The sequence below is a fragment of the Lolium perenne genome, chromosome 7 (genome assembly GCF_019359855.2).
Source record: "Lolium perenne isolate Kyuss_39 chromosome 7, Kyuss_2.0, whole genome shotgun sequence".
NCBI lineage: Eukaryota > Viridiplantae > Streptophyta > Magnoliopsida > Poales > Poaceae > Lolium > Lolium perenne.
The window spans coordinates 277658389-277802567 of record NC_067250.2 but is presented as its reverse complement, the minus strand read 5'-3'; the positions used below and the strand labels follow the sequence as shown (position 1 = coordinate 277802567).

Below are 144179 nucleotides of genomic sequence, written 5' to 3'. Positions count from 1 at the left end.
TGTTCCTTCTCTCGGTTTCTTCCAGACCGGTTTATCCTTAGGTGCTATCGGTGGTTTGGTCTTGCCCAGTTGGGCTAGATCATATGTAATATCCAGTGCCCATTTCACTGACGCTGCCACCGAACGGGAACTTTCTCCATGCCATAATGAATTTCGTTCCGTCCAAATTGCCCAGCACCCACATAAAATGACGGAGGCACTCTCCGAGCAAATTCTCGAGCCTTTGATTAAATCAATAGCCCATGAATCAGGGTGTAAGTCTGGGATCTTGATCCGAGCTGCCTCCTTAAGCTCTTTCCAGAACAGTTTCGCCCAGGTGCATTGGAAAAACGCATGAAATATCGATTCTTCCTCCGCTCCAAATGTGATACAATGTGCAATTTCCTCCATATGCCTCCTCTTAAGAAGTTGTCGGCATGGGATATATCCATTAATGACCCGCCACCAGAAGTTGCGTACCTTTGGTGGAACTTCGAGTTTCCACAACTTTTTCCAATATCTATTCTCATCCTGATCTGATGAAGATGTGTTGGCAAACACTCTCGACTTCATAGCAATAGACCGGTAACACGATCGTACACTGAAATTGCCCGAGCTCTCCAACGTCCAGGACCAGAAATCTTCACTGAAACGTCCGATGGGTATAGCTTGAATGGCAGACACGTCTGAGGGGATAAAGAGCTCCTCAAGCTTTTCAGTATTCCAGCTAGCCTCTTGATCGACCATTAACTCACTAACCATCGTAACCGTAGCGGCTGGATCCCGGGCTAACGGCTTTTTGTTATAGTTGCTAGGGATCCAAGGGTCGTCCCACACCCGAATTGTTGAACCATCGCCTGGCCGTTTGATCAGGCCATCTGTCAGTGCCTCTCTACCAAATAAGATCGCATTCCAAATGTGAGATGCATTCCTCTTCTTCCTCGCCTCCATAAAGTCAGAATTTGGGAAGTATTTACCCTTCAACACTCGTGCACATAATGATTCCGGTTTAGTTAGGAGTCTCCAACCTTGTTTGGCCAGCATAGCTTGGTTAAATAGTTGTCTCTCACGTGTTGAAATAATCAGCAAACTATTTAATGGTACGATGGCATCAGTTTTCACTTAGAGTTGCCACGCACGATTTTTTACTTAGTTGGAGGTAGGGTGTAAATGAATAGGCTAATTTCCACACCGTATTCGTTTCCGAATCTGTTTTAGAGAATCCATATCCGATTTGAAGTAATCAGACGGATAAGGATATCTGATTCCGAACTTGATACTGGATACGATATAGGATATGGTAGTACGTGAAATAACATCTAGATATCTTTATCCGACAATTATTTATAATTATCCGATGTTTTTATCCGAATAATCTGATTTTCATCAGAAATAACAAAACTAATATAGCATGTTTATAGTAGACAATGAGTTGCCAAGTTCATTCGTTAAGCAATACCTTAATCACATAGTCTCTCTATCTAATATGGAGTCCAAATCTGTTAGGACGCTTGGCTATTTAACCATGTGTCGGTGTTATCGCCCCAACCTTACACATATTCAATTATTTCCGCTCCATTTCCGTTCTGTGGTTTCTCGTATATCCATATTTGAATCCGCTATCGGTTATTACACGATCCGCTCCAAATTCGTTGAGAAAATATGGTATAGGATACGGTAAAGGCAAAATCCAATCAGATTACACCACTAGTTGGAAGAGATAGATATTAAAAAAGAAGATTGTCTTTACTTGAGAGCTAAGAGATGATCTCTTGAAAAATAAAAAGAGACTATTTTATACATTGTCATATGTCTTTTTTAGTGAATTAATTTTGTACTATAAATTAATTAATTATTAATTGCTAGATAAACTCCAGAATAGCTGAGTTCACATCAATATTTGCTGCTACTGACCCAACAATTAAACAACGGTGGCAACTTACGCTCTTCAGTAAGGGTAACTTGAGTAGTAATTTTTACTGAACTACAAAAACAGCCATGAACTCACAAAAGAAGTACTGCATCACGGTAGGAGTCCGTAAATCCCATTCAGTAGCTCAACATACACAAAACCAAACGCCAATACTCTAACAATTAGCTACAGGTGCCTCAGGAATGAATAGTTCCCGGTGGTGTTCGTATAAATTAATTAATTAGCATTAATTGCTAGAGATGATAACAAAAAACAATGTATTGTACGACTTATATTTATTATTTTCTCTGGATGATGTGGAGCCTTCTCTAGCATTCTACGTACATGCCCTAACAAAAATCATGATGCGCCCACACATCATGTGGCCATGTAGAAATGTGCATCTACAACGCAACGTGTCGTGAATTATCGGATCTATATTTTACATTACCATTTTTTGGTACAATCTGTAAAACAATACTAGGAATTAATTCTTAACCACAGGATATTTGCAGGACCTCGTGTATAAGCTGAGCAAGGTTGGGCAGGCCATTGACAAGGACGACCTAAGCGCCGCCGGCGACATCCTCGGCTCAGATTCGGACGCCCCCTGGGTACAAAACGTCAATGGAGCTTTCTCCAAGGTAAGCTCTGGATTACAAAAGGCATATATACTTACTGTTGATTTGATGCGTTCTGTTTCTTTGCAAAGTGTATTGTCATCTGATTTCAATCAATGTATGTGCGCAACAGTTCAGCTCAAGCAGTGAGGAGAAGAGTGCAGTTGATAGCTTCAACTCCTCGTTGGCCTCCTTATTCGCATCAGGTACACATGCACTTCAGAGATGGGTTGCTAGTGAACATCATCTCGGTTGCATTGTAATCTCCATTCTTGTTTGTCAGTGAGCAAGAGTGACATCGGGTCCTCCAAGTCAGCGTTTGTGTCATCGGCAACGGCGCTGGAGAAATGGGTGTCCCTGGCGGGGCTGACAGGCAAGCTCAAAGGATTCTGAATGTTCTGAGATGAGAAAGTTGTCTGACGAGTGCCTACCCGGACGATGATGTTTTTCTTCAAGCCCTGGATCCAAATTCCTCTCAAAAGTCGCAACAAAAATGCAAAAAACGTTTTGCTCGTGAAGGATTTGTGGGTTCTGCAATTGTGAATCTTCTGAGAGGGTATTGTTTTTTTAGAGAAACAGGGCACCACACCCCGGTTCCAAATATATTGAAACCATCCAACCAACTTACATCATTCAGTTTTTTTATTTTCCCCTTCGTACAAAACACAGATCAAAGCACGAAGGTTTTTTAGGCTACAGACCACCCAAAACAGAGGTTAAAACAGGCGACAACACAAGTTTTTAAGGAGACCAGTTTTGAGACCCAAAAGCAACAGCACCCTCCAGGCTAGCTCAAGGACAGTCCATGACTTTGAAGCATGCACCATCACCCACCAGAATTAGGTTATTAGCTTCCAAGGTCCTCGCCAAGTTTTCAGCTGTGATCAGCATCAGGCTAAACCTCCTCGTGCTGTTCATGTCACAGACCTCCAGAGTGGATCTTGCCTTCTTCTGAGGAGGCAGCCAGGCTCCGGCCACGATAGCAGTGGTGGCAGCCGAGCCAACATCTCCACCCTGCTCAGCAACATTGTCAGCTCTTCTCTTCCTTCTTCCTTCAGCAGGATTCTCCACTGAGCACAACTGCAAGCCAAGCGTCTCTACAACCCCTGCATGCCAATCCATTGAGACCGATTGAAAACTTGATCGTTTCTGGTAATCCAGATAGTTCTCAATATAGCAACAAACATCATATTATATTTATTATTCTTTTTCTTTTCATTCCAAAGAGATGTAATGTCATGCATGCTTGAAATCTTAAGATTAAGACCCAAGGCTACAACAATTTCTTTCTAGATATTGGATGCAACCAAACAGTCAAAGAAAAGGTATTGACAAGATTCCACTTCATTGCAAAAAACACAAGTTAAATCATCAACACTTTGTCTCTTGACCAAGTTATCTCTAGAGAGTAGCTTATTGTGGAAAAGCAACCAAAGGAAGAAATGAATTTTTGGGGGTACTTTGATTTTCCAAACACAGTGAATATCAATAGGTTTAATCCCTCCAAAATTAACTACAACATACATGGATTTCACACTATATAATCCACTGGCTTCCCACATCCAAATCAAACCATCCTTCATATTATTCAAAGTGATAGTTTGAGCTATTTATTGAATTTCCAGCCATTGCATCATCAATCTATGGTCAAAGCATCTCCTAAAGGTCACTTTCAGAGAAGACCCATCCCAAAGATCAGCAATGGTCTTATTTTGTTCATTCACTAGGAAATAAACTTCCCAATATTGAATAGCCAGGGAGCAGGAGCCAAACCAATGATCTTCCCAGAATTTAATATTCCTACCATCCCCTACTTTCCATTGATAACCCATCTTAGCAGCTTTAGCAGCCCACATAACCCCTTTCCAAAAGGGAGATGCACCACTAGATGAGCAAGAGAAGAAGTTAGGATTGTCCACATTATACTTGTTGTCCACTATCTGTTTCCACAACTTGTTCTCATTTAAGTGATACCTTTTAATCCAAGAAGCTAAAAGGCACATATTCATTTCTGATAGATCAGGAATGCCTAAGCCTCCATATTCTTTTTTTTCCTAGTGACCAAACCCCAATTAGCTAGGTGGTACTTATGGTGTCCCTCATAGTTGTCCCAAAGGCAGTGAGCCATCTAAGAGTTCATAAGGGCAATAGCCCACTTGGGAAATTTGATCACACTAAGTAAGTAAATAGGAATACTGGGCAGGACACTTCTAACCAGCTCTAACTTAGCAGCATGGTTAAGAAGCTTCCCTCTCCAACCAGTAGCTCTCTTGAGGATCTTGTCAACAACATGTTGTATACCCTATCTCTTAAGCTTGCTGTGATGTAGGGTAACTTCTAGATATTGCATAAGAAAATCCCCCATTTTACAACTCAAGGATTGAACAATAAGTTGTGCATCACACTCATCCACATTAATAGGGACTATATCACATTTATGGAAATTGATTCTCATACCAGACATATGCTCAAAACAAGCCATGATCCATTTTAAATTTATGGCAGAGTGCAAACTATTTTCTAGGAAGAGTAGAGTATCATCAGCATACTGCATACTAATGACCCCCCTCCTAGCTCTTGCATGAGTCCAGCTATCTGTCTACCACCAGCAGCTTTGGACAAGACCATAGTGAAAACATTAGCCATAAAATTAAAAAGAATGAGGGATATAGGATCCCCTGTCTGACACCTGTACTGGTGAGGAAGAACTGACTATTACAGTCATTAATCCTAACACCAACAGATCCATTATGCAAGAGCCCCTCAATGATAGACATCCATCTAGGGTTAAAACCCCTCATCCTCATAACTCTCAAAAGGAAATCTCTGTCCATCCCACCATAGGCCTTTTCATAATCAAGTTTAAAAATAAACCCAGATTGCCCCTGATGGACTGCATCATGAATCACTTCATGAGAAGAGACAACACTCTCAACTATGTATCTCCCTTTAATAAAGGTTGTTTGATTAGGAGAGATAAGTTCTTCACTAACCACACCCAGCCTATTAGTGGCACACTTAGAGAAAATCTTAAAACTGCAATTGATTAAGGCAATGGGTCTGAATTTCTGTATAGTTACAACATCAGGTTCCTTTGGAATCAAAGTCAAGAGAGAAAAATTCAATCTAAAAAGATCTAGTTTTCCCTCATTCCAATCCTTCACCATAGCCATGAAATCAGCTCTAATGAGCTCCCAAAAGTGTTGATAAAAAATAAAAGAAAAACCATCAGGTCCAGGAGCTCCCTCAGCATAAGAGCCAAAGATTGCATCTTTTACGACCTCTTTTTCAGAAAAGGCAGCATCAAGCATATCATTATGTTTTTGGGACACCATATCCTCAGGGTCCCAAAAATCATCCATCAAATCAATATCAAGGCAAGGTTCTTTGCAAAAAAGGTCCTTATAATATTTGACAGCAATATCTAACATACCTTTGTTGTCTTCAACCATCCCTGCATCACCTTGCAACTGATTGATTTACTTCTTCCTCCTCCTCTGATTTGCTACATAATAGAAGTAAGCAGTGTTACAGTCCCCTTCTAAAATGTATCTTTCTCTAGACCTTTGTCTAGCTTTTATTTCCTCATTACTCCATATTTTAGTAAGTTCAACAGAAATATTCTTCATTCTATCTTTAGAAGCAGGTGATAAACTTTGAGAATCAGAGATAATATCAAGCAGGTCATATTCGGCAACCAACCCTTGTTTGAGTTTCCTTTGGGTAGATTCAATGTTGGCTGACCAACCTTTTAAACATTTCCTAGTATTCCTCATTTTAAATTGCCACCTATCAAGAGAATTTTGAAGATGGCAGGGGGCTTGCCAGAACTTGGCAACCACTTGTTCAAAACCCTCAACCTTAAGCCACCATTTTTAAAATCTAAATTGCTTAACATGAGAAATTTTCAAGGCACCAGTGTCCACAATAAGAGGGGTATGATCGCTACCAACTCTGGGCTTTGAAGCTAAACTACTAGCAGGGAATAAAGCATCCCAACAAGTAGACACAAAGACTCTATCTAACAAGGCCATGACCAAATTATCTTGGTTATTAGCCCAAGAGAATGTTGGTTGATGTTACCAGTGTTTTTTTCACTTTTTTCTCTAATGAGATTGAAGTCACCACCAATTAAGGTAGGACCATTCCAGCAAGCAAAGACATTATGCAGCTCATTGATAAAATCTAATTTATGCTCTTCATAAGCAGAGGCATACATAGCAATGACTCTCCAAATAACATTGTCCCTCTTTGCTTTTATTTGCACAGAGACACAATAAGTAAAAATATCCCACTTAACTATATCAAACAACTCAATGCTAATACCAACAAGGATACCTCCAGCAGTCTTCACAGCTGGTAACCAGTTCCAAGAGAATCTCCGCCTGGATCTAGTTGTTGCAGCTGTAGACTAGAGAAATCCTCTTTTTTGGATTCAGATAAACAAATAATATCAGGGCATGTCTCTCTAATGAGATCACGCACTCTGGTGAGCTTATCAGGCCTATTTAAGCCTCTAGAGTTCCAAATTAGAGCTACCACCATTTTTAAAAATCAGCTTCCATCTCCCCCTTTTCCTACTATGGACTAGTGTCCAAGGTTCATCTTCATCAGGTACATTACTAATGTGATCCTCCTGATCAGACAAAACCTCATCCCTATCCTCTAACCCTACTCTCATTTCTTTCACAAATAGACTAATGTCAATAGGAAGAAAACTAGCAGGGTTAGATTTATGAACATCATCAAGTCTTTTTGCTTCAACCTCTTTAATCTTATCAATAACAGAATCAACATTTAGATTTTTATGACCCAGGCTAATGCCAGCATTTTTTGCTTTATCAAGTAAAATTGGATTATCAAGGGCCGCAAAAGAATTGGAGAAGCCATAGATCTTATTACCTTTATGAATCTCCAGATTTTTTGCCTTCTTAAGATCTTGAGCTTTTTCAATAACAGTCTTGCCATCGCTTGGAATCCTAGAGCTCATTCTCCTTCCATACCATGGAAGGCATGGGAGGGTTAGGGTTGTTGGACACCATTTCATCATTCATATCCTTGACACCCTCATCATCTTCATCACTCTCAACATCAAAGTGTTGAAGAAGATTCTTCCCAATGTTCTCCTCAGCATTCCTTAACACCAAAGCACTATCAGCAAGAATGTGTGGCTCCTTGCCAAACACCTTGTCTTGCACACATGTCTCCAGGCTCTGTTGAGCAACAGATCTAGAGACACTTCTTCCACCAGGAGGGATGGAAGGATCTGTCTCCATCTTGCTATTGCTCCCACCAGATTTTCTCTTATCCAAGGCCTTGAAATCATCCCCAATTTCAGTGTCATCTTCAAGCTTGTCCCCTTCATTGCTTTTACCAGGGTCTTCATCATCATCCTCATCTACATCAATAGCTTCTCCTTCATTCTCCACAAGGAAATCAATCAGGAAGAAACATTGCTCCATCTCAAAAAGCTTGTTGGATGGGATTTTGGATTTGTCCCTTACAGCCACCTTGACTCTGACTTTCTTATAGAAACTCCTGAAGATGCCTTGCCAGTTAATGGAGACTTGGCAAATTGTCTTCCATGTCAGCCACTTAGCAGGGATGCCAAGTATCTTGACCCAAACCTCCTGGAACTCCTCAAAAGGTTCTGCTTCACCCTCCCAGTTTACAAAGTATATCACCACTCCATCCTTCTTTAGATTAATGGAGGGGTATTCCACTAATTCCTTGACTCTCTTGCTAGGAGGAAACCTCACCAAAAACCTTTTAGGACGAAGCTGTCTGATCTGCCAGAACCAATCCACCTTCCACATATCATTGAAACATTTCTCAAGCTCTTCAGCAGATATTTCACCCTCCTTGACCACCACCACTCCTACATTATACATATTCAACCATTGAACTGCTTCTGGCCCTTCCACCTCCACATGAAAGAATCCAAGTCCAGGGTTTGCACTCCCCCAATATTGGGTAGTGGGTAAAAGAGAGTACCACATGAGGCAATTGTCCATGTGGTGCCCAGTCTTACTGCAAATGAAACACCTTTTGATTCTGGTGCAGAGGCCTACATAATGGCCAAGCTCTCCACAGTTGTAACAAGTCACATTCTTGAATTTGGGGTCCAGGATAGGTCCAGGCCCACTAGCCATTGTCAACTGCATAATATTCCCAGCCCTATCACCACTAGTCTTTGATCCATCAGAGGCAGTCCCTTTCTAATTCTTTTTCTTGTTCTTATTACCACCAGAGACTTGCTGTTGCTGAGAAGGGTTCAGACTAGCACTGCTACCCTGGCTATTAGGTTGGGGAAGGCTGGGAGTGATCCCCTGAGGCAGCATCATCATGGGGTTGAAACCAGTTGGGGGAATTTGTTGGTTGCGAAAGAACTGCGACCACTGACTCATCGGCATATTCCACATATTGGGTTGCATCATCGGGAACATACCTTGACCAGCCGTCCCCGTCTGCTACATCATGGGTTGGGGGAACTCGTTCTTGACAGTAACTGGATCAGGAGCGGCGCCAAGGGATGTTGCATCCGATTGTGCTGGCGCGGCTGCCGCTAGAGGAGCACGGCCACTACCAGGGCCGCGGCCACCCCCAGCTCCACCAAACCTTCCCGCACCTCGACCTCCTCCCGCCATCTTGACGACCTCCACGAACGATCTCCTCCCTTCTTCAGCTCCCCACAGTTCTGAGAACTTGATCACCGTTGGCTTTGGTAGGAAACCAGCTCTAGCTGGGTAGCAATCGCGGCACGAGTGAAGGATCTCGCCTGGACCAACTCTCTCCTGACCCATACGAGAGTCTGAGAACCAGGGGGAGCCCTAGATCCGACCAGGCGATTTTTGTCTGAGACAGGCGGAGCATCCAACATTATATCCAAAACGGAAGGCGTATTTCTGAAATCCGCCGAACCAGAGAAGCCACCAACGGACCGATTTCGATCAGGAGGGTCCAATCGACGGCCACCCATGGCTGCCAACGAAGAGCGGCTGCGCGGTGGGGCCCGCCTCTGGGGACTTCTCCTAGCTTTCCCCATCCTCTCCGGCGAAAAGCTCCTCGTCTGGGATGGATTCCCCCGGCGAAGCCTCTCCCTCCGCCGCCGAAACTCCGCAGCACTTCGAGGACTAGATGGGCCCTCAGAGACCCCATCACCGCCAGGCAGAAACAACGGAGAAGGCTCAGCGGTGTGCCCCGAGACGAGGCCTTCACGTCGTTCAATTTTCCAGACCCTCCAGGCCCTGCTCCGCCATTAGCCGCTTCGGGATCCTTGAGCTTGATCATCGCCAACGCCGCGGCCACCTGCTCCTCGAGCCCCTGCCCTAAGATCTGCGGCCGCCATCCCTTTGCCATCTGCACGATCACCCACTCGGACGCGAGGCTGATTGGGAGAATCAGTAACTTCCGCCGCAGCAGCGCTTGCCTTCTCTCCTCCGCCATCACCGCTTCCTTCTCCTTCCGCGCCCTCTACTCCCCCATCCTCACCTCCTCGGCGAACGATGGGAAGCCCGCCATCCACTTCGGGATGGACATGCTCCTCCGCCGGACGCACCGGCGAGTACCAGCGTCGGCGGGAGGTCGGGGGCGGGGAGGAAACGGCGGCGGCGTGAGATCGCCTGAAAATCGCTAGTTCGCCTGCTACAATTTTCAATGTTATGCTGTTGAATGGAAATAATCGGAAGGTACGATGTTGCACCGGGTCTTTGCAACAACTGAACTAGGAAATTCAGTGGAACTCTAAGGTGTTGTCGGCTTGTGAGAGGGTATTGTCCGAGGCTTCGATCACAATAATCTGTTAAGAGTTAATAACCATCCTCGCAGTTTTTATTCCCCTTAAAAGTAAAAGACATTATTCGTGTCAAGAAACTGTTTGCACTGTATTAGGCAAATAATAAGCAAATGAAAATATAGTTCTCTCTCCTGGTCTACAACTCGTTCATGGGATGGCCCTGAAAATGAGGAAAGCAGGACGAAAATAAGAGAAAGAGAAAGCGTTCATGTATGTTCTCCACCTGTAGAAACTGACACGTTATTTGGCTCAAATAAGAGAAAGCGTGAGTGGTGACATACCATAACTCGCAAGCATTTCTGCAGTAGCCAACAAAAGTAAGACAAAAAACCAATGGACAGTTAGGGGACACGGTGCTGAAATAGGAAACCAAGCCGATAAAAATTTAACCCCATTAAGGTACCAGCACTTTCGTTGAAACTTCGGTCCAGTGTGAAAAACTGAAAGTCCGGGAATCTGACTCAAGAAGCAACTGATGACTAACTCCATACCCAAAATTGAATCGCTCAGTGGTTGCATTGGTCAGAAAGAAAATTCAGCAACCGGCCTTGTACATGGTCTTGGTTCTCCAACCTGCAAAGTTGCTATCAATACGATCAAAAATGGGCTGTGGATCTTATTCCCACAGCTACCATATGGACAAGGGGATGCCCAAATATGTAGTGGGAAGTTATTGATTGGAGTAAGTAATAAAACCTATCGCCAGTCCAGAAAGTTACCGGCAGCCTGTTATATCTTACTAAGTTCATGCCACGCTTGATGCTTTGTGGCTTTGTGTTCCACAAACAAGAAATGGATTACCGATTACTTTGTCGTATATTTTCACTCAAACTGAAATGTTGAAACTTCCTGGTGGATACAAATCCTCACAAACTTCACTAGACTTTTTAACTATTTGGCTGATATTAAAGAAACGGTGCTCGATTCACTCACTGAGGAAATAAAGCAGGAAAATTCTTACTTGGGCTAGTGCTCAACAGAAGGCATAATAACGCTCTGAAATGGAGAAGCGTGACCAAGGCAACAGAAACTTGGAAAAGGAATCTGGCCCTATCTCTTCCACCACGTGAGTTAGCCATACCAACAAAAGAAGCAATTGGGTGGTTGAACTGGAATTAAGTGGACTGTCCTGTTTGCGTTCTTGCCAACAATGGCAACATTATGGGCATATGGACTGAATGTTCTGCACATACACACACATTCCTCTTGTGCTCGTGGTTTGTTATCAAGCTGCGCAATTTTAAGGCACAACTGGGAACAAAGAAATATTTCCATTGGCATAAATATACAAGAATGCACAAATTAATTAAGAACATATTTTGTTTGCAAGTGATGTTTCCATTATGATGGAGAATTGCACTAATGGAGTCTGAGGTAAGAACAGGGAGCAGAACATGTTCTTGATGCAACACCGGAAATATGACAATTCTTGATGCAACATCGGAAATATGACTTGTGCAAAACAGAATTTCCCATGGTTTCAGCCATCCGGCCAACTACTGTTTAGAGCATCCCCACTCGTTGGCGCTCCCCACGCCCAAATCCGGCGAAATTTTCGTCCGGATTGGATGAAGTTTTGGCGTGGGGAGCGCCGAAGTTCCAGCCGTCCCCCCGGCAGGAAACCCCCAACCTCGACCATTTGACATATTTCAAACAAATTCAACATAAAATTTAACAAGTTCGGCAAACAAGAGGACGAAAATTGCTGAAACAAATTCGGCGATAACAGTACAATGTTTAACAAGTGCTGAAACAAATGAAGCACACAAATTTCACAATTTTTCAAACAAATTAAGACAGACTAGTTGGCGTCGGCGTTGGCGTTGCCTCGGAGCCTCCATATGTGCTCCACCAGATCATCTTGCAGCAGCTGGTGCATTGTAGAGTCTCGAATCTCCTGGCGCATAGCAATGAAGGCGGCCCATGATGGAGGCACTTGGTGATTAGGCTGTGCAAGAGGACCCTCTCTCTCATATGGTGCTTCTTGCTCAGCCAGAGGAACCGGATGCTTTCGCTCATCTTCAATAATCATGTTGTGTAGGCACACACAGCAGTTCATCACCTCCCACATCTGATCTTTGGACCAAGTCATAGCGGGGAACCGGACGACAGCAAATCTCTGCTGTAGGACACCAAATGCTCGCTCGACGTCTTTTCGGCAAGCTTCTTGTTTCTTGACAAACTCGCAAAGTTTGGGGGTGCTAGGGTTGGAGATCGTCTTCACAAATGTTGCTCCATACGCCAGCATCCTCATAGCCACTGTGCACTTCTGCAGTGACGAAAATCCAACCAAACCAGTGCAATCCGCCTTGCATCTGAAGTAGGGATCAAAGTGGCGGATGGCATACACAATTTGCAGAAATAGCTTTGCTCATCCCGAAACGACGCCGGAAAACAGTCTCACCGTGCAATGGATTGTCGGCGAAGTAGTCGGCGTACAACATGCGATAGCCCTCCATTCGCTGTCTCGGCTTGCACTTCCGGCGACCTCGTGCCGACCCACCACGCCGACGAGTTGCCGATCCGCGTACATGCTTGCCAAGCAACCAAGGATCATCATGTGCTCCTCGTCTTGGGCGGCTGCTGCCATCTCTTCTTGCATAAGCTCGACGAACATCTGCTCCTCCTCTTCGTCCGAGTCCATGGCCGGCGAGGCAAATGGACGAACACCTGACGGGCGTGGTCGAGGCAACCCGAGCCGCGAGCGACGACGAGCAAGCAGGCCGGAAAACAGGCCGGCGGAAGAGCAGCCAGATAGGCCGTCGTCCAAACACGGCGGAATATAGGCAGGTGGGGAAGGAGTGGCGGCGCAATCTGGGCAACAAGCCGGCGGGGTGGTGCCGGCGGCGAGAGAGATACGAGGGGTGGGGGAGAATTTGAGCGACGTGGCGGTGGGGTTCGTGCGTCGAGTCACCGACAGATCGGGCCCTTCCCCGCTTTTCACTCGTCCGGAGTCCCCGAGAGCTCCCCGGGGGGCCGGGGGGGGCGTGGGATCGCCGGATGAATTTAGGTCCAAATCCGGACGAAAACGAGGAACCGGGGGCGCGACTGGGCCGAATTTCGCCGTCCGGATGGAAAAAACGCTCGCCGGGGGCCTCCTCGGGGGGACGAGTGGAGATGCTCTTACTAATCCAGAACATCGCTCGCTCGTCATCTGATTCTTCCCCCTTCTGAGCAAGGGCCAGGCCGCGGTTGGAAGCAATGAGTTTCCGTGCCAGCTTCATTGTCTTGTTCCCACCTCCTTGCGGTTCATCACCCTGCGGCTCCGGCGAGTGGCGGTGATGTGGCTCTGCATGGGCGGCTGGGTCTGGGTGGGGTTGCGAGGGGAGCTGCAGGGCGACGATGCGGCCAGGCGGGCCCCACCAGCGGCTCAACCGGAGCAGCACTGGATCAGTCAAAGAGGCCCAACTAACCCATGGATCAGTCAAAGAGGCCCAAGTGGCCATCAGCTTGAATCTGCAGTGTGCTCGAGTAGCTCGGCAGCAGGGCCAATCCTATACACCGACCCGACTAGATCGATTCTTTCCAAGAACCGCACACTCTAGTCGGGTATTAGACCTAGCCTATTTTCGTTTTATTCATTTTCTATTTCTGTTTTTTCTTTCTTTTTTGTTTGGAAAAAATTAAAAAATTATTATTTTTTATTTATGTTTCTATTTTCCTTTTTGTTCAAATTTGAAAAGGTTTCAAATTAAAAAAATTAATTTGAAAATATATCAAATTTGAAAACATTTACCTTTGAAAATTGTTCACATTTAAAAAACGTTCAATTTTTAGAATTATTTAAATTTGAAAATAAAAAGGTGGCATTTTTTCCAAAATACATTTCTTATATATGTTTAGTATCTTTTTGAATATAAATTACAGTAATGTAATGCTAACATTAATAGTAATAACATTTCACATTTAGTTAATTTTTCTCACTGTTTAATGGGAAAGATACACTCATTCAGATTGTAGTATGATAAAATAAGTTAAAGTATAAAATTTAGAGTAAATTATATTTACTTTACTCATCTTGGGTCCAAAATTTGTTAAAGTAATCGGATATTATACGGCCAGGTACGAATGAAGTTTGGTTGGGAGATATAATATGAGGAAAGATAGATTTTAATCAATTTTTAATTGCTTTGGGATCACCTTATAGACTAAGAGAGAACAAAGAGAAGTAGCAAGGGAACCATCTCCCTCTGTAGTGCTTTCCCAACCGGGCCTTATGTTGTGTTAAAAATGGTACAGTCGTAGCACTGCCCAGGATGAATAGTGAGCGGCGTTGTCATGCAGAGTTGTCACATGTACGGGTGGCGCAGGATCCTTGCCCAAGGCCCAAGGGCGTGCAATAAGTTGGCGCATGAACTAGCTGTAGGTGAGCGTACGAGGTAGGTCCGATCAGTGTGAGCTGAGTCTGTTAAGTAATGGAATCATGTGTTTCCATCTTAGAAAAAAAACGGCGATTGGCAAACTGCAGGCAAACACATGAGAAAAAAGGCCAACACTCACATACACAAAGACAATGACTCTCCAATTTCAACGTCGGTTCTTATTTCTTACTTGGTTAGATGAATCCATATATTAGGTGGAAATTGACCAAAGTTTGTAAAGGGAGTGAAGCAAAATCCAGTAGGCTAATTTACTAACTTTTAGTCTAATAATTGACTTGTTTGTACTGAGTGAAATATGAATTTATCATCGATCGTAGTTCTTTCTCGTATTTGCCAATGGATTTGTAGATGAAAGAAACAATCATCGTCCATAAGACCATATTGCTTTGTTTAAATCAGTTTAGTTGAGTGATGTGTTATTTTGAGCAATGTGCTAGATTTACAGGAACTTTATTACAGTACGTGAAAGTCTTACGGGATGAGGTGGATCAATCCGGTTGGTGCAACTGCATTCCCGCCCCGGCGACTAGGCGGCACCGGGTTCCTCTTCCTCCGGATCAGGATGGAAGAGTCAAGGTGGACGAGCACCTCCGTGTGCAGCATTCTGGCCTGCTTCTCCCTGTCGACGCGGGCGAGCGGGGCATGGCCTTGTCTCATGGATAGACAGCGTAGCCTCTGCCGGCACGTCGCTAAACTTCATCAACCCATGCTTCAAGTTCAAGGGCATGTCCAGCTACGTCTCCCCGGCGTCGGTGATGGTGTGGACGAGGCAGCGTGGGACGAGACGTTGAACCGTGTCGATGTTCCACGCCTGCGGGTTGACGCCTTCGGAGAGGGCCTCGTGACAGACTTCCCGGTCCTGCCAGCGGGGTTCTTGGCTGCTTTATCCTGGCGCTTTCCTTAATTGCGCGCTTCACCGAGAGCCGCTGGTGCGATCTCGTCGCCGGCCAGTCCCTGTTCAGCTACCATGTCCGTCCCTAGTTATCCTGGCCGCTGGACCCGCCTCGCCAACGCCTCCCTGCCCACCACAGCTATTACTAACACTATAGTTATCGATACTCCAGAGTAATAGTGTTAGTATATAATAAAATGCCCATTTTCGAAAAAATAGTGTTAGTATAGTTATCGACACAATTCCTGGCAGGCGACATGAACGCCACGAGTGCCAAGCTGACTAGCTGAGTCGCCTTACAGTCCAAGCGACCACGGCATCGACACCCACGTCAGTTGCGGCATTACCTGCAACCATAACAAGTGGCACACAAGAAGCTGATATCCCTTGAGTGCAAGAGAAGACGCCGCTCAATCCTTAAGGGGAGGTGTTCGACGAAATGCTTGGACAAACCGACACTGATGTAATTGTTCCCAGCAACATGGGCGACTCAACAGTACCTACTACCAAGCTTGAACCACTCCAGCTGCACCAATGCGTCAGCAACATCCAAGCTTTTGGCATGTCGGGATTCGGGAATATGGGTGAGGACAGCCAGTGTGGGCATGGTCTCCCTTGATTGTTCATGCGCTATCGTACCCTCCATGGACCGCCCGCCGCCTTGGCCTCCGTGGAAGGTGACGTCTATGTTATGCACACGATACATGGAACGCCATGTCTACCGCCAGTCCCAACTCGACCCCTGGATCATAACTGGGAAACAACTAGAGCGTTCAGAGTGAGCACGAACAATGCCAAGCGCTCTGGTTGCTGCCACTGCCGACTTGTGGGCAACCCGAAATACTGGGAGAGGTCAAGAGGGAATGCACATCCCCATCTATTGCACCGCAACACACCTCGACGTGTCCCCATGCATGCACAGTTGCCAGGATGACATCAACAATTGGCAATGCCACAACACTCACGTCCCTTGTCTCCACCGGCTGCAATGATCAAATCGACTGGATGTTTGCAGACCACTTGTGTAGCCCAACGGTGTTGCCAGGCTTGGTGGAATAGATGGCGCACACTCATGTCTCCAGCGCAAGCACTCCAGAATGTGTATTTTGCTTTCTTGGTACACAACAATTGGCAGTAAGGAAAATTCTTGTTTTCACTCGGTCAATACCACTGGAGTGTCCCTTGCCGGTGAGGAAATTTCTCCATGGAGAATATGTGAAACAACATGGTTCATTTGTTGGTTTTCTCCTCAGCAGAACACTTTCAGTTGGCAACAGAGACAGTGGCATGTGCATATTCACACCAAATTTATCCACATTTACTCAATATCTGATACTGATGGATATGTGACAGCAGCCACATTATAATGCAGAGAATAAGCTTCTGGACTTGAGTGCAGCTGGTGCCACTTGTGAGAGCTTACTGCCACAGCCATTCTCTGGTGACATCCAGTGGTGATAGTAGTAGAGGTCTGGTAATGTTGTCTATCATTGTACCATGGGATCCAGGTGCTTGCAATGAGCCGAGTACAGAGGAGTTGAAGTCTGGTCTGCTAAACAACAAAGGGGTGAGTTGCTGACTTGTGCTTCGCCTTGTGATTCTTTTGCTTGTTGCATGCTCGCCCAGGCAATATACTGTAACCATCTTGGCAGGCATCATGGAGATGAAAATCAATGCCATGTTTATATTTCCCATGCAAGTATTGTGTTCGGAATTGCCCACCATTTAAGCTATTGGGTTCTGAACTTGTGGGCATTGGCAAACAAACTCAACGAGATACAAGGCATGTGTCGGACGGTACTGCAGATATTCGTGGCTGGGTCTGCAAGTACAACCAAAGCTCTACTAATGTGTCTGCAATAAGGTCTCCTTGCCAGATACTTTCTCATTATTGGGCACATTCCTCCTGTCCTCACGAAGAACTGGATACATCGCACCTTGCAGCAGAAACATGGTGATCTGGTCTTTCTCAGAAGAAATTTGCCAACGACCCATGGGATCTGCAGATATGTGACATGGTGTGGTATACTGTCAGTTCACCACTCACTACACCATGGGATCCAGACCTCCAGCTCCGACAAACAGTTCCAAATTGCAAGCCGTCTCGAGCACCGGCTTGGGGACAAGCCGGAACTGAAGATGGGGATAATGTCACGACCGTGCCTATACCATCAGGCTGGACCTAGTGCATCAAGTCCTTTATATACCCAAGATATCGAGGGCAACCGGGACGACGAACAAATCCCTGAAACTTTCCCTTCTCTCTCTAAACCTTAACCCTGAAACACTCCTCTCTCTGAATCTTTCCTCTGCATATCACCATTTCCAGTGGATTCGAGATCAAATTGGTAGAGGAATCGGCCGGGCATAACATTTAAGATACCCGGGATCAACGATGTGGACACTTAATTCCTCCAAGGAGTTCCATGAACGTCACGCTGAAACCTGCCGGATGCTGATTCTGAAGTTTTCTGGAGCATAGGATGTTTTCTCTTGCCGTTCGCTGTTTCTCTTCTTGGATTTGATGACTTCTGTGGTGATAGATGTAGTGTCACTTTGTTCCTATGAACCTAGTCTCACATCCTGTGTATCGCCTGGGTGCCAAAAATATGTGCTTACGAACCTAGTATCATTTTTTACTATTTACGCCAAAACAAGAACATCGAATCTCGAACGAAGTCAGCACTAAACATATGAATTAACCTAGACCCCTGGTAGCTTGAATGGTCAGCCTGATGTATTAGCAGAACTAGCCGTACTTAATTGAACTGAACTCTGACGATTGCAAGGCACTTCTATAGTGCTCGTAATAATTAGTATAATCCTTAACCACAAGGTATTTGCAGGATCTCTCTCCTGTGCAAGCTGAGCAAGGTGTGGCAGGCCATTGAAAAGGACGACCTCCCCGCCCAACGTTCTCGACCCCGACTCTGGCGCGCCCTGGGTGCAGAACGCCAATGCAGCTTTCCAAGGCAAGCTCTTAACAAATATTGCATGCAGTGTATGATTAGTTATTTTCCTTTTTCTGATTGTACCTTCATCTGATTTCTATCACTCTGCATCTGCAACAGTTGAGCTCAAGCACCAAGGAGAAGAGCATAGGCGATAAGAAAAAATTGCATTAATGTCATGTCCATGATACGTGTGGAATGTGGATCCTTCATTTCTGAATCTTATAAGAGGGTATTGTATCCCAGGCTTCCAAAGAAAATCTGCACTAACCACACATCTCTTTTTCTTCCAATTAGGAGGGTATTGTATCCTAGGCTTCCAAAGAAAATCTGCACTAACCACACATCTGTTTTTATTCCGATTGAAAAGTAAAAAAAAAAAAAAACACTGCCGGGGTCAAGAAATATTTGCATGTAATAGGAAACAAAGCCCCCCAAAGAAAACATCTCTCATTATGGCCATCACAAATTAAACTCTGATTTCTGTTCACTTGACATTAATGAATTTCTCTTGAGCATGCTAGACAAGAGCATGTACTCATGAACTCGTGAATTCAACATCAAGCTACTATTGATATATTACATAAGCACATCAATGTACAAGGCACAACTACAGTACCATCAAGCAAGCATACCGAGACAGATCTATTGTACCATCTGATGGGAGTTACGATTCATCCCATAATACCACATTACATGACATCAGAACTAACAAGGGAAAAGCTAACACATAAGTTGCTCCATTCTCCATGAATATGTACAAAATGATGGACAGCTGCTCAGCCTGCAGACATACCATGAGACGTGAGTAAACCAAAAGTATAAGAACCCCATGTTTTGTGCACAGGAGAATACTAGCCAGACAAGAAAAAGAAGAGAGAAGAACTATGGATGATAAAGTGAGTTCTCTCTCAAGAAGTGTTCGGTAACTGAATAGCACACTTCTAACATGCACCCACGGTGTGGATTTCCATATAGCACCTCACTAACGTGCAATGACAAATGAGCATGCAAAGCGGCAGGCGCAAAACTAGTGCAAGAGAACCTTCAGGGAGAAGAGATTGCAGTGGTGCTGGTGGTATGTGCTAATAAATTCATGGGTTAGCTCTGCAAAGTACGAAAAATAGGACAAAAATGAATTACCTGTATGCTCTCCACCTGTAGAATCTGAGAAATTATTTTGCTCAGATGGGAGAAAGGGTGACCTACCATAATTCTCTAATATTTCTGCAGGTGACAAAAGTAACACACATAATGTACATAACCAATGGACAGCCAGGGGAAAAGGTAACCAAAAATGAAAGAGAAGCAATAGTAAACTTTATCCCATGATTGTACCTGTATTTTGGTTGAAGCCCTCTGTTAAGTCTGAAAAACTGAAATTCCGGGGAATCTGGCCCAAGAAGCCAAATGATGATGACTCCATATCGATAATTGAATCATTCAGTGGTTGCCCGTTCAACTCTGAACTGCTAAATGAACCACCAGATGCATCACCAATTGATTGGCATGATTCGAGGAAAACATTCCCACAGAAACCAAAATCAGCATTGGTTGAATAGCCTGACTCTGTCTTTATCGTTGTACCATTATCGGTACCAAACAGCAAAGAGGATGCATTCTGTGCTGGCAGAACATTGGTTGAAGCATTCAAACCATTATGAGGACCGTGAAAGTTTTTACCACCATACATTAACTGATCACTAGATGGTGCTCCATTTGATAAACCACCTGAACCTCCATTGTGCATTACACCGGGACCAGACTCTGGTAAAAAGCACGGATCTTGCTTCACTGAAAGATGGAAAACAGTGGACCATGATAAAATGTCATTGACTAGCAAGTAAATAAAACGTGGAAAGTGTGTAGGCACCAAGAACACAGCTGTATACATAAACTTGAGAGTTTTTTAGACTATTGTGTACTTGTTTCTAAATTCACAAAAAATGATGACAGAAATTGCATTATCACACCATATAAAGACAAACAGTTGCTCTAATGCTTGAAAAATAATGCCTTACATGCTGTGGAGTTGGAGCCATTAGTAAGAGGCATAGAAGGGACCGCTGAAGAATAGTCTTTATTCATAAGTTGGAACTGATCCTCAAGAAGCTTGTTGAAGGCCGTTATTTGATTCTTAAGCATCAGCCTCAAATAGTATGCCTTGAAAAATTCAGGGTTCTCTTCCTCAAGTTTTTGCCAAACTGAAACGAAGAGAGTAGGGAAGAAATATTAACAATCAAAATGACAAAAAAAGAAACACACGTTGGAGGGGTGGTTCATCTAGGTCGATGTACTCCCAAAGTGCATATTTAGGTCCCTGATGTGCCACAAGTCATCATATGTCCTTTAACCCACCAGCAGGTGATTTCACACCAAAGACATGTAACCAAATGTTGCACAAACACATTCAAAAACTACAGAAGTTCTTTGTGGTTTTTGTACAGCAGAACTGTGATATACACCTACATACACGCCAAATTGACTTGGCAAATACTTTTTAAGTATTATAGGGAGCATAGTATCCCATTGATTACTAGTTACACATGCACTTGTAAGTAATAAAACCTATTGCCAGTTCAGGAAGTCACTGGCAGGCTGTTAGATCATAGTAAGTTGGTGCCATCCTACAACTAAATCAGCGGCAATTAATATGGAACGGAGGGAGTACTAGTTATACATCCACAAACAGGCAATTACAATTACTTTGCGGTTTATCTTCAATCAAACTGAAATAGCAAAATTTCCTAGATGATGCAATTCCTTTTGAACTTCACTAGTGATTGTAACTATTGGGTGATTAAATAAACAGTGTTCGATTCACTCACTGAGACAAACTAAAACAGCATGGCTCTTCAGCAACAGAAGGGAAAATCTATATGCAAGCGCCGCATCTCTGGTGCTTCCTTGCGGCGGTCTGTATTAGGAAAAAACGCATCGATTACCCCTAATGACTGATCACTTCTTAGCCCCGCAGGCTGCCTCAGCCCCACTTGCTTCTTATCCCATCAGGTGAGCCCTCCACCACACGTTACCTTTCTGAAAACCAGGACGAGAAGCAGCGCTGAGAGCGAGAGGGAACAGAGGAGGAGGACGCCACCACGGAACAGCAGGGGAGGCCGCCACCGAGCACGCACGGTGCAGCGGAGGAGGCCGCTGTCGCCGCTGCCTAGCTCGGAGCAGCGGGGGAGACTGCCGAGCACGGAGCAGTGGCGAGTCTGCCGCCGCCGTCGAGCAGCACGGAGCAGCGGGCAGTCTGCCACCGCTGTCGAGCAGCACGTAGCAGCGGGGAGTCTGCCGCCGTCGAGCAGCGGGTGAGGCAGATGTCGCCGCGAGCTCGGAGCCAGAGGTCGCCAAGCTGCCAAGCACGGACTGGGGAGACTCGCTCCAACAAACACATCGAGCCACGGACAGGAGTCCCAGACCTTCGCGGTGGTTTCAGCGGAGCGATAAACAAGCGCTCAGCGGCGGCGGCTGCCAGGAGTTCTCCACCTTGCTTATCAATCCGGCAATTAGGTGCATTAAAAACCTTGCAATTAGGTTAATTAATCAGGCAATTAGGTGGTTTGAGCCTGGCAATTAGTCTTAACTAATCGGGCAACTAGTAATCGGGCAATTATAAAATGTAATTAACCTGGCAACTAGGACTAATTAATCGGGCAACCAAAAACTACCCCTACTTAAATTTGCAAGTAGTAATCTAGCAGGTAATAATACTTAATCTGGCAACTATATTGGGGAGAGAACGTGTTATTCAGATCGTTGGATTTTTTCGTAGCCAGGCAATGGACATGTAAAAAGTAAAGGATGTCATCGATACTATTTCTAGTGTACCCAACAGACGAACTTTGGGTGACTGCTACTGCACGTATTTGTGGTAGTAGAAAGTTTTGACCCGGTCGTCACGTCGTGATTAGGAGGGCAGCACGTTTCACTGCTTTCACACGCTCGTTTGCCCAACCATTACTAGCCGCCGCACGGACAGGACCGATATGCAGCGCCACCTGCTAGCACTGTCCGCAACAGAATGGGGGTGAAAGAGAAGTCTTTGATGTGTTTGTGCTTTATGTAGATCAGAAGGGGTTTCAGCAAATTTGCAAAAACCTTTTGGCTCTATCTCTTCCACAAGCTGGGTTAACCACATTAACAAGAGAAGCCACAGCAGTGGGATTGGGAGGGCTAATGAGCAACTTCTTCCACATTAGGGGCATTGAAGTGCACTTTGGGAGACCCAAGTAAACTGATTCAATAAATTTGACGACCCATCACGCAATTTACTCATTTTAAAAGAACTAAAAAATGGAGCAAGTTTTAATATTTTGTAGTGTCAAAGAGAATGCTTGTGACGTCAGCAAAGTTTGTCCATGCCAGTGCTAGTTTGCAGGTTCAAATATTTTCATCTGCATGCAATTAATAGGTACTTTATCATGCTAATGGACCCACAGTCCATTAGTAACCCTTCATGGCCTCATCACGAAGCACTCTTCAAACAATCGGAATATGGAACTGGAATTAGGTGGAAATGATGTCCTGTTTGTGTTCTATGATAACAATGTCAACATTATGGGCCTGTGGACTGAATTTATACACCCACACACACGTTCTGCTCATGCTTGTATTGTGTTGTCAAGTTATACAATTTTAAGGTATGAATCGGAACAAATATTTTTTTTCTCCGTTGGCATAAATATATAAGAATGCACATATAAAGACACATAATTGGTTTGCAAGTGATGTTTCCATTATAATAGAAAATCTCATTGATGAATTCTAAGGTAAAAGGGGGAAAGGAACATTTTCGAAGGGGGTTATTTAAAAACAGTTGATTTGATCATCATATGACAATTCTTGATGCAACATCGGAATTACAGTTACAACCTTACACATTTATTTACGTTATGCTTGTGCAAAACGAGAATGTGCCATGGTTTTCAGCCATCCAGCCAACTATGTATGAACTATGATATTGTTTATCGATTCTGGGACCTCATATATAGCTAGTAAGCTGGAAAATACTTTTGAGAGTATAATATTACCAAGTTGAGTAAAGCTTGGTTCTATCTTGGCCTCATGGGAGAGGGTATGAACCACTTCTTTCTGGCTCATATAGAGCTGGAGACATCGCTCTATAAGATTCTGGACCTGCACAGCAGTTGTTACCAACACGAGTTATCGATACAATACAAGTAAACATGCCGTGATTTTAAGTATATAATATGCAAAAAACAAGTAGAACCGGTCTCATCTCACAAACAAAATCGCAAATATCGGTTGCTACTTTGGCTTTCGACAAGCACTAAAGAAGCCATATACGAGATTAACCTAAGAACCTAGCTAGCTTAGATGGGAACCATTAAACGATCAAACGTACGGAGCAGGGACATGAAGTAGCAGCAGAAGTTATTGACAGTGCAAGTAAACATGCACTAATTTTAACAATATATCTAAAGCTAGTTCCCCAGCTCCATGTAGAATATAACGATTATCGCTCGCTGCTATGCGTTTCAACGAGCATGTCAGAAGCCACATGTGAACCTAATAACCTAGACCCCAGCTAGCTTGGATGGATGGATGGGGAATAAGCAAAAAAACAAAGCACATGAAGCAAGAAGTGCAGCAGAGCAGAGGTACTGTCAGTGTGAAATGCTACTGACGAGCTGTATGTCCTGGCGAGAGACCTTGCGGACGTGCTCCCCCGACATAGCGTCGAGGTTCCTCCTCCAGCCCTAAGTTCCCTCCTCGGCTCCCTTTCGCTCTCCCTGAAAGAAACGAGAACTACGCTGAGGCGAGACCGGGGGCGGATCTAGACGGCGCTTAACCCATCGCTGGTTGGAAACAACCTGATACCTCAGAAGTCAGAACCCAGTGGCCAGAGGCTGGGACGGCGTGGAGATGGCAGGGACGCGATGTCCCGGCGAGGAGGAAGGGGAACGGCGATGGCGGCGTGCGAGGCTGGGGTTTGTGTGGGCGGGATTGAGGCGGCGGCGGCGGCGGCGGCGGCAGCTGTTAGGGCTGGAGCTGTGATGAAATCGATTGATCCGGTCTTGTTGGCTACGCGAGCAGCTGGGAAAAGGGACCAAAAAGGAAGTGGGCGAAAGGGAGAGGAGCAACTAGTGGTGTGGGGAAGGGAGAAAGGAGCCAAAGAAATTGGCCCGGATTCCCCTAATCCACTGCTAGTGATGAGCCTTTTTTGCACAGAATCTGCTATCAAATACAGTGCCCTATATCATGCTGCAAACTTATATAAAAAGAAGCTTTTGCCTGACACTAGAGCCTCTTATAAATGGATGTAATTACTGGCTACTAATTGGCCAGATATGCACAAAAAATAGAATTATATATATAAGATGCCGGGCAATTTAACTTTATTTTCAAGCACAAATGTATCTGGTGTAGTATCTAGTCAAGCGAATGCGCGGAATATTCGGCTCGCGACTATCAGTTCAGTTCAGTCACAATCAGACCATAAAATAGAAACCAGATTGCTGGTGAAGGATAAATTATAGTATAATACAAAGGGCGCATTATAAGCTTTGGAGACAAGAATTTATGCCAAAAGAAATTGCAAAAGGGGGTCTAGTGGAGAGGCTCATGCCAGCATCTTCCTGCACCGGCTCTCCTGTACCGTACCAGACCACCCCATCCCACCACACCGAAATGCTCCATCCATTCCCTGCACTGCAGTAACATTATACCAAGCTCATGTAGCTTGTGCCTGTACTCAGATCTGCAATGACTTTTCTCATTTGCTTCAGTACCCCTATATGTTCAGCACACAACAGTTCGCTGCAACGTTCAGGCAAGCAGCTGAATCAACAACACAGAACCCAGATTAAGAGCTGAAACTCCACACGCCAGTGAAGCCAAGATCGACACAGATGGCTGAAGATAAGCATACAGAAGCAAGTCAAGTTCCCATCCATACTCAAGCATGGAAGCACTGCTCAAGGTTCAGACCCGTGGGAACAATCAAGGATACGGCTGGCAGGTGACAGTGTTCAGATCAGACCACTGATTCGAGACCCAAACCAATACGGAAGGCAACTTGCATTGGGCATGTTCCATCATACAAATAAAGATCAGCAGGAAGAATAATGAGGTGCAAGGATCAGATTCTTGCCAAATCACTAGGATGAAGAGAGTAACCAACTATCGCATTGATATGCTTTCCATCTCAAGCACGACTAAACTTAGACGGCTCAAACAGATAAACCTATAGACACCAACCTTCGCTTCTTGGCTTCTTGCCCACATGTCATTTCTTTAATCCTCGCAGCATTTTTTTTCTTGCCTGCATAATTGTAAAAGCAGTCTGATACCTGCAAAATGGTGGCTCGATGTATTCTCCCAACATCTAGAGAAGTCACCCAGGGGCTTCTGATTAGCAGCACCACAGATGATGGCTTACCAAGCCTCGGTTTGACCTCAGCTCTACATTGAATTAAATCGATGCCTAGTTCCTCCTAGATATCACTCTTTCTTTTCCAATATATATCAGCATGTCTGCAGCTCTTTTCCCTTCACATTTTCACCATGTGCTTTGCAGCTCCATAAAAGTGAATTCTTGACCTCGGTAGAGGCAGCAAAAGGAATTTGACTTTGCCTCGCTAAGTGAGGACGATGAAATCGCGGCTGCAGGGCCACGGATGCGCCACCTACTTGTCTACATTTTATAACTCTGAAGTGCCACAGAAAAGAAGCCACCGGAGTCCATGGGAAGGCCTGTTCCCCCGCACACACACTTAGGTTCGAAGTCACTGGGCTGGCCTGCAAGAAGTCACTATAAAACCATGAATAACATTCACTTCCCTCACTTGGATCTCCACCTGGAGTATGGGTGTGTAATGAGCATTACCGTGTGAAGAGGAGCACATATCCAGTGGGTCAATTGGTATTCATACTGTGAAACAACCAACCCTTTTTCCTGATAAAGTAGCTACTGCTATCAGAAGATGAATATGAGGAATGACTCTACTTTAAATGGCACATCTAAGAAAAGAAAGGCTACCTTTGACCACTGGAAATCAAGACCAGACAGCTATTCCAAAGCTTTATGAAATAGTTTATTTTTAGTGTTTCCTCATCCTTCAAGCTTAACCCCAGGATCAGCGCCATACAAAAATCACCAAAAATCATTGCAAGAACATGCTCCGTTCCTGAAGTGATGGAACCGACTTCGGTCTCTAACAATGATTTCACGGTTCCAAAGCTTTGAAATCAGCTTGATTGCAGAATGGCAGTCCTCGCAGACCCGGAGGTTCTTTATGATATGAACCGGCAGGTTTGGTGCCAGACTAATGAGGCCAAAAGCAATGGCCAATTTTTCACTGTGTGCCAGCAGTGCCTGTTCTTTCTCTTCCTCATCAACATCAACTGTTATCTGCGACGTGATAGGTGAATATCCCACTGACTTTAACCTATGTGTGATCTCCTCCATCATTGCAATGATCTCCATTATCTGTGGATGTGATCGGTCACCAACTATAAACTTATGTACCTGCCCAGCCACAGCAATTGAGCTGTAACCTGCAGTCTTCTTGACACCCCTGTCTTCCATCAATCTCCTTATTTTTGATGCATTTTCCCACTCTCTAGAATCGATGTAAATGTTGTACATCTGAACATAGACAGCATCCTCATCTGGCTCTAGCTTCAGAAGATGATCTGCAACATTCTGTGCTAGGTCAACGTCCTTGTGAACCCTGCAAGCACTCAGGATGGAGGCCCATATGACAGCATTTGGCTGCATTGGCATGGTCCGCACAAGATCCATAGCTTCATCAAGATGTCCACTGCGGCCCAGCAAATCTATCATGCAGCCATAGTGCTCAATTCGGGGATGCATATTGTACAACAATCTCATCTCATCAAAGTAGAGACGACCTTCTTCCAGTAGACATGAATGGCTACATGCAGTCAGAACAGCAATGTATGTGACTGAATTGGGATGGAAGCCATCACACTTCATCCAGAAGAAGTGCTCCAGAGCAGCCTTACCCATCCCATTGAATGCAAGACCTCCAATCATGGCGCCCCAAGTGTGCCCATCTCTCATACTCATCCGTTGGAAAACAGCAGACGCCTCTTGTACCCTCCCACACTTCATGTACATGTCCAAGAGTGCCGTACCGAGGTAAACATCTGCTTCCACCAGCCTCTGCTCGATGCAAGCGTGCAGGGCCCTGCCCTGTGGCAATGCACCTAAGCTTGCTGAAGCAGTTAGAAGGCTCACCATGGTAAAATTATCACCACGCAAACCATGTCTCCTCATCTGCCCGAACAGAATCATCGCTTCCCTAAGCTGACCACAATGGATGTACCCAGTGATCAACGAGTTAAATGTGATGGGATCACGGTCCCCCATCTGATCAAACAAAGATCGCGCAACGTCAACCTGGCCTAGTTTGCAGTACCCATCAATCATAGCATTCCAAGGCTGGGGTCCTCGGCCCCTACCTGAAGTATCAAAAATCTCTCGTGCACGGCCAATGTCACCACACTTAGCGTACATGTCGATGAGCGCAACCACAAGCTTGTCCCCCATCAACATCCTCTTCTCCCCAACCAGCATGTGCAACGAGCGTCCAAAAGCCAAATCCTTGAGCTGCGCACATGCAGAGAGTACGCCAATCACGGTAACCTCATCCGGTGCAATGCCATCAGAAAGCATCCTGTTGAAGCAGTCCACGGCCTCAGCTGCCCGGCCAGCACGTGAGTACCCGGAAATCAAACCGGTCCACGACACCACGTTCCTCGCCGGAGCCTGCGCCAGAAGGCGCCGCGCATCATCGAGCAGCCCCATCTTTGCCAGCCCACAGGTGACCATCGTCCAGGCAACCGAGTCCTTGATAGGAATCTCGTGGAAAGCCCGGCAGGCATCACGAGGGAGCCCAAGCTCAGCGTACATGTGGATGACGGAGCTAGCAATGAGCGGCAGAGCCGAGGGAAGCATTGTTCGGAAGCACGCGGCATGCAGCATCTGGCACAGGAGGACGTGCGCGTGGCCGCGGGCGCAGCACTTGAAAAGGAAGTGGAACGTGAAGGCGTCGGGAGGGACGCCCGTGCGGCGCATCCGGCGGTAGAGGAGGATCGGGTGTTCGGGGTCAGAGGAGGCGCGGAAGCAAGCGCGGAGGGCGGTGTCGAAGAGGAAGGTGGAGCTGGGCATTCGGTCGAACAGGCTGAGCGCGTAGCGGAGGTGGAGCGGGTCGGCAGGATGAATGCAGTTGGCGAGCGAGTTGAGGAGGTGCGCGGCGGAGGGCTGGTGGAGGAGACGGCCGGAAGCTGTGAGGAGGGCGTGGAGTTGGGTGGCTTGCCGGACGGAGCGAGGGGTCGGCCATGGCGCCGGTGGCATGTCACGACGGAAGAAGGCTCGTGTTTCTGTTATGGCAGTGGTCGTATTGGACGTACCCAGTGCATCGGGGTTTGTGGTGCACCCGATGCGCCCAGCATTCAGAAATTTCAAAAAAAAAATGAAGAAGAGAATTACTCCTTATGCACCCTTTTTTTTTAACAGGGGTAGGTCCCAAAGGCCAAAGGGACCAGAGTTCAAATCCCAGATTTGACACTTTGGTGTCTCATAAAGGTGGAATATTCTTCAGTGGGAGGTGACGTTCCCGTCGACAGCGAGGCGCCTGTGGTGACTTCGTCAATCTCAAGACCCGCCGGATCAGTTCTTCAACGCAGTCTCTTGGAGGTGCTCATAGGGGTAGGGTGTGCGTGTGTGCGTTCATAGGGGTGAGTGTGTGCGCGTATGTATGAGCGTCTTTGATTGTACTGTGTTTCGCAAAAAAAAAAAAAAAAAAAAAAGGCCAAAGGGACCTAGAAGCTTTCATTAAACAGTGGTGGTACAATTACAAGGAGGACCGCATAGAATACTGAAAATACTAACAAGTCCATACTATTTGCGCGGAGGACCCTAGATAGAAATGAACAAAAGCAATCGAGTCTAGCTCTAGCACCACCGCTGGTACGCCTCGCTGCACAGACAAGCACCGCACCGCCGGGGACGGAACCACTTGGGGTGGGGCGCCGGGAGCTTTCTGGGCAGGAGTAGAAGGGCCTCCGTCTTGGCATCTTGGCCTGGAGGTTGATGAAAACCTGCTGTCAGCAGCCGAAGTGAACGACTCCGACGAACAGGTTGGGAGTGGTCGCCTTACGACCGTCGTGGACGACCGCTGACACAGAGCCACCGTGGATGTACTCCCGGGAGCAGCTTCTTTGCTCCCCTGTCGCCAATCTCTCCGCTAGGCACTCAAGCACACGAGGGACTCCTTGATCTCGTCCCCATGACGAGAAGGAAGAAGATGCCTCATACCTTGAGCTCCCGCAACAGATCGGCAGATTGAAACTAGCCAGAACCTCCAGATCGAGATCTAGAGGTCTGACCCCGAGCTTATGGAAGAGCTGCACCATGGCTAGGTCGAGAAACAGCCGCAAACTCCACGTTGCCGCCGTCACCGAGATCTCCATCACCGGACACCGGATGCCGCTCGCCGACACCGGAGACACACAACCAAACGGCATACCGCCAAACTCCACAAAGGGAAACATAGCTACAACTAGAATACTATCTACAACGAAGACCCGGCCTCCCCTCTCCCAGTCACTCCTGCCGGCGAGGCCGCCGGAGGAGGGGGAGAGGGGAGCCGTAGAGTAGAAGGCGACTCTCAAGGCAGAGGTTTCGCGAGAGTGGGGGTGGGGGAAAATTGTTTTAGATCATTCGGAAACCACACAAAAATGTGTAAAATGGCAACAAAGATGTTACATGTATATAGTGAAGGAGATATGCCCAAGAGGCAATAATAAAAGTGGTTATTATATATCTTTATGTTTATGATAAATGTTTATATATCATGCTATAATTGTATTAACCGAAACATTGATACATGTGTGATATGTAAACAACAAAGAGTCCCTAGTATGCCTCTTAACTAGCTTGTTGATTAATGGATGATTAGTTTCATAATCATGAACATTGGATGTTATTAATAACAAGGTTATATCTGTTATCACCAGAATTTGACCGAGTCAGAGGTGGGCCGCGATCAAGATGGACTTGAAGATTATACGTGGAAAAATATACGTGAATCGGCCTGTTATGCAAGGTTTGGGCTAGTTTGCCCGTGTATCTGTAACATAGTAGATCGCATCTTAGATTAAAAGGATAGAGTTTAACCCGTGCACGGTTAGGTGCACGCCTAAATTAGAAAGTCCCCTGGACTATAAATATGTATCTAGGGTTTATGAAATAAACAACAACCAACGTTCACCACAAATCAATCTCGGCGCATCGCCAACTCCTTCGTCTCGAGGGTTTCTTCCGGTAAGCATCATGCTGCCTAGATCGCATCTTGCGATCTAGGCAGCACGAGCTTATTTCGTTGTTCATGCGTTGCTCGTACTGAAGCCTTTTTGATGGCGAGCAACGTAGTTATCTTAGATGTGTTAGGGTTAGCATTGTTCTTCGTATCATATGCTGTCGTAGTGCAACCCTTATACATCTAGCCGCCCTTACACCTATCTTAGGTGTAGGGGCGGCACTCCGCTTGATCATTATTTAGTAGATCCGATCCGTTACGGTTGCTCCTTGTTCTTCAAGGATTAGTTTAATATCTGCAATAGTTAGGCCTTACAAAGGGTTGGAGGATCCAGCGACGCGTAGGGTGTAGTTTGCTAGCCCTAGACAGGATGTTCCGGGGATCAACCTCGTGTTGGTTTTTAGGCCTTGTTTAGGATCGGCTTACGATCACCGTACGTGACCGCGAGGCCCAATCGTGAGTAGGATGATCCGATTATGCGGTGAAAACCCTAAATCGTCGTAGATCGTTTTAGCTTTATCTTGATCAAGCAGGACCACCATATATTCGTACACCTCGTACGAATCATGGGTGGATCGGCTCTTTGAGCCAATTCACAGGATAACCTGAGAGCCGATCGAGGCTCGTATTTAATGTTTACGTGTATGCCATGCAGGAAACTAAGCGAGGCATCTCCATCACCTTCCTGACCAGGTATAGGTCAGGTGGCACGCCCTTGCACCAGCATCGGACGTGCGTGCCGGAGGCTTTGCGGGCCGTCGCTCGGAGGGACCAGGGCCAGCCGCAGCCCTAAGTTGTTCCCGGCTCTACTGTGTTGCCCATCGCTACTCGCCGGTGGGTTTCTGACCGCAACACATTCTGGCACGCCCGATGGGACCATCTTCGACATCAACCACATCGCCATCTACATCCGAGATGGCGGACGGCACTCCAGTCACGTACGAGGATCTGACCGACGAGCTCAAGAAGAAGTATGACGAGGTCAAAGCGATCCTCGAAGCCGACCTCATCGGCTCTTTTCGCAGAACCCGCTCACATGGTATTCACTGAACGGCTTGGGCCTCTCCCATCCAAGAACAAGCAAGCTGACTCCTCTCGGGAAGGAGACCTCGAGGGGATAAAAGATAACTGTGAAAAAGAAGAGGACAGATGCCACCGGCCAAGGTGGTGCCCGGATGGGCTCAGCCGTCCCCAAAGACGTAGGGTTCAGCGACGACGTGGTTTAGAGGAAGCTGAAAGTTAATACCTGCACGCGCTAAGGAAGGCGCGGCCTGATCTGGCCGCAAAAGTTCGACGAACCCTGGATGGAGAGGGTCGACCACAAAAGGGGAGTATGGCGCCCCAAACGAAGGAAAGCCGGTGATGAGACATCGGCTGGCACAACGAGATGTAAGCCTCTTTTGAGCAATACAATCAAAATAGGGGCCAATTCCAACAATCGCCCCGTATTATCGTTGCCATACGCTTCGCCTGCGTTCAGCGTCGATCTAACAGGTGACGGAAGGCTGGGGTATGGGTTTACATCGGCTTGCGAGTTCAGGGAAATCGGCATTAGTCCTGACTGCAGAGCCGATGTTCAGGTATAATCCTACCGATAACCGCAGAGCCGATATCTGCAGTAACCTGACAGATTCGGCTCGGGGGGGCACATGATCAGGTGGACAGACGCATGAGCAATAAAATATTAGGAGCCGATGGAAAATCGGACGCATGAGCAATAAAATATTAGGAGCCGATGGAAAATCGGCCAGTAAAAAAAAATGTAGCAAGTACAGCCGAAGCAGATTCATCGACTTCAGAAGATCAAGTTCAGCGAAACATTTGTCTCTGAAGGCCCTACCGAAGAAACGCGCCGAGGGCGTGAAGGGCGTCAACACGGATGCGATCTACCTCGGCGATCTCAGCCTCGTCGTCCTCGTCTTTACCCGTCACCACCGATCGTCAGTGGTACGAATTTCAGCCAGATCGGTCTTCAGATCGGCTGTGAGGCCTTTTGCCTCATCTTGAGAACGGGCAATAAGGGCTTCCTTGTCGTGGATAAGCTGCTTGGTCACCCTGACCCTCTCTTCAAGGCTCTCCAGCTCCTTGCGCAGGGTCTCGAGTTCGGCGCGATTGGCAGAAGTGTCCGTCTTGGCGTCCAAAGCAGCCTTCTTCTCGTTGAGCCGTTGACATTTTTCCGCAATATCGGCTCTCAATGGAAGCTGGGTGTGGCGAAGAGTAATCCTTTGTCGAGCCGATTGCACCCTTGACTTGAAGACCGACAGAGTAACAGCTGGCCAGAGCTTCACTTGCAGTGTCATAGGGAGATGGGGCTGGATATCTTCGAGGATGCCTTTGACTTCCTCGGAATTTTCAATCAGGGTCTCAATTGAGGAAGAGAGCAAATCCTTGAGACGCTGGAGTGGACCATGGACCGTGCTAGGACTCGGCTCTCCACTTGCTTTGGAAGTAGTTGGTGCGATGGATTCTGGATCGAACGTCAGCAAGCTCGAGAGATCACAACCCTGACAGGGCAAACAAAGTGAGTTTAGCATACAACGAAGAAAGTGATAGAGCCAAGGAAAGGGGGTATACCTCTCCCAAGGTAGGAGGAGCAGCCGATGTAGTGATGATCGGCTTTTCTGTGGACTTGGCTAGGTCAGCCACTTGGTCAGCCGCGATCGTCGAGGTGGCTAGGTCTAGGGTGGCGGACGGCATCAGTACCTCCTCGACGTCTCCGCTAGAGGTTTCTTCGGTCTGCAGGAGGAAGTGGTTAGCCGATCCAAATGACAATGGGTTAGCATGAAGTGTGGCCGGGGAGATAATTACATTTGAGACCTCCTGGCTTGATGGAGAAGCTCGTGGGTTTTTACGAGCCCTTTTGACGCATCGACGCTTCGTGCGTGACCCCGATTTGGTCAGGGCTTGGGGAGCAGGAGGCTCGGGGATCGACCTTTTCTTAGAAGCCGGCGCTGGTGAAGCCGTCTGGCTCTGGGTGGTGGACCTCTCGGAATTGCCCGAGCTCGAGTCCCCCTGGCTGGTTTCTGCGGGCCCGCTGGAGGTTTCTTCGGTGGAAGTCTGTGGAAAAGAATACGAGCGTGTTGTAAAAGACTGGGAGAGCGGATAAATGTGGACAGGGCACGAACCAACTTACGTGCAGGCTTTCTTGGGCAGGAGCTTTGCGCTTCAGGGTCTTCCTGGCAGCCACCTTCCTCACTTCCGTCCTCGCCTGAGTCGAGGCTCGGGGGGCAACTGGCCCCGAAGATGCTCTACTCTTGGGAGCCGATCTCGGTGAAATCGGCTGACTCTGCATTATGACTTTCTTCAGGGGTGGTGAGCTCTGGCAGAAGAGAACCACTGGTGCCGGAGGGAGGAATACGAAGGGGGAGCCATCGGCTTGCGTGGGAGCCGGGCCATCTTGTTGCTGCCAGGAGATGGAGTCAGGTCACAGACAATCACCATAAGCTGTTAAAAGAAATGTTTAAGTAGTGGTACCTGGTCTGCAGGGATGTCATACTCGGCATCAAGTTGTCTCAGCAGCGGTCCTAGAGCCCTTCTGAAGACATGGGTCTTCCACATGGACCACCAAGTCTCGAAACCATCGGTAGTGAAGGAGAAACGGAGGTCGTGGGGAATTGGAATGGCCAAAGCATCAAAGAAGGTATAACACCTTTGGCTAGTAAGGATGTCAGGCAGTTCGGCTCTGCTTGCTGTCAGGTGGTGTAAGAAGAAGTGTGGAGGCACCTGCCCGAGACCAAGCTGTCGGGCTACCACTACCGGTTGGTAACACTCATAACCGGGCTTGATGATCCGGTTCGAGGTACTCATGCCAACAGGGAGGAAGCAAGGACGAATCATGATAGAATACAGATGCTGGGTGCTAGCGTCATCGGCAAAGTCATCCAATCGAAAGGAGACTGGGTTTTCAAAGTTCGCCGATTCAGTATAAGGAAAGAACAGGGGGTTGTCCAAACCTTGGAAGAAAATCTTGAACCACCCTGCTGCTTCCTTAGGGATCAGCCTGCTGCCTGGGAGACCATACAAAGCTTGGCCATAGCTGGTGCATTGGATATCCTTTCCATTAACATCTGGAAAGGTGCAGGTGGTCAAAGGTGGGAAGTCTGGGATCTGGTTCTGAAAGTATAGCTGGGCCCACAACTGAATAAACCACCAGGGGCCGCCAGTTTTAACTGTCTTTTGAGAGAACAGTTTGACAGACATCAGTTGAAGAGATCGATAGACCTCTCCAAGAAACAGTTTGCCTAGGCCAAGTTGGGTGCCTTTAGCAAGTTCATAGGCCAGGGAAAGGTAATTCTTGGTAGGGGCGAGTGATGGGCCACAGAATATGAAGTGCTCTAACCAGAAGTTCAGGAAGGCTGTGTGTTCTCTCTCTGACACGGGGCCTTTGTTCTTCATATAACGATTGAGATAGGCACCCCAGCTGGTACACTCTTTTTTAGAGGAGAGAGTGAAAGGGACTTTCGGCAGTTTGAATGCAGAAGGGCTTGGGGATGCAATGTCTAGGCCTGTGATCATGGCCACATCCAGCAGGGTCGGTGTCATAGGGCCATGGCCAAACATGAAGCAGTTCAGTGCATCAGACCAGAAGTAGCCGATGGTTTTCAGAATATTTTCATTCTTCTCAAGGGGAGACAATGATAATGACAAAGCATCGGCTATCCCTATGGTTTCCCAGGTGGCATAATGGGTTTTGGATACTCTGTTGTACCATGCCACCCAACCCTCAGGAGGATTAGGCCAGGCTCGCAGGCAGTCGGCCCAGGAAGTCAGATCTAAGTTCTGATTCACGAAGGGGATTCTGTTAGCTTCGCATGAAATTAAGAGGGCGGGACTCTCGAAAGAACGAGGACCGAGGCACATAGAATTTGCGAGAGAAGGATGTGGCAGCAGGATGTCTGAAACCTAAATTAATAACGGAACAAAACATTAATTCAGGTGTTCGCTATTAATCCTATGTCGATTCGAATGGCGAGAGGAGGTTAAGGATTACCTTCAGACCAGAGACCATGGCGTCGGTATTGGATGATTCCGCCATTGGATGCGTTGTAGAAGTTGGGGGCGGCGCGGTCGAGATCTGGGATGCAGGTGGTCGTGAGTTGGAATTGCTCAGGCGGCGATTTGGGGATCTGAGTTTGCTTTCTCAGACGGAGGTCGCAGGTTACCATTTGGAGGGGCGGCTAGGTCGACCTTACTCGTGTTTTTATGGTAGAGACCGGTGCGATGCCATCGGCTCTTTTGGGAGATCGTTTGACTTTGACTATCGGCAAAAAAGTTGATTGGGAGTACTTCTTCATTAATAAAAGGAGGGTTTTTTACAATGAAGAGCCGATTGCTCAAGGGAAGAGGAACAAAAGAAGAGCCGATTGCTCGCATACTACTGATCCTATGTTACTAATCCTCGCTGCCCTCGTCGTCGGCGTCGTAGCTGCCGCCGGCGCTGCTTCCGGAGAACTCTTCGTCACTGCTGCCCCAGCCTTCGACCGGAGCTTCTTCCTCTTCGTCATCATCGTCATCTTCACTGTCCGCCCAAGCACGGAGGCGCTTCGCCGGCGGGTACCCAGCGGAGGAGGAGGAATCGTCTTCCTCCTCTTCTTCCTCTACCTCCTCGTCTTCCTCTTCCTCCTCCTTATCGGAGGAAGTGGAGTTCCTCCATGAGTGGAGGTCATCCTCGCTTTCGCTCTCCAGTTCCCCTTCAATGGGGAACTGGAGGTTGCCCTCCCCATCAGTCAGGGGCATGTCGCCATCTGACATGAAGTCAAAGTCCCACTCGGGCTCCGACATCGGCTCGCTCGAGGAAGAAGATTGGAAAGAGAGGCCGGAGGAGACAGAGGAAGAAGAAGACATTGCTACAGGGAAAGAGGGTTTTTTGGTGCCGATAGCTAGAACAGAGGAAGGGGATGAAGAGGGCTAATCAATCGGCACGGTTAAATAATGAGGAGCCTAGTGGAGATTTAATGCCATTGCAGTTTCCGAGGAAGTGATGCTAAAGCTATCAAATTTTGCAGAGGAGTTGAGAAGACAAGGCATCATGATGAAGGATACTGCGACGGTTCTGCTCTGCCACGACATGACCCGACGAAGAAAAAGCAGAGTGATTTTGGAATTATCAATTCCAAAACCAGGGGGGCATGTGTTATCACCAGAATTTGACCGAGTCAGAGGTGGGCTGCGATCAAGATGGACTTGAAGATTATACGTGGAAGAATATACGTGAATCGGCCTGTTATGCAAGGTTTGGGCTAGTTTGCCCGTGTATCTGTAACATAGTAGATCGCATCTTAGATTAAAAGGATAGAGTTTAACCCGTGCACGGTTAGGTGCATGCCTAAATTAGAAAGTCCCCTGGACTATAAATATGTATCTAGGGTTTATGAAATAAACAACAACCAACGTTCACCACAAATCAATCTCGGCGCATCGCCAACTCCTTCGTCTCGAGGGTTTCTTCCGGTAAGCATCATGCTGCCTAGATCGCATCTTGCGATCTAGGCAGCACGAGCTTATTTCGTTGTTCATGCGTTGCTCGTACTGAAGCCTTTTTGATGGCGAGCAATGTAGTTATCTTAGATGTGTTAGGGTTAGCATTGTTCTTCGTATCATATGTTGTCGTAGTGCAACCCTTATACATCTAGCCGCCCTTACACCTATCTTAGGTGTAGGGGCGGCACCCCGCTTGATCATTATTTAGTAGATCCGATCCGTTACGGTTGCTCCTTGTTCTTCAAGGATTAGTTTAATATCTGCAATAGTTAGGCCTTACAAAGGGTTGGAGGATCCAGCGACGCGTAGGGTGTAGTTTGCTAGCCCTAGACAGGATGTTCCGGGGATCAACCTCGTGTTGGTTTTTAGGCCTTGTCTAGGATCGGCTTACGATCACCGTACGTGACCGCGAGGCCCAACCGTGAGTAGGATGATCCGATTATGCGGTGAAAACCCTAAATCGTCGTAGATCGTTTTAGCTTTATCTTGATCAAGCAGGACCACCATATATTCGTACACCTCGTACGAATCATGGGTGGATCGGCTCTTTGAGCCGATTCACAGGATAACCTGAGAGCCGATCGAGGCTCGTATTTAATGTTTACGTGTATGTCATGCAGGAAACTAAGCGAGGCATCTCCATCACCTTCCTGACCAGGTATAGGTCAGGTGGCACGCCCTTGCACCAGCATCGGACGTGCGTGCCGGAGGCTTTGCGGGCCGTCGCTCGGAGGGACCAGGGCCAGCCGCAGCCCTAAGTTGTTCCCGGCTCTACTGTGTTGCCCGTCGCTACTCGCCGGTGGGTTTCTGACCGCAACAATATCATTGTATGAATGATGTAATGGACACACCCAATTAAGCATAGCATAAGATCACGTCATTAAGTTATTTGCTATAAGCTTTCGATACATAGTTACCTAGTCCTTATGACCATGAGATCATGTAAATCACTTATACCGGAAAGGTACTTTGATTACATCAAACGCCACTGCGTAAATGGGTGGTTATAAAGGTGGGATTAAGTATCCGGAAAGTATGAGTTGAGGCATATGGATCAACAGTGGGATTTGTCCATCCCGATGACGGATAGATATACTCTGGGCCCTCTCGGTGGAATGTCATCTAATGTCTTGCAAGCATATGAATAAGTTCATAAACAGACCACATACCACGGTACGAGTAAAGAGTACTTGTCAGGAGACGAGGTTGAACAAGGTATAGAGTGATACCGATGATCAAACCTCGGACAAGTAAAATATCGCGTGACAAAGGGAATTGGTATCATATGTGAATGGTTCATTCGATCACTGAAGTCATCGTTGAAAATGTGGGAGCCATTATGGATCTCCAGATCCCGCTATTGGTTATTGGTCGGAGAGAGTACTCAACCATGTCCGCATAGTTCGCGAACCGTAGGGTGATACACTTAAGGTTTGATGTTGAAATGGTAGAACTTGAATATGGAATGGAGTTCTAAGTTTTGTTCGAAGTCTCGGATGGGATCCAGGACATCACGAGGAGTTCCGGAATGGTCCGGAGAATAAGATTCATATATAGGAAGTCATATTCCAAGTTTGGAAATGATCCGGTGCATTTATGGCAGGTTCTAGAAGGTTCTAGAAAAGTCCGGAAGAATAGCACTATGGAAGGTGGAGTCCCGGAGGGACTCCACTAGCATGGCCGGCCAGCCCTAAGGGGAAGGAATCCCAGGTGGATTCCACCCATGGTGGCCGGCCACCCCACCTAAGGAAAAGGTGGGAGTCCCACCTTGGGTAGGACTCCCTCCTTGAGTAGGTTTCTGTAGGATAACGTTGCATAGAAAACAAAAAATTTCCTACCGCGAACACGCAATCCAAGCCAAGATGCAATCTAGAAGACGGTAGCAACGAGGGGTTTATCGAGTCTCACCCTTGAAGAGATTCCAAAGCCTACAAGAGGAGGCTCTTGTTGCTGCGGTAGACGTTCACTTGCCGCTTGCAAAAGCGCGTAGAAGATCTTGATCACGATCGCTTCCGGCGCCATGAACGGGAAGCACCTCCGTACTCGGTCACACGTTTGGTTGTTGATGAAGACGACGTCCACCTCCCCGTTCCAGCGGGCAGCGGAAGTAGTAACTCCTCTTGAATCCGACAGCACGACGGCATGGTGTCGGTGGTGGTGGAGAAATCCGGCGGAGCTTCGCTAAGCGTGCGGGATTTGGTGGAGGAGAGAGGCTGCTAGGGTTTGGGGAGAGGGGGCGCCGGCCACTATAGGGGTGCGGCCACCTTGTGGTTCTTGGGTGGCCGGCCCCCTCCCCTTGGCCCCTCATTATATAGGTGGAACCCCAAGTGTTGGTCTCCAAGTCTTCGAATAAGACCCGAACCAAAAACCTTCCATATGGTGGGGAAACCTACCCAAGCTAGGACTCCCACTAGAGGTGGGAGTTCCACCTCCCATATGGGGGGTGGCCGGCCCCCTAAGGGGGAGTCCACTTGGGACTCCTCCCCCACTAGGGTTGGCCGGCCATGGAGGTGGAGTCCCACCGGGACTCCACCTTCCTTGGTGGTTTCTTCCGGACTTTTCTAGAACCTTCTAGAACCTTCCATAGAACCTTCCGCATCATTTTAATTCACATAAAATGACATCCTATATATGAATCTTATCCTCTGGACCATTCCGGAACTCCTCGTGATGTCCGGGATCTCATCCGGGACTCCGAACAAATATTCGAACTCCATTCCATATTCAAGTTCTACCATTTCAACATCCAACTTTAAGTGTGTCACCCTACGGTTCGTGAACTATGCGGACATGGTTGAGTACTCACTCCGACCAATAACAAATAGCGGGATCTGGAGATCCATAATGGCTCCCACATATTCAACGATGACTTTAGTGATCGAATGAACCATTCACATACAATACCAATTCCCTTTGTCACGCGATATTTTACTTGTCCGAGGTTTGATCTTCGATATCACTCTATACCTTGTTCAACCTCGTCTCCTGACAAGTACTCTTTACTCGTACCGTGGTATGTGGTCTCTTATGAACTCATTCATATGTTTGCAAGACATTAGACGACATTCCACCGAGAGGGCCCAGAGTATATCTATCCGTCATCGGGATGGACAAATCCCACTATTGATCCATATGCCTCAACTCATACTTTCCGGATACTTAATCCCACCTTTATAACCACCCATTTACGCAGTGGCGTTTGGTGTAATCAAAGTACCTTTCCGGTATAAGTAATTTACATGATCTCATGGTCATAAGGACTAGGTAACTATGTATCGAAAGCTTATAGCAAATAACTTAATGGTGAGATCTTATGCTACGCTTAATTGGGTGTGTCCATTACATCATTTATACAATGATATAACCTTGTTATTAATAACATCCAATGTTCATGATTATGAAACTAATCATCCATTAATCAACAAGCTAGTTAAGAGGCATACTAGGGACTTCTTTGTTGTCTACATATCACACATGTACTAATGTTTCGGTTAATACAATTATAGCATGATATATAAACATTTATCATAAACATAAAGATATAAATAATAACCACTTTATTATTGCCTCTAGGGCATATCTCCTTCAGTCTCCCACTTGCACTAGAGTCAATAATCTAGATTACATTGTAATATACCTAACACCCATGGCATTCTGGTGTTGATCATGTTTTGCCCTAGGGAGAGCTTTAGTCAACGGATCTGCTACATTCAGATCAGTGTGTACTTTGCAAATCTTTACTTCTCCATCTTCGATGTACTCGCGAATCGAGTGGTAACGCAGCTTGATATGCTTCAGTCTCTTGTGTGACCTTGGCTCTTGTGCATTGGCGATGGCACCCATGTTATCACAGTATATGATTAATGGGTCCAATGCACTAGGAACCACACCGAGCTCTACAATGAACCTCTTCATCCATACCGCTTCTGATGAAGCCTCTGAAGCCGCTATGTACTCTGATTCTGTTGAAGACTTCACCACCGTGCACTGCTTCGAGCTTGCCCAGCTTACTGCAGCACCATTCAATATAAACACGTACCTGCACCGTGACTTAGAGTCATCAGGATCAGTGTTCCAACTTGCATCGGTGTAACCGTTTACAACGAGCTCTTGGTCACCTCCATAACAAAGAAACATATCCTTAGTTCTTTTCAAGTACTTCAGGATATTCTTGACCGCTGTCCAGTGTTCCATTCCTGGATCACTTTGATATCTGCTAGTCAAACTAACAGCATGTGCTATATCCGGTCTAGTACATAGCATGGCATACATGATAGATCCTACTGCCGAGGCATAGGGGATATTACTCATCCTTTCTCTTTCTTCTGCCGTAGCCGGTCCTTGAGTCTTACTCAAGACCTTGCCTGGTAACATAGGTAAGAACCCTTTCTTACTTTCGTCCATTCTAAACTTCTTTAGAATCTTGTCCAGATATGTACTCTGTGATAGCCCTATTAGGCGTCTTGATCTATCTCTATAAATCTTGATGCCTAATATATACGATGCTTCACCAAGGTCTTTCATTGAAAAACTATTATTCAAATAACCTTTTACACTGCTTGTCGTTGCCTAATCGACGGTACCTCGGAGGAGGGATCCTCGCGAGGGGGAGAAGAAGTAGGGGCCATAGGGCGGAGTGCACATGGGACGGTGGTACGCGAGTTACCCAGCTTCGGAACACCTGCACGATGACAGAGCCTACTGCTGCTTGTCTGGAATTATCTGGGCGCTTTCGCGTTGTTACAATGAGTTGTGGTTGTGCCTCTAGGGCTCCCGGGATCCGGCTTATAAAGGCGCACGGATCTAGGGTTTACATGGAGAGTCCTAGCCGGATTTCAGATAGCCTAGCTACGGTACAATATCTTGCCGTGCACGTCACGGATCCGCCTTCCATACACGTCGTACTGGATCCGGGTTCCTCATGGGCCTCCCTGGATCCGGGTCACTCCTAGGTCGGTACGGATCCGGCCTGCTGATCCTGGCTGGACTTCTTCCTGCATGATCAACAGCAACTGGGCCGCCCGATGGGCCACATGCCTCATCACCGTCTGTGGGCCACCCGGGCTTGCCGGATCTAGGCACTGTCGATGGTACACCCATGAAGTATACCCACAACAGTAGCCCCCAGAGTTCTCCGAGTTTCGCCTGCAGTTTCCGCCATGCTTGTTCCTTAGATTTCCGGCATCATCGGCAACGCGGAGAAACTTGAAGAGCTCAAACTGCATTTTCTTCCTTTTCCAACTTATAGCCGGAAAATGCTCTCATCCTGCGGGACTTCATCCATCGACGTTCCAAAGAACATTTCCGGGTTACTCCCTGCTCACGAACGAGAGCCAACTTATCTTCACGCAATTACCCGGAATCTTAAAAGACTCAAACGGTTCCGCCAATTCTGGCGCCATTTTCGCGCGATTTGCGCGGTAACTTATCTCTAGCCATTCTTACCGCTAGGGTTTGGGACACGCGTCACGCATCCAACGGCACGACGCTTGCGTTCCGACCACAGGATGCGGAACACGAATCTTATCCCCTCAGCCTATAAATATCAGCCGTCGACCCCTTCTCACCTCATTCACCCCCTTCTTACCTCTCTTCCGAGCGCCGCCCGAGAGCCATTCCTCCGCCGCGCCGGAAACCACCAGAAAGTCGCCGGAGCATCGCCGGAGCGAGCCCTCCGCCGTAGTGTTCTTCGTGTTCTTAACTCCGGCGAACCACCGCGCGGAAAAACTCGCCGCCGGCAACTCCGACCACCGCACGCGCCATTACGGTAAAACCTCGAGCTCAAACTTCGCGCCGTAGTTGGTAGGGATGGACTTGGGGAAGACGAAGTGAGATCCGACTAAGGAAAGTTTCCGCCAACCTTTTTCTTCAGATGTCTTCAACGACTCCGCCTCCGAGCTCGGAACCGATCATGGTGACGCCAATTTCCTCCGCCCCTCCTCCCTTTGTCCCCATCAGGCTGGACCCTTCAAAGGATTCCGGCAAGGAGACTGAGGGGACCTCCGCGCACCCGGAGAAAACCTCTGGGGCGGGCCAGTCGGAGCAGCAAATAGAAGAAGCTGCCAAGAAGTCAAAAGCTCGGAAGCGCGATTCCGAAGCTAAGGGGAAGTGGTGGCCTTGCACCACCACTGAGATGGAGCTGAAGAATCTCGAGTCGGAGGGCTTCCTGCAACCCGGAAGCTGGAGGTCAGTTCCGGATGAACCAGCTCCGGCTCCAAGGGACGACGAAATGGTGCTGACGAAGGCACTGGTGGAGCGCGGATTTTCATTTCCGCCTTCGGATTTCTTCCGGGAGATTCTGAAGACGTATGGGCTCCAACCCCATAACATATCTCCGAATAGCGTGCTCGCCATCAGCAACCACATCGCTCTCTGCGAAGGCCACCTCCGGGTAACTCCAGAGCTTCCCCTCTTCCAGTACTATTTCTCTGTCAAAAAGGAGAAGATCCGCCAAACTTCCGAGTTGGCCACTTGCGGATCTGTCACCTTCATCATCCGCCCGGGTCGCGTCTATCCCCCCACCGACCGCCATGAATCCGCGAGATACTGGTCTGGGGGTTTCTTCTATCTAAAGGACGTCTCCGACCCCGCGAGCGACAAGAAGCTACCACCTTTCAAGAACTGCCCCGCCACCGAGCTTCCGTCTTGGACGCACTGCCCCCACTTCTCCGACTCGCCACAGCTGACCCGCGGCCCCATCGGCGGATCTGCAAGCTCACGGAGGAGGGGCTTACAGGGAAGGATTTAACCCTTTCCTGGTTCACGAAGCGGATCCAGCCGCTGCAGCACAGGGACCGCCTGATGTTTGAATACACAGGGCGCGACGATCCGATGCGCGCCACCAAGGATAATCTCTCCGCCGACGCCATCGACAAGAGGATCCGGGTCCTCATCAAAATCCCACGTGAACTCCACGTTCACGTATGCAACAAAGACATCCACACGGAGGGAACCGGAACTGCGGTACGTCGTCTTGACTTTGGTTTATCGTTTTTCTTCAAACTTTTGCTAAGTGTAACTTTGAACTAGCTCGAGGCGCTTGAGGAAAATGAGCTCGGAACTCTCCTCCGAGTCCCATCCACCGGCCACGCGGATCCGGAGGCCACGTCAGAGGCGGAAGCTCCTGAAGCTCCACGTCCCGCGAAGAGGAAGAAACCAGCCCCTTCCAGCCCTTACGCGAAACGCCCCCGCGAAACGCTCAGCATCGCGGCTACCCGGAAAGCTGAGGCGGAAAAGAAGCGCCTCGCGCTGATTAATACCAGCAACAAAGGGCAGCCTGCCATCCAGCACTTTTTCAAGCCTTCCGGGTAAGCGTCTTCTTCCGAGACCCAAGTTCTGGTTTAACACTTGCTTATATTTGTATACTTTTCCTGAAGTTCCGGAAGCCAACCTCCCAAGGCCCCAAGGGTCATCAAGAAGAAAGTCAAACCATCTCCGGCTTCCTTCCCTATCACTCCTGAGGTGGAAGTTCCGCCTAAGGCTTCATCTGCCAGCAAGCCAAATCCGAAGGACATCATTGACCTTGATGACCTTCCGGAAGACCCTGCCCACCATGGCGACTCCACCCAGGGGACCTCCTCACCCATGCCTCCACCAGATCAACCAAGTTCCGCTTTCGCGGGACCTACTGATGAGGAGCAAGAGCAAAAGGCCAAGCTCCTCCAAGTTACCAATGCGACCCGCGTCAGCCTCGAGCCAACTCCATCCCTCCAAAAACTTACCCTCGCAGAGCGTCACGCGGAAGTTTCCGCCATGCTGAACAAGGTATGGGGGAAGCCGGAGGAAGAGGTGGGTTATCTCGCGGAACTGGAGGACAGCCTGAAGGAATTTTTCGCCAAGCACAAGGAAGTGCGGCAGGTAATACTAGCCCCCAAGCATTGGGTGATATAGTTCCGTGTAACATGTATTAGCCGATGCTTTCTCAAAATGTACTGTTAGGCGGAAATTTGAAATCTTCGCCAAGTCTTCGAAATCTTTGCCAGCCCCCCAGATTTTAATATCCGACTCTCTCTGCTGCTTCTCAGTCCACGTGGAAACTGCACGAAGATTTGCGCATTCACGTGCTGGAGCAAATCAAGGAGATCGAGGGACTGCGCGAACACGCGGAAAATAGTCGAAAGGCTATCCAGCTGCTTGAGACCCGACTTCAAGGTACGAGATCCGGATCTTCACTTTTTGTTTTGCGCTGACAGTTCAGGGTGCATAACATGTTCAATTCTGCTTTCAGAAGAAACTGCCAAGCATTCCTCGCTTGATGAACTATCCGCCAAGGTCAAGGTGCTTGAGGCGGAGAACGAGTCCCTCCAAAACTTCATGAAAGAATCTTCAAGCAAAGAGACTGAGGCGAGGAAGGAGCTCTCCGAGAAGCATGCCCGTGAGAAGGCGGAACTGATCGACAAGCTGGAGAAAAGCCAAGGCCGCGCGCTCTCCCTGATTGCCAAGAACAAAGCCCTGGAAGCGGAGGCGGAAACCATTGACAAGCTTATCTTCCGTAAGCATTTTTCCGCGTCGTTGCTCCGACCACCTTGCATGTTTTCTCTGACGGAACTGAACCTCTTTCTTTCACAGCAAGCCTTGGCTTTGAGTGGACAAAGGACTCAAACCTGACGAGGACGGAGGCGTACGATGTCGTGGTATCGTCACGGCATATGCCATAGGGTGGCTAATCGAAGTGGTTCCTGAGGGATCTCACGGCGGTATCCGGAAGCGGGTATGGGCACGAGCGACACGGCGACGTACCCAGGTTCGAGGCCCTCCGGTGGAGGTAAAACCTCTACTCCTGCTATGAGTGTATATGATGATCACACAGTACAGTGGTGCTCCTAGAGCTGTGTCCGGCTGGCCCTGAGAGGCTAAGGAAGACGATGGTCTCTCTCACAGGGCAGCTCTGTAGGTAGGTGAAAGCAATAAATGATCGATCCCCTGCACGAGAGGGGGTAGTGCGGCTTATATAGGCACCGGCACTTTACATATAAGACCCTATAGTTCTTGGCCGGCTGGGCCGGCTTCGGCTTCCGCTCCTTCCCGAGGCGGTGACGTCGGGAGTGGTTGAGGCATCGTGGCCTGTCCCATCCGGCTGCCACGGTCAGCGGTATGGAGGAGGTGTCCTGTCGCCGTCAGCCACCGTAGCGATACGGATCGTCGTAAGCCACGACGGCCTGTCCATCGCGCGGCACTATTGCTCCACAAAGGTGCCCCGCGCTACGGAAGATGGAGTCAGCGTGGACTTTAGGAACCCGGATCACCAACCCGGTTCCTTCCAAAGTGCAAGACTCGCCAGCCTCGAGTCGGTCCGAGGTACAAACCCCGATCGGATATGGCTTGTAGAAGCCGGCCCAGCTACGGCATTGGTGGCCGTAGCCAGGCCGACTAGGACCTAGAGCCAGCCGGCTTCCGGACCAGCCGGCCACGGCGCCGGCCGGCTGCTCCTCGGCCCGGCCTTGCCGCGAGCCGGCCGGCGGCCAGCCGGCTGCTCCGCGTCCATTGCCCTATCCGGGTCTTCCCCGACATTAGCCCCGAAGCTGGCAAGGTCCTCGCGCCCGAAGGACCTAGGCAGGTTTTCCTGGCTTCTTGAATATATTAGACGGCACTTGGAGGGGCCGACCGAGAATTTCCATTCAGCCGGCTGCGCCCTCATCCGGCTCGTTCCTGCGGGCGGGTTCCCCGCCGGCCGCTTACACTTGTACAGTTTTTGCTTTCTTGCAAGATCTGACGGCGCCTCCGCCTTGCTGATGAATTTTGGCTTGAGTGGAACTTTTGGTCCGGCTCCGGCTTGCGGCGCGCCGGAGTCTCCGCCGCCTCGGGTCTGCGCCCGACTTGACGGGTCGACGCCCGGCCCGGTGGTCGGTTCGTCTGGTCACATCAATGTTCCCCGGATCCGGTGCGGTAGTGGGCGGCGTGGTGTGGCCGTTTTCGGTAACCGTCGTGGACGTGGGAGGAGTTACGGCGCAGTTACGGCGCAGTAAATCCGGCGACGTGGGAGGAGTTACGGCCCACGACCGCCACTTGGAGGCCAACCGCCCGCGTCGGGTGGCTATAAATGCCGCGGGGGCGCCTCGAGGCGGCCACTTGCCACTTCTTCTTCCTCGCACTCTTGCTCCCATCGCTATCCTCTGCGCGCTCGAGCTCACTGCTGCTCCGGCGAACATCTTCCGCTGGCGAACTCCGGCGGGCGAATCTCCACCGATCCGCCGCCGCCACCCCGCCAATCCGGCGCCACGGGGCGCGCGTCTCGACGGAGCGTCCTCAGCCGCCGCTGTCGCCGCCGCGATCGCAAGGTTCTTCCTCGCCGTTCAGCCTCTCCTGGTCATCTTCTTCCTCGACCTCGTCAATGGCGTCCCCAGTGGATCGTGGAGGGCTCCTACATGCGGGAGGACGACATCGAGCGCTCGTACGCCTCCGGCGAGTTCCGCGGTCGGTCATCACGCGGGTGCCCGGCGAGGAGACGGAGCCCGAGCCGAGGAACGGCGAGCGCGTCGTCTTCGGCGCGCACCTCGACCGCGGGCTGGGTCTGCCGGCTTCGCCGTTCTTCCGGCAATTCCTCGACCACTTCGGCCTTCAGCCGCACCACCTGCCGGCCAACGCGTGCGTCCTCCTGAGCTGCTTCGTGGCGTTCATGGAGGCTTACGCCGGCGTGTGGCCCGACCTCGACGACAGGAGCCGGCTCTTCTTCTTGAAGGCGCAGACCAACGACGGCCGCCTGCGAGCCTGCGGCGCCGCCTCGATCTACACCCGGCCTGGTACGCCTTTCCCCAAGATCCCCACCGTCGACTCGGTGAAGAACTGGCAAATGTCATTCTTCTACGTGCGCAACGAGGGAGCTCGTCGACCGGATCAACCTGCCGGAGTTCAATCCGGCTCCTCCGATCGGCCGGATCAACTGGAGCCACAACGCCCGCTCGACGGACCGTAACGCCGAGGTGAACCTGCTCGGGATCTCCTGGCGACAGCCACCGCTGGCGGGCTGACTGCCGAAGATCTTCTCTGCACCATCGCCGAGCGCCGGGTGCTGCCGCTCCAGATGCGCACCCACAAGATCGGGCACATGTCCGGCCGGTTCGATCCGAACCGGACGTCCAAGGTGCCGCTCACCAAGGCCCAGGTGGCCAGCCGGGTGAACCACATCACCAAGGCGAACCTGGCGGAGGACTGGAGCTACGGGCTGGTGCCCTGCGACAGGAACCATCCACCGGCGCGGGTAAGCTTCGTGTCTTTGCCATTTTCCGGCTTGCGGCTGCGAGGCCGACTTCCTTTTTCTTCTGCCGACGTCCGGCTATGCTCATGTTTTTCTGTCTTTCTAGGTTTTTGAGCGCCAGAACGCCGAGGACGGCGACCTGGCGACGAAGAGGTGGACGCCGGATCTCGTCGATCCGGCTGACCAAGCCGGCGACCATGCCGGCGACGACGACCTGCCGCAGGCGCCTGATCTAGGCGGCCAGGGGGAGCACAATCCGCCCCCTTCACCAGAGCACCAGGAGGAGGAGGAGCCGGCGACGTCCGGCACGGGGCCAATCCCCGCCGTGCCTCGCGCACGAGGCCGCCAAGCGCCACGGCGACTTCGGCGCCCAAGGGCACGAAGAGAGCCGGCTCCACCGCCGCCGCGGAGTCGAGGGCGAAGAAACAGCGCCGGCATCAGCCGAAGAAGGTCCCGGAGCAAGCCGGGTGAGCTCTCTCTCTCTTTTTCTTGTTTGATTCCTTTTCTTTCCTTACTTTTGTGCTTATTATCTTTCTGTTTATCCGGCTAGGGCCCCTATCAAGTTTGCCCAGGGCGGCGGCTCCCGGCAAGCTCCACGCGTGGTGTCGCCGCTTCCGCGCCAGAGGAGGGAGCAGACGCCACAGCCTTCCTCGCGCGCACCTACGCCGCCGCCGCCGCTGCGACAGTGGGCGTCTTCCTTTGCCGTGCCGCTGGCCTCCGCGCCCGATCGCGGCATGCGGGTCGAACCAACGCGGCAGCCGACGCTGGACGACATGTTCCCGCGCCGGACGCCTCTTCCGGACCCGGCCCGCTGGGGCCGGGCGGGGCATGCCGCCTTCAGCGGGCCGGAGCCGGCGGGGCTGCTCCCTAGGACTGGCGCCGGCAGGGCCGCGCCGCCTGCGGCCGGAGCCGGCAGCAGGCCCACCATGGTGGAGTTGGACGAGAGTCCGGAGGGCGCCCTGTGCGCCGGAGACAATCGGGCCGGCTGGGCCATCCGCTGCGCCCGGAGCGACGCCGCCGCCGCGGCCGACGAGGGACGAGCCGACCAGGCAGGAGCCGGCGAGGGACGAGCCGGCGCGCACGGAGGGCGCCGACTCGCGCGCGCTGGTGAGGACGGAGGGCGGAGCGGGCCCGTCTGAGGGCCTTCATGTGGCCAAGGGTGCCCGGCTGGTGGCTGTGCCGTCCGCCTCCGACTCCAGCTTCGGCTCGGCAGGAACCATGGAGAGGGCATGGCATCAGGCGAACTCCTGCGAGGTACTCAGCCGGGAGGGGCAGCCTGGCACGGCGCCCATGAAGATGCTTTTCTCCGGCTATCGCGCCAGCCTCAAGACCAAGGCCGCCGAGACCCTTGCCCAGCTGGCGACGCTGGAGGATGCCGAGAAGGTGTGTTTTCTTTTCTTTTGCAATTTTCTTGTCCTGGTAGCCCTCCGAGACGTGGGCCGGCTGCCTGAAGCCAGTCCAGGTTTCGTCTAAGCAACTGATTCTTTCAGACGGTTGAGGAGCGGCGCACCTTCTTGTACAACCAGGTGGTGACCAGCTACCACAAGGCTAAGATCGAGCGAGCCGGCTTGGCTCGCGAGCTGGAGGCTGTCAAGGGTAAGCTCTATGTTTCTTTCAACTTGATGTCTTGTTTCTTTTTTAATCTTGGTTGGCTGACATTTCTTTCCGGCCGCCCCGCAGCTGAAGCCGCCAAAGTCCCGCAGCTGGAGTCGGATCTCCGAGCCGCTCGCGCGCAGTGCGCCGAGAGCGAGGAGACGGGCCGGTCCGCCGCCGGCAAGCTCAAGCTGGCTGAGCAGGAGCTGACACGGCTGCGCCTGCTGGAGAAGAACCACATCACCGAGCTCAACTCCCTCAGGACGGCGGAGAAGGAGAAGGTGGATGATCTGAGCCGGCGGCTGTCGGAGGTGGAGAAGCAGCGGCTTGCGCTGCAGGAGGAGGTCACTGCCAAGTCCACGGAGCTGACGGCTACCGCCAAGCGTTGGACCGACGATTTCAGCGCGCTTGATCGCGGCTTGGCGGGTGAGTGCATCTTTATGTTCCTTCCCTTTGCCGGCTTTCAGCTGTCGACTGCCGACTTTCGTTGGTAGCCGGCAGCAGAAACTTCTTATTTCTTCGCTACCCTCATCTTCGGGCTGGCGGCAGTCGGTTCTTGCCGGCTGCCGCCAGGCTTTTCCTTTTGGTTTAGGACTTCGAAAATTTGCATTTTTCAGCTTATTTCGGCTTTGATGGTTTCTGACTTGCTTCTTCTTCTTGCAGCGGCCTTCCCGGAGACGCAGGAGGCGGCTTTGGCAGCCGTTGGCGTCGCGCGCGATTCCAGGAGGCGGGAAACCGGCGAGGGCAGCTCGGAGTACTTCTCCATGGAGGACCATCTGGCGTCCATGGCTGCCCGCATCGAGCCCGTCACCAAGCTCGGCTGGGAGCTGCGGAAGGCGGCCGAAGAGCTGGTGCCCATGCTGTGGCCTGGGGAGGCGGCGCTGCAAGACATCTCCGGCCTCATCTCCTCGATGGAGCAGGCGCCGGACCGCTTCCTTGACTGGAAAGAGTCGGCCACGCGCGCCGGTGCCGATATGGCACTGTCCTTCGTCCTCTCCTGGTACAACGAGGTGGACCTGGGGCAGCTTGAGTTCCGGCGAGCCGGCGTGGAGGACAAGCTCCCAGCCGACTTCAAGGCCGCCCGCCTTGCTCGAGCCAGCACCATCGCCGACTTCGTCGACAAGACGCTCTTCGTCGCGGACCCGAACCCTCCTCCATCCGATGGAGAATACCTGGATGATGAGGAGGCGGAAGGTGTGCCTGAGGACGACCCGGCCGCCGGCTCCACTGATGCCCCTCCGGCTTAGATTTCCTGCTTTTCAGTTGTTCTTTTGCAAGACAATTTATTAAATCCCCGGGATGCCGGGTGCAGATGTAAGACAATATTATCGCCTTTTAATTATGCCACACTTTAATGTGTTTGTTAACCAATTATGTGCTGAGTTGCTTTCTTTCGACTCGTTCGCTTTTTCCCATCCGCCCCACTCTTTGGCTGTGCCCTTGCCGGTCGTACGTCCGACTTGCGGTCCGTCGCCGGATCAAGAGCGGGCCGCTGGGTGAGGCCGATAGTATTTCAGTCGAACGAGCTGAATTTGGCAATCCGGCACTTATAGGAAAAGTTGCAAGTCAACTCGCTTTTACTCTTTCCCTTAGTCGTTTTTCGCGTGCCGGCTCCCTAGGCCTTACTCCCGCCAGCCGGACAGCCGGGTTGCGGTCTGTAGCTGGTCGGAAGCCGGCTGTCGGAAACCGGATCACGTTACTGAGCCGACCGCGTGAGAGGGTTCAAGCCAATTGGCGAAACAAGGTAAAGTATGCGAAAAACTTGTCGGAAACGGCGCTCTTGGCGCAAGCTTTTTCATAACTCACAAAGGGGATACAAGGGATACATACATTCCTGCTCTCATGCGTAAAATGGGCGGAGTAACCTGACATTCCAGGGACGTTTAGTCTCCTCGTCAGCCTTGTCCGGCTTGTTTTTCTTAGCCTCTTGGGCATCTATGAGATAGTAGGAATCATTGCCTACTGCCTTGCTCACGATGAAGGGACCCTCCCATGGGGATGACAGTTTATGCCGTCCGGCTGTCCGCTGGATCAGCCGGAGCACTAGGTCTCCTTCTCGGAATGCTAAGGGCTGGACCTTCCGGCTGTGATAGCGTCGGAGGCTTTGCTGGTAGATGGTAGATCTAGACTCAGCCAGCAGCCGGGCCTCTTCGACCAGGTCGACTCCATCTTCGCGAGCTTCTTTGGCTTCGGCTTCTGTGTAGAGCTTGATCCTTGGCGCGTCGTGCTCGATATCAGTCGGCAGGACGGCTTCGGCCCCGTATACGAGGAAAAATGGTGTGAAGCCGACTGAGCGATTTGTCGTTGTGCGTAGGCTCCACAGCACACTGGGCAATTCTTCAATCCAGCAGCCGGCTGCTCGCTCGAGCGGCTCCACCAGCCGGGGCCGGATGCCGGCTAGGACTAAGCCGTTAGCCTTTTCCACTTGTCCGTTGGACTCTGGGTGTGCCACAGAAGATAGGGCCATCCGGATTCCCATTTCCCCGCAATAGCGAGAGAAGATGCCTTGGGAGAAGTTGGTGCCGTTGTCGGTGATGATGGTGTGGGGGTAGCCGAATCTCACAATGATTTCCTTGAGGAATGTGACGGCTGTGGACCCGTCCAGTTTCTTGATTGGCTTGGCTTCGATCCACTTGGTGAATTTATCAATCATCACCAAGAGATGTGTCATGCCGCCTCGCGCTGTTCTGAATGGGCCCACCATATCCAAGCCCCATACGGCAAATGGCCATGTGATGGGGATGGTTTTCAAGGCGGAAGCCGGCTGGTGTCTTTGCTTTGCGAAGCGCTGACAGCCGTTGCACTTCTTCACCAAATCTTCTGCGTCTCTGAGCGCAGTCGGCCAGTAAAAGCCGTGCCGGAAGGCTTTGGCCACTATGGCTCTGGATGAGGCGTGATGTCCGCACTCTCCTTGATGGATTTCCCGTAGGAGTTCAATCCCTTCAGCCGGCTCGACGCACCGCTGGAACACCCCACTTACGCTGCGTTTGTACAGCTGGTGGTTGATGATGGTGTAGGCCTTGGCCCTTCTCTCAATCTGCCTGGCCCGGACTCTATCATCAGCAAAGACACCGTCGGTGAGGTAGGAGAGGAATTCTTGTGCCCATGAAGGTACGCATCTTATCTCGAATACGCTGACCAACAGGGCCTCCTGCGTGGGAGCTTCCGGATTCGACTGCATGGTCGCCGGGTCCGGCTTGCTAGCCGGCGGGTTCGGCTTGCTAGCCCCCGAGTTTGGCGATGAAGCCCCCGGGTTGGACTGAGAAGTCCCCGGGTTCGGCATGCTAGCCGGCGGGTTTGGCTTGTTAGCCCCCGACTTGGGCGATGAAGCCCCCGGGTTGGACTGAGCAGCCCCCGGGTCAGCCGGCACGAATATTGAATCCGAGTCCGGTGACGGTATGATGGACGGCTTCTTGAGAACCGCCAAGGCGACACCCGGCGGGATGGCTTGCCGGGTTGAGCCAATCTTGGATAAGGCATCAGCCGCCTCGTTGTTTGCTCGTGGCACGTGGTGGAATTCGCAGCCGTCGAAGAAGCCGGATAGCTGCTGGACATGGAAGCGGTACGAGGCCATATTGGCGTCCTTCGCGTCCCAGTCGCCAGATGCTTGCTGTATGACCAAGTCGGAGTCGCCGAAGCAAAGTATGCGACGCACGCCAATCTCCTTGGCCAGCTTCAGCCCATGAATGAGCGCTTCATATTCCGCCACATTGTTGGATGCGGCGAAGTGGATCTGCAGGACGTAGTCCAGCCGGTCTCCCTTGGGAGAGGTGATGACGATGCCGGCTCCCAAGCCGTTGCGCATCTTCGAGCCGTCGAAGTGCATCTTCCAATGTGTGGAATCCGGCACAGGCGGCAGGTACTGCATCTCAGCCCAGTCGACGAAGAAGTCCGCGAGGATCTGCGACTTGATGGCTGTGCGTGGCTCGTAGAGGATAGTGTGGGCGGCTAGCTCCAGGGCCCACTTGGCAACCCGGCCGTTGGCATCCGTGCTGCCGATGATTTCCGCCAAAGGCGCTGTCGCAACCACCCTGATGGGATGTTCTTGAAAGTAATGCTTGAGCTTCTTGGCCGCCATGTAGACGCCCGTAGGTGACCTTCTGGTAGTGGGGGTAGTTTTGCTTCGATCGGGAGAGCACTTCGCTGAGGTAATAGACTCGGGCGCCGGACCAGCTTCTCTCTGTTTCGGCTTCTTTGCGCTCCACCACCAGGACAACGCTAACCACTCGGTTGGTGGCTGCGATGTACAACAGCATCGGCTCCATTGAAGCCGGCGTTGCAAGGATTGGCGCGGTTGAGAGCACGCGCTTTAAGTCACGGAAGGCTTCATCCGCCTGCGGTGACCAGATGAACTTGTCCGCCTTCTTCATTAGTTGATACAGGGGCAGTGCCTTCTCTCCCAGCCGGCTGACGAAGCGACTCAAGGAGGCCAGGCAGCCAGCAAACTTCTGGACGTCCTTGAGGCACTGCGGCAGTTCCATCTTCTCCAGGGCGCTGATCTTGTCCGGGTTGGCTTCAATCCCTCGCTGAGAGACGAGGTAGCCGAGGAGCTGGCCAGACGGTACGCCGAATGTGCACTTGGCCGGGTTGAGCTTCATCCGGAATCTTCTCAGATTGGTGAAGGTTTCTCTCGGTCGTCAAGGAGGGTAGGCATCTCCTTGGTTTTTACAACGACATCATCCACATATGCGTGAACATTTCTGCCGATTTGATCCTGCAAACACTTTTGCATGCACCTTTGGTAGGTGGCGCCTGCATTTTTCAAGCCGAATGGCATAGTCGTGTAGCAGTAAGCCCCGTACGGGGTAATGAACGAAGTCTTTATTTGATCAGCCGGATTCAAAGGAATCTGGTGGTAGCCTGAATAGGCGTCTAAGAAAGACAACAGTTCACAGCCGGCAGTCGAGTCTATGACTTGATCTATGCGCGGCAGGGGGAAGGGGTCCTTCGGGCACGCCTTGTTCAGGCTGGTGTAGTCGATACACATGCGCCAGGAGCCGTTCTTCTTCAAAACCAGGACCGGGTTCGCCAACCAGTCCGGGTGCAGCACTTCCATGATGAAGCCGGCAGCTAGGAGCCGGGCGATTTCTTCACCGATGGCCTTCCTTCGTTCTTCGGCGAAGCGCCTGAGAGGCTGCTTCACCGGCTTGGCTTCAGGCCGGACGTGGAGGTGGTGCTCAGCCAACTCCTCGGCACACCCGGCATGTCTCTTGGAGTCCATGCGAAGATGTCCCGATTCTCACGGAGGAAGCTGGTGAGCTCGCTTTCCTATTTCTTGTTCAAGCCGGCACCGATGGTGACGAACTTGTCCGGCTGCGCCGGGTCCAGGAGGATCTTCTTGGTGTGGTCGGCCGGCTGGAAGTGAGTCGTCCCAGCCGGGTTGCACTGCAGCCGGCATGTCCGTCTGCGCGGCTTTGGCGAGGGCAACGGCGTCGTGGATGAGCTGCTTCTCGGTGGCGATGACCAGCGTGGGGGCCATCTTGGAGCTCTGCGTGGCGCAATCCATGGAGCGGCGATAGTCGCCGGCTACGGTGATGACCCCCTTGGGGCCAGGCAGCTTCATCTTCAGGTACCCATAGTGGGGCACCGCCATGAACTTGGTCAGGGCCGGCCTGCCCAGGAGCGCGTGGTAGGGACTCACGAGGTCCACCACCTCGAACTCGATTCTTTCGGTGCGGAAGTGATCCGGCTGCCCGAACATCACCTCCAGCGTGATCCGGCCGATCGGCTGGCAGCAATGGCCTGGCACGATGCCGTGGAAGACGGTGGGGGTGGGGCGCAACTCGGCCTCCTGGATGCCCAGCTTGCGGGCGGTGTCGCGGTAGAGGATGTTGATGCTGCTGCCGCCGTCGATGAGGACGCGCGAAAAACGCACGCTGCGCCGGGTTGTGCCGATGGTGGGGTCGAGGACCATGGCGTAGCTGCCCGGCTTCGGCAGGACAGCCGGTGTGTCACGGCGATCGAAAGTGATGGCCTGCTCTGACCAGTTTAGGTACTGGGGGACCGGCGGTATGACCGCGTTGACCTCGAGGGAACGGCGCTCTTGGCTCGTCCTGTCCTCGGGCTCGGAGGTGAAGATGATGTAGGTGGCGTCTTCGGCCAGATATCGGCCGCCATGGTGCACTTGGTTAGCCTCGTGGTGCTCGAGGTTGGCGTTCTCTGCGCCGGCTGGGCCACCCGACCCGCCGGCTGGTGGAGGCGGGGGTGGAGGCGGTAGAGGTTCACCGCTTGTCAGCCGCTTCATGAAGTGGCAGTCGCGGGTGGTGTGGTTGGAGGGGTTCTTGCCGCTGTGGTACTTGCACGGCGAGTCGAGCATTTGCTCAAAGGTGTACTTCGGCTTCCACCGCCGGTCTTGCTTCGGCGGCGGCTGCCGCTGCCGCGTTGTGCGCCACGGCGGCTACGTGGGCGGAGCCGTACCGGCGGTCCGGCTGGTCGCTGTGACGCTTGCCGCGGTAGTTGTCCCGCCGGCTGCCATGCGAACCGCCCTCGGCCGGCTTGTGCTCAGCCGGCCTGTTGTTGTCCCGCCTTGCTGGAGCCGGTGAAATATCAGCCGGCGCCTTGCCGGCTTCCTCTGCCAGCGCGTACTTTGTCGGCGATGGCCATCAAGGCGACCATCGACTTGGGGTCACTGTGGCGCAACTTGTGCCACAGCATGGTGTTGGGCCGACAGCCTCCCATGAAGAAGCCGATGGCCTGGATCTCGTGCACGCCCTCACAGGAGTTGCGCATCTCGCACCAACGCGTCAGGTACGCGCGATCCGTCTCGTCGGGGCCCTGCTTGCACATCTCGAGCTGCTGGGGGCGACCCGGCCGGCGATAGGTGCCGGTGAAGTTGCTGATGAAGGCCGCTCAAGTCGAGCCAGCCGTTTATGCTGCCGGCTGGCAGGTTGTTGAGCCATGTGCGGGCGGAGCCGACCAGCATCAGGGGGGAGTAGCGCACGGCCCAGCGCTTGTTGCCTTTGGCGATGCCGACTGCGGTGGAGTAGTCCTGCAGCCAGTCCTCCGGCTTGGCGGTGCCGTCGTACTTGGGGGTGTCACGGGGGAGCGTGAAGCCTTCGAGTGTGGGCTCGTTGGCGATGCGGGGCCCGAAGCACTTTGGGCCGGCTGGAGCTTCTTCTTCCGCAATGCGGGATTCGACCAGCCGGTCGAGGCGATCTCGGGCGTCGGCGGGCTCGATGCGCGGGCCCAGCCGGGAGTGTGCCGGCTGGCGCGCGCCGCTTGCTTCTGGAGCCGCTCGGTGATGACGGCGGGGCTCGGAGTCTTGCTCCTGGTTCCGGCTTGGAGGGGGCCGGCTGCGGCTGCTGCCGCTCGGCTGCTGGCTTGGCCGGCCCGAGCTGTGCGTGGCCCGAGAGTCATGGCGCCGGCTTGGTCCTGGGGAGGCGGACTCGGCCGTGTCCCTGGCGCCTTCCCTGTCGTTGCCTGCAGCTCCACGAGCGTGAGAAGCTCTGGGGGCATTGACATACCTGGGGTCGGCGATCTGCCTGTTGGCTGCGTTAAGCAGCTCAGTCACCCGCCTGGTCTGACGGCGTAACTCTTCGCCTTCAAGGCGGTTCAGCTCTTCCGCGGCGGCTTCTGCCGCGCGCATGTTCTTGTCGGGCGTGTTGTAGACGGGGAGCTCCATGGACGGAGCCGGCGAAGGAGCGCCGTCGCGGGCGATCTCAGCGCCAAGGTCGCGGCCCCTGCGGCGGATATGGCCGGCTCGGCTTGGCTCGTCGCCGCCTGGAGTGAGGCCGTGGGCGCGGTTGTACTCGCGCTGGGTGATCTCCATCTGGCGCTTAGCAGCAGCCAGTTCTTCGGTTTGCTTGAGGAGGAGCTGGCGGTGCGCCTCCAAGTCCGCCTCGATGGCGGTGGGATCTCCGCCAGGCGTGAGCGGGGTGCTCAGTTTTGCCCGGACTGCATCCAGCCGGGACGGTGGTGGTGGCGCTTTCGGGCCCGAGCCGGAGGCGTTGGGGTCGATGTTGCGCTCCAAGCCGGGGCCGCGGGTGCGCGGGTTCTTCTCGGGGAGCTCCTCGCCAGCCATCATGACTTGCACGACGGCGGGGCTGGCGGGAGCGCTGCTGCCGGCTCGCGGAGGAGGGCTAGCGCAGCGCAGCACCTGCCGCGGGTAGCGCGGCGGTGCGACGGTGGCGACGTAAACGTCGAAGCCGCCGAAGGAGATGACGCTGCCGCCGGCTGGGAAGGGCCGGTCAGCGAAGCAGCCAGCGTTGTCGCTGACGCAGTTGAGGGAGCCGAATCTCCAGATCAAGCCTGAAGCGACTCGCTCGCCGGTGGTGATGGTGAGGCCCGTCCGGATGAAGACACCGGCCGAGGATGCTGAAGGCCCCACGGTGGGCGCCAAATGTCGTGGTATCGTCACGGCATATGCCATAGGGTGGCTAATCGAAGTGGTTCCTGAGGGATCTCACGGCGGTATCCGGAAGCGGGTATGGGCACGAGCGACACGGCGACGTACCCAGGTTCGAGGCCCTCCGGTGGAGGTAAAACCTCTACTCCTGCTATGAGTGTATATGATGATCACACAGTACAGTGGTGCTCCTAGAGCTGTGTCCGGCTGGCCCTGAGAGGCTAAGGAAGACGATGGTCTCTCTCACAGGGCAGCTCTGTAGGTAGGTGAAAGCAATAAATGATCGATCCCCTGCACGAGAGGGGGTAGTGCGGCTTATATAGGCACCGGCACTTTACATATAAGACCCTATAGTTCTCGGCCGGCTGGGCCGGCTTCGGCTTCCGCTCCTTCCCGAGGCGGTGACGTCAGGAGTGGTTGAGGCATCGTGGCCTGTCCCATCCGGCTGCCACGGTCAGCGGTATGGAGGAGGTGTCCCTGTCGCCGTCAGCCACTGTAGCCAGTACGGATCGTCGTAAGCCCTGACGGCCTGTCCATCGCGCGGCACTATTGCTCCACAGTGCCCCGCGCTTTACGGAAGATGGAGTCAGCGTGGACTTTAGGAACCCGGATCACCAACCCGGTTCCTTCCAGTGCAAGACTCGCCAGCCTCGAGTCGGTCTGAGGTACAAACCCCAGTCGGATATGGCTTGTAGAAGCCGGCCCAGCTACAGCATTGGTGGCCGTAGCCAGGCCGACTAGGACCTAGAGCCAGCCGGCTTCCGGACCAGCCGGCCACGGCGCCAGCCGGCTGCTCCTCAGCCGGCCTTGCCGCAAGCCGGCCAGCGGCCAGCCGGCTGCTCCGCGTCCATTGCCCTATCCGGGGTCTTCCCCCCGACATACGATGAAGCGCGGATCTCAATTGATGCGCTGTTTGGAGCTTGTCGCGGGATTGCCACGGCTCTGCGGCTAAAGAAGGCCAAAACCACAGTCGTCGACACGATGACCAAACTTATGCGACAGGTGCCGGAGTTCATGAAGGACTGGCAGAAGTCTTCAGCGCGCGGAGCCGCCTCCTTAGTCCTGGCCACCTGCAAGGCTTTCTTCCCCTCACTCAACCTGGCGCAAGTTGCACGCGGAGCCCCCGAGAGTTCCGACATGAGCGCCCTCCTCGCGGAAACTGAAGGCTATGAAGAGCTGTTTGTCAGGCGAGTGGATCACTCGTTCTGGTACAACAAGCACAATCTGCCCGAAGGTTTTTCCGATGCAGAGGAGGAAGTAGGCGAGCCAGAATTTTATGGGGAAGGATCCGGATCCAGCAGCGAGCACTCCGGAGAAAACTCTGGAGAAGACTCTGAAGCCGGATCTGGTGGCAGCGACGACGGCTCCAGCTACCAGCAATCTAAAGAGGAGGACTCCGAGTAGAGTTCCTGTTTGAAACATTGAAACAAGTTGCATCATTTTGGCCCCGGAGTGGGTTTGTAATAAGACTAAATTCTTAAGTAGCTAGGAACGAAACGATAATGCATGGGGCGGAAACAATTATCCTGCTATCCGTTAAATATTATGTGCATGTTTCGTTTTATGTCGGAAAGCAAGTGCTGACTTCGTTATTTTCCGGCTTGCTCGCTTGACCTTCCACGAGCCGGAAAACCTTTAGCCGGAAACGCTCGCTGATGGCGTGTATTTCACACGTTCGTTGGGCAACCCCAAGAGGAAGGTATGATGCGCACAGCAGCAAGTTTTCCCTCAGAAAGAAACCAAGGTTTATCGAACCAGGAGGAGCCAAGAAGCACGTTGAAGGTTGATGGCGGCGGGATGTAGTGCGGCGCAACACCAGGGATTCCGGCGCCAACGTGGAACCTGCACAACACAACCAAAGTACTTTGCCCCAACGAAACAGTGAGGTTGTCAATCTCACCGGCTTGCTGTAACAAAGGATTAACCGTATTGTGTGGAAGATGATTGTTTGCAGAAAACAGTAGAACAAGTATTGCAGTAGATTGTATTTCAGTAAAGAGAATTGGACCGGGGTCCACAGTTCACTAGAGGTGTCTCTCCCATAAGACGAACAGCATGTTGGGTGAACAAATTACAGTTGGGCAATTGACAAATAAAGAGAGAATGACAATGCACATACATATCATGATGAGTATAGTGAGATTTAATTGGGCATTACGACAAAGTACATAGACCGCCATCCAACTGCATCTATGCCTAAAAAGTCCACCTTCAGGTTATCATCCGAACCCCCTCCAGTATTAAGTTGCAAAGCAACAGACAATTGCATTAAGTATGGTGCGTAATGTAATCAACAACTACATCCTTAGACATAGCATCAATGTTTTATCCCTAGTGGCAACAGCACAACACAACCTTAGAACTTTCTCACATCGTCCCGGTGTTAATGCAGGCATGAACCCACTATCGAGCATAAGTACTCCCTCTTGGAGTTACAAGCATCTACTTGGCCAGAGCATCTACTAGTAACGGAAAGCATGCAAGATCATAAACAACACATAAGCATAACTTTGATAATCAACATAACAAGTATTCTCTATTCATCGGATCCCAACAAACGCAACATATAGAATTACAGATAGATGATCTTGATCATGTTAGGCAGCTCACAAGATCCGACAATGATAGCACAATGGGGAGAAGACAACCATCTAGCTACTGCTATGGACCCATAGTCCAGGGGTAGACTACTCACACATCACACCGGAGGCGACCATGGCGGCGTAGAGTCCTCCGGGAGATGATTCCCCTCTCCGGCAGGGTGCCGGAGGCGATCTCTGGATCCCCGAGATGGGATCGGCGGCGGCGGCGTCTCTGGAAGGTTTTCCGTATCGTGGTTCTCGGTACTGGGGGTTTCGTCACGGAGGCTATTTGTAGGCGGAAGGGCAGGTCAAGAGGCGGCACGGGGGCCCCACACCACAGGGCCGCGCGGCCAAGGGGGGGGGCCGCGCCGCCCTATAGTGTGGCCCCTCCGTGGCCCCTCTTCGTCTCTCCTTCGGACTTCTGGAAGCTTCGTGAGAAAATAGGCCCCTGGGCTTTGATTTCGTCCAATTCCGAGAATATTTCCTTACTAGGATTTCTGAAACCAAAAACAGCAGAAAACAGCAACTGGCACTTCGGCATCTTGTTAATAGGTTAGTTCCAGAAAATGCACGAATATGACATAAAGTGTGCATAAAACATGTAGATAACATCAATAATGTGGCATGGAACATAAGAAATTATCGATACGTCGGAGACGTATCAGCATCCCCAAGCTTAGTTCTGCTCGTCCCGAGCAGGTAAAACGATAACACAGATAATTTCTGGAGTGACATGCCATCATAATCTTGATCATACTATTTGTAAAGCATATGTAGTGAATGCAGCGATCAAAACAATGTATATGACATGAGTAAACAAGTGAATCATATAGCAAAGACTTTTCATGAATAGCACTTCAAGACAAGCATCAATAAGTCTTGCATAAGAGTTAACTCATAAAGCAATAATTCAAAGTAAAGGTATTGAAGCAACTCAAAAGAAGATTAAGTTTCAGCGGTTGCTTTCAACTTGTAACATGTATATCCCATGGATATTGTCAACATAGAGTAATATAATAAGTGCAATAAGCAAGTATGTAGGAATCAATGCACGGTTCACACAAATGTTTGCTTCTTGAGGTGGAGAGAGATAGGTGAACTGACTCAACATTGAAAGTAAAAGAATGGTCCTCATTGAGGAAAAAGCATCGATTGCTATATTTGTGCTAGAGCTTTGATTTTGAAAACATGAAACAATTTTGTCAACGGTAGTAATAAAGCATATGCATCATGTAAATTATATCTTATAAGTTGCAAGCCTCATGCATAGTGTACTAATAGTGCCCGCACCTTGTCCTAATTAGCTTGGACTACCTGGATTATCACCGCAATACATATGCTTTAACCAAGTATCACAAAGGGGTACCTCTATGCCACTTTGTACAAAGGTCTAAGGAGAAAGCTCGCATTGGATTTCTCGCTATTGATTATTCTCAACTTAGACATCCATACCGGGACAACATAGACAACAGATAATGGACTCCTCTTTTAATGCTTTAAGCATTCAACAACAATTAATTCTTTTCTCATTAGAGATTTGAGGATTGTTGTCCAAAACTGAAACTTCCACCATGGAACATGGCTTCGGTTAGCGGCCCGATGTTCTTCTCTCACAATATGCATGCTCAAACCATTCAACTCAGTGTAGATCGCCCTTACTTCAGACAAGACGAACATGCATAGCAACTCACATGAAATTCAACAATGAACAGTTGATGGCGTCCCCAGTAAACATGGTTATCGCACAACAAGCAACTTAATAAGAGATAAAGTGCATAATTACATATTCAATACCACAATAGTTTTTAAGCTATTTGTCCCATGAGCTATATATTGCATAGGTGAATGATGGAGTTTTAAATGTAGCACTCAAGCAATTTACTTTGGAATGGCTGGAAAATACCATGTAGCATAGGTAGGTATGGTGGACACAAATGGCATAGTGGTTGGCTCAAGTATTTTGGATGCATGAGAAGTATTCCCTCTCGATACAATGTTTAGGCTAGCAAGGCTTATTTGAAACAAACACAAGGATGAACCGGTGCAGCAAAACTCACATAAAAGACATATTGAAAACATTATAAGACTCTACACCATCTTCCTTGTTGTTCAAACTCAATACTAGAAATTATCTAGACCTTAGAGAAACCAAATATGCAAACCAAATTTAAGCATGCTCTATGTATTTCTTCATTAATGGGTGCAAAGCATATGATGCAAGAGCTTAAACATGAGCACAACAATTGCCAAGTATCACATTACCCAAGACATTTATAGCAATTACTACATGTATCATTTTCCAATTCCAACCATATAACAATTTAACGAAGGAGAAACTTCGCCATGAATACTATGAGTAGAAACCAAGGACATACTTGTCCATATGCTACAGCGGAGCGTGTCTCTCTCCCATAAAGTGAATGCTAGGATCCATTTTATTCAAACAAAACAAAAAACAAAAACAAACCGACGCTCCAAGAAAAAGCACATAAGATGTGATGGAATAAAAATATAGTTTCAGGGGAGGAACCTGATAATGTTGTCGATGAAGAAGGGGATGCCTTGGGCATCCCCAAGCTTAGACGCTTGAGTCTTCTTGATATATGCAGGGGTGAACCACCGGGTGCATCCCCAAGCTTAGAGCTTTCACTCTCCTTGATCATGTTGCATCATACTCCTCTCTTGATCCTTGAAAACTTCCTCCACACCAAACTCGAAACAACTCATTAGAGGGTTAGTGCACAATATAAATTGACATATTCAGAGGTGACACAATCATTCTTAACACTTCTGGATATTGCATAATGCTACTGGACATTAGTGGATCAAAGAAATTCATCCAACATAGCGAAAGAGGCAATGCGAAATAAAAGGCAGAATCTGTCAAAACAGAACAGTTCGTATTGACGAATTTTAAAATGGCACCAGACTTGCTCAGATGAAAATGCTCAAATTGAATGAAAGTTGCATACATATCTGAGGATCATGCACGTAAATTGGCTTAATTTTCTGAGCTACCTACAGGGAGGTGGACCCAGATTCGTGACAGCAAAGAAATCTGGAACTGTGCAGTAATCCAAATCTAGTACTTACTTTTCTATCAACGGCTTAACTTGGCACAACAAAACACAAAACTAAGATAAGGAGAGGTTGCTACAGTAGTAAACAACTTCCAAGACACAAAATAAAAACAAAGTACTGTAGCAAAATAACACATGGGTTATCTCCCAAGAAGTTCTTTCTTTATAGCCATTAAGATGGGCTCAGCAGTTTTAATGATGCACTCGCAACAAATAGTATTTGAAGCAAAAGAGAGCATCAAGAGGCAAATTCAAAACACATTTAAGTCTAACATGCTTCCTATGCATAGGAATCTTGTAAATAAACAAGTTCATGAAGAGCAAAGTGACAAGCATAGGAAGATAAAACAAGTGTAGCTTCAAAAATTTCAGCATATAGAGAGGCATTTTAGTAACATGAAAATTTCTACAACCATATTTTCCTCTCTCATAATAACTTTCAGTAGTATCATGAGCAAACTCAACAATATAACTATCACATAAAGCATTCTTATCATGAGTCTCATGCATAAAATTATTACTCTCCACATAAGCATAATCAATTTTATTAGTTGTAGTGGGAGCAAAAACAAAGTGGCTATCATCATATATAGGAGGCATATTATAATCATAAAAGAAAATTTTCTCCTCAATGCTTGGGGGACTAAAAAGATCATGCTCATCAGAGCCAACTTCCCCAAGCTTAGAATTTTCCATAGCATTAGCAACAATGGTGTTCAAAGCATTCATAGTAATAACATTCCCATTAGCATGCATATAAAGTTCCATGGGTTTTTTAATTCTCTCTTCAAACACATCATGTCCTAATTCAAGATAAAGTTCATAAAGGTCTCTCATATTTTTGTTGTTTTCCATTATGCTTAACTAGTGAAATAAAAACATGCATGATATTAAGTAAAGTAAATGCAAGTAACTAATTTTTTTGTGTTTTTGATATAGCAAACAAGATAGCAAATAAAGTAAAACTAGCAACTAATTTTTTTGTATTTTGATTTAGTGCAGCAAACAAAGTAGTAAATAAAACTAAGCAAGACAAAAACAAAGTAAAGAGATTGAGAAGTGGAGACTCCCCTTGCAGCGTGTCTTGAACTCCCCGGCAACGGCGCCAGAAAATATGCTTGATGGCGTGTATTTCACACGTTCGTTGGGCAACCCCAAGAGGAAGGTATGATGCGCACAGCAGCAAGTTTTCCCTCAGAAAGAAACCAAGGTTTATCGAACTAGGAGGAGCCAAGAAGCACGTTGAAGGTTGATGGCGGCGGGATGTAGTGCGGCGCAACACCAGGGATTCCGGCGCCAACGTGGAACCTGCACAACACAACCAAAGTACTTTGCCCCAACGAAACAGTGAGGTTGTCAATCTCACCGGCTTGCTGTAACAAAGGATTAACCGTATTGTGTGGAAGATGATTGTTTGCAGAAAACAGTAGAACAAGTATTGCAGTAGATTGTATTTCAGTAAAGAGAATTGGACCGGGGTCCACAGTTCACTAGAGGTGTCTCTCCCATAAGACGAACAACATGTTGGGTGAACAAATTACAGTTGGGCAATTGACAAATAAAGAGAGCATGACAATGCACATACATATCATGATGAGTATAGTGAGATTTAATTGGGCATTACGACAAAGTACATAGACCGCCATCCAACTGCATCTATGCCTAAAAAGTCCACCTTCAGGTTATCATCCGAACCCCCTCCAGTATTAAGTTGCAAAGCAACAGACAATTGCATTAAGTATGGTGCGTAATGTAATCAACAACTACATCCTTAGACATAGCATCAATGTTTTATCCCTAGTGGCAACAGCACAACACAACCTTAGAACTTTCATCACATCGTCCCGGTGTTAATGCAGGCATGAACCCACTATCGAGCATAAGTACTCCCTCTTGGAGTTACAAGCATCTACTTGGCCAGAGCATCTACTAGTAACGGAAAGCATGCAAGATCATAAACAACACATAAGCATAACTTTGATAATCAACATAACAAGTATTCTCTATTCATCGGATCCCAACAAACGCAACATATAGAATTACAGATAGATGATCTTGATCATGATAGGCAGCTCACAAGATCCGACAATGATAGCACAATGGGGAGAAGACAACCATCTAGCTACTGCTATGGACCCATAGTCCAGGGGTAGACTACTCACACATCACACCGGAGGCGACCATGGCGGCGTAGAGTCCTCCGGGAGATGATTCCCCTCTCCGGCAGGGTGCCGGAGGCGATCTCCTGGATCCCCCGAGATGGGATCGGCGGCGGCGTCTCTGGAAGGTTTTCCGTATCGTGGTTCTCGGTCCTGGGGGTTTCGTCACGGAGGCTATTTGTAGGCGGAAGGGCAGGTCAAGAGGCGGCACGGGGGCCCCACACCACAGGGCCGCGCGGCCAAGGGGGGGGGGGGCCGCGCCGCCCTATAGTGTGGCCCCTCCGTGGCCCCTCTTCGTCTCTCCTTCGGACTTCTGGAAGCTTCGGGAGAAAATAGGCCCGTGGGCTTTGATTTCTGCCAATTCCGAGAATATTTCCTTACTAGGATTTCTGAAACCAAAAACAGCAGACAAGAATCGGCACTTCGGCATCTTGTTAATAGGTTAGTTCCAGAAAATGCACGAATATGACATAAAGTGTGCATAAAACATGTAGATAACATCAATAATGTGGCATGGAACATAAGAAATTATCGATACGTCGGAGACGTATCACTCGCCAGCGGCGACGAAGCCCAATGGCAGTCCGTCCATAACCGCGGAAACAAGCCCCCAGGCATAGGTGCCGGAAATCGCTACTAGGAATCCACGAGTTTGCAACAGATAACAACTTAATCAGAAAACTTAAGCTTACGTCCTAAAGGACGATTTTGGAAATCACAACTTTCATACACGCCTAGGCGGAAATATCCAGCTCTGCGGTTTTAGTCGGAAAAAACATACACGATCTAAAATGAACAAGTAAAGGAGGTAAAAGACTCAAAAGAGTGAACCAAAAGCTTTATTTCATTGATCATGTATAACTATTACAGAGTTTATAACTCGGAAAATATATGCTAAGTGTAGAAAGGACGTAGCTGTGCGATATTCCAGGGGCGATCTGTTTCATCGTAGATGTCATCCGGATCCTCACGCTTGCGTTTCCGGTGCCAGTTAGCAGGTCTATCCCTTAGCTCGCGGAAATCAACAAGGTAGTACGACCCGTTATGAAGCACTTTGCTAACGACGAAGGGTCCTTCCCATGGAGATTGCAGCTTATGGTCTTTCACCTGTCGAAGGCGGAGGACCAGGTCTCCTGCCATGAAGGAGCGTTTCCGAACTCGACGACTGTGATAACATCGGAGCTTTTGCTGGTAGATGGCGGATCTCTGGTCTGCTAGGTTCCGAGCTTCCTCGATCAGGTCCACAGATAGTATGCGGCCTCGTCACATTGTTTCTTCATTGTAGGCGGAAATTCGCGGTGAATCGTGGATGATGTCGGAGGGAAGCACGGCTTCGGATCCGTATACCAGGAAAAAAGGGGTAAACCCTGTTGATCTGTTAGGGGTAGTTCGTAAACTCCACAGAACAGCCTCCAACTCATCAGCCCAAGCTCCAGCTGCTCGTCGCAGCGGTCCTTCAAGGCGTGGTTTAATTCCTGATAATATTAGGCCGTTAGCCCTTTCAACCTGACCATTGGACTGTGGATGAGCCACAGATGCGAGGTCCAGTCGTATCCCCATTGTTTCACAATAATCCCTCAATTCTCCTTGAGCGAAGTTCGTGCCATTATCTGTGATTATGCTGTGTGGGATGCCGAATCTCATCACGAGGCTGCAGACGAATTTTAGTGCCGTAGCACCGTCGGCTTTTCTCACTGGTTTAGCCTCGATCCATTTGCTGAACTTGTCAACAGCGACCAGGAGGTATTCAAAACCGCCAGGGGATGATCGTTTTAACTTACCAACCATATCGAGCCCCCAGACCGCAAATGGCCAGGTGATAGGTATGGTCTTCAGCTCTTGGGCTGGAGCGTTTGGTTGAGTAGCGTAGTACTGACAACCTCGGCAGGTCTTGACTATCTTGTCAGCGTCTTCTTTAGCTGTAAGCCAATAGAAACCTAACCGAAAAGCTTTTGCAACGAGTGATCTGGGAGCGGCGTGATGCCCGCAGTCCCCTGCGTGGATCTCTCTGAGGATTTCAATGCCATCTTGATTGGAGACGCATTTAAGAAATACCCCTGCTGCACTTCGTTTGTAGAGCTGTCCATCAACTATTGTGTAGGTTCTTGCTCGTCGACGATCCGTCGTGCGAGGACCTCGTCCTCTGGCAACTTCGATCGATGAGGTAGTCCAGAAAGGCTGTGTCCAAGCCGGAGTGACGGCCATCACTTCCTTAGCCGGAGATACGCCACCTGCGGGTTTTCCGGGTTAGCGCCCTTAATCGAGGGTATCCGGAGATGCTCCAGGAAAATGCCGGGCGGAATTGGTTTCTGCCGGATCCGAGCTTGGATAGCATGTCTGCCGCTGTGTTATCGTCTCTCCGACGTACTTGACTTCGTATCCGAGGAAGCTCTTGGCGATCTCGTCAACTTCGTCTCTGTAGGCCGCCATGACGGAATTTACGGCGTTCCGGGTTCCGGCTACTTGTTGTGCCACCAGGTCGGAATCTCCACGACATATGATGTGCTTGATCCCAATTTCCTTAGCGATGCGCAGACCGTGTAGTAGAGCTTCATATTCCGCCATGTTGTTGGTAGCTTCGAAGTGGATCTGCAGAACATACTGCAGTTCTTCTCCGGTAGGGGATTTCAGGGTGACTCCGGCTCCTGAGCCTTGATGCTGCTTGGATCCGTCGAAGTGCATGACCCATGTTTACGGTTCCGGCTCAGGACTTGCATCCGGAGCTTCGTCCAATCTGCAACGAAATCTGCCGAACACGGGATTTTACCGCAGTCCTTGGCTTGTAAGCGATGTCGAAGGCGGATAATTCGATGCCCCATTTAGCCGTATGTCCTGTTGCGTCAGCGTTGTTGAGAATTGTTGACAGCGGAGCCTTGCTCACAACTGTTAGTGGATGCTCTTGGAAATAATGCCTCAGCTTCCGGCTACCTAGGAACACGCCATAAGCTAGCTTCTGAAAGTGAGGATATCTCTGTTTTGACTCCGTCAGCACCTCGCTAATGTAGTAGACAGGTCTTTGGACGTCATATTCATGACCTTCTTCCTTTCGCTCCACCACGATGACGAGGCTGATGACTTTGTTGGTAGCTGCCAGATAAAGGAGCATTGGCTCTGACTCTACTGGAGCTGCCAAGATAGGAGGGGAGGTAAGTATTTCCTTCAACCCTCGAAGAGCTGCGTCGGCTGCGTCATCCCAGACAAATTTGTCTGTTTTCTTCAGCAGCTTGTACAGAGGTAGTGCCTTCTCGCCAAGACGGCTAACAAACCTACTGATTGCTGCAACACAACCAGTTAGTCGTTGCACATCTTTGAGACAAGTTGGCCTTTTGATACACAGGATTGCCTTGATCTTTTCCGGGTTAACCTCAATGCCTCTGTGAGAGACTATGAAGCCAAGGAGTTTTCCGGCTGGCACGCCAAAGACGCACTTCAGCGGATTCAACATCATCTTGTACCTGCGGAGGTTGTCGAAGGTTTCTGTGAGGTCGCTGATCAAGTCGGATCCTTTCCGGGTCATGACCGCGATGTCGTCGACGTAAGCGTGCACGTTCCGGCCAATTTGGTCCTTCAGGCACCGCTGCATCGTACGTTGGTAGGTAGCACCTGCATTTTTCAAACCAAAGGGCATAGTAACATAGCAGTAAGTACCGAACGGAGTAATGAATGAAGTCGCCTTTTGGTCGGATTCCTTCATCCGGATCTGATGATACCCGGAATACGCATCAAGAAAACACAGAAGTTCCGCCCCCGCCGTCGAATCAATGACTTGGTCAATGCGCGGCAAGGGGAACGGATCCTTCGGGCAATGCTTGTTCAAGCCAGAGTAATCGATGCACATTCTTAGTATTTCAGTGTTCTTTTTGGGTACAAGGACGGGATTCGCGACCCAATCGGTGTGGATAACTTCTATTACAAAACCTGCTTCTAATAACTTTGCTAGTTCCATCCCTATGGCGCGGCGCTTCTTATCTCCAAAGCGTCGCATAGCTTGCTTCACTGGTTTGGCCCCCGGATTTATGTTGAGGTAGTGCTCGGCGAGTTCCCTAGGTACTCCGGACATGTCAGAAGGTTGCCATGCGAAGATATCCATGTTAGCGCGGAGGAACTCGACGAGCGCACTTTCCTATTTGGGGTCCATGTTGGCTCCGACTGAAACCTGCTTGGAAGAGTCACCTGGGATGAGGTCATGCTTCTTGGTTTCTATCGCGGGCTTGAAGGAGGTTTTCTGCTCGGAGATTTGCTTCTTGGTGGTCTGCATCTCAGTCGGATCCACCGCGGCTCTGTAGCCTTTTAGCTCTTCTCCAGATATCACAGACTCTGCGAAGGCGGCTTCGCCTAACTCGCACTCATGAGCCTTTTTGTAGTCTCCGGATACGGTAATCATACCTTTAGGACCCGGAATCTTGAGCTTGTTGTAGATGTAGCACGCTCTTGCGTGGAACTTGTGGTAGGTGGGCCTGCCGAAGATGACGTGGTAGGAGCTCTTGAAGGGCACAACTTCAAACGTGATCTTCTCTTCGCGGAAATTATGAACATCGCCAAAAGCCACGGGAAGTGTGATGCTGCCGAGGGAGTTTGCCTTCTTACCCGGAACCACGCCATGAAACTCAGTGTTGCTATGTTTGAGCTGTTCCTTGGTGAGGTTCATCCGCTCTAGAGTCTCCAGGTACATGATGTTCAAGCTGGCTCCGCCATCCATGAGGCACTTGGAGAAGTCATTCCCGTCTATGCGGGGACTTACAACCAAGGCGTAGCATTCCTTTGGCACAATTGCGGGATGGTCCTTTCGATCAAATGTGCACGGTATTTCCGACCACCTGACGTACTGCGGCACAGCCGGAACTATGGCGTTCAGGATCCGGGTAGCTGACTTGGAGCGCGTCTTGTTGGGGTTCCGAGGAAAGTGTGGTAAGCCCCCACGCTCTTTTTGTCGAATGGATTGGATTTACCTGCGGTTCCAGCCTTGGGATCCGGCGAGTTATCATCCTCATCCATCGCCTCGGAACTATCATCCTCCTTGTCTTTGTTCTTGCCCTTGCCACCTTTTCCGCGTGGGCGGTGCTTCCGGGCGCGCTTGTATCCGGCCTCCGGGTCATTCTTTAGGTCATTGACCCACTTGCAGTTGCGGTTGGTATGAGTGGACTTCCCTGTAACCGGATCCAGATGGGCCAGGCAGGGCATGTCTCTGTACTCCTCATAGGTTTGCGGTGCGCGGGATCCGGCGGCGGTGACCTCGGAGGTATCTTTGCGACCCCTGCCGGCTCCGCCTCCGCGTCCGCGTCCTCTTCCGCCTCCTGGACCTCCGCGTTGAAACGCCATGGCGACCATTTCGGATCCGCCACTCTTCTGGTCATCAGGGTTCTTGCGCTTATGGCTGCTGCTGCCGCCGTTGTCACGGTTCTTCTTTTGTTGGTGCAGGGGGATTGCTGTAGCTGCGAGATCACCGCCTGCGTCGTCATCGGCGGCAGTGTGATCGCTAGCGATGGTGATCATGTCATCCAACGTCAGTTGATTTGCATTGACCATGCAGGTTAGCTTGTGTCGCAGCAATCCTCCTCGCTGCAAGCCCCCAATGAAGGCGTGCATTGCTGTGCGGTTGTCAACGTTCTCGCACTCGTTTCTGCATGCCAACCATCGGGTGAGGAAATTCCTCGATGTTTCACCCTTCTTCTGGATGCAAGCCTGTAGGTCGCTTGTTGTGGCAGGTCTCTTGTAGGTGCCCCTGAAGTGTTTCTCAAAAGCGTTCTTCAGGTCGAACCAGCAAAAGATGGAGTTCTTCTCGAGGTCGCTGAGCCAGATCCGGGCTGGACCTACAAGGTACAACTGGAGCATGCGGCAGGCGATGTTAGGGGTTCCTCCGGCGAAGGTTACAGCATTGTAGTAATCCTCAATCCAGGTATCCGGCCTTTCGGTGCCATCATAATGCTTCAGATTTCCGGGTAGCTTGAGGTTCATCCTTGGCTTTGGTTCCTCTCGAATCATCCTGCCAAAGCACTTCGGGCCAATGTAGTCGGTTCTGTACTCGTTAAGGCGGTCCCGCGCGTCGCGCGAGCCGTGGCGAGGAGACTTTGAGCGAGAGCGAGATCTCCGGCCATTGCCTCCGCCTCCACCTCCGCCGCCACCGCTAGGTGGTGGTGAGGGAGACCTGCGAGGTGGGCGGTCTGACTTCTTGCTTCCGCCATCTGAATCTCCTCTGCCTTCCTGGTGCTGACTCCGGCTCCTGTGGCTGCCTTCGCCTTGGCGCTGGCTGCCCTGGTCGTTCCGGCGAGGCTCCGGGTCACGGCTCCGACGAGGCTCTGGATCGCGGTTCCGGCGAGGCTCTGGACCGCGGTCTTCATTCCGACTCCTCCTGGGCTCGGGCTCATGAACATTGTTCTGATTCCGGCGAGGTTCCGGCGAGCGCTCCCTGTTTCTGTTTCTTGGCAGCACGTTGTCGCGGATAACAAGCGCACCATGCCCCATGGGCCTGGTGTTTCCGGCTGGACTACGGCGGCGAGGGGGTCGCGGGTAACCGTTGGGTGGAGGTGAGGGGTTGCGGTATTTGTCTCTTCCGGAGTACATCGCGTCCTTTCCCTTCCTTGGATCCGACGGAGGCGTCTGTGACGGAACGGGGATCGGATTTGGGTGCTCCCTGGCCCTTCTTCTGCGCTCCGAGGATCCGGTGTGCGATTCATCGTCCTTCTGCGCGGTAGATACACAGTTATCCGGATTGGATTCCAACCTGCGCGAAGTATCTGCCTTGTTCTGCTGCTGCATTGCTGAAGCGACAAGTGTGCGGAGATAGTTGATGTCAACTTCTTCGTCCTTCTTCTTCAGCAATTCCGCAGCTTTCTGCATGTTGTCCTTTGGAGTTTCCAGCGGCTGGTGATCTGCGGGCGTGTTGAAGGGTATTCTGCGAGGCGGAATTGCTTCTCTAACAATTCGATCGGCCTCCGCCTGCGCATAGGTCATTTTTACCTCCCACTCAGCCCTCATGTTCTTGACCTGCTCGAGTGTGGCAGCAATCTCGCGGTCCTGTCTCTCGAAATTTTCCGTCCAGGCTGCGTGATCTGCCCTTCCTATCCTTAACGCAGCTTCGGTATCGGCGAGCCTCTTGGCTGTGGCCAGCATTTCCTTTCTGGCGGTCTCTAGGGCCTCCAGATCTGCGGCGTCGCCCGGGGTTATAGGTGTGTTAAGAACTGCTCGCGCGGCCACCTCCTCTGCTGACAAGATTTCCTCCGAGGGAGAATCCCTTTGGGGTCGCACCCGAGACATTGGAGATCCTTGATGGGATGGTTGGGGGTCAGATTGGCTGACTTGGTCTCCGGATCCAGTTTGTCCCAGCGCTGCTACCGTTGCGAGAACCTGCTTGGGCTGGGCGGAGTCGACTTCAGGCTGATCACTGTATCCGTATTCTCTTATCTTGCGAACAAAGTCATCAGATTCCGTGGAGGGGGCATCTCCCGAAATTGGGCTTAGATTGCCTAGAATCGATTCTTCAACCGGAGTTTCGCTTTCTCCGACAAGCTCAGCCTGATCCGGATCCGCGTTGTGCTCCGGTGCCTCTACCTGCTCAGGACCAGCTCCGACTGCTTGAGGGGCGGTTCCGGCGGTGTGGGCCAAGAAGTGTATGAAGTGGCACCTCTGCTTTTCTAACACATGGGAGACCCAGGCGGATCTGCATTGGTCTTCCACCTTTGTTTCCTGCTCAGGGGCGGATTGGGTGGGTTTTGAAATTTCCAGATCCAAGGCGGAATCTTCCTTGGGAAGCTCCTGCATCTCAGATCGGATCTTCGCGACAGCGTCCAGCTCAGCGGTGGTCGCGTCTGCGTTACTTACCAGTGGGTTTCCGTCGGAATCGACGGTTTCCCCGATGAAGATGTGAATGCCGCCAATTGGGACGATGGAGAGCTTGACGGGGTTTGTCCTAGCCGGAATCCAGCACTCATCCGGAGGGACGATCGGCAGATTTCCGGCGTAAAGGACGCGCCCCACAGCGATGGTGTCGTCGTAGCTTCCCATGGCGGAACCCTCCCGGTTCCGGCCTCCAGACGCCACAGGCCCCACGGTGGGCGCCAACTGTCGTTGCCTAATCGACGGTACCTCGGAGGAGGGATCCTCGCGAGGGGGAGAAGAAGTAGGGGCCATAGGGCGGAGTGCACACGGGACGGTGGTACGCGAGTTACCCAGCTTCGGAACACCTGCACGATGACAGGGCCTACTGCTGCTTGTCTGGAATTATCTGGGCGCTTTCGCGTTGTTACAATGAGTTGTGGTTGTGCCTCTAGGGCTCCCGGGATCCGGCTTATAAAGGCGCACGGATCTAGGGTTTACATGGAGAGTCCTAGCCGGATTTCAGATAGCCTAGCTACGGTACAATATCTTGCCGTGCACGTCACGGATCCGCCTTCCATACACGTCGTACTGGATCCGGGTTCCTCATGGGCCTCCCTGGATCCGGGTCACTCCTAGGTCGGTACGGATCCGGCCTGCTGATCCTGGGCTGGACTTCTTCCTGCATGATCAACAGCAACTGGGCCGCCCGATGGGCCACATGCCTCATCACCGTCTGTGGGCCACCCGGGCTTGCCGGATCTAGGCACTGTCGATGGTACACCCATGAAGTATACCCACAACACTGCTTAATAGTTCTATATCATTCCCGATCAATAATATGTCATCTACATATAATATCAGGAATGCTACAGAGCTCCCACTCACTTTCTTGTAAATACAGGCCTCTCCATGACACTGTATAAACCCGAAGTCTTTGATCACCTTATCAAAGCGTCGGTTCCAACTTCTTGATGCTTGCTTCAGTCCATAGATTGAACGCTGAAGTTTGCACACTTTGTCAGCATTTTTAGGATCGACAAAACCTTTGGATTGTACCATATACAACTCTTCCTCAATGTCTCCCTTAAGGAACGCCGTTTTGACATCCATCTGCCAAATCTCATAATCGAAAAATGCAGCTATTGCTAACAAAATCCTCACAGATTTTAGCTTCGCTACAGGTGAGAAAGTCTCATCGTAGTCAACTCCTTGAATTTGTCGGAAACCCTTTGCGACAAGTCGAGCTTTATAGACAGTAATATTACCATCAACATCTGTTTTTCTCTTGAAGATCCATTTATTCTCGACAGCCTTTCGGCTATCAGGTAAGTCTACCAAAGTCCATACTTTGTTATCATACATGGATCCCATTTCGGATTTCATGGCTTCTTGCCATTTGTTGGAATCTGGGCTCATTGATACGTCTCCAACGTATCGATAATTTCTTATGTTCCATGCCACATTATTGATGTTATCTACATGTTTTATGCACACTTTATGTCATATTCGTGCATTTTCTGGAACTAACCTATTAACAAGATGCCGAAGTGCCAGTTGCTGTTTTCTGCTGTTTTTGGTTTCAGAAATCCTTGTAACGAAATATTCTCGGAATTGGACGAAATCAACGCCCAGGGTCCTATTTTGCCACGAAGCTTCCAGAAGTCCGAAGAGGAGACGAAGAGGGGCCACGAGGGGGCCACACCCTAGGGCGGCGCGGCCCTCCCCTTGGCCGCGCGGCCCTGTGGTGTGGGGCCCTCGTGCCGCCTCCTGACCTGCCCTTCCGCCTACTTAAAGCCTCCGTTGCGAAACCCCCAGTACCGAGAGCCACGATACGGAAAACCTTCCAGAGACGCCGCTGCCGCCGATCCCATCTCGGGGGATCCAGGAGATCGCCTCCGGCACCCTGCCGGAGAGGGGAATCATCTCCCGGAGGACTCTACGCCGCCATGGTCGCCTCCGGAGTGATGTGTGAGTAGTCTACCCCTGGACTATGGGTCCATAGCAGTAGCTAGATGGTTGTCTTCTCCCCATTGTGCTTCATTGTCGGATCTTGTGAGCTGCCTAACATGATCAAGATCATCTATCTGTAATTCTATATGTTGCGTTTGTTGGGATCCGATGAATAGAGAATACTTGTTATGTTGATTATCAAAGTTATGTCTATGTGTTGTTTATGATCTTGCATGCTCTCCGTTACTAGTAGATGCTCTGGCCAAGTAGATGCTTGTAACTCCAAGAGGGAGTATTTATGCTCGATAGTGGGTTCATGCCTCCATTGATATCTGGGACGGTGACAGAAAGTTCTAAGGTTGTGGATGTCTTTGTTGCCACTAGGGATAAAACATTAGTGCTATGTTCAAGGATGTAGTTACTAGTTACATTACGCGCAATACTTAATGCAATTGTCTGTTGTTAGCAACTTAATACTAGAGGGGGTTCGGATGATAACCTGAAGGTGGACTTTTTAGGCATAGATGCATGCTGGATGGCGGTCTATGTACTTTGTCGTAATGCCCAATTAAATCTCACTATACTCATCATGATATGTATGTGCATGGTCATGCCCTCTTTATTTGTCAATTGCCCAACTGTAATTTGTTCACCCAACATGCTGTTTATCTTATGGGAGAGACACCTCTAGTGAACTGTGGACCCCGGTCCAATTCTCTATACTGAAATACAATCTACTGCAATACTGTTCTACTGTTTTCTGCAAACAATCATCTTCCACACAATACGGTTAATCCTTTGTTACAGTAAGCCGGTGAGATTGACAACCTCACTGTTTCGTTGGGGCAAAGTACTTTGGTTGTGTTGTGCAGGTTCCACGTTGGCGCCGGAATCTCTGGTGTTGCGCCGCACTACATCCCGCCGCCATCAACCTTCAACGTGCTTCTTGACTCCTACTGGTTCGATTAAACCTTGGTTTCTTACTGAGGGAAACTTGCCACTGTGCGCATCACACCTTCCTCTTGGGGTTCCCAACGGACGTGTCAACCACACGCATCAAGCAAATTTCTGGCGCCGTTGCCGGGGAGATCAAGACATGCTGCAAGGGGAGTCTCCACTTCTCAATCTCTTTACTTTGTTTTTGTCTTGCTTAGTTTTATTTACTACTTTGTTTGCTGCACTAAATCAAAATACAAAAAAATTAGTTGCTAGTTTTACTTTATTTGCTATCTTGTTTGCTATATCAAAAACACAAAAAAATTAGTTACTTGCATTTACTTGATTCATCATGTTTCCTTTTAATTTTACCACGAAAAACATACCGGTAGGACGTGGGTCTATAATTGGGAGAAATAATATAGAGGAATTTTTCAACCATGTCAGTACCGTTGACGATTTTGAGGATAGACACTTGGTAGACCTTGCCCCTACCTATGAAATTGCTGCTGCTGCTTTAGTTCGCATGTTGGAAACTAAATTTGTTAATCTCAATCCTATAATCCAACACATGTTTCTCACACTTGGTGATATGGAAGAAGGGGAAAAGAAAGATTTTGTTTTAGAAACCCTTCTTAGAGAATTTGGTGGTATAGCGAGAGAGGCTAGAAAGGTCTTTGCTAAATTTAATATGCTTGGTTCTTACACCAATTTTGTTAGTCTCCTTGAAAAGATGGATATGGATAGAATAAAGTACACTAATAATATTAATGATGGAGGGGAGATCAAAGCACCAATACCATGTAAACTCTTAGCTATGAATGATGCACTAGAAAATAACTATGCTTGGCTTGTTCCTGAAAATTTGTTTGATGAGAGTAGCACGCCTAAGACTAATGAAAAGGGAGATGCTAAAACTTATGTATCTAATATACTATGCCTGGTTGAGAAAACTCCACACCCCGCTGAGAATGCACCACCCTTTGATAATACTTGATACACACTTTCTGCGCCTAGCTGAAAGGCGTTAAAGAAAAGCGCTTGTGGGAGACAACCCATGTTTTTACCTACAGTACTTTGTTTTTATTTTGTGTCTTGGAAGTTGTTTACTACTGTAGTAGCCTCTCCTTATCTTAGTTTAGTGTTTTGTTGTGCCAAGTAAAGCCGTTGATAGAAAAGTTCATACTAGATTTGGATTACTGCACAGAAACAGATTTCTTTGCTGTCACGAATCTGGGCTGTTTTCCCTGTAGGTAACTCAGAAAATTATGCCAATTTACGTGAGTGATCCTCAGATATGTACGTAACTTTCATTCAATTTGAGCATTTTCATTTGAGCAAGTCTGGTGCCTCGATAAAATTCGTCAATACGAACTGTTCTGTTTTGACAGATTCTGCCTTTTATTTCGCATTGCCTCTTTTGCTATGTTGGATGAATTTCTTTGATCCATTAATGTCCAGTAGCTTTATGCAATGTCCAGAAGTGTTAAGAATGATTGTGTCACCTCTGAATATGTTAATTTTTATTGTCGCTAACCCTCTAATGAGTTGTTCTAAGTTTGGCGTGGAGGAAGTTTTCAAGGATCAAGAGAGGAGTATGATGCAACATGATTAAGGAGAGTGAAAGCTCTAAGCTTGGGGATGCCCCGGTGGTTCACCCCTGCATATATCAAGAAGACTCAAGCGTCTAAGCTTGGGGATGCCCAAGGCATCCCCTTCTTCATCGACAACATTATCAGGTTCCTCCCCTGAAACTATATTTTTATTCCATCACATCTTATGTGCTTTTCTTGGAGCGTCGGTTTGTTTTTGTTTTTTGTTTTGTTTGAATAAAATGGATCCTAGCATTCACTTTATGGGAGAGAGACACGCTCCGCTGTAGCATATGGAAAAATATGTCCTTAGTTTCTACTCATAGTATTCATGGCGAAGTTTCTCCTTCGTTAAATTGTTATATGGTTGGAATTGAAAAATGATACATGTAGTAATTGCTATTAATGTCTTGGGTAATGTGATATTTGGCAATTGTTGTGCTCATGTTTAAGCTCTTGCATCATATGCTTTGCACCCACTAATGAAGAAATACATAGAGCATGCTAAAATTTGGTTTGCATATTTGGTTTCTCTAAGGTCTAGATAATTTCTAGTATTGAGTTTGAACAACAAGGAAGACGGTGTAGAGTCTTATAATGTTTTCAATATGTCTTTTATGTGAGTTTTGCTGCACCGGTTCATCCTTGTGTTTGTTTCAAATAAGCCTTGCTAGCCTAAACCTTGTATCGAGAGGGAATACTTCTCATGCATCCAAAATACTTGAGCCAACCACTATGCCATTTGTGTCCACCATACCTACCTACTACATGGTATTTTCCGCCATTCCAAAGTAAATTGCTTGAGTGCTACCTTTAAAATTCCATCATTCACCTTTGCAATATATAGCTCATGGGACAAATAGCTTAAAAACTATTGTGGTATTGAATATGTAATTATGCACTTTATCTCTTATTAAGTTGCTTGTTGTGCGATAACCATGTTTACTAGGGACGCCATCAACTACTCTTTGTTGAATTTCATGTGAGTTGCTATGCATGTTCGTCTTGTCTGAAGTAAGAGAGATCTACCACCTTATGGTTAAGCATGCATATTGTTAGAGAAGAACATTGGGCCGCTAACTAAAGCCATGAACCATGGTGGAAGTTTCAGTTTTGGACATATATCCTCAATCTCATATGAGAAGAATTATTAATTGTTGTTACATGCTTATGCATAAAAGAGGAGTCCATTATCTGTTGTCTATGTTGTCCCGGTATGGATGTCTAAGTTGAGAATAATCAATAGCGAGAAATCCAATGCGAGCTTTCTCCTTAGACCTTTGTACAGGCGGCATAGAGGTACCCCTTTGTGACACTTGGTTAAAACATGTGCATTGCGATGATCCGGTAGTCCAAGCTAATTAGGACAAGGTGCGGGCACTATTAGTACACTATGCATGAGGCTTGCAACTTGTAAGATATAATTTACATGATACATATGCTTTATTAGTACCGTTGACAAAATTGTTTCATGTTTTCAAAATCAAAGCTCTAGCACAAATATAGCAATCGATGCTTTTCCTCTATGGAGGACAATTCTTTTACTTTCAATGTTGAGTCAGTTCACCTATTTCTCTCCACCTCAAGAAGCAAACACTTGTGTGAACTGTGCATTGATTCCTACATATTTGCTTATTGCACTTATTATATTACTCTATGTTGACAATATCCATGAGATATACATGTTACAAGTTGAAAGCAACCGCTGAAACTTAATCTTCCTTTGTGTTGCTTCAATACTTTTACTATGAATTATTGCTTTATGAGTTAACTCTTATGCAAGACTTATTGATGCTTGTCTTGAAGTGCTATTCATGAAAAGTCTTTGCTTTATGATTCACTTGTTTATTCATGTCATATACATTGTTTTGATCGCTGCATTCACTACATATGCTTTACAAATAGTATGATCAAGGTTATGATGGCATGTCACTCCAGAAATTATCTGTGTTATCGTTTTACCTGCTCGGGACGAGCAGAACTAAGCTTGGGGATGCTGATACGTCTCCAACGTATCGATAATTTCTTATGTTCCATGCCACATTATTGATGTTATCTACATGTTTTATGCACACTTTATGTCATATTCGTGCATTTTCTGGAACTAACCTATTAACAAGATGCCGAAGTGCCGATTCTTGTTTTCTGCTGTTTTTGGTTTCAGAAATCCTAGTAACGAAATATTCTCGGAATTGGACGAAATCAACGCCCGGGGTCCTATTTTGCCACGAAGCTTCCGAAGTCCGAAGAGGAGACGAAGAGGGGCCACGAGGGGGCCACACCCTAGGGCGGCGCGGCCCCCCCCTTGGCCGCGCGGCCCTGTGGTGTGGGGCCCTCGTGCCGCCTCCTGACCTGCCCTTTCGCCTACTTAAAGCCTCCGTTGCGAAACCCCAGTACCGAGAGCCACGATACGGAAAACCTTCCAGAGACGCCGCCGCCGATCCCATCTCGGGGATCCGGGAGATCGCCTCCGGCACCCTGCCGGAGAGGGGAATCATCTCCCGGAGGACTCTACGCCGCCATGGTCGCCTCCGGAGTGATGTGTGAGTAGTCTACCCCTGGACTATGGGTCCATAGCAGTAGCTAGATGGTTGTCTTCTCCCCATTGTGCTTCATTGTCGGATCTTGTGAGCTGCCTAACATGATCAAGATCATCTATCTGTAATTCTATATGTTGCGTTTGTTGGGATCCGATGAATAGAGAATACTTGTTATGTTGATTATCAAAGTTATGTCTATGTGTTGTTTATGATCTTGCATGCTCTCCGTTACTAGTAGATGCTCTGGCCAAGTAGATGCTTGTAACTCCAAGAGGGAGTATTTATGCTCGATAGTGGGTTCATGCCTCCATTGATATCTCGGGACATGTGAGAAAGTTCTAAGGTTGTGGATGTGCTGTTGCCACTAGGGATAAAACATTAGTGCTATGTTCAAGGATGTAGTTACTAGTTACATTACGCGCAATACTTAATGCAATTGTCTGTTGTTAGCAACTTAATACTGGAGGGGGTTCGGATGATAACCTGAAGGTGGACTTTTTAGGCATAGATGCATGCTGGATGGCGGTCTATGTACTTTGTCGTAATGCCCAATTAAATCTCACTATACTCATCATGATATGTATGTGCATGGTCATGCCCTCTTTATTTGTCAATTGCCCAACTGTAATTTGTTCATCCAACATGCTGTTTATCTTATGGGAGAGACACCTCTAGTGAACTGTGGACCCCGGTCCAATTCTCTATACTGAAATACAATCTACTGCAATACTGTTCTACTGTTTTCTGCAAACAATCATCTTCCACACAATACGGTTAATCCTTTGTTACAGCAAGCCGGTGAGATTGACAACCTCACTGTTTCGTTGGGGCAAAGTACTTTGGTTGTGTTGTGCAGGTTCCACGTTGGCGCTGGAATCTCTGGTGTTGCGCCGCACTACATCCCGCCGCCATCAACCTTCAACGTGCTTCTTGACTCCTACTGGTTCGATTAAAACTTGGTTTCTTACTGAGGGAAACTTGCCGCTGTGCGCATCACACCTTCCTCTTGGGGTTCCCAACGGACGTGTCAACCACACGCATCACTCATCATCGCTTCTTCATACGTCGCAGGGTCCTCATCATTGTTATCCACAATCATGACATTTAGACAAGGATCATACCAATCAGGAGTGGTACGTTCCCTTGTCGATCTGCGAGGTTCAGTACTTTCCTCGTTCGAAGTTTCATGATCATTATCATTAGCTTCCTCTGTTGCCGGTGTAGGCGGTACAAGTACAATTTCCGGTACTACGCTACTCTGATCAACGAGTATAGATTCATCAATCTCATCGAGTTCTACTTTTCTTCCAGTCACTTCTTTAGTGAGAAATTCTTTCTCAAGAAAGGTTCCGTTCTTAGCAACAAAGATTTTGCCTTCGGATCTGTGATAGAAAGTATACCCTATAGTTTCCTTAGGGTATCCTATGAAGACGCATTTCTCCGCTTTGGGTTCTAGCTTGTCCGGTTGTAACTTCTTTACATAGGCTTCGCAACCCCAAACTTTCAGGAACGACAGCTTAGGTTTCTTATTAAACCATAATGCATACGGTGTCGTTTCTACGGATTTTGATGGTGCTCTATTTAAAGTGAATGCGGCTGTCTCTAATGCATAACTCCAAAATGATAACGGCAAATCAGTAAGAGACATCATAGAACGAACCATATCTAAGAGAGTTCGATTACGACGTTCGGATACACCGTTTCGTTGAGGTGTTCCCGGCGGTGTCAATTGTGAAAGTATTCCGCATTTCTTTAAATGCATGCCAAACTCATAACTCAGATATTCACCTCCACGATCAGATCGTAGAAATTTAATCTTCTTGTTATGTTGATTTTCTACTTCACTTTGAAACTCCTTAAACTTCTCGAAAGTTTCGGATTTTTGTTTCATGAAATAGATATACCCATATCTACTCAGATCATCTGTGAAGGTTAGAACATAACGATAACCACCGCGCGATGCTACACTCATTGGTCCGCACACATTGGTATGTATGATTTCCAATAAGTCAGTAGCTCGCTCCATCATACCAGAAAATGGAGTCTTAGTCATTTTACCCATTAGACATGCTTCGCATCTATCAAGTGACTCAAAGTCAAGTGATTCAAGTAATCCATCAGTATGGAGTTTCTTCATGCGTTTCACTCCAATATGACCAAGACGACAGTGCCACATATAAGTAGAATTATCATTCAATTTAATTCGCTTAGCATCAACGTTATGTATATGCGTATCACTACTATCCAGATCTAACAGAAATAAGCCATTCTTTTGTGGTGCTCGACCATAAAAGATATTATTCATAAAAATAGAACAACCATTATTCTCAGACTTGAATGAATAACCGTCTTGCATTAAACAAGATCCAGATATAATGTTCATGCTCAACGCAGGTACATAATAACAATTATTTAGGCTTAAAACTAATCCCGAAGGTAGATGTAGAGGAAGTGTGCCGACTGCGATCACATTGACCTTGGATCCGTTTCCAACGCGCATCGTCACTTCATCTTTCAGCAGTTGTCGTTTATTCTTTAGTTCCTGTTTCGAGTTACAAATATGAGCAACCGAACCAGTATCAAATACCCAGGTACTAGAACGAGAACCAGTGAGATAAACATCTATAACATGTATATCAGATATACCTTCTTTCTTCTTCTTGACAAGGCCGCTCTTCAGATCAGCCAGATACTTGGAGCAATTACGCTTCCAGTGTCCCTTCTCCTTGCAGTAATAGTACTCAGCATCAGGCTTAGGGCCGTTCTTAGGTTTCACAGGAGGCGTGGTAGCTTTCTTGCCACCCTTCTTGAATTTTCCCTTAGACTTGCCTGTTTCTTGAAACTGGTGGTCTTGTTGACCATCAACACTTGGTGCTCTTTCTTGATCTCAATCTCAGCAGCTTTTAGCATGCCAAAGAGTTCAGGTAACTCCTTGTTCATGTTCTGCATATTGTAGTTCATCACAAAGTTCTTGTAACTTGGTGGCAGTGATTGAAGGACACGATTAATCCCCAGTCTGTTAGGAATCACTATTCCCAAGTCCCTGAGTTTCTTCGCATGCCCGGTCATGGCGAGCATGTGCTCACTAACGGAGCTACCTTCTTCCATCATACAGCTGAAGAAATGTTTCGATGCTTCATAGCATTCCACGGCCGCATGAGTCTCGAATATAGCTTTCAGCTCATTCATCAACTCATGAGGATCGTGGTGCTCAAAACGTTTTTGAAGATCGGATTCCAGACTGCACAGGATGGCACACTGAACTTGAGAGTACCGAGTTTTCCGAGTCTCGTAAACAGCTTTTACTTCATCGGTTTCAGTTTCTGCAGGAGGGTCACCTAGCGGTGCATCAAGCACATATTGCAGATTTCCGCCAGAGAGGAAGATCCTCACATGACGGAACCAGTCGGTGAAGTTGCTACCGTTGCTCTTAAGTTTTTCTTTCTCTAGGAACTGGTTAAAATTGATTGGGGACGCCATCTCTACAACATATATTTGCAAAAGTTTAGACTAAGTTTATGACAAATTGAGTTCAAATTTTAATTCAACATAATTAAAAATCTAGGTGAACTCCCACTCAAAACAATATCCCCGCATTGTCTTAGTGATCACACGAACCAAATCCACCGCACCTAAGTCCGATCATCACGAGACAAGGTGTGATTTCAATGGCGAACACTCAAAGTGTTCATCATATCAACCATATGATTCATGCTCTACCTTTCGGTATCACGTGTTCCGAGACCATGTCTGTACATGCTAGGCTCGTCAAGGCCACCTTAGTATCCGCATGTGCAAAACTGTCTTGCACCCGTTGTATGTACTTGTTGATTCTATCACACCCGATCATCACGAGATGCTTCAAACCGACAAGACTTGGTAACGGTGCTACTAAGGATGAACACTTTATTATCTTGAGATTTTAGTGAGGGATCATCTTATAATGCTACCGTCGCGATCTAAGCAAAATAAGATGCATAAAAGGATTAACATCACATGCAGTTCATATGTGATATGATATGGCCCTTTTGTCTTTGCGCCTTTGATCTTCATCTCCAAAGCACGGACATGATCTCCATCATCTTCGGGCATGATCTCCATCATCGTCGGCGTAGCGTCAAGGTCAATGGCGCCGTCTCCATGATTGTCCTCCATATAGCAACTATTACAACTACTTTGAAATACTACTCAACATGAAATTTAAAGACAACCATAAGGCTCCTGCCGGTTGCCACAATACAATAATGATCATCTCATACATATTCATCATCACATTATGGCCATATCACATCACCAAACCCTGCAAAAACAAGTTAGACGTCTCTAATTTGGTTTGTATATTTTACGTGGTTTAGGGTTTTCGAGAGAGATCTAATCTACCTACGAACATGAACCACAATGTTGATACTAATATTTTCAATAGAAGAGTAAATTGAATCTTCACTATAGTAGGAGAGACAGACACCCGCAAATCCTCTTATGCAATACAAGTTGCATGTCGAACGAGGAACAAGTCTCATGAACGCGGTCATGTAAAGTTAGTCCGAGCCGCTTCATCCCACTATGCCACGAAGATGCAAAGTACTCAAACTAAATATAACAAGAGCATCAACGCCCACAAAACCATTGTGTTCTACTCGTGCAACCATCTATGCATAGACACGGCTCTGATACCACTGTAGGATAACGTTGCATAGAAAACAAAAAATTTCCTACCGCGAACACGCAATCCAAGCCAAGATGCAATCTAGAAGACGGTAGCAACGAGGGGTTTATCGAGTCTCAACCTTGAAGAGATTCCAAAGCCTACAAGAGGAGGCTCTTGTTGCTGCGGTAGACGTTCACTTGCCGCTTGTAAAAGCGCGTAGAAGATCTTGATCACGATCGCTTCCGGCGCCATGAACGGGCAGCACCTCCGTACTCGGTCACACGTTCGGTTGTTGATGAAGACGACGTCCACCTCCCCGTTCCAGCGGGCAGCGGAAGTAGTAACTCCTCTTGAATCCGACAGCATGACGGCGTGGTGTCGGTGGTGGTGGAGAAATCCGGTGGAGCTTCGCTAAGCGTGCGGGATTTGGTGGAGGAGAGAGGCCGCTAGGGTTTGGGGAGAGGGGGCGCCGGCCACTATAGGGGTGCGGCCACCTTGTGGTTCTTGGGTGGCCGGCCCCCTCCCATTGGCCCCTCATTATATAGGTGGAACCCCAAGTGTTGGTCTCCAAGTCTTCGAATAAGACCCGAACCAAAAACCTTCCATATGGTGGGGAAACCTACCCAAGCTAGGACTCCCACTAGAGGTGGGAGTTCCACCTCCCATATGGGGGGTGGCCGCCCCCCTAAGGGGGAGTCCACTTGGGACTCCTCCCTGATACGTCCAATTTGCATCACTATTTTATATCATAATTTGCTGTTATTCATTGATATATTTCATATTGGGACACATTACTTATGTTATTTCATCTATTTTGCATGTTTCATCGTTATTGGAGGATCGAACACCGGAGCCAGGATTCTGCTGGAAAAAGCACCGTCAGAACGCAATATTTCGGAAGATCAACTCTGGAAGGAAATTATACCAAAAATCCTATTTTTCAAGATGACGAAGGAAGCCAGAAGGAGGAGCCAGGAGCAGCCAGGGTGGGCCCACACACTAGGGCGGCGCGGCCCAGGCCCTGGCCGCGCCGGCCTGTGGTGTGGAGGGCCCACGACCCCTTTCGCCTCCTTTTCTTCGCCAAACCCTTCGTCCCGAAGACCTAAGCCACAGAGGGTACCTCGCGAAGAGTTACAGCCGCCTCTGCGGGGCGGAGAACACCAGAGAGAAAAGAGCTCTCCGGCGGGCAGGAATCCGCCGGGAAATTCCCTCGGGAGGGGAAATCGACGCCATCGTCACCGTCATCGAGCTGGACATCATCGCCATCACCATCATCATCATCTCCACCATCATCACCGTCGTCATCACCGCTGGACACCGTCACCGCCATAGCAATTTGGGTTTGATCTTGATTGTTTGATAGGGGAAACTCTCCCGGTATCGATTTCTACTTGTTGTTGATGCTATTGAGTGAAACCATTGAACCAAGTTTATGTTCAGATTGTTATTCATCATCATATCACCTCTGATCATGTTCCGTATGATGTCTCGTGAGTAGTTCGTTTAGTTCTTGAGGACATGGGTGAAGTCTAAATGTTAGTAGTGAACTATGGATGAGTAATATTCAATGGTGTGATATTTAAGTTGTGGTGTTATTCTTCTAGTGGTGTCATGTGAACGTCGACTACATGACACTTCACCATTTATGGGCCTAGGGGAATGCATCTTGTATTCGTTTGCCAATTGCGGGGTTGCCGGAGTGACAGAAACCTAAACCCCCGTTGGTATATCGATGCAGGAGGGATCGCAGGATCTCAGAGTTTAAGGCTGTGGTTAGATTTATTTCTTAATTACTTTCTTGTAGTTGCGGATGCTTGCAAGGGGTATAATCACAAGTATGTATTAGTCCTAGGAAGGGCGGTACATTAGCATAGGTTCACCCACACAACACTTATCACAACAATGAAGATTATTTAGCCGTATGTAGCGAAAGCACTAGACTAAAATCCCGTGTGTCCTCGAGAACGTTTGGTCATTATAAGTAAACAAACCGGCTTGTCCTTTGTGCTAAAAAGGATTGGGCCACTCGCTGCAATTATTACTCTCGCACTTTACATACTCGTACTTTATTCAACTGTTACATCAAACCCCCCGAATACTTGTCTCGTGAGCATTTACGGTGAATCCTTCATCGAAACTGCTTATCAACACGTTCGCTCCTCGTTGGGATCGACATTCTTACTTATCGAAGATACTACGATACACCCCCTATACTTGTGGGTCATCAAGACTATTTTCCTCGGCGCCGTTGCCGGGGAGTGAAGCGCTATTGGTAAGTGGAATTGGTAAGGAAAACCTTTCTTGTTGTGCTGATTTTATTTCTCGCCTCGCTGCTATAAGTCATTATGGAGAGATCTTCTCTTCAATTTCTATTTGGGAAATCTACTACTACTGCAACGGTAGTGGATGAAGCGCCAGGTGAGGAAGTAATACCATATAAAATACCTATGAAAATTATTGAACGTGTTATGGATAACCGCTATGAAGGGGATGGAACTGTCCATCCCGGTGATCATTTACTGTTTTTGCATGAATTATGCGGGTTATTCAAATGTGCAGGTATTGCTATGGATGAAGTGAGGAAGAAACTATTCTCTTTATCGCTGTCTGGTAAAGCGGCGCATTGGTATAAATTACTTGGATAATGGGGATTCTCTTGAATGGAATGATATTGTGCCCCGGTTTTATTCTAAGTTCTATCCTCCAAGTGAAATTCATAAGGATCGGAATCGCATATATAATTTTTGGCCTCATGATGGAGAGAGTATTGCCCAAGCTTGGGGGAGATTGAAGTCTTTAATGCTCAAATGCCCCATTCATGAGCTTCCTGGTAATGTTATTATTGATAATTTCTATGCAAGACTTTCTTTTCAAGACAAGACCTTGCTGGATACTTCTTGTTCTGGATCATTTACACGCAACAAAGAAGAGTTTAAAAGGGACCTTCTTGATCGAATCAAAGAAAATACTGAAGGATGGGAGAACGACAAAGATCGAGAATCAGGTATAATTTATGATTATAAATGCATTGAAGCTTTTATGGATACTGATAAATTTCGTAATATGAGTGCTACATATGGTCTTGATTCTCAAGTTGCTGTAAATCTTTATAAAGCTTTTGCCTCTCATTATGAATTGCCAAAGAAGAATTTTGATAAGTATCATGAACCATATAAAGATAAAATTGATTCATCTATTAATAAATGTGCTGTAGTTGAAACTGCTGATCATGTTATTCCTGAGGTTTATATTGAAAAAACTCCTTTCCCTGCTAAAATGAAGGAGTACTCTGTTATAAATAGTGCGGTTCATAAAAGTGAAAAGAAACACCGTAGAACCTGAAGAACAAATAAAAGTTGAACCTCTTGTTGCAATAGTTAAAGATCTTGTATTGAAAATGTGGAGGATGGTCATATTATTTTCTCGTGAAGATGCTTCTCATATTGTTTCACATCCTAATAAACCCAAACAAGCTAGTGTTCCTATGCTATCTCGTTAGAATTGGTGATCATTGCTATTATGGATTATGTGATATTGGTGCAAGTGTTAGTGCTATTCCGTATGAGCTTTACACGGAGATTATGCACGAAATTGATTCTTGTGAACTTGAAGATATTGATGTGGTTATTCAGCTGGCTAATAGAGAAACTATTTCTCCAATTGGTATTGTTCGAGATGTGGAAGTTTTATGCGGTAAGATTAAATATCCTGCTGACTTTTTGGTACTTGGTTCTGCTGCTAGTGATTATTGTCCTATTATCTTTGGTAGACCTTTTCTAAATACTTGTGGAGCTATTATAGATTGCAAGAAAGAGAAAATTTTGACTAAATTTGCTGGTGAATCTTATGAGTTTAACTTCTCTAAATTTACTAAAACTCCTTATAAAGCTGATTTGCCTAGTAATGATATTAAAATGGAGCAATGTGCATCTATTGTTCTTGTTCCTAATAATCCTTTGCAGCAACATTTGGAGGATAGCGAGAGCGAAATTTTTAGGAAAGAAAGAGATGAGCTTGAGGAAATTTTTCTTCGCCAACCTATTCTCAAGCATGATTTACCGGTGGAAGATTTGGGTACAACACCGCCACCAAAGGAAGATCCTGTTTTTGATTTAAAGCCTTTACCTGATAATCTTAAATATGCTCATATTGATGATAAGAAAATATATCCTGTTATTATTAGTTCTAAGCTTTCGAGATTGAGGAAGAAAGGTTATTGGAAATATTGAAGAAGCATCGAGGTGCTATTGGCTACACTCTTGATGATTTGAAGGGGATTTCTCCTTCTATTTGCCAACATGCTATTAATATGGAAGATGATGCAAAGCTTTGTTGTTGAACCTCAGCGTCGTCTAATTCCAAAGATGAAAGAAGTGGTAAGGAATGAGGTACTACGACTCCTTGAAGCTGGTATTATATATCCTATTGCCGATAGTAGATGGGTTAGTCCTGTGCACTGTGTTCCCAAGAAAGGAGGTATGACTGTTGTGCCTAATGATAATGATGAGCTCATTCCTCAAAGAGTAGTTGTAGGGTATAGAATGTGCATTGATTTTCGAAAAGTTAATAAAGTTACTAAAAAAGATCATTACCCTTTACCCTTTATTGATCAAATGCTAGAAAGATTATCTAAAAATACTCATTTTTGCTTTCTTGATGGTTATTCTGGTTTTCACAAATTGCCGTTAAAGCTAAAGATCAAGAGAAAACCACTTTTACTGTCCCTATGGAACTTATGCTTATAGACGCATGCCTTTTGGTTTATGTAATGCTCCTGCTACTTTTCAAAGATGCATGTCTGCTATTTTTCATGGTTTTTGTGAAAGTATTGTAGAGGTATTCATGGATGATTTTTCCGTCTATGGGAATTCTTTTGATAGCTGCTTGCGAAACCTTGATAAAGTTTTGCAGAGATGTGAAGAAACTAACCTTGTTCTTAATTGGGAGAAATGCCACTTTATGGTTAATGAAGGAATTGTATTGGGACATAAAATTTCTGAGAGAGGTATTGAAGTTGATAGAGCTAAAGTTGAAGCAATCGAGAAGATGCCTTATCCGAGGGATGTTAAAGGTATTCGTAGTGTTCTTGGTCATCTTGGGTTTTATAGGAGATTTATTAAAGATTTCTCTAAGATTTCAAAGCCTCTTACTAATCTTCTTCAAAAAGATGTACCATTTGTTTTTGATGATGATTGTAAGGAAGCGTTTGAAACTCTTAAGAAAGCCTTAACAAGCTGCTCCTATAGTTGAACCCCTGATTGGAATTTACCCTTTGAAATTATGTGTGATGCTAGTGATTTCTTTGTAGGCGCTGTTCTTGGACAGCGAGTAGATAAAAAACTGAATGTTATTCATTATGCTAGTAAAACTCTTGATGCTGCTCAAAGAAATTATGCTACAACTGAAAAGGAATTATTAGCTGTAGTTTTTGCTTGTGATAAATTTAGATCTTATATTGTTGATTCAAAAGTTACTATTCATACTGATCATGCTGCAATTAGATACCTAATGACAAAGAAAGATGCTAAGCCAAGGCTTATTAGATGGGTACTTCTTTTGCAAGAATTTGATTTACATATTGTAGATAGGAAAGGTGCGATAATCCTGTTGGCTGATAATTTGTCTAGATTGGAAAATATTGCTTATGATCCTGTTCCTGTTAATGATAGTTTTCCAAATGAACAATTGGCTGTAATAAAGGTGAGCTCGCGAGACAGTCCTTGGTATGCTGATTATGCTAACTTTATTGTTTCCAAGTACTTGCCTCCAACCTTTTCGGTTCCAGCAAAGGAGGAAATTCTTTTATGATTTGAGGCATTATTTCTGGGATGACCCACACTTATATAAAGAAGGAGTGGATGGTATTATGCGAAGATGTGTCCCCGAATATGAACAACGGGAGATATTGAGTAAATGTCATGGTAGTGCTTATGGAGGACATCACGCCGGAGAAAGAACCGCGCAAAAGGTTCTACAATCAGGTTTTTATTGGCCAACTCTCTTCAAAGATGCGAGAAAGTTTATTTTATCTTGTGATGAATGCCAATGGGTTGGTAATATCTCCAGACGCAATGAAATGCCTATGAATTATACTCTTGTTATTGAACCGTTTGATTGTTGGGGATTTGACTTCATGGGACCTTTTCCGTCTTCGGAAGGTAACACTCATATACTTGTTGCTGTTGATTATGTTACTAAATGGGTGGAAGCTATACCTACAAAAAGCGCTGATGGTGAGACCTCTTTAAGAATGCTCTTAGATATTATTTTTCCTAGATTTGGAGTACCTAGATATATTATGACCGATGGAGGTTCTCATTTTATTCATGGAGGTTTTAGAAAAACTCTTGCTAGGTATGGTATTAATCATAGAATTGCTTCTGCTTATCATCCTCAAACTAGTGGTCAAGTAGAATTATCAAATAGAGAGATTAAATCTATCTTGCAAAAGACTGTTAATAAAACTAGAAAGAATTGGGCTAGTAAATTGAAGGATGCACTTTGGGCTTATAGAACTGCTTATAAAAATCCCATGGGAATGTCACCTTATAAAATGGTTTATGGGAAAGCTTGTCATTTACCTTTAGAACTAGAGCACAAAGCTTATTGGGCTGTTAGAGAATTAAATAAAGATCCTAAACTTGCCGGTGATAAGAGGTTGTTGCAATTGAGTTCCCTAGATGAATGGAGAAGTGAAGCTTATGAAAATGCTAAACTCTTTAAAGAGAAAGTTAAAAAATGGCATGATAGGAGGATTATCAAAAGAGAATTTAATATTGGGGATAAAGTCCTATTGTATCGGTCTCGTCTCAGATTCTTTGCAGGGAAATTATTCTCGAAATGGGAAGGACCATATGTTGTCGAGGAGGTGTATCGTTCAGGAGCAATCAAAATTAGCTCTCTCCAAGGCAATGCTACGCAAGTGGTGAATGGACAAAGACTCAAGCATTATATCTCAGGTGATTCCTATAATGTTGATGTTGATATTATTCAAGTGGAAACACCGGAGGATTTCATCAAAGGGCAAATTGACAGTCCGCGTAACTTGACTTTGAATAGGTAACGATGCGGTAATGAAAAGTACGCAATTTACTTTCCGAATAATATTTTTGCTGTTTTTGGAAAATATGCGAAATTACGAGTTCGAAACGGAGTGGAAAGGACGCACGAGGGGGTGCCACCATAGGGCGGCGCGGCCGGACCTGGGCCCGCGCCGGCCTATGGTTTGGCCGCCCCGTCGCTCCTTTCCGACTCTGGTTCGATCTGGTATTTTCCTTATTTCGCGAAAATATTTGCTATATAATCTCCCGGACCCCTGGAGGTCCGTATATCGTGTTTTCGACGTGTTTTGTTTCGAGCTGTTTCTGCCAGGATTTGTTTCGGATCTAGAGTCATCATGTCTTCGTCGGAAACTCCGAAGGACGGCTCCAGCAAGGATGTTGGCAACTTGTACATGGAGGAGCTGAAGATGCACCCCAAGGAGTTGCTGCTCGTTGAAGGAGAACTGCAGGTCAAGGATGTCCAGGGTCCTGAAGGAGAAGGAAGCCTGGAAGACAGGATGGAGAAGTTAGAACAAGAGGTTTTCAAGTACAAGAAGATGGCTGAGCGTGAGGTGGATATCTTCCACAGGATTGTGTCTGAACTCATTGCTGAACATGAGAAGGAAACTGCAAAGCTTTGGAGCGACATCCTCTCGCTTCACGACACCACCAACAAGCTCCAAGCACAACTCTATGATTTTCAGAATCAGAACTGTGAGTATGAAAACAGGTTTAAATACATAAGCCGTGCTGCTAGTTTCAGGATCCCCGAGACCAAGACGTCATTTCTTGATGGAGAGCCTCTTCCTTGGAAGTTTGATGACGGGAGTTCATCACCACCATCGCCGCAGGAGTAATTCATCATCGGTATTGGCATCCCCTTGGTTTGTTCCAAGCTTGGGGGAGTGCCGCGGTATCACATTATCACTACCTTTTACTTTTATTGTCATGTAGTGTCATATCATGAGTAGGGAAGTTATCATATAAGATGGGTTGCGTTTGGAAGTATCTCTCCTTTAGTTGGTTGTCTATGTATCCCTTGGTGTGAGTTATCGTTATGGAATATTAATGAGAAGTCTTATCATTTACATATTGCACATCTTATTTTAGTTTGCAATCTTTACTATATGATTCACCTTGTTGTTAGTATTGGTATCACTTTGGGAGCATTGAATAAATCTATTTGGTTTTGACAAACTTAGCATGGGTCAATAGCAACAACACTTTAAGGTTTAAATAGAAAAGAGAAATACCTGTAGATGTTTCATTGTCTTTCTTGTTAGCTCATAGCTTACTATTCTGAAGTAAAATTGTTTGTGCTTACAAGGAAGATGCATGATTGTTTCTATCACATGTATATTAGTTTGTTTCCCTCGACTCTTATGCTTGCTAATTAACCTTGCTAGCCAAAGACCTGCATCGAGAGGGAATACTTCGTGCATCCAAACCTTAACCCAAACCTATGCCATTTGTGTCCACCATACCTACCTACTACATGGTATTTTCTGCCATTCCAAGTAAATACTTCATGTGCTACCTTTAAACAATTCAAAACTTAGTATCTCTTATTTGTGTTAATGTTTCATAGCTCATGAGGAAGTATGTGGTGTTTTATCTTTCAATCTTGTTGGGCAACTTCCACCAATGGACTAGTGGCTACATCCGCTTATCCAATAATTCTGCAAAAAGAGCTGGCAATGGGATTCTCAGTCCCAAATTAATTAAACTAAATAGACACTCCTCCATGGTATGTGATTGATGGACGGCACCCGAAGGATTCGGTTAGCCATGGCTTGTGTAAGCAAAGGTTGGGGGGAGTGTCATCATCATAATAAAACTAAAATAAAAAGGCACTCCTTCATGGTATGAGATTGTTGGCAGGCACCCGAGGATTCGGTTAGCCATGGTTTGTGAAAGAAAGGTTGGAAGGAGTGCCACACAAAATGAAAATAATATGGGAGCCGCTCTTAGGAGGTTGTTTGGCAAGGGGGTTAGAGTACCCGCTACCAGTCGTTGACAACAACAAACACCTCTCAAAATGTTACTTTTATTCTCTTTATATGATTGCAAAAACTGAAAAAAGCTCTAGCACATGATTTAATCCCTGCTTCCCTCTGCGAAGGGCCTGTCTTTTACTTTATGTTGAGTCAGTAAACCTATTTCCCTCCATCTCAAGCAAGCATTTGAGTAGTTGTGATCAAACCATTATATTGTGATTTGCTACATCATGTCTTTTATTCTTCCTTGTTTAGTACAAGTTTTATCTGAATGAATATAGCTTTGCAAGTTATCAATGATCATGAGAAGACCATTATGATTGAGTATGCAAGTTGTGCCTTATAAACTCTAACATGAGAGCGCTGCTCAATAAGATAAATATAATCTGTTAGTTGTTCTCTGACCAAGAACGAAGTTTGCCATCACCAATCATGATTTCTCATGCACCTTTACTTGTGATTACCCTATACTTGTTTCAATATGAGTTATAAGAGGTTGTCTACTATAATGTCCTGTGTGAATGAATATGATGCTTCTTGTCCTTATTTTATTTATCGACTCTTCACTCCATAAACATGTGGTCATGTCTATCGAGCTCAGTTTCGCTTGGGGACAAGCGAAGTCTAAGTTTGGGGGGAGTTGATACGTCCAATTTGCATCACTATTTTATATCATAATTTGCTGTTATTCATTGATATATTTCATATTGGGACACATTACTTATGTTATTTCATCTATTTTGCATGTTTCATCGTTATTGGAGGATCGAACACCGGAGCCGGGATTCCGCTGGAAAAAGCACCGTCGTAACGCAATATTTCGGAAGATCAACTCTGGAAGGAAATTATACCAAAAATCCTATTTTTCAAGATGACGAAGGAAGCCGAAGGAGGAGCCTGGAGCAGCTGGGGTGGGCCCAAACACTTGGGGGGGGCGGCCCAGGCCGTGGCCGCGCCGGCCTGTGGTGTGGAGGGCCCACGACCCCTTTCGCCTCCTTTTCTTCGCCAAACCCTTCGTCCCGAAGACCTAAGCCACAGAGGGTACCTCGCGAAGAGTTACAGCCGCCTCTGCGGGGCGGAGAACACCAGAGAGAACAGAGCTCTCCGGCGGGCAGGAATCCGCCGGGGAAATTCCCTCCGGGAGGGGGAAATCGACGCCATCGTCACCGTCATCGAGCTGGACATCATCGCCATCACCATCATCATCATCTCCACCATCATCACCGTCGTCATCACCGCTGGACACCATCACCGCCATAGCAATTTGGGTTTGATCTTGATTGTTTGATAGGGGAAACTCTCCCGGTATCGATTTCTACTTGTTGTTGATGCTATTGAGTGAAACCATTGAACCAAGTTTATGTTCAGATTGTTATTCATCATCATATCACCTCTGATCATGTTCCGTATGATGTCTCGTGAGTAGTTCGTTTAGTTCTTGAGGACATGGGTGAAGTCTAAATGTTAGTAGTGAACTATGGATGAGTAATATTCAATGGTGTGATATTTAAGTTGTGGTGTTATTCTTCTAGTGGTGTCATGTGAACGTCGACTACATGACACTTCACCATTTATGGGCCTAGGGGAATGCATCTTGTATTCGTTTGCCAATTGCGGGGTTGCCGGAGTGACAGAAACCTAAACCCCCGTTGGTATATCGATGCAGGAGGGATCGCAGGATCTCAGAGTTTAAGGCTGTGGTTAGATTTATTTCTTAATTACTTTCTTGTAGTTGCGGATGCTTGCAAGGGGTATAATCACAAGTATGTATTAGTCCTAGGAAGGGCGGTACATTAGCATAGGTTCACCCACACAACACTTATCACAACAATGAAGATTATTTAGCCGTATGTAGCGAAAGCACTAGACTAAAATCCCGTGTGTCCTCGAGAACGTTTGGTCATTATAAGTAAACAAACCGGCTTGTCCTTTGTGCTAAAAAGGATTGGGCCACTCGCTGCAATTATTACTCTCGCACTTTACATACTCGTACTTTATTCAACTGTTACATCAAACCCCCCTGAATACTTGTCTGTGAGCATTTACAGTGAATCCTTCATCGAAACTGCTTATCAACACCTTCTGCTCCTCGTTGGGATCGACATTCTTACTTATCGAAGATACTACGATACACCCCCTATACTTGTGGGTCATCACTCCCCCACTAGGGTTGGCCGGCCATGGAGGTGGAGTCCCACCGGGACTCCACCTTCCTTGGTGGTTTCTTCCGGACTTTTCTAGAACCTTCTAGAACCTTCCATAGAACCTTCCGCATCATTTTAATTCACATAAAATTACATCCTATATATGAATCTTATTCTCCGGACCATTCCGGAACTCCTCGTGATGTCCGGGATCTCATCCGGGACTCCGAACAAATATTCGAACTCCATTCCATATTCAAGTTCTACCATTTCAACATCCAACTTTAAGTGTGTCACCCTACGGTTCGTGAACTATGCGGACATGGTTGAGTACTCACTCCGACCAATAACCAATAGCGGGATCTGGAGATCCATAATGGCTCCCACATATTCAACGATGACTTTAGTGATCGAATGAACCATTCACATACAATACCAATTCCCTTTGTCACGCGATATTTTACTTGTCCGAGGTTTGATCTTCGGTATCACTCTATACCTTGTTCAACCTCGTCTCCTGACAAGTACTCTTTACTAAATGCCGTGGTATGTGGTCTCTTATGAAATCATTCATATGCTTGCAAGACATTAGACGACATTCCACCGAGAGGGCCCAGAGTATATCTATCCGTCATCGGGATGGACAAATCCCACTGTTGATCCATATGCCTCAACTCATACTTTCCGGATACTTAATCCCACCTTTATAACCACCCATTTACGCAGTGGCGTTTGGTGTAATCAAAGTACCTTTCCGGTATAAGTGATTTACATGATCTCATGGTCATAAGGACTAGGTAACTATGTATCGAAAGCTTATAGCAAATAACTTAATGACGAGATCTTATGCTACGCTTAATTGGGTGTGCCATTACATCATTTATACAATGATATAACCTTGTTATTAATAACATCCAATGTTCATGATTATGAAACTAATCATCCATTAATCAACAAGCTAGTTAAGAGGCATATTAGGGACTTCTTTGTTGTCTACATATCACACATGTACTAATGTTTCGGTTAATACAATTATAGCATGATATATAAACATTTATCATAAACATAAAGATATAAATAATAACCACTTTATTATTGCCACTAGGGCATATCTCCTTCAGTTTCCCACCTTTGGGAAGTTTTGGTGTTGGGGTCTTATTCGAAGACTTGGACCACAACTCTTGGGGCTTCCACCTATATAATGAGGGGCATAGGGGAGGGGGCCGGCCACCACAGAGCCATAGCTTGGCCGCACCCCTTGAGGCCGGCCACCCTCTCTCCCAAACCCTAGCCGCCCCCTCTCTCCTCCACCTCTCCCGCACGCTTAGCGAAGCTCCGCTGGAGTTCTCCATCGCCACCGCCACCACGCCGTCGTGCTGCCGGATTCAAGGAGGAGCTACTACTTCCGCTGCCCGCTGGAACGGGGAGAAGGACGTCGTCTTCATCAACACCGAACGTGTGACCGAGTACGGAGGTGCTGCCCGATTGTGGCACCGTGATCAAGATCTTCTACGCGTTTTTGCAAGCGGCAAGTGATCGTCTACCGCAGCAATAAGAGCCTACTCTTATAGGCTTTGGAAATCTTCAAGGGTTAGTCTCGTTCATCCCTCGTTGCTCCCATCTTCTAGATTGCATCTTGGCTTGGATTGCGTTCTCGCGGTAGGAATTTTTTTGTTTTCTATGCAACGAATCCCTACAGTGGTATCAGAGCCAGGTCTATGCATAGATGGTTGCACGAGTAGAACACAATGGTTTTGTGGGCGTTGATGCTCTTGTTGTCTTTAGTTTGAGTACTTTGCATCTTTGTGGCATAGTGGGATGAAGCGGCTCGGACTAACTTTACATGACCGCGTTCATGAGACTTGTTCCTCGTTCGACATGCAACTTGTATTGCATAAGAGGCTTTGCGGGTGTCTGTCTCTCCTACTATAGTGAAGATTCAATTTACTCTTCTATTGACAACACTAGTATCACCGTTGTGGTTCATGTTCGTAGGTAGATTAGATCTTACTCGAAAACCCTAAACCACGTAAAATATGCAAACCAAATTAGAGACGTCTAACTTGTTTTTGCAGGGTTTGGTGATGTGATATGGCCATAATGTGATGATGAATATGTATGAGATGATCATTATTGTATTGTGGCAACCGGCGGAGCCTTATGGCTGTCTTTAAATTTCATGTTGAATAGTATTTCAAAGTAGTTGTAATAGTTGCTACATGAGGTGAACAACCATGAAGACGGCGCCATAAACCTTGACGCTACGCCGACGATGATGGAGATCATGCCCGTTGATGATGGAGATCATGTCCGTGCTTTGGAGATGAAGATCAAAGGCGCAAAGACAAAAGGGCCATATCATATCACATATGAATTGCATGTGATGTTAATCCTTTATGCATCTTATTTTGCTTAGAACGCGACGGTAGCATTATAAGATGATCCCTCACATTAATATCAAGATAATAAAGTGTTCTCCCCTCGTATGCACCGTTGTATAGTTCGTCGTTTCGAAGCATCTCGTGATGATCGGATGTGATAGACTCAACGTTCACATACAACGGGTGTAAGCAATGTTGCACACGCGGAATACTTGGGTTTGCTTGACGAGCCTAGCATGTACAGACATGGCCTCGGGACAACGGAAACTGAAAGGTTGAACACGAGTCATATGGATGATATGATCAACATGTTGATGTTCACCATTGAAGCTACATCATCTCACGTGATGAACGGTTTTGGTGTAGTGGATTTGGATCGTGTACCACTTAAACAACTATGAGGGATGTTGTATTAAGTGGGAGTTCATTAGTAATTAGATTAAAACATGAACTAATTATCATAAACATAGTCTGAGTAGTATTTTGAATTAATTTTGTAGTATTGGCATCCGTTTTTTACCATGCGCTAGTCTTGTAATTGAGATAGAAATACTGTTAAAATTTGACAAGAAACTTTACGGATTGGTACTGTATTGTTAAAGAATCAAGAATTGATTAAGTCCTATTGCAAACTTTTAGTAAACCTCACATTGTTGATTCAAAGAGCTATGGTTTCAATTAGTACCTAAAGTTATCTTGTCTCCGTGAAACTTGAAGTTCAAATCTGTTTGAAAAGTAAGGAGCTGAAAATTTAGTTTTCAGAAATAATCAAGGTATGAGATATATGTGATATCTAAGACCTTATTGCAAGATGATAGAATATAAATTTGGTGAGACTACATAAACTCATAAGTTTTATGGGAATGTACGAAGGTTGAAGACGCAAGGCGTCCAATCCTCCAACTATTGGGGCACTAACAATATTCGCATATCCATGAAGTTATCATCCTTAGTATGCACCGTTGCTAAGACTCGTCGTATCGAAGCATCACGTGATGATCGGGTGTTATAGATTCTACGTGTGCATACAACGGGTGCAAGCCAGATTTGCACATGCGAATACCAAGGTTAAAACTTTATGAGCCTAGCATGTACAGACATGGTCTCAGAAAGTCATCATGATACAATGGATAAAATTATGAGTGAAATTGTTCATCATATTACAAGGTTACTAATAGTGAAATCCGGAACACTTGTCATATGATGATCAACTTCAAAGTAAGAACCTCAAGGTTATTGGTATTTGACCAACAAACCGAGAAGTTATTAAAGTTGATGTGTTTTTCTGAATAATGAGGAAAGCTAAAAGAGAAACTACAAAAGATTATTGGCAGAAAGAAAAGAAAGACTAGAATGTCTAGCTCAGGTGTATATAAATGATATACATGTTATGGTTGTATTCCTAGTTAGGTCACACAATGAAATTCTTGGGTATTAGTACTATATTGGTTGGTATGAAGTGTCATACAAAACAACGCAATACAAGAATACAATTGCCTAAGTGACTGACAAGGAATATGATAGGAATGCACGACTAGAACAAAATAAAGTGTTATTATGTTCGTCGTTAGCATTCTATCTAGCCCTTAGAATTTATAATAAAGAACTTAATAATTGTTATTTTGCTCTGGTCAAATGAAAACAACGAGTTGTTCAAATTATGACATTACTCCATATACGATGGATAAGTTATTATAAATCTTAATGGTGAAACACACATACATAACACTGACGCTAAAATGCCATAAGGCAAATGATTTGAATTCCACTTATTTGTGGAACCGCCAATTAGATCATGTTAGAAAGGAACGCATGAAGGAACTCCATGCAAACGGATTTTTGGGAGTCATTTGATTTTTGAATCATTTGGCACTTGCAAATCTTTTCTAAAGAGAATGATTAAAATACCGTCCATAGGCCAAGAGTTGAACGGGCAACAAACTTAGTGGAAAAATACATGATGATGTATGTGGTTCACTGGGCATAATTGTGTGTGGGAAATTCTTCTACTTCACGAAAACTTTCAACAATGAATTGAGTATATATGTGGATATATTCAATAAAGAAGAAGTTTGAAACATTTGAATGGATTCAAATAAATTTCAGCATGAAGTGGAAATCATCGTAATAGAAAAGTCAAATATCTATGATTGGATCATGGTGAAAATATTTGAATTACGAGTTTTAGCGAACATCTAAGAGAGTCATGAAATTGTTCTACAATTCATATTTCTTGGAGTATCATAATGATGATATAGTATCCGAGAGATGTATCCAAACCTTGTTGGATTAATGATGAGATAAAATATTATGACGCCATTATATTTTTGTGGATTATGCTTTAGTGACTACCGCTTTTACACTGAATAGAGCATCATCATGATCCGTTGAAATGACACCATACAAGTTATGGTATGGGTATAAACCCTAATAGTCTTTTCTTTAAATTTTGGTCTAAGAGTTTACAACCAAAATCGGATGAATGTCTTTGTTGGTTATCCCGGAGATTTAATTGGGAATTCTTCCCACGAGACAAAGACAAAAGTGTTTGTCAATGTTTCTTATTTCCGAGAAATTGTTTCTAGTGAAGTATTTGAGTGGGAGGACAATATAATTTGATAAGGTTTATGAACCTGAGCATAATGATCAGAGTAGCGCAGCATCGGAATTGGTTTCGGAAGCAGCCACGACGATCATGGCTCCCATGACTATAAAGTGTTTTAGCCATGGAGATCGAATTACATATTGAACCTTGTAGGTATGGTTTACTTTGTGATCAAATAAATGATTTGTGGACAAAGGATTGATTTTTAACAATGATAAACCAACTACAAACAAAGAAGTTATGATGGGCCCTGACTCCGTTAAAATGGCTATACGCCATGAAATCCAAGATAGATGAATACTTTTTGAAAGTAAATGGATCTATAAAAATTGATGGACTTGGATGGAATATCCTTGAAGAAGATTGACTTATCGAAAAGTTGTTTACGACAAAGTTCAAAGAGTTGACTACGATAAGATTAGATCTTCCGTAGCAATGCTTATAGTCTATGTGGATTATTCTAGTAATCGCTACATATTTCTTTTATGAGATATGCTAGTAGGATGGCAAAATACATTACTTATCAGAAGTATGTATTAAAAGTGTATACAAGATACAACCAAGAGTTTTGCTGGTCCGTGGAATACTAGATAGGTATACAAACTTCAATTGAATGAAGTGAGTATCGCGGAGTTGAATCTTCACCAGATGAAATAGTCAAAGAGTTTTTGATTTCATCAGAGACGATGAAGAGGCTTGCATTTGCAAGAAATTAAGTGGGAGCGCTGAGACATATTTATAATACTTATGTAGATGACATATAGTTGGTTATAAATGATGTAATTATATACTTTATTAAAAGGTTTCATTGAAAATTAACTTCAATGAAAGGATTTGGACTGAAACATATCTAGTGTCAAGATCTATGAAGATAGATTGAAACACAAAATAAGTTTAAATCAAAGTACATAGAATGGATATTGAAATAGTTCAATATAGAAATATTAAGAAAATGTTCTTGTCATGTGAAGTTTTAACAAGACTTGAGTGTATCTGATATTCAATGAGTAAAAACACATGAGTGATTATGGATCACGAATAATATGTACACAATCAGATGTCATGTGCTCTAAAATGTTATGAGCATATACCAGAATGATTCATGAGATGATCATTGGACGACAGTAAGAGTATCCTTGAGTACTCTAGAAGAACCAAGGATATATATATAGTTTTGTATGGAGAAATGACAAACAAATCGCTGTAAAGTGATTACACCGATATTTGTTTTGTCACATATAAAAAAATATAATTTCAATCTCAAATTAGACTAAGTGTTGTTTTAAAGGTAGCACAATGAGCTAGAAGTTGTCTATGTTAGATTTAGAAGAGTTCTAAATATTGTGACGGATTCTACAAACAAAGGCAGAGTATGTCATTGTTTTGACAAATGACTGAGGATGTTGAGTCAAGAAGTTCTTTGAGAACTTGGTGTAGTTCCGATAGTGTCAGAATTTTGAAGCTATATTGTATGTGACAATATTAGTGACTTATTTCAGACCGCGGAATTAAGGTTCCACCAGAAGATCAAACATATTTAATGCCAACTCATTTGAAAATGAGTGATGCGTTGAGACGCAAATGAATTATAAAATACATACGTTTCTAAGCGTGTCAGATCCGTTAACTAAAGCTCTCCCTACGGCAAAGCATGACCAACACCAGAATACCATGGGTGTTAGGTACCTTACAATGTAATCTAGATTATTGACTCTAGTGCAAGTGGGATACTGAAGGAGATATGCCCAAGAGGCAATAATAAAAGTGGTTATTATATATCTTTATGTTTATGATAAATGTTTATATATCATGCTATAATTGTATTAACCGAAACATTGATACATGTGTGATATGTAAACAACAAAGAGTCCCTAGTATGCCTCTTAACTAGCTTGTTGATTAATGGATGATTAGTTTCATAATCATGAACATTGAATGTTATTAATAACAAGGTTATATCATTGTATGAATGATGTAATGGACACACCCAATTAAGCATAGCATAAGATCACGTCATTAAGTTATTTGCTATAAGCTTTCGATACATAGTTACCTAGTCCTTATGACCATGAGATCATGTAAATCACTTATACCGGAAAGGTACTTTGATTACATCAAACGCCACTGCGTAAATGGGTGGTTATAAAGGTGGGATTAAGTATCCAAAAAGTATGAGTTGAGGCATATGGATCAACAGTGGGATTTGTCCACCCCGATGACGGATAGATATACTCTGGGCCCTCTCGGTGGAATGTCGTCTAATGTCTTGCAAGCATATGAATAAGTTCATAAACAGACCACATACCACGGTACGAGTAAAGAGTACTTGTCAGGAGACGAGGTTGAACAAGGTATAGAGTGATACCGATGATCAAACCTCGGACAAGTAAAATATCGCGTGACAAAGGGAATTGGTATCGTATGTGAATGGTTCATTTGATCACTGAAGTCATCGTTGAAAATGTGGGAGCCATTATGGATCTCCAGATCCCGCTATTGGTTATTGGTCGGAGAGAGTACTCAACCATGTCCGCATAGTTCGCGAACCGTAGGGTGACACACTTAAGGTTTGATGTTGAAATGGTAGAACTTGAATATGGAATGGAGTTCTAAGTTTTGTTCGAAGTCTCGGATGGGATCCAGGACATCACGAGGAGTTCCGGAATGGTCCGGAGAATAAGATTCATATATAGGAAGTCATATTCCAAGTTTGGAAATGATCCGGTGCATTTATGGCAGGTTCTAGAAGGTTCTAGAAAAGTCCGGAAGAATAGCACTATGGAAGGTGGAGTCCCAGAGGGACTCCACTAGCATGGCCGGCCAGCCCTAAGGGGAAGGAATCCCAGGTGGATTCCACCCATGGTGGCCGGCCACCCCACCTAAGGAAAAGGTGGGAGTCCCACCTTGGGTAGGACTCCCTCCTTGAGTAGGTTTCCCACCTTTGGGAAGTTTTGGTGTTGGGGTCTTATTCGAAGACTTGGACCACAACTCTTGGGGTTTCCACCTATATAATGAGGGGCATAGGGGAGGGGGCCGGCCACCACAGAGCCATAGCTTGGCCGCACCCCTTGAGGCCGGCCACCCCCTCTCCCAAACCCTAGCCGCCCCCTCTCTCCTCCACCTCTCTCCCGCACGCTTAGCGAAGCTCCACTGGAGTTCTCCATCGCCACCGCCACCACGCCGTCGTGCTGCCGGATTCAAGGAGGAGCTACTACTTCCGCTGCCCGCTGGAATGGGGAGAAGGACGTCGTCTTCATCAACACCGAACGTGTGACCGAGTACGGAGGTGCTGCCCGATTGTGGCACCGTGATCAAGATCTTCTACGCGTTTTTGCAAGCGGCAAGTGATCGTCTACCGCAGCAATAAGAGCCTACTCTTATAGGCTTTGGAAATCTTCAAGGGTTAGTCTCGTTCATCCCTCGTTGCTCCCATCTTCTAGATTGCATCTTGGCTTGGATTGCGTTCTCGCGGTAGGAAATTTTTTGTTTTCTATGCAACGAATCCCTACATATAGCGTGTTACAAATATTAAAACCCAAACAAAATCAGTAGCTTAATAAACGATGATGGCAAAAACGAGTGCTCCTGAGTCATAATGGTATTGTGCCAAACTAAAATTTCAATATAAAAGCTATTTATTTACATGAAGATATGTCATGTTTGCTTCTACAACTGAGTTTGAAATTTTGTGACATGGTGAATACAAGCTAGATCTACATCATAAATAATGCATATTCTAGCATCTTTTTAGATGGTGTTTCTATACTCGAGAGTACCAACAGTACTCTAACGTTGCGGTACTAGTGATACGCACCAATATCCCACATAAAGAGACATCAAAGCTATCATAACCGTTGAACCATGCTGTCTTTTGTTACCTCTATTAACTCTAACATTTATAAATGCGAACAAGACTCTTGGGGATTCTTCGACTGAGATGGAGATGCTTATACCTCTCATTCAGAATCCTTTGCTTTTTCGGTGGTGGAATCAAACATATTTTGTTCAGTATAATTTTTTGTAGGATTGGAGTGGACATGACATTCCAAGCCTACGTTTCCTCTATTCCTACGGTTTTCCTTACCAAGCTTAATGTACTAGCCCACACAATCAAAAGTCCAAACTGATAAAAAAAATATTGGCAATTCACTTATACATTTCAACATCTTGATACGTCTCCGACGTATCGATAATTTCTTATGTTCCATGCCACATTATTGATGATATCTACATGTTTTATGCATACTTTACATCATATTTATGCATTTTCTGGAACTAACCTATTAACAAGATGCCGAAGTGCCAGTTGCTGTTTTCTGCTGTTTTTGGTTTCAGAAATCCTAGTAAGGAAATATTCTCGGAATTGGACGAAATCAACGCCGAGGGTCCTATTTTGCCACGAAGCTTCCAGAAGACCGAAGAGTCAACAAAGTGGGGCCACGAGGTGGCCAGGAGGGCAGGCGGCGCGGCCCCACCCTTGGCCGCGCCGCCCTGTCTCCTAGGCCCCTCGCGTCGCCCCCTGACCTACCCTTCCGCCTACTTAAAGCCTTCGTCGCGAAACCCCCAGTACCGAGAGCCACGATACGGAAAACCTTCCAGAGACACCGCCGCCGCCAATCCCATCTCGGGGGATTCAGGAGATCGCCTCCGGCACCCTGCCGGAGAGGGGAATCATCTCCCGGAGGATTCTACGCCGCCATGGTCGCCTCCGGAGTGATGTGTGAGTAGTCTACCCCTGGACTATGGGTCCATAGCAGTAGCTAGATGGTTGTCTTCTCCTCATTGTGCTTAATTGTCGGGTCTTGTAAGCTGCCGAACATGATCAAGATCATCTATCTGTAATTCTATATGTTGTGTTTGTTGGGATCCGATGAATAGAGAATACCATGTGATGTTGATTATCAAGTTATATCTATGTGTTGTTTATGATCTTGCATGCTCTCCGTTATTAGTAGAGGCTCTGGCCAAGTTTTTGCTATTAACTCCAAGAGGGAGTATTTATGCTCGATAGTGGGTTCATGTCTCCGTGAATCTGGGGAAGTGACAGAAATCTCTAAAATTATGGATGTGCTGTTGCCACTAGGGATAAAACATTGGTGCTATGTTCGAGGATGTAGTTACTGATTACATTACGCGCAATACTTAATGCAATTGTCTGTTGTTAGCAACTTAATACTGGAAGGGGTTCGGATGATAACCTGAAGGTGGACTTTTTAGGCATAGATGCATGCTGGATAGCGGTCTATGTACTTTGTCGTAATACCCAATTAAATCTCACAATACTCATCATAATATGTATGTGCATGGTCATGCCCTCTTTATTTGTCAATTGCCCAACTGTAATTTGTTCACCCAACATGCTGTTTATCTTATGGGAGAGACACCTCTAGTGAACTGTGGACCCCGGTCCAATTCTCCATACTGAAATATAATCTACTGCAATACTCGTTCTACTGTTTTCTGCAAACAATCATCATCCACACTATACATCTAATCCTTTGTTACAGCAAGCCAGTGAGATTGACAACCTCGCTGTTTCGTTGGGGCAAAGTACTTGGTTTGTGTTGTGCAGGTTCCACGTTGGCGCCGGAATCCCTGGTGTTGCGCCGCACTACATCTCGCCGCCATCAACCTTCAACGTGCTTCTTGACTCCTACTGGTTCGATAAACCTTGGTTTCTACTGAGGGAAACTTGCCGCTGTGCGCATCACACCTTCCTCTTGGGGTTCCCAACGGACGCGTGTCGAACGAAAAGACAATACGTCAACCACGCGCATCAAGCAAATTTCTGGCGCCATTGCCGGGGAGATCAAGACACGCTGCAAGGGGAGTCTCCACATCCCAATCTCTTTTACTTTGTTTTTGTCTTGCTTAGTTTATTTACTACTTTGTTTGCTGCACTAAATCAAAATACAAAAAAATTAGTTGCTAGTTTTACTTTATTTACTGTCTTGCACTCTATATCAAAAACACAAAAAAATTAGTTACTTGCATTTACTTTATCTAGTTTGTTTTATTTACTACTGCTAAAATGGGTACTCCTGAAAATACTAAGTTGTGTGACTTCACAACCACAAATAATAATGATTTCTTATGCACACCTATTGCTCCACCTGCTACTACAGCAGAATTCTTTGAAATTAAACCTGCTTTACTGAATCTTGTTATGCGAGAGCAATTTTCTGGTGTTAGTTCTGATGATGCTGCTGCCCATCTCAATAATTTTGTTGAATTGTGTGAAATGCAAAAGTATAAAGATGTAGATGGTGACATTATAAAATTAAAATTGTTCCCTTTCTCATTAAGAGGAAGAGCTAAAGATTGGTTGCTATCTCTGCCTAAGAATAGTATTGATTCATGGACTAAATGCAAGGATGCTTTTATTGGTAGATATTATCCCCCTGCTAAAATTATATCTTTGAGGAGTAGCATAATGAATTTTAAACAATTGGATACTGAGCATGTTGCACAAGCATGGGAAAGAATGAAATCTTTGGTTAAAAATTGCCCAACCCATGGACTGACTACTTGGATGATCATCCAAACCTTTTATGCAGGACTGAATTTTTCTTCGCGGAACCTATTGGATTCAGCTGCTGGAGGTACCTTTATGTCCATCACTCTTGGTGAAGCAACAAAGCTTCTTGATAATATGATGATCAACTACTCTGAATGGCACACGGAAAGAGCTCCACAAGGTAAGAAGGTAAATTCTGTCGAAGAAACCTCTTCCTTGAGTGATAAGATTGATGCTATTATGTCTATGCTTGTGAATGATAGGACTAATGTTGATCCTAATAATGTTCCGTTAGCGTCATTGGGTGCTCAAAAAGAATATGTTGATGTGAATTTCATTAAAAACAACAATTATAATAATTCTAGGCCATATCCTGCTAATGGTAACTCTTATGGTAGATACGCTTCACCTAATGAGGAAAAGATGTTAGAAATTGAAAGATCCACCAAGAACTTCATGCAATCACAATATGAGCAAAATAAATTGTTTACTAAAACTATGAACGAGCAATCTACCTTGTTGAAGAATATAGGAAATCAACTTGAAAATTTGAATATGGAGATTTCGGGGTTGCAAACTAAACTTGCTAATGCTGAAAACCGAATCTCATACATGTCTGCGTCACAATCTTCTTTAATTAATAAAATGGCTGCTAAACCTGAGGATATAGATAATAAAATTACTACTACAGCAAATGCCATCCAAGTTAGAATTAATGAGAATATAAGATTGATGGCCGAATTGCGTGCTAGGTGGGAAAGAGAAGAAAATGAAAAAGAAGATAATATAGCTAAAGTTTGGACTATTACCACCACTAGTAATGCTAATGCTACACATGTTTCTGCACCTCCTACTATTAATGGTAAAATAATTGGTGTTAGCAATGTTTCCACTTCTAATGCAAAGCGCGATAAACTGCCTGAAACTGCTAAAACTGCTGAAACTGCCTGTGATAAAACTGCTGAATTTTTTTCCAACATTGGGGATGATGATCCCATTGCTTTAGATTATAATGATTTGAATTTTGATGATTGCCACATCTCTGAAGTTATAAAGTTCTTACAAAAACTTGCTAAGAGTCCTAATGCTAGTGCTATAAATTTGGCTTTCACGAAACATATTACAAATGCTCTCATAAAAGCTAGAGAAGAGAAACTAGAACGCGAAGCTTCTATTCCTAGGAAGCTAGAGGATGGTTGGGAGCCCATCATTAAGATGAAGGTCAATGACTTTGATTGTAATGCTTTATGTGATCTTGGTGCAAGTATTTCCGTTATGCCTAAGAAAATTTATAATATGCTTAACTTGCCACCATTGAAAAATTGTTATTTGGATGTTAATCTTGCTGATCATTCTACAAAGAAACCTTTGGGGAAAGTTGATAATGTTCGCATTACCGTTAACAATAACCTTGTCCCCATTGATTTTGTTGTCTTGGATATTGAATGCAATGCATCTTGTCCCATTATATTGGGAAGACATTTTCTTCGAACTGTTGGTGCTATCATTGATATGAAGGAAGGTAATATTAAATATCAATTTCCTCTCAAGAAATGTATGGAACACTTCCCTAGAAAGAGAATGAAGTTACGTTTTGATTCTATTATTAGAACAAATTATGATGTTGACACTTCGTCTCTTGATAATACTTGATATACACTTTCTGCGCCTAGCTGAAAGGCGTTAAAGAAAAGCGCTTATGGGAGACAACCCATATTTTACTACAGTACTTTGTTTTTATTTTGTGTCTTGGAAGTTGTTTACTACTGTAGCAACCTCTCCTTATCTTAGTTTAGTGTTTTGTTGTGCCAAGTAAAGTCGTTGATAGCAAGGTTCATACTAGATTTGGATTACTGCGCAGAAACAGATTTCTTTGCTGTCACGAATCTGGGAAAAATTCTCTGTAGGTAACTCAGAAAATTATGCCAATTTACGTGAGTGATCCTCAGATATGTACGCAACTTTCATTCAATTTGAGCATTTTCATTTGAGCAAGTCTGGTGCCTCAATAAAATTCATCAATATGAACTGTTCTGTTTTTGACAGATTCTGCCTTTTATTTCGCATTGCCTGTTTTGTCATGTTCGATGGATATTTCGATTCCATTGACTTTAAGTAGCTTTGTGCAATGTCCAGAAGTGTTAAGAATGATTATGTCACCTCTGAACATGTATATTTTGATTGTGCACTAACTCTCTAATGAGTTGTTTTGAGTTTGGTGTGGAGGAAGTTTTCAAGGATCAAGAGAGGGAGATGATACAACATGATCAAGGAGAGTGAAAGCTCTAAGCTTGGGGATGCCCCGGTGGTTCACCCCTGCATATATCAAGAAGACTCAAGCGTCTAAGCTTGGGGATGCCCAAGGCATCCCCTTCTTCATCGACAACATTGTCAGGTTCCTCCCCTGAAACTATATTTTTATTCCATCACATCTTATGTGCTTTGCTTGGAGCGTCGGTTTGTTTTTGTTTTTGTTTTGTTTGAATAAAATGGATCCTAGCATTCTTTGTGTGGGAGAGAGACACGCTCCGCTGTAGCATATGGACAAGTATGTCCTTAGGATCTACTCATAATATTCATGGCGAAGTTTCTTCTTCGTTAAATTGTTATATGGTTTTAATTGGAAAATGATACATGTAGTAATTGCTAAAATGTCTTGGATAATGTGATACTTGGCAATTGTTGTGCTCATGTTTAAGCTCATGCATGATATACTTTGCACCTATTAATGAAGAAATACATAGAGCATGCTAAAATTTGGTTTGCATATTTGGTCTCTCTAAGGTCTAGATAATTTCTAGTATTGAGTTTGAACAACAAGGAAGACTGTGTAGAGTCTTATAATGTTTGCAATATGTCTTTTATGTGAGTTTTGCTGCACCGCTTCATCCTTGTGTTTGTTTCAAATAAACCTTGCTAGCCTAAACCTTGTATCGAGAGGGAATACTTCTCATGCATCCAAAATCCTTGAGCCAACTACTATGCCATTTGTGTCCACCATACCTACCTACTACATGGTATTTCTCCGCCATTCCAAAGTAAATTGCTTGAGTGCCACCTTTAAATTTCTATCCTTCACCTTTACAATATAGCTCATGGGACAAATAGCCTAAAAACTATTGTGGTATTGAATATGTACTTATGCACTTTATCTCTTATTAAGTTGCTTGTTGTGCGATAACCATGTTCCTGGGGACGCCATCAACTACTCTTTGTTGAATATCATGTGAGTTGCTATGCATGTCCGTCTTGTCTGAAGTAAGGGAGATTTACCACTAGAATGGTTAGAGCATGCATAATGTTAGAGAAGAACATTGGGCCGCTAACTAAAGCCATGATCCATGGTGGAAGTTTCAGTTTTGGACAAATATCCTCAATCTCATATGAGAAAAATTAATTGTTGTTGAATGCTTAAGCATTAAAGAGGAGTCCATTATCTGTTGTCTATGTTGTCCCGGTATGGATGTCTAAGTTGAGAATAATCAATAGCGAGAAATCCGATGCGAGCTTTCTCCTTAGACCTTTGTACAGGCGGCATAGTGGTACCCCTTTGTGACACTTGGTTAAAACATATGCATTGCGATGATAATCCAGGTAATCCGAGCTAATTAGGACAAGGTGCGGGCACTATTAGTATACTATGCACGAGGCTTGCAACTTGTAGGATATAATTTACATAACACATATGCTTTATTACTACCGTTGACAAAATTGTTTCTTGTTTTCAAAATCAAAGCTCTAGCACAAATATAGCAATCGATGCTTTCCTCTTTGAAGGACCATTCTTTTACTTTTATTGTTGAGTCAGTTCACCTATCTCTCTCCACCTCAAGAAGCAAACACTTGTGTGAACTGTGCATTGATTCCTACATACTTGCATATTGCACTTGTTATATTACTTTACATTGACAATATCCATGAGATATATATGTTATAAGTTGAAAGCAACCGCTGAAACTTCATCTTCCTTTGTGTTGCTTCAATACCTCTACTTTGAATTATTGCTTTATGAGTTAACTCTTATGCAAGACTTATTGATGCTTGTCTTGAAGTACTATTCATGAAAAGTCTTTGCTATATGATTCATTTGTTTACTCATGTCATATACATTGTTTTGATCGCTGCATTCACTACATATGCTTTACAATAGTATGATCAAGGTTATGATGGCATGTCACTCCAGAAATTATCTTTGTTTATCGTTTACCTGCTCGGGACGAGCAGGAACTAAGCTTGGGGATGCTGATACGTCTCCGACGTATCGATAATTTCTTATGTTCCATGCCACATTATTGATGATATCTACATGTTTTATGCATACTTTACATCATATTTATGCATTTTCTGGAACTAACCTATTAACAAGATGCCGAAGTGCCGATTCTTTGTTTTCTGCTGTTTTTGGTTTCAGAAATCCTAGTAAAGAAATATTCTTGGAATTGGACGAAATCAACGCCCAGGGTCCTATTTTGCCACGAAGCTTCCAGAAGACCGAAGAGTCAACGAAGTGGGGCCACGAGGTGGCCAGGAGGGCAGGCGGCGCGGCCCCACCCTTGGTCGCGCCGCCCTGTCTCCTGGGGCCCTCGCGTCGCCCCCTGACCTACCCTTCCGCCTACTTAAAGCCTTCGTCGCGAAACCCCCAGTACCGAGAGCCACGATACGGAAAACCTTCCAGAGACGCCGCCGCCGCCAATCCCATCTCGGGGGATTCAGGAGATCGCCTCCGGCACCCTGCCGGAGAGGGGAATCGTCTCCCGGAGGACTCTACGCCGCCATGGTCGCCTCCGGAGTGATGTGTGAGTAGTCTACCCCTGGACTATGGGTCCATAGCAGTAGCTAGATGGTTGTCTTCTCCTCATTGTGCTTAATTGTCGGGTCTTGTGAGCTGCCGAACATGATCAAGATCATCTATCTGTAATTCTATATGTTGTGTTTGTTGGGATCCGATGAATAGAGAATACCATGTTATGTTGATTATCAAGTTATATCTATGTGTTGTTTATGATCTTGCATGCTCTCCGTTATTAGTAGAGGCTCTGGCCAAGTTTTTGCTATTAACTCCAAGAGGGAGTATTTATGCTCGATAGTGGGTTCATGTCTCCGTGAATCTGGGGAAGTGACAGAAATCTCTAAGATTATGGATGTGCTGTTGCCACTAGGGATAAACATTGGTGCTATGTTCGAGGATGTAGTTACTGATTACATTACGCGCAATACTTAATGCAATTGTCTGTTGTTAGCAACTTAATACTGGAAGGGGTTCGGATGATAACCTGAAGGTGGACTTTTTAGGCATAGATGCATGCTGGATAGCGGTCTATGTACTTTGTCGTAATGCCCAATTAAATCTCACAATACTCATCATAATATGTATGTGCATGGTCATGCCCTCTTTATTTGTCAATTGCCCAACTGTAATTTGTTCACCCAACATGCTGTTTATCTTATGGGAGAGACACCTCTAGTGAACTGTGGACCCCGGTCCAATTCTCCATACTGAAATATAATCTACTGCAATACTCGTTCTACTGTTTTCTGCAAACAATCATCATCCACACTATACATCTAATCCTTTGTTACAGCAAGCCAGTGAGATTGACAACCTCGCTGTTTCGTTGGGGCAAAGTACTTGGTTTGTGTTGTGCAGGTTCCACGTTGGCGCCGGAATCCCTGGTGTTGCGCCGCACTACATCTCGCCGCCATCAACCTTCAACGTGCTTCTTGACTCCTACTGGTTCGATAAACCTTGGTTTCTACTGAGGGGAACTTGCCGCTGTGCGCATCACACCTTCCTCTTGGGGTTCCCAACGGACGCGTGTCGAACGAAAAGACAATACGTCAACCACGCGCATCACATCTATATATTACAAATTAAGAAGATTAAAAAAAAAGATGCACCAGATGTACCAAAGTTAGAGGCAAGTTTATATAAACAACAACTTAAACACAAACATATTCCTCACATGAGTACCAGCAACACAAGCCAGATAATGGAATAACCAAGTTCGGATCAGCAATACTAATAGATCAACAAACTAATAAGGTACATGTCATTTATTGTGCATATGCAACCGATTATATCCTACACTAAAATACAATATGAAGTTTTTTTATATAGGAAACGGAACTGGGAAGTGGGAAGTAGGGTTTGTTTATGGACCCCAGAACAAGTGTGGCAGCTATTTGGGACGTCTTTACACACAACGCCCCTAAACAAACCATAACCCTGCCTCCCCAGTTCTAGCCCGTTAACACAACAAACCCATATAGCAAGATGGTGTTGACAAGCCAGCGGAACATCCTTAACTATTCTTTAGTTTTGGCCCAACTATTGAGAGCGCTAACAATGAATGATGCAATGCTAAATTCCCCTAATTTACAGTAACATTACGTGGCACCGGGCTTGCCAGCCAACAATCGCCGCATTTTCCCCCCAGCATGGCATCGAGCATGGAAAAATTCTATGCGCCGGCCTTGCTGGACGCCAAGATTGCCTATCTTCCGGCCAAAATATTTTTGCAGATGACTACAACTTATGCCATCCCTTTTTTATATTGGTAGGGAAGCACCACTTCCGCATCGCCCAGGGTCAGGCCGTGCAGACGTGGCCAAAACTGGTGAGTTCTAGTTAGCTTGTAGAAATCACATTAAGGTCTTGTTTGGTACTAGTGTTTTAGTGTGGATTAGTGGGGATAATACTCTAAAGTATTGGATGAATCTCTGCTGGCACTCAATACCCACAAAACCTCATCCACAATCCACTAGGTAAGGGTAGAGTATTGGGGATTGAAAAAAATACACTAAAATTTGGGGAAAAGTGGGGAAAAATGGGAATTAAACTCGCTCATACTCTAGCACCAAACATGTATTGGGGATAAGTGAGGATTTGAAGTTTGGAGCGGATTATCCCCGCTAATTCCCACTAAAACTCTAGTAACAAACAAGCCCTGAGGAGGTTATAACACCGGAATTAGCTAAAGTGTTAGGCTGCCCCTGCTGGCGACCATGGTTTCGACAAATTGATAGTGGTCTCTAACCTCTTTTCCTTCATTCAACGACTCCAATCGGTTGAAGTTGATCGAAGCCTTATTATCGTTCTGGTGCAAGACATCAAATCCTTGGTGCCTGTTTTCGCCTCCGTTTCGTAATATTATTTGTCAATGTAATATTGCGGCACACACTCTAACTAACTCCAGGGAGCATTGTATTTCAGTTTGTTTTGGAATCTCTTTCTTTTTTGCGAAACCTTGCTTTGGAATCTCTTTCCCGCGCGCATTGCATCACACAATTTGCAATGATGATTTACATTTACCTATGATTAAAGAATAAAGTGCCGTAATTCTAGTAAGAAAAGGCAACGATGTTTGACCGAACATGGAGAGCCGTCCGTGGAATCTTCATGATGATTGTGATCGATATATATTCTATAAAAGAAAACGCCAGTATATACTCAAAATATTAGAGCGATTATTATTATTATGGTAGCAGCCTTAAATTATACTCAAAATATTAGAGCGATAATTATTTTTATGGTAGCAGCCATAAATTATTTCCATATCGATCATTGTACAACTTTTATTGCCAAGTATCGGTCATTGCTTTTACCTTATGTCCATGTATCGGCAATTGGACAAATTTTACCATTCCAAAAAAAAATTAAAATGCAATCAAAGGTGATTACGAGAACCAACAGGAAATCCGAGGAAAGGATTGTCCACAAAAAAAACAAAACAAACATGAGGGGAAAATTTCCAAAATTATCACGACGAAAACCAGCGTCTATATAAGCTCGTGGGGCGTCAGTATTTCCGATCGAATCGTCAGACGTTCTCTCTGTCAAAGTATCATTGAGAGCCATCCTGTTGCAATCTGATCGAGCGATGTGCAGGTTTCTTCTTCTCGCCGTGTGGATGGTGCTTTTAGCCACCGGATATGGACGGGTATCTAGCTATATACTCATCATCGGCCAATGCATAAATTTCTTAACAAGGCTTGGAGTACTTCGTGATCCCTGGCGGTACCTCTGGCCTAGCTAAACTTTGAAAATAGTTCGATAATTTTCACGTCCATTGATTCAGGTGAAAGCCCTAAAGTCCATGAACGGAACGCTCATGGTGCCTCAAAGATTGCTGGGTCAATTTTCACCGCTCGATGCTGAATCCGGCTCCGTGATACACTACGTAAGTACGCACCCTCATGGTTTATATTACTATTGTGTCACTATATATAATTCGTAACATGTGCTACGTTCGTCGCATAGTTTGCACAGCACCAGACAGCCGCAGGAGCATCCCATCAGGGTTACTACGGGTTTATCGCTACAATGGACGTGTACGGCTTCAACCTAAGCCCTGAGCAGTACACGGTGGGCTCGGTTACCCTCTTCGACGAAGGAGACGGCGAGGCTACGAGCCTCAACGTAGTCCAGATCGGCTGGGAGGTGAGTGTAGCGTCACATGTATAGTCGCTATGATATGTCGCTCATGTTTGCTTCCTATATTATCCTAGGTTTCGCCAAGGACGTATGGCGATTCACGCACTCGTTTAGGCGGTCTTTGGACGGTGAGTAATCGACGGACCGACCACCTTTATAAGAACACTAAAGGCTTTACATATAGCCTTGTAGACTGCTTTCTAATTGACTAGATGACTTGATTACCAAATTATATGTTGCTACTAACTTGTTTAATTTTTCTGTTTAAATTATGAACTAGACTGATGGGTACCAACAAACTGGTTGCCCCAATGCCGGCTGTGGTTTTCAGCCAGAAGAGGGTGCACCCATAGCACTCGGAGGTGTAATTGGGGCCGTTTCCCAGCCCAACGGACCCAAACAGAGTATTACGATTAAAATTATCAAGGTACACAGATGTTTGATATTGTCATCTAGATAGTTTTAACATTACAACTTTTTACTTTTCCACGTCATATTAAAAAATCAGAAAACACATTGTTCATAAGTAACCCAATTAAGGAAATATTAATCATGGATTGCAATGATATAACATGCATGTGTCTACCTCATGCATCCATCCTGCCCAGTTAGGTATATAGCAGTATAAAACCACACGCGTCCTGGGATACTTCTGATCTGATATGTCGAGAAATCAACAATCTAATACACTCTCTGATTCATAATTTCGTCGGGCTTTAGTTTAATTTAGTACAAATTTGAACTAAAACTCCAACACTTATTATGGATCGGAGGGAGTAGAGAAGAACAAAATCTCATATGATTTCTAATTAATTTTTCATATTGGCTTCTATTTAATTATCCCTCTTAGTTGGTTGCAAATTTATATTATTTTGGGCTTTCATAATTTTTCCACTTGGTCTTCACTAAATAACATTCTATGCTCCCAATACATGCATGCATGTCATCGGAATTTTTTGAAGAAAGTTTTAAGTATACCACGAATGATTTAGCTGCTTAGGATTTTCTCATGTTTATGATGTTTGATCTGGTATATAATGACATATAGTTAAAATGTGCACAATTACATGATTTCCACTTCCCCAAGTTTGTGATGTAAGAAGACATGATATGCACATCGTACTTTTGCATGTGTAAATTGTAGTAACATAATGTTCTTTGCAATTACGCATACTTGTTTGTTTTAAAAAAATCTTAACGCATCCTTGGTACTAATTCTGTCCTATATTATAGGACGGCTCAATGGGAGACTGGCTGGTGTATTATGGACTCAACCAGGATAACCCTGCATTGATTGGACGTTTCCCCAAGTCATTGTTTACTGGAGGAATGGCAAATCGAGCGACGGGTATCCGGTTTGGTGGCTATGTGGAGACCCGCACAACGAATCTTGCTCCGATGGGCAGTGGCTACCTTCCCACGGATGACAGGGTGTCTGCTTCCATGAGCAATATCCAATTCATCGACCAGAACGGGCGTGCCTGGATTGTGATGCAGGACTCACCCATAATCATTAGTGACTCAAATATCTACGAAGTTAGCCCCATTTCCAATGGGCAGTTCTTCTTTGGGGGGCCTTTGCAGCCAGCTACATGATGTGTGAGGTCGAATAATTTTGTATTTATTTGTGCGAAATTTTGAACTATCAACATGATCTCAATGTAGAATAACAAATTGTCATTATATTTACGTTCCCTTTCACTAACAGTGCACTGCATGCATCTGCAGTGGACCGTTGGTGCATGCATCGAATATTTTGATATATTTTGAATGAGGTTTCTTTTTTTAATAAATTTGCTCCCACTGATTTTATTATATTATAGTACTCCGTAGTATAGTAGGGGAGCATGTTGAAAGAAATCCCCACGTAGAAATAGTGATCTCAGCCATAAACGCACATACTCTTTCGTGATACTCGTGCATGCATATTAGCTTTGTTGTTTTTGTGCTAAGTCAAACCTTATAAACATGTAATATCAAACATCCTATATAACTAAATAGTTCATCCCCACTAACCTATTTCTCTCAACATGCAGCTATGCCACCTCAGCGGGTCCAACAACCATGCATGCAAAGTGAGGCTGAACAGTCCACGCGGTGATGCCTTCACATCAGCAATCTCCCAACACGTACGAGCCATCCCAACCGCACCCTCATCCCATTCCCACGCATGCAGACGTACGTGCGGCTGCCACTTCAGATTAATTACAGTAGTTCATTGGAAGCCAAATGATCGCTATCCCGATTGATAGTCTCCACCTCTACGTCTTCTCACATCCGGTCCCTTCCCCTCCCCTCCCCCTATTTCTGGCCCCTCCAACTGATCTCATTCCTCCATGTTTCCGCTGCTTGCTATTGCCCCGACGTTGGTCTCGCCTTCTGTTGCCAGTTAGCATCGACGGGACTGCGCAACACCATCATCACTGTCTGGCGCCGTTGTCGATCGAAGCCACGTCCGCCGTGTGGGGAAGGCTGTTCTCACTGTCCTCCGTCTGTGCCACGATGAAAGGTTTCGTTCATCATCCGAATGAACTAATACACCAGCCAGCAATTTGGTCGCTATTGTTCGCCAGAAAGGAGGCAATTTTCTGCCAGAACGGAATCATGTGTTTTTGTCTACAAGGTTTTCTTGGTCTGTAGGCGCAGGCGTTCGGTTAACAATCTCTCTCTCTCTCTCTCTCTCTCTCTCATGTTTTGATCATGAATTTAAGTTAACGCTGAACAGTTTTTGCATGCAGTATCTTCTCCATTTAGATGTCTATGTTCTGCAAACTATTGATGTTTCACCGTCTCTGAAGTTTATGACGTAGGCAAATAGTTGTTGGTGCCTGGAAGGTTACTCCATCCATGGATTTTTTACGAAATCACAAGGTATCACTTTGGTTATACGTATTGTGTTTAACAATACTGAAGCCTCACTGTTATTTTTCATCTCTTGCAACCATCAGCATTTGTATTCTAACCTTTCCATAGCCTGCAATTGTTGTGCATGTGTGGATTACAAAGTTCTAAATGTCATCAATAGAATAGACTCTATTTAGGAATTGCTTGCACCTTGGTTTATCTGCAGGGAGGCGATGGAGTGCTCAGGCTGCCATCGACCAAGCGACGCGAACTGTTGCCACAAGAGCTGCCCCTAGATACAACCATCCCTCACTATTGTGCGCTCTGATTATCTACCAATTATCTCAAAGTCTATGTTGCTCACCATCCTTTGCTCCCATTCAGTGTAGTGGATCTGAAGTGAGACATTACCTTCAGTCTGGTAAATTGTCTGCTTCAGTTCAAGCTACCTTCATGTGCTTCGTGCAGCCCGAGGAATTCCCGTGTGAACAAACATGCCATGCGGATGCAGCTTCCTGAGAGAGATAAAGCGGAGAAACATGGAATCTAGCTTTGCTAATTTCAGTGTTTCTACTGCAGTCCTTTAATGAGAAGTATAACCACATGTCAACTTGCTAATGGTAATGATAGCCGAATAAAGAAACTTACTCTTCCATTGATACTTCCTCCGTGTACTAATTTACCATGTGCTGTTAAGGAGTGGAAATACATGCTTTCTACTGATTTTGATTTCATATTACTACACGCTAAATGCATATCTCTCTTCCACTGCTAACCCATACCAAATTGAAGGCCTCACCTATTTGGCCTGAGCATGCATTTCACACACTTAATCGTCTTTCTGTATGTGTATACAGAGTACTCCCTCAGTTCCTAGATATAAGGTGCATAGTTTTGGGCATAAAAATTAAAGAACATATGTTGAGGAAAAATTACATGAGATTTTTCCTGGACAATTGATGTGAGAAAATAGAGGAGTTTGTAAAAGATAATAAAACGTATCCAAATGCTTAAAAAAGTTGTCCGCAGAAGTTGTGCAATGCAATGGACCTTATATTCTAGATTTTGTCTCAAATTATACACCCTTATATCTAGGAATAGAGGGAGTATGATTTAGCAGGTCAATATACCCAAGAAATTGCTGAAGAAGTTTTGTGCTTTCAACATAGTTCATTGATTCATGTTGGCTAAATTTTCCCGCGGCAAAGCGCGGGGTATCATCTAGTTATAATAGAATCTGTTGCCATATATGTTGGGTCTACGTACGGCGCAACCATTCTGAGTGCTAGGTTGCATGTTGATCATGATCGCGTGGCTGTGCCTATCATCCTTGTGGCGTTGCGACCAGCCACGCAATTGCGGTTTAAATTCTTGCTAGACCCATCTATTCTTCAAGATTAGGGGTGTGCGGAGGCCTTATGTTTAGCTGAAAATCTGGGAGAACAAAAGGTTCTCGAGGGAATCTGATATGTGCGGAAGTGACCTCTGGTATCTGGAATGGTTCCTGTGGTACTCTAGGAAATTCAATTTGTAGTTTGACACAAAAATCCCCAATTTGAACTGTACCAACCTGTAGTGATGCATTATTAATACCAACTGGAATTCCTCCAGACCTCCCATAAGGTGGAAGACAAAATCAAGAGAAGTCTAGCCCATTTGCCAAATTTTTAAGAAAAGCAGGTATAGAAAAATTAGATCTCCCCGTCTCCAGTAAGGCAATAAAATCTAATTTCTCCTCCCTTAATTATTCTTTGACACGTGTTTTGCAATATCACCAAAACCATCTGAGTTCCAAAATAAGCCTTTTATTGTAGATTTATTTTTGAATCTAACGCTTCTACGACTACGAACCCCTGACAAGTCAAAATCTCTCTTCTTTCGAGATTTCTTAAGTTTAATTAAAGGCATAAGCAGGTCATCATGTTCTAATGACTCTTGCCCCTCCTCTATTATCAAATCTCCAGTAAGATTTGAGAATTTGGAGGTTAGCAAACTACTTTGTCCTTCTTCCTTGTCTACACTAGTCTCATCATTTCTCTTTAAGATCACTAGAGTTATATTGACATCTACCTCTTTAATAGATACTGCAGCTTATAAAGCTTCCTTTTTATTTTTCCCCAAAGATATCTCTAGGCAACTTGCTTTACTCAAAATATCTTCGGCAGTCAAAGAAGCAATTGAATGTTTAGATTTACAATTACCCGGAGAAGTAAAGTCGTGTCTGAGGTTGACATTTTGCGTAGCCCTTTCCAACTGTGTAGCATCTGCATTTGGTTGTGCGCGAATCCTATCACTCGCCCGAACAGACGACGAAGGAGCTGCATTACGTCCAAAAGTCACCACCTCATTCACCAGTGTATTCTTCTTTGTTGTACCTTCAAGGTGTACTGTAGTAACCATTGGAGTACGTCGCGTTACCACACTTGGCGACGAGAATTTTCTATACCAACAATAATACTAATACTTGTTTTTTTCCTCGAAGCAACAAAGTAGTCCACATTGGCACAATTCACAAACAATCCTGGGATAGTGGCCACGTTTAATCCGTGTTTAATCCGGGCTGTAGCCCCACTTGCTGAGCAGCAGCCACCTTGCCGGGCTCCCCTGATGCCAGCACATGTGGCCTGACAGGCGAGAAAGGAGAAGCCCTAGGATCGGCGCCAGCTTGCGCCGCATCCACTCCGAACGCACCACATGGCGGTCTGCATGCAGCAGCCTGGTCGGCAGCTGACGATGCCAGCTCGTGGTTCATGCAGTGCGACGCAGCAGCCAAGCCGCCCTCGCCACCTGTCCGCTTGTCTCCCGCACCAGCTGCATCTACAGCAGCTGCCGACAGCGGCAAGTGGACGGTGGCCCGCGGGCGCTGAACATGAGGCGACAGCTCGCCTAGCGTGGTTGCCGCACCCAATAGCGACGCGCCATAGGTGGCAATCTGCCCAGCAGCAGACGTTAGCGTTATGGGGCCGCGGCTAGGTGGTCAACCACCAATGGGGACGCTGCAGCAGTTGCCTCGTTAGCCGTAGCAGCTACAACTGCTGCAGCAGCCAACAGCGGCTCACCAGCTGCCAGCGCAGGGGACAGCGACCGCTTCTGCCGGGGCAACAACGCAGGATCCCGTGGTGGCGTAGAACTGCCCATTGGCAGGTTGGGACCTGCAGCTCCGGGCAGCACGGATCCTGGTGCTGCCACCGACTGGATCAGCACTGATCCCGGTGCATTATCTTCCTGGAAAGGTGTGCCAACATAGTTTTGTCCTGTTTCCACATGCGGTATAGAAAAGGTATAAAAAATTGCAATTTTCAACCAAATAAAAAGAAGATGACGAACAATGTTGTATTTTATGAGGAGTTGCGGAAAATTTAGAAATACATTTGTTCAATAAAGCCTTATTAAGAGAACCAAACACCATTGGAACCTCAACTAGATGTTGAACTTGGTTGGCAACAACACTCTTTGTGTTATTGACCTTCTTCACCATCCCTTGCTGACTATTAGCATTGCCTTGCTGGTCATTGTTCATTGTCCTCTCAATGTCCATGTCTTTGGCACCATCTATGTTATCACCATTTGCTCCACTATTCCCCCCTCCACCATTGTTGTCATCATTATTGCCCATGTCATCAGTACCAACTTGAGTGACAGTTACTTGTTCTACCTCAAAATTGAGTTTGAAAAAACCCCTCTGGATAAAAACATCAGTATCATGTGAAATGAGAGTATGGTCTAAACAACCAATCTGCAACCTTAACTCCTTGTTCTTTCTAGTCTGTACCATGTCCACTTCCTTTGTCTTGCCAAAGAGAGTACCCACCGCCCACAATGACAAGAAATCCGTTCTGACTTCAGCTGGTATCCCTCTCACTCTCAGCCATACCTCAGGTAGCATATACAGAGGATCCTCTAGAGCTGATGATAGGGCAAAGGTGTCCGATCTTTCGATGAGAGTATGATAACGTCGATTTGTTGGTGGAGTTCGTGCTTGACGATCCGACTACACGTGCAAAGCTCGTGCGCCAATGCAATCGCTAGGACAATCTCCGGGAGTTACTGAGCTTGCGGGTGCGTGATCAGCCTGACCAGCGAGGGGCTTAATTCCTACCTGAAATCGAGAACAAGTAAGAACTAATATTACAATAAGAATATTGCGGATATAGATGAAAGCTTTATTGAATAAGGTGGGATTCCAAATACTCGGTCTTGTTCTAGGCGTTGGCTTCAAAAGAAGTACATGAGAGTTGCAGCAATGGCTAACTTTTAGTCTAATCAAAATCCGAGTCTAAACGTGACAGCTATGGGGGTATTTAAAGGAGGAAAAGGTGGGATTTCGGCCAGCCATACATATGGTGGCCGAACCAAACCCTAGAAGGCCTTTCCCCCTTTAATACGGACTCTAAAAAGTGGCTGAGTTAATTCCTGCGAAAATGACATGGGCCTGGCCCAAAACTAAAGGTGACACAACACCATAATATGCTATGGACGAAATTATGAAGTGGAGAACTCTATATTTCGTCCATGTCTTCATCTCTTCTTATGGTGGCTTCAAAGTTCTGAAATCTCCACTTGCGGCGTCCTCTTCAATCCTCAAATGCTTGCTGCCATCTCCTCCATGTGTGATCATGCTTCAATGCTTGTCCTCCTCATCCATGCTAGGTCCATCATTCCTAAGAGTAACAAACATATCTGATTTAGGCAACATCATATTCTCATGTATATGAGGAATAGTTCCAAGAAACGAAAGTACCTGATAGTTAAGTTGTTTGGCACGAGCTCGAGTGATTGGTCCTTGTATTTGTGTGGCTGTAGGTACAGCGGTTGTATCAATAGATGGGATGTCCTCATCATGCCCCCCCTTCTTGAACTGAAGTCATCCTCGACGAAACCTCATCTTCTTCACCAAAGTAAGGCTTCAAATCTGCAATGTTAAATGTATGATTAACCGGACCCAATTCTGCAGGAAGCTCAAGTTTATATGCATTATCATTTATTTTCTCTAACACCTTAAAAGGACCAGCGGCACGTGGCATTAGCTTAGACTTGCGCAATGCAGGAAAACGATCTTTGCGCAAATGCAACCAAACAAAATCACCAACATCAAACACAACATACTTTCTTCCTCTATCCCCAGCAATTTTATACTTAGCATTCATGCATTCTATGTTGTCTTTAGTAGTCTCATGCAATTTTAATATCAATTCAGCACGTTGTGTAGCATCCAAATCATTTTGCACCGAAGATGGTAAAGGCAATAAATCAATAGGTGCACGTGGAACAAAACCATACACAATCTCAAAAGGTGTCCGATCTTTCGATGAGAGTATGATAACATCGATTTGTTGGTGGAGTTCGTGCTTGACGATCCGACTACACGTGCAAAGCTCGTGCGCCAATGCAATCGTTAGGACAATCTCCGAGAGGTACTGATCTTGCGGGTGTGTGATCAGCCTGACCAGCGAGGGTCTTAATTCCTACCTGAAAACGAGAACAAGTAAGAACTAATATTGCTATCAGAATATTGCGGATATAGATGAAAGCTTTATTGAATAAGGTGGGATTCCGAATAGTCGGTCTTGTTCTGGGCGTTGGCCTCAAAAGAAGTACACGAGAGTTGCAGCAATGGCTAACTTTTATTCTAATCACAATCCGAGTCTAAACGTGACGGCTATGGGGGTATTTAAAGGAGGAAAAGGTGGGGTTTCGGCCAGCCATACATATGGTGGCTGAACCAAACCCTAGAAGGCCTTTCCCCCTTCAATACGGACTCTAAAAAGTGGCTGACTTAATTCCTGCGAAAATGACATGGGCCTGGCCCAAAACTAAAGGTGACGCGGCACCATAATATGGTATGGACGAAATTATGAAGTGGAGAACTCTATATTTCGTCCATGTCTTCATCTCTTCTTATGGTGGCTTCAAATTTCTGAAATCTCCACTAGCGGCGTCCTCTTCAATCCTCAAATGCTTGCTGCCATCTCCTCCATGTGTGATCATGCTCCAATTCTTGTCCCCCTCATCCATGCTAGGTCTATCATTCCTAAGAGTAACAAACATATCTGATTTAGGCAGCATCATATTCTCATGTATATGAGGAATAGTTCTAAGAAACGAAAGTATCTGATATTTTGTTTGAAACGGGCAAAAAAGCTTTTGCCTTATATTAATATAGGAGAAGTAAACAAGGGGATGGCAGGAGCCATAAAAAATAAAAAGAGATGGGAGTGAGGGGGGGGGGGGGGGGACACCCTCCCTCCCAAAGGAGAAAAAACATTACATCACGGTCAGCCCACGAGTTCTGCTAGACCTTTTGCACCGGCCCAGATCCAGTCCTTGCCCTCGTCTCTAATTCTGAGCATGATCTCCGAGGGTAAGGAGGATTTATTGTTGAAAACACGCTCGTTTTGCTCCTTCCAAATCTCTCAGGCAATCAGCACGATTACAGTTCGCAGACCTTTGGGAGAGGAGGTTGGGGTTCTGGCAATGGCTTGCCAATACTCCAGAACCTTGGGTCTCCCAGTTCCGAGACAGTGGATAAGGTCTGGGCAAGAAAGCCACGAAGCCGCTGCATTCCATATTCTCTTGGAGAAACGACATTCGAAGAGGAGGTGCCGGGCCGTCTCCGGGGAGCATCTACAGAGCTGGCAAGTAGGAGGGTGCGGCCATCCTCTTTTGGCAAGACGGTCAGCGGTCCAGAGGCGGTTTTGGATAGCAAGCCATGCGAAGAAGCGACATTTCGGGGGAGCCCAAGTCTTCCAGACGATGTTTCCAAACGAGCAAGGTAAAGCCGCCATGAACTGAGCCTTGTAGGCGGATTTGGTCGAGTAGCGACCATTGGGAGTCAACGTCCATACGATGGAGTCAACGGTGTCTGGGGTTAGGTTGATGTTCGAGACAAGCTCCCAGAGGCGGATATATTGCTCCATATGATCTATGGTGAAGGCCTCAACTGCAATGTCAGCCACCCAATTCTGGTTATCGAGGGCGTCACGCACGGTCCGATTCTTCCTTTTGGATGCCGAAAAAATTAGAGGAGCAAGGTCCTTAGGTGGGGCGCCGTTCAGCCACGAAGAAGACCAAAAGGAGGTTTTTTCTCCATTGCCTATGGTGACCCTGGTTGCGGCGTTGAAGAGATCCAGATCAGAGGCATCATTAGGCGTTTCCGTGCCGACCCATGGTTTCTCCGGTGCCGTCCATTCATACCAAAGCCATCGAAGCCTGAGGGCACGAGCGAATTTTTCCAGGTCTAGGACTCCAAGACCACCTAGCTCCTTGGGGCGACAAACTTTATGCCAATTGACCTTGCATTTCCCCCCGCTAACCGCCTCCTTGCAGGCCCATAGCATGCCATGGCTAATTTTTGCGAAAGCCTTTAAAATGCCCTTGTCTGCCTTAAGGGCCGTCAACAGGAAGATAGGCATAGAGGAAAACACTGATTTAACCAGAGCGGTGCAGCCAACACGGTTGAGGAACCTGCCTTTCCAAGGATTCAGACGCGCCACTGCTTTGTCAATGTATGGCTGAAGATCAGCCTTCTTGAGCCGTCCAAGGGAAAGAGGCAAACCCAAATATTTTATGGGGAAAGAAGCCATTGCCGCTGGGAAGTTTGTCAGGATAGCCGGCAGATCAACATTTGCACACTGGATAGGGGCAATGGAACTCTTCATCACATTAGTCACCATTCCCGTGACCTCTCCAAACTGGCGAAGGATATTAGCAAGCCCTGATAAGTCATGTTCTGTAGGAGTGAAGAAGATGGCCACGTCATCCGCGTAAAGAGAGACCCGGGGACCTGCCAACCCGCCTGGCATAGGATGAAGAATCCCGGAGTTCGTAGCCTCTTCCAAGATTTTCTGAAGCGGGTCAATGGCAATATCAAACAGAAGAGGCGAGAGGGGGTCTCCTTGTCTGAGGCCACGTCCATGAGAGATGTTCTTTCCCGGAATCCCATTGAGGAGCACCCTGGAGGAGGCCGTGGAGAACAAAATCGACATCAGAGCACGCCATCTCTGGGGGAACCCAAGGCGTTGTAGGAGATCAAGCATATAATCCCATCGAATAGAATCAAAAGCCTTGGCGATGTCCAGCTTGATGAGAACTGATGGCGTTTTGGTGCGGTGAAGCCTGATACGTCTCCGACGTATCTATAATTTCTTATGTTCCATGCCACATTATTGATGTTATCTACATGTTTTATGCACACTTTATGTCATATTCGTGCATTTTCTGGAACTAACCTATTAACAAGATCTTTGAAGTGCCGATTCTTTGTTTTTCTGCTGTTTTTGGTTTCAGAAATCCTAGTAACGAAATATTCTCGGAATCGGACGAAATCAACGCCTAGGTTCCTATTTTGCCCGGAAGCATCCAGAACACACGAGAAGGACCAGAGGGGGGGGCACTGGGCCCCCAGACCATAGGCCGGCGCGGCCTAGGCCCTGGCCGCGCCGCCATATGGTGTGGGCACCCCTTCAGCCCTCCTGCGCCGCCTCTTCGCCTATTTAAAGCCTCCGTCGCGAAAACCCTGATACGTTCGACGAAACCCACAGAAACCTTCCAGAGCCGCCGCCATCGCGAGGCCAAGATCTGGGGGACAGGAGTCTCTGTTCCGGCACGCCGCTGAACGGGGAAGTGCCCCCGGAAGGCTTCTCCATCGACACCGCTGCCATCTCCACCGCCATCTTCATCACCGCTGCTGCTCCCATGAGGAGGGAGTAGTTCTCCATCGAGGCTCGGGGCTGTACCGGTAGCTATGTGGTTCATCTCTCTCCTATGTACTTCAATACAATAATCTCATGAGCTGCCTTACATGATTGAGATTCATATGATGATGCTTGTAATCTAGATGTCATTATGCTAGTCAAGTGAGTTTTACTTATGTGATCTCCGGAGACTCCTTGTTCCACGTGTGTAAAGGTGACAGTGTGTGCACCGTGTGGGTCTCTTAGGCTATATTTCACAGAATACTTATTCACTGATGAATGGCATAGTGAGATGCTTATTTATATCTCTTTATGATTGCAATGTGTTTGTATCACAATTTATCTATGTGCTACTCTAGCAATGTTATTAAAGTAGTTCTATTCCTCCTGCACGATGTAATGGTGACAGTGTGTGCATCCGTGTTAGTACTTGGTTTATGCTATGATCATGATCTCTTGTAGATTGCGAAGTTAACTATTGCTATGATAGTATTGATGTGATCTATTCCTCCTACATATGCATGAAGGTGACAGTGTGCATGCTATGTTAGTACTTGGTTTAGTCTTTTGATCTATCTTACACTCTAAGGTTACTTAGATATGAACATTGAATTGTGGAGCTTGTTAACTCCGGCATTGAGGGTTCGTGTAATCCTACGCAATGTGTTCATCATCCAACAAGAGTGTAGAGTATGCATTTATCTATTCTGTTATGTGATCAATGTTGAGAGTGTCCACTAGTGAAAGTCTAATCCCTAGGCCTTGTTCCTAAATACTGCTGCATTACTACTGCTTGTTTACTGTTTCACTGTGTTACTACTGCTGGAATACTACCACCATCAACTATACGCCAGCAAGTTATTTTCTGGCACCGTTGCTACTGCTCATATATATTCATACCACCTGTATTTGACTATCTCTTCGCCGAACTAGTGCACCTGTTAGGTGTGTTGGGGACACAAGAGACTTCTTGCTTTGTGGTTGCAGGGTTGCATGAGAGGGATATCTTTGACCTCTTCCTCCCTGAGTTCGATAAACCTTGGGTGATCCACTTAAGGGAAAACTTGCTGCTGTTCTACAAACCTCTGCTCTTGGAGGCCCAACACTGTCTATAGGAAAAGGAGGGGGAAGTAGACACCAAGCTATTTTCTGGCGCCGTTGCCGGGGAGGAAAGGTAAAAGGTACTCACACTCCGGATCTCGGCTACTAAGCTATTTTCCCGGCGCCGTAAGTACTCGAAGCTATTTCCTTTAGATCCTGCAATTGCAACTTTTTGTTTCTTGTTTACACTAGTAAGGCATAATGGACAACAATGAGCTTTTTACTCTATTTCCTGATTTAAGACATGGATGGTTTGATCCGAAAATTAAAAAACCCATGGAACATATTAATATGAACACTTTGAATACCATTGTTGCTAATGATATGGAAAGTTCTAAGCTTGGGGAAGCTGGTTTTCATGATCTTTTTAGTCCCCCAAGCATTGAGGAGAAAATTTACTTTGATGATACTTTGCCTCCTATTTATGATGATTATAATGATAGTAGTCTTTTGGTACCACCTGTTATGGAGGATAAATTTGATTATGATTACAATATGCCTCCTATATTTGATGATGAGAATAATAATGATAGCTACTTTGTTGAATTTGCTCCCACTACAACTAATAAAATTGATTATGCTTATGTGGAGAGTAATAATTTTATGCATGATACTCATGATAAGAATGCTTTATGTGATAGTTATATTGTTGAGTTTGCTCATGTTGCTACTGAAAGTTATTATGAGAGAGGAAAATATGGTTGTAGAAATTTTCATGTTACTAAAACACCTCTCTATGTGCTGAAATTTTTGAAGCTACACTTGTTTTATCTTCCTATGCTTGTTACTTTGCTCTTAATGAACTTGTTTATTTACAAGATTCCTATGCATAGAAAGCATGTTAGACTTAAATGTGTTTCTAATTTGCCTCTTGATGCTCTCTTTTGCTTCAAATACAATTTCTTGCGAGTGCATCATTAAAACTGCTGAGCCCATCTTAATGGCTATAAAGAAAAGAACTTCTTGGGAGATAACCCATGTGTTATTTTGCTACAGTACTTTGTTTTATATTTGTGTCTTGGAAGTTGTTTACTACTGTAGCAACCTCTCCTTATCTTAGTTTTGTGTTTTGTTGTGCCAAGTGAAGCCTCTAATCGAAGGTTGATACTAGATTTGGATTTCTGCGCAGAAACAGATTTCTATCTGTCACGAATCTGGGCTGTTTTCTCTGTAGAAAAATCAGAAAAATATGCCAATTTACGTGCGTGTTCCTCAGATATGTACGCAACTTTCATTAGTTTTCAGTTTTCTGATCTGAGCAACGGAAGTATTTATTAAAAATTCGTCTTTACGAACTGTTCTGTTTTGACAGATTCTGCCTTTTATTTCGCATTGCTTCTTTCGCTGTGTTGGGTGGATTTCTTTGTTCCATTACCTTCCAGTAGCTTTGAGCAATGTCCAAAAGTGTTAAGAATGATTGTGTCACCTCTGAACATGTGGGTTTTTGATTATGTACTAACCCCTCTAATGAAGTTTATGAGAAGTTTGGTGTGAAGGAAGTTTTCAAGGGTCAAGAGAGGAGGATGATATACTATGATCAAGAAGAGTGAAAGCTCTAAGCTTGGGGATGCCCCGGTGGTTCACCCCTGCATATATTAAGAAGACTCAAGCGTCTAAGCTTGGGGATGCCCAAGGCATCCCCTTCTTCATCGACAACATTATCAGGTTCCTCCCCTGAAACTATATTTTTATTCCATCACATCTTATGTGCTTTGCTTGGAGCGTCGGTTTGTTTTTGTTTTTGTTTTGTTTGAATAAAATGGATCCTAGCATTCACTTTATGGGAGAAAGACACGCTCCGCTGTAGCATATGGACAAGTATGTCCTTAGTTTCTACTCATAGTATTCATGGCGAAGTTTCTTCTTCGTTAAATTGTTATATGGTTGGAATTGGAAAATGATACATGTAGTAATTGCTATAAATGTCTTGGGTAATGTGATACTTGGCAATTGTTGTGCTCATGTTTAAGCTCTTGCATCATATACTTTGCACCTATTAATGAAGAAATACATAGAGCATGCTAAAATTTGGTTTGCATATTTGGTCTCTCTAAGGTCTAGATAATTTCTAGTAATGAGTTTGAACAACAAGGAAGACGGTGTAGAGTCTTATAATGTTTTCAATATGTCTTTTATGTGAGTTTTGCTGCACCGGTTCATCCTTGTGTTTGTTTCAAATAAGCCTTGCTAGCCTAAACCTTGTATCGAGAGGGAATACTTCTCATGCATCCAAAATACTTGAGCCAACCACTATGCCATTTGTGTCCACCATACCTACCTACTACATGGTATTTCTCTGCCATTCCAAAGTAAATTGCTTGAGTGCTACCTTTAAACAATTCAAAATTTATCACCTCTGATTTGTGTCAATGTTTTATAGCTCATGAGGAAGTATGTGGTGTTTATCTTTCAATCTTGTTGGGCAACTTTCACCAATGGACTAGTGGCTTCATCCGCTTATCCAATAATTTTGCAAAAAGAGCTGGCAATGGGATTCCCAGTCGCAAATTAATTAACAAAAATAGACACTCCTCCATGGTATGTGATTGTTGGACGGCACCCGAAGGATTCGGTTAGCCATGGCTTGTGTAAGCAAAGGTTGGGGGGGAGTGTCATCATCATAATAAAACTAAAATAAAAAGGCACTCCTTCATGGTATGAGATTGTTGGCAGGCACCCGAGGATTCGGTTAGCCATGGTTTGTGAAAGAAAGGTTGGAAGGAGTGCCATCCAAAAATAAAATAAAATGGGAGCCGCTCTTTGAAGGTTTGTCTGGCAAGGGGGTTAGAGTACTCGCTACCATTCGTTGACAACAACATACACCTCTCAAAACTTTATTTTTATGCTCTCTTTATGTTTTCAAAATAGAAGCTCTAGCACAAATATAGCAATTGATGCTTTTCCTCTATGGAGGACCATTCTTTTACTTTTATTGTTGAGTCAGTTCACCTATTTCTCTCCACCTCAAGAAGCAAACACTTGTGTGAACTGTGCATTGATTCCTACATACTTGCATATTGCACTTATTATATTACTCTATGTTGACAATATCCATGAGATATACATGTTACAAGTTGAAAGCAACCGCTGAAACTTAATCTTCCTTTGTGTTGCTTCAATGTCTTTACTTTGAATTATTGCTTTATGAGTTAACTCTTATGCAAGACTTATTGATGCTTGTCTTGAAGTGCTATTCATGAAAAGTCTTTGCTATATGATTCACTTGTTTACTCATGTCATATATATTGTTTTGATCGCTGCATTCACTACATATGCTTTACAAATAGTATGATCAAGGTTATGATGGCATGTCACTCCAGAAATTATCTTTGTTATCGTTTTACCTGCTCGGGACGAGCAGAACTAAGCTTGGGGATGCTGATACGTCTCCGACGTATCTATAATTTCTTATGTTCCGTGCCACATTATTGATGTTATCTACATGTTTTATGCACACTTTATGTCATATTCGTGCATTTTCTGGAACTAACCTATTAACAAGATGCTGAAGTGCCGATTCTTTGTTTTTACTGCTGTTTTTGGTTTCAGAAATCCTAGTAACGAAATATTCTCGGAATCGGACGAAATCAACGCCTGTGTTCCTATTTTGCCCTAAGCATCCAGAACACACGAGAAGGACCAGAGGGGGCACCGGGCCCCTGCACCATAGGCCGGCGCGGCCCAGGCCCTGGCCGCGCCGCCATATGGTGTGGGCACCCCTTCAGCCCTCCTGCGCTGCCTCTTCGCCTATTTAAAGCCTCCGTCGCGAAAACCCTGATACGTTCGACGAAACCCACAGAAACCTTCCAGAGCCGCCGCCATCGCGAGGCCAGGATCTGGGGGACAGGAGTCTCTGTTCCGGCACGCTGCCGGAATGGGGAAGTGCCCCCGGAAGGCTTCTCCATCGACACCGCTGCCATCTCCACCGCCATCTTCATCACCGCTGCTGCTCCCATGAGGAGGGAGTAGTTCTCCATCGAGGCTCGGGGCTGTACCGGTAGCTATGTGGTTCATCTCTCTCCTATGTACATCAATACAATAATCTCATGAGCTGCCTTACATGATTGAGATTCATATGATGATGCTTGTAATCTAGATGTCATTATGCTAGTCAAGTGAGTTTTACTTATGTGATCTCCGGAGACTCCTTGTTCCACGTGTGTAAAGGTGACAGTGTGTGCACCGTGTGGGTCTCTTAGGCTATATTTCACAGAATACTTATTCACTGATGAATGGCATAGTGAGGTGCTTATTTATATCTCTTTATGATTGCAATGTGTTTGTATCACAATTTATCTATGTGCTACTCTAGCAATGTTATTAAAGTAGTTCTATTCCTCCTGCACGATGTAATGGTGACAGTGTGTGCATCCGTGTTAGTACTTGGTTTATGCTATGATCATGATCTCTTGTAGATTGCGAAGTTAACTATTGCTATGATAGTATTGATGTGATCTATTCCTCCTACATATGCATGAAGGTGATAGTGTGCATGCTATGTTAGTACTTGGTTTAGTCTTTTGATCTATCTTACACTCTAAGGTTACTTAAATATGAACATTGAATTGTGGAGCTTGTTAACTCCGGCATTGAGGGTTCGTGTAATCCTACGCAATGTGTTCATCATCCATCAAGAGTGTAGAGTATGCATTTATCTATTCTGTTATGTGATCAATGTTGAGAGTGTCCACTAGTGAAAGTCTAATCCCTAGGCCTTGTTCCTAAATACTGCTGCGTTACTACTGCTTGTTTACTGTTTCACTGTGTTACTACTGCTGCAATACTACCACCATCAACTACACGCCAGCAAGCTATTTTCTGGCACCGTTGCTACTGCTCATATATATTCATACCACCTGTATTTCACTATCTCTTCGCCGAACTAGTGCACCTATTAGGTGTGTTGGGGACACAAGATACTTCTTGCTTTGTGGTTGCAGGGTTGCATGAGAGGGATATCTTTGACCTCTTCCTCCCTGAGTTCGATAAACCTTGGGTGATCCACTTAAGGGAAAACTTGCTGCTGTTCTACAAACCTCTGCTCTTGGAGGCCCAACACTGTCTACAGGAAAAGGCGGGGGAAGTAGACACCAAAGCCTGCGGGCCGTGTTTCTGACGTACATGAAGTTATCATGGATAGTTCGATTCTTAATGAAAGCACTTTGGCTATGGGATATGATCTCATTCATCTTTGGGCTGAGGCGACGAGCCATAGCTTTGGCGATAATCTTTGGGATCACATGAATAAGAACGAAAGTATCTGATAGTTAAGTTGTTTGGCACGAGCTCGAGTGATTGGTTCTTGTATTTGTGTGGCTGTAGGTACAACGGTTGTATCAATAGGTGGGATGTCCTCATCAGCTGACCAATCCTCAAAAATAAGATCAGAAGCTCTGTCTGGAACAGAGTAAGTGCGGAAAGCTTTCATCCTCTGAGCCTCAGACTTATTTGGAAAATTGACCCTGAACACATTGTTTTTAAAATTATAGATCTCCCATTGGAAATTCTCCACATGTACAATTCTCCTCAAACATTCTGCAATCTCTGGAATAGACATGGGGTCACCTTCAATAGTTACTTTAACAACTTTTACATTGTCAACTTTAGGTTTGTATGCACCTCCAGTGGGCACCTCAAACAACATAAGCTATTCAATTGCATATCCATACATAGTAATAGAAGGTTTAGGAGCCTGAAGAAGAGGACATGCACTAGAAATATGATTAGGTGATTCACAGATGTCACAAACTGGCACAATACAAGTGTCAATTTGATGCCCATGTTGCTTGCATCAAAAACGCGGATTCTTGTCCACCTTCTTAGCTTTCTTGGCTGGGTTTGGAACATCATTCTTCGGCAATGTTCCAGAATCCACTTGCATTGGTAGAACCTGCTGCGGCCCAGTAGCCACAGGCTGAGACTGCTGTAATACTGGGGTGGAAGATTGTGTTGCCACCGCTACTGCATCCCCCAAAACCGAAGCAGACAACCCTTCAGCCCCACCTTTCCGTGCCGTCGCAGCCAAAGCCGCAACTACACCTTGCATGGCTTCTTTGAACAAATCAGGAGTAATACCGGCTAAATTTGCACCACTTTGAACCCCTGCATCATTGTTAGTCCCTCCATTGTTTCTATACTGATTAAAATTTGATCGACCCCCATTGTATCCATATCGGTTATTGACACTAAAATTATTCTTTGCATACTGCCTAGGTCGATACTGCTGATTAACTTTGTTATGGTGGTAATTGTTGTAGTTCGTACCTCTGTTGAACTATCCGAATGTAGGATAACGTTGCATAGAAAACAAAAATTTTCCTACCGCGAACACGCAATCCAAGCCAAGATGCAATCTAGAAGACGGTAGCAACGAGGGGATTATCGAGTCTCACCCTTGAAGAGATTCCAAAGCCTACAAGATGAGGCTCTTGTTGCTGCGGTAGACGTTCACTTGCCGCTTGCAAAAGCGCGTAGAAGATCTTGATCACGGCGCCACGAACGGGCAGCACCTCCGTACTCGGTCACACGTTCGGTTGTTGATGAAGACGACGTCCACCTCCCGTTCCAGCGGGCAGCGGAAGTAGTAGCTCCTCTTGAATCCGACAACACGACGGCGTGGTGTCGGTGGTGGTGGAGAAATCCGGCGGAGCTTCGCTAAGCGTGCGGGATGTGGTGGAGGAGAGAGGGCCGCTAGGGTTTGGGAGAGGGGGGCGCCGGTCACTAGGGGTGCGGCCACCTTGGTGGTTGTTGGGGTGGTTGTTGGGGTGGCCGGCCCCCTCCCCTTGGCCCTCATTATATAGGTGGAACACCCAGGAGTTGGTCTACAAGTCTTCGAATAAGACCCCAAACCAAAACCTTCCATATCACATGAAACCTACCCAAGCTAGGACTCCCACTAGAGGTGGGATTCCCACCCTTCCTTGGGAGGGGGTGGCCGGCCCCCCTTGGGGAGTCCACTTGGGACTCCTCCCCCTTTAGGGTTGGCCGGCCATGGAGGTGGGGTCCCTCCGGGACTCCGCCTTCCTTAGTGGTTTCTTCCGGACTTTTCTAGAACCTTCTAGAACCTTCCATAGAACCTTCCGGATCATTTTAAATCTTATAAAATGACTTCCTATATATGAATCTTATTCTCCGGACCATTCCGGGACTCCTCGTGATGTCCAGGATCTCATCCGGGACTCCGAACAAATATTCGAACTCCATTCCATATTCAAGTTCTACCATTTCAACATCCAACTTTAAGTGTGTCACCCTACGGTTCGCGAACTATGCGGACATGGTTGAGTACGCACTCCGACCAATAACCAATAGCGGGATTTGGAGATCCATAATGGCTCCCACATATTCAACGATGACTTTAGTGATCGAATGAACCATTCACATACGATACCAATTCCCTTTGGCACACGATATTTTACTTGTCTGAGGTTTGATCATCGGTATCACTTCATACCTTGTTCAACCTCGTCTCCTGACAAGTGCTCATTACTCGTACCGTGGTATGTGGTCTCTTATAAACTTATTCATATGCTTGCAAAACATTAGACGACATTCCACCGAGAGGGCCCAGAGTATATCTATCCGTCATCGGGATGGACAAATCCCACCGTTGATCCATATGCCTCAACTCATACTTTCCGGATACTTAATCCCACCTTTATAACCACCCATTTATGCAGTGGCGTTTGGTGTAATCAAAGTACCTTTCCGGTATAAGTGATTTACATGATCTCATGGTCATAAGGACTAGGTAACTATGTATCGAAAGCTTATAGAAAATAACTTAATGACGAGATCTTATGCTTGATACGTCTCCGACGTATCGATAATTTCTTATGTTCCATGCCACATTATTGATGATTTCTACATGTCTTATGCACACTTTATGTCATATTCGTGCATTTTCTGGAACTAACCTATTAACAAGATGCCGAAGTGCCAGTTCCTGTTTTCTGCTGTTTTTGGTTTCAGAAATCCTAGTAACGAAATATTCTCGGAATCGGACGAAATCAACGCCCAGGTTCCTATTTTACCCGGAAGCATCCAGAACACACGAGAACCGCCAGAGAAGGGTGGCAGGGCCACCACACCACACCCCGGCGCGGCCTAGGGGGGGGGGCGCGCCCCCCTAGGGTGTGGGCCCCCCTTCGACCTTCCTGCGCCGCCTCTCCGCCTATAAAAAGCCCCTGGATCAGAAAACCCTATCACGATTGACGAAACCCACGAAAACCTTCCAGAGCCGCCGCCATCGCGAAGCCAAGATCTGGGGGACAGGATCTCTGTTTCGGCACCCTGCCGGAGCGGGGAAGTGCCCCCGGAAGGCTTCTCCATCGACACCGCTGCCATCTCCACCGCCATCTTCATCACCGCTGCTGCTCCCATGATGAGGAGGGAGTAATTCACCCCTGAGGCTGAGGGCTTCGCTGTAGCTATGTGGTTCATCTCTCTCCCATGTACCTCAATACAATAATCTCATGAGCTGCTTTACATGATTGAGATTCATATGAGTTTTGTATCACAATTTATCTATGTGCTACTCTAGTGATGTTATTAAAGTAGTTCTATTCCTCCTGCACGTGTGTAAAGGTGACTAGTGTGTGCACCGTGTGGTTCTTGGTTTATGCTATGATCATGATCTCTTGTAGATTGCGAAGTTAACTATTGCTATGATAATATTGATGTGATCTATTCCTCCTACATATGCATGAAGGTGACAGTGTGCATGCTATGTTAGTACTTGGTTTAGTCTGTTGATCTATCTTACACTATAAGGTTACTAAATATGAACAAATTGTGGAGCTTGTTAACTCCGGCATTGAGGGTTCGTGTAATCCTACGCAATGCGTTCATCATCCAACAAAAGTGTAGAGTATGCATTTATCTATTCTGTTATGTGATCAATGTTGAGAGTGTCCACTAGTGAAAGTGTAATCCCTAGGCCTTGTTCCTAAATACTGCTATCACCGCTGCTTGTTTACTGTTTTACTGCGTTACTACTGCTGCAATTCTACCACCATCAACTACACGCCCGCAAGCTATTTTCTGGCACCGTTGCTACTGCTCATATATATTCATACCACCTGTATTTCACTATCTCTTCGCCGAACTAGTGCACCTATTAGGTGTGTTGGGGACACAAGAGACTTCTTGCTTTGTGGTTGCAGGGTTGCATGAGAGGGATATCTTTGACCTCTTCCTCCCTGAGTTCGATAAACCTTGGGTATCCACTTAAGGGAAAACTTGCTGCTGTTCTACAAACCTCTGCTCTTGGAGGCCCAACACTGTCTACAGGAAAGGAGGGGGAACGTAGACATCAAGCACTTTTCTGGCGCCGTTGCCGGGGAGGAAAGGTAAAAGGCACTCATACTCCGGTTCCAGGTAAAGTACTTTTCTGGCGCCATTGTGTTTGTGCTCGAAGCTATTTCCTTTAGATCCTGCAATTGCAACTTTTTGTTTCTTGTTTTACACTAGTAAGGCATAATGGAAAACATCTGTGAGCTCTTTGTACTATTTCCTGAGTCAAGACATGAATGGTTTAATGCGAAAATTAAAAAACCCATGGAACATGTTAGCATGAATACTTTGAATACCATTGTTGCTAATGATATGGAAAATTCTAAGCTTGGGGAAGCTGGTTTTCATGATCTTTTTAGTCCCCCAAGCATTGAGGAGAAAATTTTCTTTGATGATACTTTGCCTCCTATTTATGATGATTATAATGATAGTGGTCTTTTGGTGCCACCTACTACGGAGAGTAAATTTTGTTGTGATTATACTATGCCTCCTACACTTGATGAGAATAATAATGATAGCTACTTTGTTGAATTTGCTCCCACTACAACTAATAAAATTGATTATGCCTATGTGGAGAGTAATAATTTTATGCATGAGACTCATGATAAGAATGCTTTATGTGATAGTTATATTGTTGAGTTTGCTAATGTTGCTACTGAAAGTTATTATGAGAGAGGAAAATATGGTTGTAGAAATTTTCATGTTACTAAAACACCTCTCTATGTGCTGAAATTTTTGAAGCTACACTTGTTTTATCTTCCTATGCTTGTTACTTTGCTCTTCATGAACTTGTTTATTTACAAGATTCCTTTGCATAGGAAGCATGTTAGACTCAAATGTGTTTTGAATTTGCCTCTTGATGCTCTCTTTTGCTTCAAATACTATTTCTTATGAGTGCATCATTAAAACTGCTGAGCCCATCTTAATGGCTATAAAGAAAGAACTTCTTGGGAGATAACCCATGTGTTATTTTGCTACAGTACTTTGTTTTATATTTGTGTCTTGGAAGTTGTTTACTACTGTAGCAACCTCTCCTTATCTTAGTTTTGTGTTTTGTTGTGCCAAGTGAAGCCTCTAATCGAAGGTTGATACTAGATTTGGATTTCTGCACAGAAACAGATTTCTATCTGTCACGAATCTGGGATTTTCTCTCTGTAGAGAAATCAGAAAAATATGCCAATTTACGTGCGTGTTCCTCAGATATGTACGCAACTTTCATTAGTTTTGAGTTTTCTGATCTGAGCAACGGAAGTATTTATTAGAAATTCGTCTTTACGGACTGTTCTGTTTTGACAGATTCTGCCTTTTATTTCGCATTGCCTCTTTTGCTATGTGGGATGGATTTCTTTGTTCCATTAAACTCCAGTAGCTTTGAGCAATGTCCAGAAGTGTTAAGAATGATTGTGTCACCTCTGAACATGTGAGTTTTTGATTATGTACTAACCCCTCTAATGAAGTTTATGAGAAGTTTGGTGTGAAGGAAGTTTTCAAGGGTCAAGAGAGGAGGATGATATACTATGATCAAGAAGAGTGAAAGCTCTAAGCTTGGGGATGCCCCGGTGGTTCATCCCTGCATATTTCAAGAAGACTCAAGCATCTAAGCTTGGGGATGCCCAAGGCATCCCCTTCTTCATCGACAACTTATCAGGTTCCTCCCCTGAAACTATATTTTTATTCCGTCACATATTATGTGCTTTACTTGGAGCGTCTGTGTGCTTTTGTTTTTGTTTGTGTTTGAATAAATTGGATTACATCATGCTTGTGTGGGAGAGAGACACGCTCCGCTGGTTCGTATGAACACATGTGTTCTTAGCTCATAATATTCATGGCGAAGTTCCTTCTTCGTTAAATTGTTATATGGTTGGAATTGGAAAATGATACATGTAGTAATTGCTATAAATGTCTTGGGTAATGTGATACTTGGCAATTGTTGTGCTCATGTTTAAGCTCTTGCATCATATACTTTGCACCCATTAATGAAGAAATACATAGAGCATGCTAAAATTTGGTTTGCATATTTGGTCTCTCTAAGGTCTAGATAATTTCTAGTATTGAGTTTGAACAACAAGGAAGACGGTGTAGAGTCTTATAATGTTTTCAATATGTCTTTTATGTGAGTTTTGCTGCACCGGTTCATCCTTGTGTTTGTTTCAAATAAGCCTTGCTAGCCTAAACCTTGTATCGAGAGGGAATACTTCTCATGCATCCAAATCCTTGAGCCAAACAACACTATGCCATTTGTGTCCACCATACCTACCTACTACATGGTATTTCCCGCCATTCCAAAGTAAATTGCTTGAGTGCTACCTTTAAACAATTCAAAATTTATCACCTCTGATTTGTGTCAATGTTTTATAGCTCATGAGGAAGTATGTGGTGTTTATCTTTCAATCTTGTTGGGCAACTTTCACCAATGGACTAGTGGCTTCATCCGCTTATCCAATAATTTTGCAAAAAGAGCTGGCAATGGGATTCCCAGTCCCAAATAAATTAACAAAAATAGACACTCCTCCATGGTATGTGATTGTTGGACGGCACCCGAAGGATTCGGTTAGCCATGGCTTGTGTAAGCAAAGGTTGGGAGGAGTGTCATCATAATAAAACTAAAATAAAAAGGCACTCCTTCATGGTATGAGATTGTTGGCAGGCACCCGAGGATTCGGTTAGCCATGGTTTGTGAAAGAAAGGTTGGAAGGAGTGCCATCCAAAAATAAAATAGAATGGGAGCCGCTCTTTGAAGGTTTGTCTGGCAAGGGGGTTAGAGTACCCGCTACCATTCGTTGACAACAACATACACCTCTCAAAACTTTATTTTTATGCTCTCTTTATGTTTTCAAAATCAAAGCTCTAGCACAAATATAGCAATCGATGCTTTTCCTCTATGAAGGACCATTCTTTTACTTTCAATGTTGAGTCAGTTCACCTATTTCTCTCCACCTCAAGAAGCAAACACTTGTGTGAACTGTGCATTGATTCCTACATACTTGCTTATTGCACTTATTATATTACTCTATGTTGACAATATCCATGAGATATACATGTTACAAGTTGAAAGCAACCGCTGAAACTTAATCTTCTTTTGTGTTGCTTCAATGCCTTTACTTTGAATTATTGCTTTATGAGTTAACTCTTATGCAAGACTTATTGATGCTTGTCTTGAAGTGCTATTCATGAAAAGTCTTTGCTTTATGATTCACTTGTTTACTCATGTCATATACATTGTTTTGATCGCTGCATTCACTACATATGCTTTACAAATAGTATGATCAAGGTTATGATGGCATGTCACTCCAGAAATTATCTGTGTTATCGTTTTACCTGCTCGGGACGAGCAGAACTAAGCTTGGGGATGCTGATACGTCTCCGACGTATCGATAATTTCTTATGTTCCATGCCACATTATTGATGATTTCTACATGTCTTATGCACACTTTATGTCATATTCGTGCATTTTCTGGAACTAACCTATTAACAAGATGCCGAAGTGCCAGTTCCTGTTTTCTGCTGTTTTTGGTTTCAGAAATCCTAGTAACGAAATATTCTCGGAATCGGACGAAATCAACGCCCAGGTTCCTATTTTACCCGGAAGCATCCAGAACACACGAGAACCGCCAGAGAAGGGTGGCAGGGCCACCACACCACACCCCGGCGCGGCCTAGGGGGGGGGGCGCCCCCCTAGGGTGTGGGCCCCCCTTCGACCTTCCTGCGCCGCCTCTCCGCCTATAAAAAGCCCCTGGATCAGAAAACCCTATCACGATTGACGAAACCCACGAAAACCTTCCAGAGCCGCCGCCATCGCGAAGCCAAGATCTGGGGGACAGGATCTCTGTTCCGGCACCCTGCCGGAGCGGGGAAGTGCCCCCGGAAGGCTTCTCCATCGACACCGCTGCCATCTCCACCGCCATCTTCATCACCGCTGCTGCTCCCATGATGAGGAGGGAGTAATTCACCCCTGAGGCTGAGGGCTTCGCTGTAGCTATGTGGTTCATCTCTCTCCCATGTACCTCAATACAATAATCTCATGAGCTGCTTTACATGATTGAGATTCATATGAGTTTTGTATCACAATTTATCTATGTGCTACTCTAGTGATGTTATTAAAGTAGTTCTATTCCTCCTGCACGTGTGTAAAGGTGACTAGTGTGTGCACCGTGTGGTTCTTGGTTTATGCTATGATCATGATCTCTTGTAGATTGCGAAGTTAACTATTGCTATGATAATATTGATGTGATCTATTCCTCCTACATATGCATGAAGGTGACAGTGTGCATGCTATGTTAGTACTTGGTTTAGTCTGTTGATCTATCTTACACTATAAGGTTACTAAATATGAACAAATTGTGGAGCTTGTTAACTCCGGCATTGAGGGTTCGTGTAATCCTACGCAATGCGTTCATCATCCAACAAAAGTGTAGAGTATGCATTTATCTATTCTGTTATGTGATCAATGTTGAGAGTGTCCACTAGTGAAAGTGTAATCCCTAGGCCTTGTTCCTAAATACTGCTATCACCACTGCTTGTTTACTGTTTTACTGCGTTACTACTGCTGCAATTCTACCACCATCAACTACACGCCCGCAAGCTATTTTCTGGCACCGTTGCTACTGCTCATATATATTCATACCACCTGTATTTCACTATCTCTTCGCCGAACTAGTGCACCTATTAGGTGTGTTGGGGACACAAGAGACTTCTTGCTTTGTGGTTGCAGGGTTGCATGAGAGGGATATCTTTGACCTCTTCCTCCCTGAGTTCGATAAACCTTGGGTATCCCCTTAAGGGAAAACTTGCTGCTGTTCTACAAACCTCTGCTCTTGGAGGCCCAACACTGTCTACAGGAAAGGAGGGGGAACGTAGACATCAAAGCTACGCTTAATTGGGTGTGTCCATTACATCATTCATACAATGATATAACCTTGTTATTAATAACATCCAATGTTCATGATTATGAAACTAATCATCCATTAATCAACAAGCTAGTTAAGAGGCATACTAGGGACTCTTTGTTGTCTACATATCACACATGTACTAATGTTTCGGTTAATACAATTATAGCATGATATATAAACATTTATCATAAACATAAAGATATATAATAACAACTTTTATTATTGCCTCTTGGGCATATCTCCTTCACCGAAGTCATCTCCGAACTCCGCATTGGAGTACTGACCATGCCCGTGGTCACATGCATCGCTAGCCGTGCCGCTAGCCTCGCCAGACACGAAATTTCCTTGCCGTCCAGCGCTGAAACCACCACATCGGCCAGCAAAGAAGCCCGAGGAACCATTGAAGCCTCTGCCATGGCCATCGAAACTAGTACCACGGCCAGTGCCATGATGACCACCTCGATCATGGCTAGTGCCCA

At 46.2% G+C, this 144179-nt stretch overlaps 4 protein-coding genes across 8 annotated transcripts in view; 2 read left to right on the top strand and 2 right to left on the bottom strand.

Annotated features, from left to right (window-relative positions):
• Positions 1-3143, top strand: part of LOC127325864 (thylakoid lumenal 16.5 kDa protein, chloroplastic) — a 7987-nt gene extending 4844 nt beyond the window's left edge. The window contains exons 2-4 of the mRNA XM_051352696.2: positions 2396-2535; positions 2645-2717; positions 2795-3143. Coding sequence (XP_051208656.1) covers positions 2396-2535; positions 2645-2717; positions 2795-2904 — 323 coding nt within the window. The 3' untranslated portion in view covers positions 2905-3143. The remainder of the gene's footprint in view (positions 1-2395; positions 2536-2644; positions 2718-2794) is intronic.
• A 15941-nt stretch (positions 3144-19084) lies between these two features.
• Positions 19085-24611, bottom strand: LOC127325867 (uncharacterized). Of its 4 annotated transcripts, none has more exons than XM_051352697.2 (7): positions 24372-24611; positions 24186-24290; positions 23568-23673; positions 20553-20735; positions 19870-20325; positions 19675-19758; positions 19085-19315 (listed from the first exon to the last, which is right to left on the bottom strand). In XM_051352697.2, exons 2-7 carry the CDS (start codon positions 24231-24233, stop codon positions 19311-19313), a joined length of 882 nt encoding a protein of 293 aa, XP_051208657.1. In that variant the 5' UTR covers positions 24234-24290; positions 24372-24611; the 3' UTR covers positions 19085-19310. The 4 variants fall into 4 exon arrangements, with proteins under 4 accessions (XP_051208657.1, XP_051208658.1, XP_051208660.1 ...); XM_051352698.2 differs by having other exon boundaries at positions 24379-24611; XM_051352700.2 differs by having other exon boundaries at positions 24210-24290; positions 24372-24608.
• A 386-nt stretch (positions 24612-24997) lies between these two features.
• On the bottom strand, positions 24998-28907 carry LOC127325846 (putative pentatricopeptide repeat-containing protein At5g40405). Of its 2 annotated transcripts, XM_051352678.2 has the most exons (3): positions 26540-28907; positions 26387-26455; positions 24998-26298 (listed from the first exon to the last, which is right to left on the bottom strand). In XM_051352678.2, the coding sequence occupies exon 1, from the start codon at positions 28880-28882 to the stop codon at positions 26654-26656; it is 2229 nt and encodes a 742-aa protein (XP_051208638.1). In that variant the 5' UTR covers positions 28883-28907; the 3' UTR covers positions 24998-26298; positions 26387-26455; positions 26540-26653. The 2 variants fall into 2 exon arrangements, with proteins under 2 accessions (XP_051208638.1, XP_051208637.1); XM_051352677.2 differs by having other exon boundaries at positions 24998-26455.
• Positions 28908-47692: 18785 nt separating this feature from the next.
• LOC139833946 (uncharacterized) lies at positions 47693-118475 on the top strand. The gene is made up of 11 exons (XM_071824322.1): positions 47693-47741; positions 48278-48525; positions 48629-48847; positions 49609-49905; positions 50013-50129; positions 50259-50541; positions 50779-51081; positions 115007-115062; positions 116524-116625; positions 116706-116885; positions 118113-118475. The coding sequence occupies exons 1-11, from the start codon at positions 47693-47695 to the stop codon at positions 118473-118475; spliced, it is 2217 nt and encodes a 738-aa protein (XP_071680423.1).
• The last annotated feature ends 25704 nt before the right edge of the window (positions 118476-144179 follow it).

Excerpts from the sequence above, each read along its gene's own strand:
- LOC127325846 (XM_051352677.2), bottom strand. The coding sequence starts at position 28,882 with ATGCCACCGGCGCCATGGCCGACCCCTCGCTCCGTCCGGCAAGCCACC.
- LOC139833946 (XM_071824322.1), top strand. The coding sequence starts at position 47,693 with ATGCGGGAGGACGACATCGAGCGCTCGTACGCCTCCGGCGAGTTCCGC. Across the intron at positions 48,848-49,608 it reads GCACGGGGCCAATCCCCGCC|GGCGCCGACTCGCGCGCGCT; the intron begins GTGCCTCGCGCA and ends GCGCGCACGGAG. Across the intron at positions 49,906-50,012 it reads CGCTGGAGGATGCCGAGAAG|ACGGTTGAGGAGCGGCGCAC; the intron begins GTGTGTTTTCTT and ends TGATTCTTTCAG.
- LOC127325867 (XM_051352697.2), bottom strand. The coding sequence starts at position 24,233 with ATGTCGGGGGAGCACGTCCGCAAGGTCTCTCGCCAGGACATACAGCTC. Across the intron at positions 23,674-24,185 it reads CTCGCCAGGACATACAGCTC|GTCCAGAATCTTATAGAGCG; the intron begins GTCAGTAGCATT and ends ACTGCTGTGCAG. Across the intron at positions 20,326-20,552 it reads TGGCTCCAACTCCACAGCAT|TGAAGCAAGATCCGTGCTTT; the intron begins GTAAGGCATTAT and ends TCCATCTTTCAG.